This window comes from Juglans microcarpa x Juglans regia, chromosome 1D, assembly GCF_004785595.1.
Source record: "Juglans microcarpa x Juglans regia isolate MS1-56 chromosome 1D, Jm3101_v1.0, whole genome shotgun sequence".
NCBI lineage: Eukaryota > Viridiplantae > Streptophyta > Magnoliopsida > Fagales > Juglandaceae > Juglans > Juglans microcarpa x Juglans regia.
Window position 1 is genome coordinate 33,439,281 of NC_054594.1, and position 143,450 is coordinate 33,582,730.

Genomic DNA, 143,450 nt, shown 5'->3' on the forward strand with positions numbered 1-143,450 from the left:
AGAGGATGATGCCGACAATATTGATGTGAAGTGCTTCACCTTTGACATCATCTGTTTAAACTAATTAGCATCTAAATCATGGAGCTCAACCTAAGTATGTCATTAGGAGGAAGAGAGAGTGCATATACAATTGGTTTTTTTTTTTTTTTTTACCTGTGATACCTCTGCTATGAAAGATCAAAACACGTACAGGTACAACCAGTTTTGATCTGCACTGTATATATATTTATATACATGATGCATGGGAATCTTTTGCTGATTCTTAAAATAGGTTTAAGTGGTTAGGGCAGTTTAGATGGCTGCATTAGACAATATACGGTATACCTAATATTCACGTATATATGGATCTGAGACATCAAAAGCATGTGTAATGGCATGGAAAACATCGTTCCTCTTCATGACTTGGCAAGAGAATAGTCTGCCTATTTAATATCAATAGTAATGTTAGATATAGATTTAGTGTAGGCAACGTCGTCCAAGCGCGCGCCGTTTACTTCCCAGATCTATGGGTGGCTCTCCGGAGTTCGGTGGCACGATGACGTATCCACCGTTGTCTACGTAGGTTTTGACTTAAGCGCACGCCGTTTTTAGGTAAAATTCAGGTGCCGACCTTTGGAGTTGTTGCAGACCACAATAATTAGTTTGTATTGCGCGCCAAAAAAACTTGATTGGTATATAATGCTTCATTGAATCCCGTTACCAAGGATAGCTTATATTAAGGCACTAATTAATGCCAAGAGCATCCTGGATTAGCCAAAGTTGAAAGATACTTTTGATAAATGTGAAAATTTTGACTTTAACTATTTTATTTACATAAATCTCCATATTAGAATAACTATTTTTTCTTTATATAACAAGAAAATAATATAAGATAAATTTGATTTTAGCTATTCACATCAAATCTTTACATTGAATTATTCATTTATTTATTATATAATAATGAGTAATTAATAATTAAAAAATTATTTTTTTAATTATTAATTTATTTTATTTTATCATTTTACCTATTATATATTAATTAGTAATCATATTCTAAACAAAAAAAGAGAAAGTCTGGTACCATGCAAGGCCCCCTAGCACATAAGTCGTGCATAATGGTTTTTTTTATGAGTAAATTGAACCAGTGCATTAATAGTTAAAAAATATAGACATTTACTTGAAGTCGTGCCCTTAAATATCACCTGGTAATATTACTTTCGTTCAACTTAAAAGGAGACATGAAATCAGAGAGAGAAATAAATAATAAAATATACATTTAGTATATCTACAGTAATTAACAAATTTGGAAATGATTTTGGTGTTCATGACTGTAGCTAAAGTTTAAATATTTGAATTTTAACTAATTTATTGTGATGATATTTTGAAATCTAATAGTTAAATATATATGTGATGAAATTTAACTTTTAATTAATCTATTCTTTAAGCTTTAACACGTTAACCTGAGTTTTGATCGGATAGATATTCATCGATCGCGTCAAAAACCCACACTCACCTCTGGCTTATAATGAGAATATATATCGACAACAGCGATATTGATCGGTCCTAACTTTTTAGATTCTTTATACTCCTCAAGCTAATTTTTATTAAATAAATCCCTATCTTAAACTACCGTTACAAATCCATCCATGATATACCATGTCATCATCGATCATTAATAAAGATTCAGCTTTAATTGTCACTCATTATTCTTACATACCATTTTTTTTTATTTTTCTTCTAAAATTAATTAAGTTCTTTTACTTTATCCATATACTATATATTTTGTAAGAAAAAAAAATTAAAAAATTATATGTCATATATGATGTGTGAAGACAATGAGTTGAATTTTTCATAAAAATTTATCATGTGTCATCTTAAAAATAAATAAATAAATTATTTTAATATTAAAATCTTAAGAAAAAAAAATTGCACAAACAGTACCTGGAGGAGAGGAGTCAGGTTACGCCGTGCAGCTTGGGTGTGCGACCCAAATGCGGCTGCCTGTGTCACGCAACCAAGCAGCGCGGCCACCCGGGCACGACCCAGGCAGTGCAAACAATGCTTCTTTTTCTTAAAAAGATAGGACAAGAATATTTTTTATTTTTTAGATGACATGGGGCAGATGCTTGTTGGTGATGATGTGGCATTTAGATGGATCCGAAAAGTATAAAGTTCGAAATTAATGTCTCCAAAGATCAAAGCACAAGAAATAAAATAGTAACGGAAAATAAAGTGATAAAAAATAATAAGATTATTATCTTCTTACTATTTATTTACTATTTATTTTATACTTAATTTTTTTATTAATTTTTTAGTTTACTTAATGATTAAGGAAGTGACTATTAATAAAATTATATTTTTTTTTTAATTTTTTCATAATAATTAAGGATGTTAACAAAATACTTAAAAGAAAGTGATAAAAAAATAAAAAATTTGAAATCAACTATAAGTAATAAATATGTAATAATAGGGTAGTAACCCTATCATGAAAAAATAATTTTACAAACTAACGAAATTTGATATGATTTGTCAAATTGTAAAGTTATTTTTATTATAAAGTAAATCTAACAGATCAAATGAAATCACATTAATTTCTATAATTATTTTTATGTAATTCTTTTGTAGATATAGCAGTATTCGTAAATAACCATTTTCGTTACGGCCTCGTCATACATGCAAGTAATTAGAAAATCAAAAAAAAAAAAAAAAAAAAAAAAAAAACAAAAAATATATATCAGATTCTGCTCGGTTTTCTCTCCGGTCCATATTGTTTTCCTTCTTCCAAACTGTTTTGGCGCTCGATCTTTACATTTGATCAAATTCAACAAATGAGTTTTAACTGGATATTAGTTCCCCAAAACAATGTTCATATGAAGATCCAGATCAGTTAAACACTTGGTTGAGTTATACTCTTCTGCATCGAACAGCTCCTCCGAGTATGCCCTCCGAAGTCTAGGCTGTTGGCATTGTTTTACGAGCTCTAAAGCGCTGTCCTCGCCTTTCAGAATCTTTACAACCTGCATCGAACCAAGTAGTTCAATCAGTCAGCATATAATGTTTGATTCTGAGACTTTAATTAGTCATCAACTTCACCATTCTTCGCTTGTGATGATTCCTTGTAGGGACAAGAGCCTTGTGAAACACTGTGCAGCATGTTATGAGTTCTGGACAATGTTCTTTTGTTTTCATGTGTATAGGGAAAGTAGTGAGGGGTTAGGTATTTAGTTTCTGGTCTAGCTTGGAAAGATCCCTGACATGAGGGTCTAGCGGACTAAGCACTTAGTGGGGAAAAAATCAATTTAAAAAGATTACATGCCTGGCTCATTTTGGGACGATGCATTGAAGAATGATGTATACACAAAGAAGCTGTCAAGACCATACGACTCATCTGTTCTGAGTCATACGAATCAGCAAGACATGGATCGACAAGATCCTTGATACTGTTTGTAGAGAGCAAAGGTTTGGCCTGCATCATATTGTTCCACACATGAGTTTGAATTGTCAGTAGTATTCCACCATATACTTTCGATAATAAATGGAAGTGTGGCAGAAGGAAACATACCCACATCACAAGGCTTTGCTGTGAGCTATCCAGGGCTTTCCGTCCGGTGATGAGCTCTAACAGCAGTACCCCATGAGCATAGACATCAGTCTTCTCATCTACCACGCCATGCATGAAGTACTCAGGAGGAAGGTAGCTGTCATTGGTTTTTTTTTTTGGGTGGGGGGGTTGGAGAAGGATGTCAAATAGTTGGAAAGCATGCTTTCAAAGAATGAGAAACCATGAAGACTTTGGGATTTACAAACCCGAATGTGCCTTCGAAATTTGATACAACATGGTGAGTCCATTGATCAGGTAGCCACTTTGCAAGCCCGAAATCAGAAATCTGGATCAAATTTGAAGTTGCAAATAAAGCTATGAAGTCTCAAACAAGCAATATGAAGGTGTCCTGTTAGAGTTTTACAGCATTCAATTATCATATTGGGCACATGATTACTCCATTCTATCCACCTAACTGATGCAAAAACCACCAATACTTTAGCCTAGTTTGCCAAAGTTGGTGTATTCATTCAGAATGACAGAAACTGGATTCCTTTCAGTTAAGTGCATTAATGCAATTTTCTAATAGATAATGTTCAATCGTATAAAAAAAACTATAAAATAACTTGTTATCATTCAGTTATCCTCAGATTATAAAATTACCTGAGGCTCAAAATCCTCTGCAAGCAATATGTTAGAAGCCTTGATATCTTTGTGGATAATTCTCCTCTGACATCCCTCATGAAGATACAGAATGCCTTCAGCAGTCCCTAAAGCAACCTTATATCTGATGCCCCAATCCAGTTTCTCCCTCGGGCCTGACAAAACATCACAAAATGAAAGAAGCTGATAAATTTTAATGTTTGGATACTTGAGAGGATTTGAAAATACATAGCTTTATAATGATAAACAAACAAACCATAAAGTATAGACGCTAGGCTTCCATGGGGAGACAATTCAAGAACGATGTGCATCCCGCCGTCAACCACATACCCAATCAATTTAGCAATATTGGGGTGTTCAACATGGACCATAATCCCAAGCTCTGACAAGAAATCAGCGGTCATATCTTCTTGGGTTCCTCTGTTCAGCCTTTTGACTGCAACAAGCTGCCCATCTTCCAATTCACCCCTGTAAACTTCAGCATAGCCTCCCTCACCAATCAAATTCTCTTCATCAAGCAGAAACATAAGATGTTTATCAGCCTAGCAACACACAGCTAAAATTACATTTAGGATTATTTTTTTTTTTTAATTATCATCAGTTCAGTTAAAATGTTAACTTCACAATTGAACCGTAAATTATATGCTGAAGAAAGGAACCGCAGACCATGGCTGAAGTTGTTGGTTGCGGCTTGGAGATCTGAGAGAGTGAAGTTCTTCCAGGAAGACTTGAAGCAGCAAATTTCACTATCTATAGGAACTGGAGTATCCAGAGCCGGAACCATCCCTTCTACAATTCTTTTGCTTTTCCTCCTGGTAAGCTTTGCGACACTTCTTAGAGAAGGGAAGGTCTGAAAGCGCACGTGGGGTCTTTTCTTCAACATAGAAAAGAAGTCACGCCAGTTTTTAGTGGCTCTTGAATCCTGTTGGCCTCCTAAGTCAGAAGTACTGGCTTTGGAAGCTGTTTCAGATTCTAAGCTTGTTGAGCAGCCGTCCTCAGGAGCTCCTCTTGGAGATGAGGACTCGTACATGGCCTCCTCCACATCTATTTTAACTCAAGTACATATGAAACAATACCGGCATTAAATTATACCTTGATAGTTGAGGTGATCATGGCGTCTAAAGGACAAAATAAAGATGGGTAATTTACCATAACTTGAGAAGGAGTCAGAGAACCCAAGTCGCAAACGTCTGCCTCCAGAAGGATTAGCCTTCTCTTCTTCATTGTCTACGGCAATGTCGCGGGAACCATTGCTGTCCATATAGTCCTCAAGGATCAATTAGAAACAACACAGAATATGACAACACCCAAAAGAGCTACTTAAGAGTAAATTCAAACAAAGGGGACACGCATATGAAAGGACCAGAAGTTCTCCAAAAAAGATCCAACACTCGAACGAATATCAACGTGTGATTAATGAGCATAGACAACTGAACTGAAACATCGTTTATCGCAGAAGAGGAAGGGACAGGACACAAAAGCAACAATGTAGACATGTCCGTTCTGTTCGCAAGGCTATGGAATACCTTCTAGTTTTTTCATTTTGTTTTCCTGTTGTTTTCACGAGCAGATGAAGCATCATGGAATACCTTCTGCCTTCCATTAACGTTGTAAAGAAATCGACACACTATCATTCTTCACCCGCAGTTAATTATAAAATATTGCGTAACCGAATAAGATATAAGTAACAAGAGAAACTCAATGTAGTCACAAAACAAGAGGTTGGAAACAAAGACATCGGGGCATAAAAAAGAAATGAAGGCATCAATGTAGCGTAACCGTTACAACATTACCACACGGAAAAGAAACAAACCCAGAAAAAGATAAAATAGAAGGCTCAGAAAATACCTTGAACAAGCTAAAGGTTCTCCGACATTTTCCATGAGGCACAAGAGGTGGCCAATCCAGAGAGAGGCCTCAGAAGCCAAAACAAAGGCGAATGAAAGGAAAGAGACAGAGAGACAGCCAGAGAGAGAGATTGAAAGTAGCGGCTGGCATGAACTGAGTTTTCTTTGCTTTTTCTAACATCCAATATTTATTTTGACTTCTCCCCGAATATTCATGCTGGAAAATAGGCCTTCTTTGTGATTGTTCCTTCTTAATCCAATCTCCATTTATTTCTTTTTAGTTTGTTTTTAAAATCAAACTGAAACGTGGAAAAGGGGATACATAAAACATATTCCGTGCGATATTCTTGGAGGCGGGTAAAGCATGCACGTAGTCTCAATCATAGATATTGTATCTTATGATCTTCGATGTCTATAAATCTATAATAATTCATCCCAAGTAATCCATACTGGATCAACCTTATTATCACGTTTGAAATTTGATTTGCTTATTATTCAAGCTTTGGACTGAGAGAACATCTCAACTCATCTCATATCATCATTACAACTTTCACAAACTTTCACATAAAATATAATAAACAATTTAACTTTTTTAAATCACAAAACAAAAATAATATTCTAATAATATTTTATTCAACTTTCAATTTTCATCTCATCTCATTTCAACTCACTATCCAAACCTCTCTAGATTATTTACTGACAGATTAATTTATGGTTCGAAACATGTTTTTTTTTTTTTTTTCCATTGTTTTTTAATCATTTTAGCCAACACCTGAGCCATCGCTGTTTGATAAATAATCTTCACTTACAGTTTACACCAGCAATCCCAGATATAAGATCTTGGATAAATCGTTTCTTTCTTGACCGTGTCGGAGGATTATGCACACCGAAACACCCATCATGGAGAAGCAAGTGCATTGCCAAAATACCTGCCTTTCTTGAAACCGTCAAAAAGCCTAACTTGAAGGTCAGACTTCACTATTTTTAACTTGCTACAGCTGGGATTTCAATTCTGTCTGAGCCCACACCTGGTTTCATGGAAAAATATAATGCTATCTAAAAATCAGGATCCAATTTTAGTTATTTACTCCCCAACTTCCAAGCAACCCATCTCAAGGATGCAGATTGTTTATTATTAGTACTTTAGTTCACTTGATGTGTGCTCTTCCTTGTAAATGACAAAAAGGACAACATCCTAGCCTTACTCAAGTTTCAGAACAGGTCATATTTCATCAATAAACATGCAAATTCACAACCTGATATCAAATTGAACAAGGGTTTAAAGAATAGTTTCATTACACTTTGCACTAGAGTCTGTCAAATATACAGTGGGAACTGCTCAAGAAACTCTATAGAAATAAACACAATGCTTACAAACTGTTATCACAGTCCCGGCTATGCAATATCAGTGGACATTGCGAGTGATCAGTCCCTCGAATATCATATAGAGGTCCCTGTTCTCTGGGCCAAAAATCTCATCGGCCTTCCTTAGAGTCTCCTGAAATATTTCAGATGCATAATTATTAATTGGATGCTGAAAACTACAGAACTGTTAAAAGCAGGAGGGGGTGGGTGGTGGTGTTAAACCTCTTTTGTTTGCTTGTGGGAATTCAACTCCTTAACATTTGCTAGAAAGGCACCAAACTGCTCATAAGACAGACGGCTCCTGATGACAAAAGAGACAGGATCAGATGAAAAGCTGCTTCATCTGAGAAGCCAATAACCAAATTATGATCATGTGCAAAAATTAAAAAATATGGTTCCAGAGCTCTTAAAATTGCTCAGATTAACTATATAAAAAAGTAATGCATAAGGGGAAAGGAGGAACAATTACTTGGACTTAAATTCGGCAGTGGCATGAATGATTCGAGATAGCAAATAAAATAAAAGCTTTGGGTTACAAAAGGACTGGGCGTATGGAGCATACAAGCTTTATTTTTGCATAATTTAGTAGTACATAAATGTTTCAAAAATAGTTCTAAATAAAGCATAATTTAGTAATACATAAATGTTTCAAAAATAGTTCTATCATTCTTGATCTCAAAACTCCATGTTTTACCTGACTTGGCGGAAGAATTCTTTCCCATCAACCCGTGTTCGTCCTGAAACATATCAAGACACTGACTAATGAAATGGGTTTTAGACCATATAATCAGTTTTCATAAGCAATCTACTTGTCCAGGTGCATAGATATGTAAGAGCTAACCACTCTGCAAACCTGTGTCAGAGCCTGACAACGAGCCATGATGGCTTGAGTGCATAGAAGAATACGCCGAAGACCGATCATCGAACATTCCTCTTGATCCAGCAAATGAAATCGAATGCCGCCTCGGGGACACAGGTAAAGATGTTCTTGTTGGGGACACTGATGCAGATAGGCTCGGAGGGGAACCTGGAGGAGTAAGCCGGGGTGTGACAGTTTGGGATGCAAACAGGAGGCCATGTGATATGCGAGGTCTTGACGCTGCACAGATTGGCAAGAAACAGAACTAAGGTTATAAATGACATACTCAGTTACAGGATTTTAAATCCATAAGCAATACAACATATGGCCTGCAGGCATTAACTTGTGCAAGACACATATTCCAATTGCCTAAGGGAAGAAATCTGATCTAAAGTAATCCTAATTCATAATACGCTCATACCATCAGGCTCACTTTCCTCTGCTAGTGAATTTCCTACTTCAGACATCTGACTCCGGAATGAAGAGTATCTAGAATATGAAACTGCAGCATCATCATCTGAAACAAAATAGACAACCTCTTTCAGATTAGTGGTTGTATTGGTAAAATGATACACAAAAAACTTGGACCAAAGCTTTACTTTTAAGAATGTTCGAGAGGTCATTGTCAAATATTAGGATGGAAATAATTGGTGCAAATTTATGAGCAAAGCATTTTAACCAAGAGAAAAATGTATAATGTTCAGAGCACATTCAAATGTTATACGGATCAATTAACAAGTAAATTCCAATTTTCTTTCCTACTGTCAAAAGAGAAGAGGCAAGTTTTTCCAAGGGAATCCCAGAAACATATGGCTGTTAATGAGCTAATACATTCGTTTTTCAAATTTTCTTTAGAGAAGATGGCAATACTATTGTACAGGAAGCCCTCCCCACCCCAAAAACCCCCGCTCACTGACTGATCCAGACCTCACCCTAGTGAAAAAGGCTCTTGCCACTTCACCATAGAAGGCCAATAGTGAGCTAATATGTCCTAATCGGGTCCAAAAACTTTCCTTGGCTGGGATTAAGAATAAATATCCATTAGTCAGCAGTTTCATTTCCATGCACAAGCGGATCCACTATTGGGATATTTATCAATTTTGAATGCAAATAGACACCCAGAATCCACCTAGGTAGAACAACATGAAAATAGAAGTAGAGGACCTCCAGTCTGCGATGCTGAAGAAAGACTTGACTGGCTTTGTATCTTAGCAGCAACCTCTGGAGCCCCTGCCTGTGGTAAAACCAGATTCAGTAATGGCACAAGCCAAAATATACCAACACGTACAGCTAGTATTGTGCTCGCAATATATTATATATATTTTTCATTAGACTGCCACATTGGGCTAGACCCGAACTCATGAGGAATGCTGAGAGAAGATAACTCACAGAATTTTCATCATCCTCTTGAAGCGATTGCATGAGTGTCTTCTTGAAGACCTCCAACTGCACACACCCAATACAGTACGACCATGAGACCTCCAACCATAAACCCGATTTTACACTCATTCAGTTGTATAAACTCAGGAGCTCAAACAGCTCTAAACACCTCGTTAGCTGATGCGTTCGTGTACACATACATACATTAATGCATGCATAAGAAAAAAAACACGTAACAACTAATGAACTCCTCTCGCTCGCTCTCGTTCTGAGATCCTCACAAAAAATAAACCGATTAAGCTTTAAAATCCAATGAACAGAATAAGATTATTGCAATAGAAGATTGTTTCAAGTTTTCGTCTTTTCCCCCGCCGCCATTCTCAACAAAACGTGATTGAGCATTTAAATTACCAATCAAATTTCACTCAGTGCATCACACTACGCGGCAAGTTAATAATCCAACGGATTGAAAACCGATAAGTCAGAAAAATGAAGCTGTTGGTGGAAAGAATTGGCAGTACCTTGGAGACATCTCGGTTAAGCTTCTTCACGGTGCTGGACAGCGAAGCGTTCTGTTTTAACAAGCTCTCCTGCATCGAATAGGAACCCCCGAAATATGAATGAACTAAAACGGGATTTTTTAAACCAAAAAAGAAAGGAATTGAAAGGGGTTCGAGGCTTGGGGGGGCTGTTCGGACCTTTTCCTTGTCAGCGAGAGCGAGTTTATCGGTGGAATCGAAGAGGGAGGCGTCCAGGGACTGAACCTCGGCCTCGAGTTGGGCGATGAGCTGGTCCTTGTCGGCGAGTTGGGAGCGGAGGGAGGAGGACTCAGACTCGAGGGCGGAGACGCGTGTGGAGAGGGCAATGGAGGTGATTTTGCGAGCCACATCGAGCTGCTCGAAAGGATCTGACGGCAGGACTTCCAACACCTCCTCGGGAAGATCGAAGTTTGAGCCACTCGGTTCCTTCGCTAGCATCTCTCTCTCTCTCTCGCGGGGTTTTCGATTTTCTTATTGTTTCCTTTATATGGATTTCGTCATTTCTCAAATAAAAGGACAAATGGAGATGACTGATTGGTTAGATAGAGATATGACATAAGATGAGACGGTATTTTTTTTTTAATGTCATGGGAAAATGTGTGGTTAAGCTCGTGAACGGATAGAACGTTTGGAAGAGACAAACGGCACGCACTAATGGTCCGTTATGAGTGTTTCCTCTCACACACACGCGCGTGCGCCTTGTCACTATTCTCCTTTAAATAATAATAAATAAATAAAACATAGTCAAATGGGTTGAAGATGATGTTTTTGGGCATGGAATGGGTTAAGCCAGATGGACCTAGCTTTTATGGATGTCCAAGAATAAGGTAATAAGTTTGGGCCCAATTACAAATTCATACGGCATTAGCACTTTGCATGCACTTCTTCTACTTTCCAACTGCTTATATTTGGCTAGATTTTGATGAGATTATAAAGATTGTAAATATAGTTTCGGCAATATTCAAGTGTCGCATATTTTTTTTAAAAAAATAGTGAAACCCATTATTAAAAAGTTGATTTTTTTTTTTTATATAAGTTTTAAATTTACTTTCTTTTTTTCAAATCGAGAGCGAAATTTGTACACTCTAGAACGGTACAAATTATTTCAAATGGGCATTCCAAGTTGCATGCTCAGATAACAAAGCGTGGGTTGCTTTATATGGGGAATCAATCTATAGTTAGTTAAACCTGAGTTATCAGAGTCTTAATTTTGCCTCTTATATTCTAATGTTGGGTTGTTTCATAGTATTCACCATCATCTTAGTTCATAGCATGCTATCAGCACATGGATTGGGGGCATAGTTATGAAGTTGTAATAACACTCACAAAATGCCACGTAGCAGGTCAGCATTGATGGTTGATTTAGCAACACAAACTGAGAGAGGGAACCTCCATTCCCCCCCTGGTGACCAAGGCATCTCCAAAAGACATTAGCATAAAGAGAGGCTTATTGATTCTTCACATGCACTTTGGCTTTTCTTGATGTTTCCTCTACCCCCTTCCCAAGGCACTATCTCTTATGCAAGAAGTAGACAGGGGACACAGAGCATTATTGCTTCCTTGCAATTCACTTCTTATAAAGAAAAAAAAAAAAAGGTTCATTTGACCCCACATTTTTTTAAAAGCTTCTTGGATAGCAGAAAGAGATTCGGTAGGTGATAAAGGAAGGAAGACCATTAAAGGACGTGTATTCATTTACATATGAGCAGGAGTGGCACCAATTAATGCCTTGCTGCATACATTGCATTGCTACGTAGATCGGTCCTGTCTGGTACAGGCTGATAGCTGATGGGACCTTTTTTAAAGCATATCAAAGTTCATTCAAATTAAATTAGAGATATAATAGGCAAGTGTGACGTGCTCCATATAATAATTTTATTTTAATATATATTATTTTATTATTATATCATGTGTTGTATTATTTTGTATTAATATACTACTTGTTTTACAGTCAGTAAGAATTAACTCAGCCTGGTACTTTTAACGCATTTTATTTTATTATTATAATTTTTATAAATTTATATATAAAATATAATAAATAATTTAATTTTTTTAAAATAATAATATTATTATAAATAATATTTTATTAAACTTTTAATTTTCAATTCAACTAACCATCCAAACCTAATCTTATTTATTTAATTTTTGTTAGTTGGTGTAAAACAGTTTGATGAGAAGTTTTCAACGCTGTATATGATCACCAGAGCAAGAAGAAGAAAATATCGTCCGTCAATTTCCAAGTAATACTTTGAAGGCAAGTTTGGAATCCAAATATAATCTAAAGAAAATCACATGTTATCCTCTTAACTATATATATAAATTAGCCACCAAGTTGTTAAAGTTGTCACTTTGACTTTCCAGTTGGAAAGTAAGTTACAATTTACTTCCTCATTAAGATTAGAACATGTTATAGGTGAAAAATATATGGCGTGGCCGATCCATCTGACGAGGCTGATCTGATCGAACTTCCTTTGTTTTTCACATAGGAGATAAAAGATTATTTAAAATGATTGTTAAAAGTTGAATAAAATATTATTAAAATATATTTTTTAATATTATTTTTATTTTAAAATTTAAAAAAATTAAATTATTTATTTTATTTTATATAAAAATTATAATAATTAAATAAGATAAATTGAAAAGAATTATAAAAACAAACTAGTAGTATAAGTGCTTCATCCTATTTTATGTCATTCTTTCAAGTGATATTAAATTATTAAAAAAAATTATAATCTACTAACGAGCATATGATCATTTGATAATTTTACCATCGTGATTTGATTAGATATTTCGTCATGCGCATGTGTGATGCCTATAAATTTGAATTTATAGTAACTAAAAATAATTAAAACTTTGATAGGATATTTGAAGAGAATGTTTCTGTTGGATCATCTCAAACTTACCATTCATATGATTTTTTGATGTGGCACAACCACATAATACCACACAATTTATTAAAAAATAGAAAAAAAATATGAGAAGTGCTATATAACATTCACTATAGTGGTACACATAATACACATTATAATTCACTAATTTCTTCTCTCCAGATGGATGGCTAGGATGATGCCACATAAGGTATGCAAAGTGACTGCTCCCAAATAGTAGTTTTTCTCAAGATTATTTCAAAAAATATATTCAAACCAAAAGAGTATCCGAAAATACAAAAAATATTAAAACTGAAACTCTAGGTTTTTTAGTAGAGTTATTTGAAGGCTTTTACACCACACATCATCCACGTGACATAATTTAATTTATAAGATTCAAATTTTAAATTTATCTTTTAAATCAAATTATGTTACATAAATTATGTGTGATGTAAAGACTTTCAAATAAAATTATTTCCAGGTATCATCTACCTTTTTTATGTATGTGTCGAAATTCTATATGGAAACCATACATCACATACCTAATCAACGTATAATTTATCATTTTTATCCTTCTAACATATCTCAAAAATATGTATTGTGTAAAACTTCCTTATAACATTTCTCATTTCAGATTATCAAGTATCATTATTCATTTGAGAATATAAGATTCTCATATTTAATTCATTTCTTGTCATCGTATAAAAATTATTCATGAATACAATAAATTAGATACAAGCACGAAAATAAGAAAAGCTATAAAGGCTTCTAAAATTATAAATTATCAAATATCTATTATAATTAATTTTTAAATTTAAATAATTAAATACATAATCAAACTCATCTTTTCGGCCGAGATTAAACTCGTCTTTTAGAAATTTATGTATCTAATTGGTGTTTATTTTATATTTTTATTTTTTTGAAAAAAAAAACACCAAAAAAAAAAAAAAAAAAAAAAAGAAGCAGAAGAAAGCATCAATGACTTTACGCTGGATGGGGACGAAAGGTATAGCTGTCATATGGTACCACACGCCACAGGGGATGGTAGAGACAAGTTTAGGTAAACAGTCTCCTTTCCATTCTCACCCAGAAAAAGCCATGAACGCGTTGTTGTAAACCACGTACAAGATAACATATCCACGATGGTAACAACTACTTTTCATAAAAATCATAAATAAATAAACAAATGTCACGAGAAAGCTATTTTTGGTATAGCCAACTTTCAAACGTCTCCGACATCTCCACCGACATGGATGCAGTTAATCAATTGAACACAAGATTTTGCGAAATAAATAAAAGAACTACAGAACATATCCATTTCAATCAGACATTGGAAGATCTATCAACACGGAATTCAATTCATTACATTACCTTTACATGCCATAACATTACAACAAAAGGAGAGAACAAAAAGGTCCAAGAATCAAACCTACAATACACAGAACTCAGAACAGAAATAGGAAATCTGCTTAAGTTAAAGTCATCCCCCTAATGTTTATTGACAATACATACATTTACAGCCTACTTTTAGCTTCTTAACCCCCATCTTGTTTTACCCATATTACAAATCAAACCCACTCCTAATTTTTTCCCTTTTTTGAGATATGTTTTTCCAGTATTACAACACTACATTACCCATATTACATTACCCATATTTCGATGACTACTGCCCAAAGAGAGAGTATTATCTAATCCGTCCCCGTAATTCTCCCGATTTTCAGATTAACCTTCCGTTTTAAAAAAAATCACGGATGGTTTAAGATCCTAAAACTCGAGATTAACGCAACGGAGACGAAAGTCGCGGCACAAAGAGAGATAATTCGTTCGGATCAAGATCTTATCCGGGTGTCCGATTCCGGTTACGCGGTTCATCACCTGGTTGGAAATGGACCTTACAAACTGAGCTTGAGCAATCGCCTCAGATCTCGAGTGGCGGAGTCATCGACAAGTGTGGAGACATGCTTTTTCTTAGAGAATGACGGCAAAGGAAGCGAGCTCGGTGCCGGTGAGACCGCGAACGCCGACCCAGCGTACACGTCGCACTTTCCGATCATCGGTGGCGACCTCGGATCCTCGATCCGGATCTGCATCGGCACCATTCCAAGTTCCGAACCCAGCCTCTGGGTCCCCAGGAGGACCTGACCATCGTCTTCCTTCCGCAGGACCGCGCTCTTGAGCTTTGAGTCCATCGATTCCCCTCTCCTCAAAATCGTCACATTTTCCATCGAGAGACTCCTCTTCTCCAACTTCAAATCGTCGGAGGAGCTTGATCTCTTCGAGACGGACGGCTCCGACTGGCTCATAACGAACCGTTTTCTCTGCTCCGGTTTCTCGGACCGGACAGCCGGTTTACGGCTAGATCTAGAGTTAGAGACATAACTAGTGTTAGCGTTTCCATAATTACTTTTCCGGCGATGAAAAACAACCGTATGAGGGTCTCTGATTCGCCCGATCAAACAATCCTGAGGTCGTAAAACCTCCGTCCCCATGGTTTGGAATCCTCCAAAGCGAAAAGAGAAAGAAAGAGAGATATGTCGAGAGAATGGGGGAGGGAGGGGGGAAGTTGTTTCTCTAGCCCGCTGCTCTGCTGAACACAGAGTCGTGTTTGTGTTGCAAGGTCGAGCAAGCAGGGAAATGGACATATATAAGGGTAGGGGAAGAGAAAAAAGTGGGGTTAGTGGGTTGGTTTGAGCTGTGGTTGGGTTGGGTTGGATTGGGTTAACGAAGGTGGCTTTGTTTAATCGATCGAGTTTTCTAATTTAAAGATAGATATTATATTAGTTTCATAAATTCACAAATTCTGTTTTAAAAATAATATTAAATTTATATAATTATTTAATATTAATATAACCACAAAATAAATTTATAAATAACTATAACTTCACTTTAATTTAATTTTATAATAAAAATAAATTTACAATATAATATATTATATCGTATCACTTTATTTAATAAATTTATTTTATAAAATTTGTTCTCAAAGTGTTTTTATTAAATTATAGCTAAAATAAATCTACAAATGACATAGATTAATATGATTTATTAAATCTATTTTATAATAAAATTAATTTTATAATTTAATATATTACATTAAATCATATATTTATTTTTTAAAATTTTTTTGTGATAAAAGAATTTTTTTAATTAAAAATATTTATAAAAATCAATTTTCAATTTTATAATTTATATTTCCAAAATTAAAAAACTTTAGCTATTTATTAAATTTTGACGCGTGAGGGAAAGAGCTGCCCCAGCTGACACATTTGAGTGGTCTGACCGGACTGACTCACTGACTGGGTCTCTGTCTCTTTCTACGTATGTTAGTGTGTGGGGCCTACCTCGGCATCCGATGATCCGATCCCAGCCCGTTCTAACGGAGCACCGTTAATCTTTTGCTCCTAAAACACTATTCGAGATATTTTTCAAATCGCTTTTTCGATGGCTGTAGTGACGCTCCGTATTTAATATTTATTCGTGATTGGTCTGGCCCTGTCATTTTATAGAGTCACTGACGGTGTTTGTCTGTCAAGAGTCTTAGTTGTCCGTTTCCCTCTTTCCATGCAAATTATTCATTTTAGGCGGGGACCACGATGGGATAATAATTATTATTATTTTCCTTTTCTTATAATTCGGGTCGGCATTGTACTAATATTGTAACTATAACCTGTCCCCTCAATGTTCGAACTACACGTTTGAGGGGGTATCAATGATGTTAACGGATGCTGTTGATATCGTTTCAAGGTTTATATATTATATTATATAAATCAATCTCAATACAATCTGTTAAATTTATTATGTCTAAATTTTAAACTTTAATATAATTTATTAACATAATCGTTCGTATCATATCAATCTATTTTGATCTATTAGTGAATGTAATAAAATATATTAACACGATTCGATCCAAACTATTCCAACCTGTTTATGTAAATATGTTAAATAAACTCGAAATTAACTCGTTTGACCTTATTAAATTTAACATAATTTTATATAAATATTCAAATCACAATATTTTTAAAAAAATATAAAACTAACTACAAGTTTAAAATTACAATTCAAATAATAAAAATATTGAAATAAAAGTCTCAACAATTTTACTTTGAGGTATAAGTGTATAATTATAACTTTAAGTTTCATAACGGGTCAAAACGGATTAAAACAAACTGACCTCTTAAGTAATCGTGTCTTAACGGGTCAATCTATTTTTATCCGAACCCATTAAAACTTAACTCAAAATCGTTATCATCATCTCATGTTTATGTTGGATTAAAATGTGGTGTCACATATTGTCACCCCTAACTAAAACAGTCATACCACCAAAATATCATTTTATCGTTATAATTATATATAATAATGATAAATATTGTATTGATTTTTTTTTCTTTCCTCACTTTCTCTCTTTCTCTTAAGGCCCGATTCACACCCACGCCCGATTCTCCTTCAGCCCAACCCGGCACCAACCAGCCTCACCGCCACCACCGGTGACTCCCCCTCACGCCGACGACCAAGCCAGCCACCACCAATCTCCCACATGCGCAGCTCTCTCTCTCTCTCTCTCTCTCTCTCTCTCTCTCTCCCTTGCAGTAACCCAACCGAAATAGGTTTCACCAATTTCTTTCCACTTGCGCCGCCGTACGTGGCCACCCAACCTCACCGCCACCACCGGCGACTCCTCTTCACGCTGGTGACCAAGCCAGTCATCACCGATCTCTCCCACGTGCAGCTCTCTCTCCCCTGCAGTAACCCGACCGAAATGGGTTTTACTTATTTTTGTCCACTTGCACCGCCATACGCGGCCACCCAGGCCACCACACTTCCACCACCTCTTGCAGACCCAACCACCACGAACCTTTCTCTCCCTCTCTGTCGCACATTGGCATTCGCACGCAAGTAGTGAACTCTCAACTCATAGTGAAACATAGTGGCAAGAGACTTTGTTCAAACTACTTCAAACGTATTTGGCACGTAGAATCTCCTCATCTATACGAAAAATATTTGGAAAGTGTTGGGAAGTGTTCGTTACCCGTACACACCCAAGTTTTTTTTATAAAAAAGTGTATCTCACTAATAAAAATTAATTTTTTTACAAATTTTTAGGTGTAATCAACTTTTTTACAATAGTTTGCATGAGATTTGTCTATGTGGAATTTGTATAAATTATTTCTCTTTTTTTATATTCATTTTTAAGAAGAAAATTTGACTGTGTTTGGATGATGAGTTAAGTTAAATTGTAAATATTAGTATTTTGTGGGTCTCATTGCGATGAGTTTAACGTTTTCGTATTTAACTTTTTAGATTGAAATGTATAAAATAAGTTGAGATGTGTTTAACTTTATTATGAGAAATTGAAAAAGCAGTAAGTCACATCAATGATTATTTTGAGATGAGTTGTGTAAGATCCAACAACCCAACATAGCCTATTGCGTTTAGATAATGAGGTGATCTTAGATGATTTCAATTTATATGTGAATATTAGTGTTTTGTGATTCCACTAAAATGTGTTTCAATATAAATATGCTGAGATATGTATTTAAATATATAGAATAGGTTGAGATTGATTTAACTTTTTGACAAAATGTTTAAAAAGTAATAAGCCACATCAATAATTAGTTTGAGATAAATTAAAAGGGTGAGGTTACTCTGCCGCCCCCCACCTTTACCGCTGGGAGTACCGCCCAGCTATTTTTTTTCTTTTTTTTTTTCACATTTTTAATACATTTAAATATTTTTAAATAATAAAAAAAACATCAATACACTTAAAATAAATTTTTTAATCACTAAGTAAAAAGAAAATGGTCAAGCGGTCACTTTGAGTGGTCAAAGTAAGAGGCAAAGTAGTGTTTTTCAAATTAAAATTACTTTAACAACCCAAACATAGCCCTGAGTCCCGACAATGGTATTTGAAATTCTATAATGTAATTTTTTCATTCGGTTTTGTAGAAAACGTTATGGATCAATGTATATACCACAAAGTCAGTAGGAGTAAAATCTGTTTTATTGTTTTATATGTGGATGATATTTTGCTAGCAACCAATGATAAGGGTTTGCTGCATGAGGTGAAACAATTCCTCTATAAAAATTTTGATATGAAGGATATGGGTGATGCATCTTATGTCATTGGCATTAAGATCCATAGAGACAGATTTCGAGGTATCTTAGGTCTGTCTCAAGAAACCTATATTAATAAAGTTTTAGAGAGATACCGGATGAAGAATTGTTCACCAAATCTAGCTCCCATTGTGAAGGGTGATAGGTTCAATTTGAACTAATGCCCAAGGAACGACCTTAAAAGGGAACAAATGAAGAATATTCCATATGCTTTTGCTGTCGGAAGCCGAATGTATGCTCAGGTTTGTACAAGACCTGACATTACATTTGTTGTATGAATGTTGGGATGATATCAGAGCGATCCAGGTTTAGACCACTGGAGAGCTGCAAAGAAGTAATGAGGTACCTTCAAGGAACCAAAGAATATATGCTTATGTATAGACGAACGGACAATCTGAAAGTAATTGGCCACTCGGATTCTGATTTTGCTAGCTGTATTGATTCATGCAAATCAACATCAGGATACATATTTTTTATGGCCGGTGGAGCTATATCATGGAGGAGTGCCAAACAGACTTTGACAGCCACTTCCACTATGGAAGCCGAGTTCGTCTCTTGTTTTGAGGCTACTTCACATGGTGTATGGTTTAAGAGTTTCATTTCTGGGCTTAGAATTATGGATTCGATCTCTAGGCCATTAAGAATGTATTGCGACAATTCAGCTGCTGTTTTTATGGTTAAAAACAACAAAAGTGAGAATCGGAGTAAACACATCGACATTAAATATTTAGCCATAAGGGAACGTGTTAAAGAAAATAAAGTGGTCATTGAGCACGTAAGCACTGAACTAATGATCGCTGATCCTTTGATTAAGGGCATGCCACTGTTGAAATTCAAGGATCATGTAGTGAACATGGAACTCGGTTCCATTATGTAATTTTTTATTGTATGAACAATATTATTTTAATGAAATTCATAAATATTTTGATATTTTTTCTCATACTGATGTGCATCTTAATTTAAATTTTGAGAAAAATTCATCTGTGTTGGACCAAGAATAAACATAGGATTTATTCATTAAGAAATTGTTCCCACATAAATTATAATGTTTAAAGAATAAATACATAATAATACATGGAAGATAATACTCGTTATTGGAGGACCTATCGCCATGATTCATTTATTTATTACTTAAATGGAGATTATCGATGGGTTTAAGATGAAATCTTAGTTTAGGAGTGTGGACCAAGTGGGAGAATGTTGACCGTTTCTCACAGAGATGTTCATGAGAACGAGTTTATCACTTAAGAGTCCTTGAAGTGGTCCACCACTCTTCCATCACGTTCATAACTGATCCCATGAAAATAGGATTACGTGGGACACGTAACACCGAAGTTTGATGGAGGCTTCGGCTATAAATACAGTGTTTGGTCCCCCTAGACTCACTCACTCAATTCCCTTCGGTATTACATCATCTAAATGGAGTGGAGAAGAGTTTGAAAGTGCCAAACATAGAGAGAAACGTAGCAAAAATAGTGAATAGTATAAATGACTGGAGGTATTTTTCTTGGCATTAAAACCTATCAATTCTTGTTTCTAAAGTGTTATTCCGTATTTTAGAATTGTTTTTAGTCTAATATTTTCAATCCAAATGAACATATCTAAAGGGCTAAGAACCGTAATTGGGAGTTCTATTGCATACAATGTGTTGTTACTTCTGGAACATCTTTATCTATTTATTCTTTTTACATTGTGATAATAAAACAGATATGTCCAAGATAAAGTTACAAAAGTATACCTCATAGAGTGTCCAGTCAATTTCCAAATAAAGTAGTTACATTTGTAGTCAGGGACAAATTCAAAGTGGGCATGGGACATTGGTCCCTCAAAATTTTTGAAAATAAAACGTGTATGTTTGTCAAAAGAAAAAAAAAAAAAAAAAAAACAAAAAACCAAAACAAAACAAAGTTTGAGAATGTTGCGAATTATTTTTATTTTTGTCATTTGGTTTGGGTTTATGTTAACATAAATGCTTGGGATCTCGAAACGGGATCCAAGTGTCTACTCGCATTTTTTATTTTATTTAGTGATTAAGTAAATATTTTTTAACGATATTGTAACTTTTTTTTTTAGATGTTTAAAGTATAAAAAAAAATGTATGAAAAAAATAAAAAAAAAAGAAATCAATTTGAGTAAATTTTCGAGAGAATTTATCGAACTACATGCTCGATAGGTGTAACACGACTTTTATGTTAATAAGAGATCCATTGAAAATATATTTAGATAAGTTTTGTGAAAATTATTTTCAAATTTTTGACACGAGAAATGTCTAGTCTATGCAAAGATTATTCTAAAAATAAATTTATAAATGAATAGAATTTGATATGTTATATCAAATTATAAAATATTTTTTTCAATAAATATAACATATTACTTTATTTTGTAAGTGTGCTTCCGTAACATCTCTTAATAGATATAAGATTTTCTCAAAATTTTAAGGAAAATAAAATCTTAGAAATTTTAAGATACTTAATTAAAAGGAGAAGTTCAAATGACGAAGTCCGAACCTACTCAAAAGCACCTTACACGATATGGATTAGGGTGTTAAGAAAAAATTGAAAAACTTCCGACCAAATCGACCAATTATGTTCAGTTAAATATCGATTCGGTCGGTTTCAATTCCCAAGAATCGAAACTGATTAAAAATCGGGTTGGTCCCTATTTTCATGACTTGAAAATCGAATTAGACCAAACCTAAATATATATTTTAACTTTTTTGTATTAAATATATCATACATATTATAAAATTAATATAACATGAAATTTTAATTTTTATTATATATATTTCCTTGATAAAAGCTTACTCTTGAGTATGAATATTAATATTAAGTTATCAACATGTTTCTATTTATCTTTACATATTAAGTTACATACTTATGTACATGATATAAGTATAACGTATACATCTATTATATATATTGATAAGTACAATTTTTTTTAAAGCTAAGCAACTAGTACGCGCTTATTATATAATTTTCTTTTATATTCTTTGAAGTTGGACTTTTTTACTTTGGTGGTTGTATTTGCAACTGTTTTAGTGTTTTTTTTTTATGTTGGCTAGTTATTTTTTATGTGCATGTTTTAGGCTTTTAGCCCTTATGAATATTGTTATGTGCATCTTTAGTAGGTTTTTTTTGGCATTATTAAATGCATGTTTTAATTAAACTAATTAGTATATTTTGCCTAATTATTTTTAGCATTTATTTGGTTAATTGGTTATATGCATGGTGTATTAAGTTGAAAATAATGTTTTGGACTCTATTATATTTGGGCTACAAAAATATTCATTTGGATCAAAAAACCAATTAGCCCAACAAAAAAAATCCAAAACTAAATCATACATGAAATCGAACTGAACGGAACCAAAACTAAAAAATTGAAAGTCCTGGTTCTCTGGATTATTCGGTCGATTTCGGTTCTCAAAACTGACTTAAACCAATTTGGTTCCAAAACATATTTAAAATTGGACCGAATCGAACCGATTTCACTCTTAAATTATAAATTAGAGAATTGCAGTCTCATCTTTACAAGCTACAATGATCTTGTTGGAGATCTTGATAATTATAGGAGACAAAATGATGACAAATTGACAAGTGTTTTGGATATTAATCGGCCCAAAAAAATCCATTGGAAAAGACTCATAATCTACAGCACAAAGTTTTTTTTTTCCTCTTTGGGTACATGTGAAGGGTGATTCGATATTTGATTCTTTTAGTGAAAAATCAAAATATTACCAATTGATCCAAATGATCTTAGCATATACAACATAGAGTTAAGTGTGAAGGGATATTCTATAAGATGCTGCTCCGTCCACAGATGAAGGCCACCGAAGAGAGTAAATGTGTTTTTTTTTTTTTTCTTCTCATACATTTTTTTTATGTCTTTAAATATTTTTTTAAAAAATAAAATATTATTTAAAAACAATTCTTTAATTACTAATTAAAAAAATAATTAAAAAATTAAAAAATGGAATCGGTGGATTTCATAGGTGGAGCAAGTATTTTCCTATTCTATATATATAGAGGCAGAGGAATCAGGCCGAATTAAGGCCTGGCCCAACTACTGTAGTCTCTAACTAAAATTGTTGTAAAACTACAGAGTAGTGGCATATATAGGGTCCAAAAAAAGGATCCAATAAACTTCACAAGTGGGCCCTGTGAACATGGGCTTCATGGCTCACGATTAAAACAGAAAAGAAAGAACCCATTTTTGTGAAGAAAAGTATTACAAATATAAACAGATGTTGTAAAAATAATTTCGATATAAATTTATATAATACGTTAAATTTATTTTTATTTATTTTATAATAAAAACATATTTATAATTTAATATACCACTTTAAATCATGTTAATTTATAAATTTAATTTTATAAAATCTCTTCGTCCTAAAACATTTTTGGTTTACGAGTGAATGATCCATAGAGTTAGGTTTGTTGCGCAAAGTGACGTCCAATTTTTTTAGGTAAAATTCAGAATGACGTGCAAGATTGATATTTTTACCTTATTTCGAAAGGAATGCATATTTTAATTTAAAATAAATGTATGACGTGGAAAAGATGGTGCAACCATTTGGAAAGACGTGCACTTGTATAAGAAAGGACGAGGCAAGTTTGGCTCCAGTTAAAGTACTACTACCGTAGAAATATGCAAATTTTGTGGCAGGTCTTTTAAGTTTGTGCTCAGAGGTTGGGCTGAATATAGTTTTTTTTTTTTTTTAATGAATAGTAATAAATTAAATAGTAAAAGAAGTTGTGTGGAGTTCATTTAAACTGAAATTAAAATGTGTTTAGATATTAAGATAAGTTTAATACTTTTAATGAAAAGTTAAAAAAGGTTGTGGGTCCTACGTATAAAGATGTGTTAAATTAAAAAATATTGTGAGTCTTACGTGTAAGGAGATTTTGAGTTGAGATGAGTTTAGTAATTTGAAATTTGAGAGTTTAAATGTTAGATTCAACTTAAAATTAAATTGAACTCAGCTGAATCTTGCAACCAAATACAGTCTTAAGTAAAAAGTAAAATTTTCATTTAGACCTGTCCTAATTAATACTTCTTTTCATAAGACACTCGAAACTTGTACGTTCGATCACCTGAATTTGTGTAGATCATTTTACTATCCAAAATCGCCTTTTCCTCAATCATTCAAAGCACCAAAACAATGTGTTAGAAAATGAAGAGTCAACACAGATTGAAAATGGCAAACAGTGAGATGATTGTTAATCTGTCTTTTAGATAAATATTACCTTCCACTCATGAATTGAGTTCTTCAAAAGAGAATTTGATAAGTATGTCCTCAGGATACAATATTGTTTATATAGTATGCAGATTGCAAATTATGAACACTAATTTTAAAATGAACAGATGTAATAGCAGTAGTTGTAATGTTTCATTTGAATTTAAATAAAACGGTTTCTATCAGAAATGTGTGAAATAACTGTCATTGACAGTTAATAATAACTGTAAAAAAAATGAAAAACGAATCTTTCGTTTGAATTAAAATAATTCTTGCGTAAGTGGTAAGTGCGTCAAAAGCATCAATGCGTCGCGCATGCGTGATCAATGCTTTGCATTGGGTGACACTACTATTGTGTGTCTACCCTTATATTCCAATTTATGTATTTTGAAATACATTCACTTATAAATCACTAAAAGTTTGCTTATCTTTCCAATACGGGACTAACAAAAATTCACATTAGAGAGAAACTTCAAAAGACGTCAAAGTCAAATTAGATGGAATATTTGAAATAATCCAACACAATGTAACCTTTTTTTTTTTTTTTATACAGTAGGGAGGGAGGATTCGATCATTAGTTCTCTTAGTGAGAAATTAAGGTGTTGCCAATTGATCCAAAGGGATCTTGGCTTTGGATCAATTGGCAAAACAATATTGTACCTATAATATTCCGAATTGAGTTGGTAATTATATAAATAAGTACGTAGTATCCCAAAGATTCGAACTTTTACGTCCATATGCATGTGACGACATCGATTGCCTTAAATCTTTGACAAGATCAGATGCATATATATATATATATATATATATATATATATATATATATATATATATATGCTTGTTTTTACGTGGCTTGCGATATATATAATATTCATTCAGATCATGAATTAATATGCTAATGATTAATTGGTAATTAGGCATGTTTATGTGCCTAATACAAGTTAGAGATTAAAGTTTCTTTTTTAGGTCCATAGTCCATATAAAACTTAATTATATATTGAGATCGTTTCGTAAAGAAAGATGAATAAACCATAACTGAAATATGGCATGCACGTACATACGTATATTTTCGTAAAGTAGTTGCTAGCCAGCTTATAACGTCAAATGCTTATGCTGCGCCATGCAACTGCCAAGTGTGCATTCACCGGCCAATATTTCTTCTTATCCCATTGATGAACACTACTTCAGAAATCAAGCAAAAAACTGTAGATTTGTTGGCCTGGAAAATAAAGAAATACAGCAATAATATTGTTGATTTTGTCAGCTGAATATGATATATCTGTCCTAATTGCTGGCTAGCTTGCAAGTTGGAAAAGAAAATTCTAACTTTCTCTTAATTGTTTTTCAAGCAATCCATCGAATAGTCAGTAAAAACGTCACGAGGAGCTTAAATATTCATGTACGTGCGTATATATTTAATTATTATGCCAAGGACTTGCGCATGAATATTGTGTATTAATCTCAACTGATCATGATGATGTAATTACGTACCGATCAGTATTATATATATACATATGTGTGTGTGTGTGTGTGTGTAACCTCTCTCTGATATTCTCTCTAATGATCTGTGTCTGTCTTCAAGATTATAATTCTTTGTTGATGAATACCAACAAGAAACATGGTTTCCCCCCATACGCAAACTTCATATATATCAACGCATATGATTAGACTAGCCCGATTCCGACTGGTTAATAACGAAAAAATGATCAGGCATTTCATTATATATATATATATATATTGATCGTCATCAAGATAATTGGTATTTAGTGTTTAGAGTTAGCTCAAATTAAGTTGCATGACTTTTAATTAATGCCACCACCTGAGTTGTCTTGGAGTGTCTAGAAACGTAGCAAACTGAATCCTCAAAGCTTGGATTGGGGACGAAGCCCACTCTTTCCAAAAGTAAAAGCAATGCAATCCAAACGATCGACCAAATATCTTCCATTTTGCGTAGAAGCAATTGATCTGTCTTGTCTTGCTACATATATATAAATAATCCAAAGAAGTTGGCAGGACCCATAACACAAAACAATTAAACGCACTTGTTGCACTCATCCCCAAGAATCGATCCCCATGGCTGCTGCAGTACCCTACAACTCTAATTTCTCCAAGCCCAAAGAAAGCGCCCAACAAAGTACCATTAAAGGCCAAACATTATTAGGTCTTGGCAACCTCATCAGGCTCCTCCCGACAGGCACTGTCTTCACGTATCAATTCCTCAGCCCTCTCGTGTCCAACTATGGCCACTGCCATACCGTCAACAAGTACCTCACAGCCATTCTTGTTGGTTTGAGCGGTTTGTCATGCTTCTTTTCCACCTTCACTGACAGTTACGTTGGAGATGACGGGGACACCCACTACGGGATTGCAACAAAGAATGGTATTTGGCCCTCGCAGGAGTCAAAGAACGTGGACTTGTCGGCGTATAAGCTTCGGTTTGCGGACTTCGTGCATGCCTTCTTTTCGGTGATTGTGTTTGGGGTCGTGGTTCTTTTGGATCAAAATACTGTGGGGTGCTTCTATCCGGTGAAAGATTCCACCGAGAAAACTTTGCTCATGGTGCTGCCTCCAGTTGTTGGGGCGGTTTCCAGTGGGGTTTTCATGTTCTTTCCTAACAATCGCCATGGAATCGGATACCCTAATGATAATTCGAGCGAGTCTTCAAAGGATTCCAAGTGATCATCGTCTGGTACTTGTGGTGCATGGTAAAGAAGAGGAGAAGTAAATTACTAGCTATAGCTTGACGAAAACCTAAAGAAGTTAATTAGAGTGTGGTTTGAGCTTTCCCATTGTTTACTCTTAATTCATTGTTTTTATTAAGGCTTGAAATATCTATTTATGTTTGCATGCATGGGCGTCAAGTTGTAATATATAATATTAAGTTGTGTGAAGAAGTACTAATTTGTGTGTGATTTCTTCCTCAAATTCTTAATTATGTACCACCTTGTTGTCTTAATATATTAATGTTTCCTGTTTTAAGGTAATTCATAGGACATTATATGTTTCCTGGCGTCAAGATCTACGTACGTACGTTCGTTACAATATGAACGGCCGGGGGAGTACTAGTCATGTCTCCGTTGGTTAGACTGCATGCAACTAGCGAAGAATAAATAATAACTATCTCCGTTTAGTTTATAAAAAATTCTATACACACGCATGCTATATCATTCTATTAGGTAAAATATGAGATATTTATCACCATTAGATAATTTTTTATTAGGTAATTTTTTATCATTCAATAGTAATAAATGTGTCACATCTTATATAGTAAAATAAAATTAGTATAATATATAATATTACTCAATTATTCAAATAATCAATTAATATAATATTCCAGGCCACAAAGAGGTCCCTGATGATCAAGGGAAAGAAGAGGAAGACACCAAATAGTATATATATCCTTTCGTGAAGGAATGATAAAAATCAAGGTTTAATTAATTTAGTAAAAATTAGTTCTTTAATACTCCTTATTTATGGCCCCGTTTAGATCGTAAAACAAATTATAAGTCAGAATTCAATGAGAGAAAATATGAAAAATGACGTAAACTAGGCCTTAAATAATTAGAGAAAGGAAAATATATATATTTAAGAAAAACTTACACAAAAATTTTACTTTTCCACATGTCAGTTATTAATATGCTAAAATTTATTAAAAAACTAACAAAATGAGTCTTTGTAAGTGAAGATATAAGTAAGAGTGCAAATATATGTAGTATTACTCTTTGAGAAATGCTATAATCATAAATAGATCTTATAAAAATATATTCATAAATTGATATAATTTTATATAATATATTAGATCTATTTTACAATAAAATTAGTAGCTTTATAATTTAACATACCATATTACGTCATATTAATTTGCGAATTTGCTTTTATGATATATTTTTATGAGTAAAATATGTTTAGTATAATTTTGTTGTATGCATGAAGGTATGGCGGCTTACGCCTCTGCAAATTACAGACCATTAACGCGTGCAATTCTCCATCCATCCCTGACTCAGCTTCACAGAAACAGTGACAATTAGAAGCTTAGAATTTAGAAATACCTCATCTAGCTAGCTGTTGCTTCAAGATGTCTCATGCATCCTCTAAAATTAAGCTAGCATATCAATATTGACGAATCGTCCTAGTCTTTGCCGTACATTCCTTGAACTCTTCTCCATCTCCCCCTAATTCGATTCTTTCTTTTCTTTTTCCACACCAAAGTAAATTCGTCATTAATCTCGTACCCGCTTCGATTGTCTAACACTGCATTCAAGAGTTGGTACGGGGTTTGAATCCCCATGATTAATGGTGTGGTGTTGCGTCTCTTTAGTACTCATGTAGTGGTTAGGCTTTGTGTTTAGGTGTGTATTTAGTCCATCCCTGAGTTTCTTTCCCGAGAAATACTTGGTCTATTCAGCTTGATGTGAGATCAAATTCGTTCTACTTATCTTATTAGTTGGGTGTGGTTTTGCATGGTCGATTCAGCTTGGATTTTTTGCATTATATATTCTTTGGTGTGTGTTTTTTTTTCCAACTTTTTAGGTTAAGTTTTGAGGAAAGATCGACAGTACTTTGCAGCTGCGCTGATGTTGTAGCATTTTCAATACCGTTCAGAGCTCTCAGACACTCTTGAAAACTTAGACCTCATTTGTTGTTTTTACAGATGAGATGAGTTGAGATAAAAGTTAAAAAGTTGAATAAAATATTATTAGAATATATCTTTTGTTTTGTAATTTGAAAAAATTGAATAGTTTATTTTATTTTGTGTGAAAATTTAAAAAAGTTGTAATAATTAAATAAGATGAGATGAAAAGTTTTGTGAAAGTGAATGAGGCAATATATTTATTTCCCTTTGAAAATCTAGCATCAATTTCAAACATATTAAGAACTCTAGAAATCTCATATCGGTGGTGGCAAAAATATGCAGAGGGTTTCTAGTGGGTTTTTAATTCTGGTTGTTTTGGTGTGGAGGGAAGTGATTTTTAGGGTTGCAAGATATATCGAACATCATTTTTAGGGTTTCAACCAAATGGGAAAGTAATGATTTCCCTCAAAAATTATTTGCAGGACTTTAAAAAAAAAAAAAAAAAAAAAAAAAAAAAGGAAGGTAAAAGTTGTCACACTTGCTGATGAATATAGATGGATGCTTATTTGCATTAATATTTCTAGTAGCTAGCTAGCTAGGAGATGTTTACTAACCACTTAAGATAGCAAGTAATTGATCTTCAATTATGTGGGTTTCTCTATATATTTCCAAATCATATCATATGTGCTGTATCCCTAATATATGATGCGGATTAGGTCAACCAATAAAGCAATCCATAATTTGTAGTGTTCTGTTCATCATTTGGAGTTACTTGTTCTATTCACTGTTTCGAATTGGAGTCTTTGTTTAATCAAGTCTAGTCTAGTTTGATTCGGATGACGTTATTTGCATTATCTAATTCATAAACCTTTATTTTGCATAGTCTAGTCTACTGTGTAACCTTCGAAAAAATACAACACAAAATGAATACTTAATGAGACTAAATTAATCAAGTAATTGAACAAGACCATAGGTACTAAAGGGTTAACCCCCCTACAGATTTGCTTTCACTCATATCCAAGGTAGAGTTAGCATGATCATTCATACCACAAACTTACTTTTATTCATGCTACAAATAAATAAGTATTTTTGTGATGGAAAATGAAGTATTTACAGGACTCCTGCCAACAACACTCAGAGTGACCAAGCCTTTAGCCTCCAAATAGCTGTTGAAGAGCACTGGTTTGAAACTCTTACAACCTTCTGCTTTATCTTCCTCCCTTGTCTAATGGCATTCTCTGGAACACTCTCCACTGCTTTCTTTATGTCGACCTTTACAATGTGGTGATCGGAAGTACCCTTGGATGATATGACCGAGTATGAACCCGGAACAAATTTGTATGGTGAATTTGGCGATGCCAAAATGTAATCCACTCGGGTTCCATATTTGCATGTCCCCTGCACATCTGCTCAGGCAAAAGTTCACAATCAGATCAGATTTTCTTTAGGAAAGAGAAAATGATTAAATTTAGAAACTCAGCCAGATTGAGCTAAGATGTCAAGGCCAAGTACTTTGGCCTTTGGCAACGATGACCACTGGCTCGCATTCTCCAGCAAAATCCTTTGCATCGCTGTAGCCTTTCCCCTTCAAAAACTTCATCACCTCTACCTTTGGAGTAGGCTTTCCAATCTTCTCATAATACTGCAACTCATATATATATATATATATATATTGGCCAAGTATTGGGTTAGCATCAGATTAAATACATATATAATCTTAACATCAGAGGGATAACGATATTTTCTGCAAATGTTGGCACCTTTGTAGTTAGTAACCATTTAAACAAGAGACCCTTTATGCAGCAATTTTACCTTGACGATGTCTGTCCATCTCTCTGATGAATAATCAGATAAATTGAGAGAATTAATACCCCCTGCCAATATGTGGGGACGATCAGTTGATTGCATAATTGAGTTTATCTGCTTCATTCTCCAGTTCTCATCTAAATGATCAAGTTGGGTGCAGTAGAAGTCAACTTCTCCAGTCCATGGCACTTCAATTGTGACCTTTATCAAGTTCCTGAATTTAAGACTAAACATATTACAGGATACATAGCCATTTTTCCAACATCTTTCCAGTTACAAACTACTCGCTCTAGTACTTAATGAGCAGTTGGCTTTTGCATATCAGATGCCAACTAGATTCACATGGAATTTAGTGTATATAGCTTCCTCATATTTTGATATTACATGAATGTCTTAGTACCAACTTTCTCTCTCAAAATGCGGAAAGTTCTAGGACAAGCTAGGCTCATATTCTTATGGCTTTCTGTTCTAGGAAAAAACAAGAATGGCATATTATAATTCTACAGCAGACTACTATTAGAGTAATAAAAGTAGGCTAATTGTGCTTGCAGCAGAAGGAAAATAAAAAGTACCTAAAATCATCATCATTAGCAATTTTCTGGACTTTCCACCTCTTAATTGGCCACTTTGATAAGACTGCATTACCATACTCTGGAGCCCAGCTCTCAGCAAACACATATTTCATCCCCAAGGCACCTGCCAAATCAGATAGAGGCCCCATACCTTTCCCCTCCTCTGCCTTCACATCTTGCAGGGCCAATATATCAGCATCCACCTCTCTCAGTACTTCCAGGATGCTTCTACCGCTTCCCAAGCAGTCATCACTTTGACCGATAATCATACTGGATGGAAAACACACGGGAGACCTTGCTGGAACCCCACTTCTATGAACTCTTCTAGCAGTCATGTTTGAGGATTCCTCTGTGCCATGTTCCATAGCGCTAAGCAACTTGGTATTTGCTAACGAGATCTCATTATCAGGAAGATTAATAGAGACCTTTAACTTTAGTCTTGTAACCTTCTTTTGCTTAGAAACATGTTCAGGACTACTCAGGGTGGCATGACTGGGAGATTGCTTCAATATACTCTTGGGACTACTCATGGATTTTGCCCGAGAAAATGTAAAATCTTCCTCTTCATGATCAAAGCTAGCTGGTTCCCCAGCCTTTGGAACAGCAGGTGCCAAGGAGAACATGGCAACATTGAATGTGGCTGCTCGAATTGGCCTTTCAGACAAAGAATGACCCAAGAGGCCATTCATACGAATTGTAGAATTATTGGTGCCTGGTTGCTGTTTAGACTGAAGTTTAGAGCTCAGTTTTCCAAGCCTCTTGATGACAACTTTGGGCCTCGGGCGCTTCCATAATAGCCGCCGTATCCTTGAGCAGATTTGCCGGAGTTTCCTTCTAAGGAAACTCGACGAGTTGGATAAATGGTTATTGCAAAAGTTCTCAAAAACCATTATCGGTTTCATACGAAGTTCCAACAAAGTTCTGATCCTCAATCACGATTAAATAATATGAGAGCACCCACGTAACTTGAATTGGTCATTAGCCTTTTGTTAAGAGAAGATGGTGCTGCTGAAAAAGTAATGTTGGTAGAGGAGAAAGTAATTGTAGGCTATAGGGACAAACAAAGATTTCAACTGCTCCAAAGTGAGGGGAACGTTGACAATGGCACAAAATGTTGAGGTTTGCTTTCCAAAACACACCAAAAAGCCACACCAACTGCTGCCATTACCAGTAAAATGTTGAGTTTGACCCTCTGAATAGTACGATTCTGAGATAGATTTCAGGCAGGAATTTGGCTTTAATGAACTTTTCCGAAGTTGATCTTATAGTAGGAATTAAGGTATTAGGATTCTGTACAGTCCGAACTCTAAAGTGGACAGTAAAGAATGATAGTACATGAAATCGATTGCTTGTGCGCATCTCTAAGACATGGGAGTGTTTTTGACGTAATAATATTTCTAAGAAGGATTAGATTGGCAAGAATAAATCTCAAAGTTAAATATAGAGATCCAATTTCCATGAATGCCTGGATAAAACCAAAGGTGTAGTAAATGTTGTAAAATCCCACTTCATGTGTCTTATCTTTTTCGCTCCTTTCAATCTGTGTTTCATATATCAATACCGAAAGTCCTACAGTCAATCTCTGGTCTGATAAGTGGATGGATAGTTGGTGCGTAGGTCGCGGACTTTGAGGCTGATTGCTGTCATAAGAGTTGAATTCTGGCCTCTCACCGTAAAGCCAACTTTTCTTCCATATGCCCATGGATGCTTGTGGGAGGAAGTTTGGTTTCCTTTTGTGTCTTTTCCATGTAAAAAAGTCAAAAAGGTAGGTGGAGGGAGATCGAGAGAGGACTTCTAAATTAACATCTACACACGACACGAGACAACGATAGAAGAGAATTGAATCATCAACAAATTTCTCATACCAATACTCTTACATGGAGAGCTAATCCCAACCAAAATGGATCAAAGTCCCCTATTCAATTTGCAACAACACATCATCCATCCATCCATCCATCAAAAAGCTTCTCTCACTCTCAACTAGTTAAAATAATTCTCTAGCAATAGACTTTTCTCGAGTCACTGCTTACGCATGAGCTGTTTCTTTCTGTTTAGAAGAAATAGTTGAAAGGCAATGTAGACCCACAACAACCCACACTGTTCTCGATGCTTTATGATGCCATGCCAATCTTATCAAATACTTAACTCCATTGAATCAATCATCACCGAACAACACATCCAGAAGGTTAGAAGCTGAATTGCTATTTCTGCTCTCATCAAAGAAACCATTGGAAGCATTTTCCCTTCTAGATTTACGCTCTTCAATTATGGTATCAGCTGTTTCTGCACAGTAGTTTCGCCTCCCCTGTTTAACGGGTCTCTCAGCCACAACATACTTGTTCCCATCACGGGTTCTCTCGGGGAAGCCAGCCCAAACTGAAGAAAACCATGTGTGAGAAGTTAGTCAAGTTCTGTTTAAGATATTAATGCTAAAATATTTGTTCTTCAATCGAAAGCAACAGAATCCTAAATTATTGAGACATAACACTGATCATTTGGAACTAGATGCAATAGCAACCGCTCACTTGATTGGAATGTGACGCCCTCTGAATGCAAAACGATTCTCTTTCTTTTTCATTTGAGGTAAACTGTTTCAGTTACATTTGTGTTAACTATTAAGGAACTTGAATTCCTTTCAAGTTGCTGAGAAAAAAAAAAAATAGATGAGGAAAAAAAAATTCTCATCTATTTTTTTTTTTTTATCGGTAATTAAAGTATTTTATTCATGAAAGTAGGCAAAGCCCAAATAAAAAAAATTTCTCATCAATTATACATAATAACAAATAAAAGAGCAAAGAGGGGTTAATAAAAACTACTCATCTATTAAATGTTAATGCAAACATCAGAACCCAAATGTGAGAGTTACAAAATTAGACATTAAAGGAAAAAACTATATCCGGGAAGAGAGGAGACATCCCATAAAAGCTACATTTGAAATGGATATGTTCCATAACTAAATTCTTGTGATTAACTATATTGTCCAATGATATAAGCATTTCATGCTACTTCATGCAGCTCTTAGTTAACATGGATTCCTTGTATAAACATATGGGCTGATTAGTCCATGGCAATCTGTAGCATAAGCAGTAAATGGAACTATCACATTCTAAATTAGCAAGCTTGTTCTAAATTGTTAGTCTTGAACTGCTCTTTATTCCCATAGGAACCACTCATCCCCATATGAACCATGAATGTTACAAAATTGCTTGCTTAAGGATCACTACAGAACTGCGGTCCATTTTTATAACTTTCCTGCACTGCATATCTGTTCTATACTATGCTTCTAGAACTCTCTTCCTGTTCTATTGATCAGAAGCATACAGCAGCACTACACTGGTCGTTTGGTTAAGAATTCGATAGTAAGGGCCAGGGTTCTCATTGTGCCCCTCCCTTTTAGGAAGCCACTGTGCAAAGCCAAAACAGAAAGTGCTCCTTAATGTGCATTTTTTAATATACTAGGCCTATGGCACACAACACTAAGAAAGTTCCTCTTTTTAAGAAACCATTTCAACATACAGGTGAGAAAGCAAGGAACATCCAATGGTTCAATTAGGATGATGCACAACCAGAACTGTGAGTAAATGACAAAAAAAGAACATGGATGGAGATGTGAAGAAAAGGTTCACAAAAAAACTGGAGATGTGTGTCTAAAGTGAATAGGAGAGAAATATTTGTGTGACTAAACAAACAGTAAGAGCCTTTGTTATAACATCTACACATATATGTGAGTATGTCTACACACGGCAATGTGCACAATAAATTGTGTTGATTGATGACCCTTTTTTCTAATTGGTAATTTACACTGGGTAGCTTTTGAATCTGCGACCACATCCCTCATCTTGTTATTATGATAGGAGAAGATTCCATTTGAGCTAAATTTCCTAGGTTATGCAGTGTGCTTAAACATTGAACGAGTACATGCAATTGCAGACCTTAGGCATGCTCCACAAGAGATGACTTATTTACCAAATACTCTGATGATTGTCGAGAAAGTTACCTCCAAAATGATGCAATACAATAGAAGCCGCTACTGTAACATTCAATGAAGCAGTACCAAACCCGTATTGTGGGATATAAACAAAAAAGTCACATATTTCACATTCTTTGGCAGAAAGCCCTGTTCCCTACAAAGTAAAGACAAAGAAACATCACAAAAAATAGCTTAAAATATGTCTATATCCAAACGTTGCAAACTAAATTGTAGTTGCTTCTGTTTTTTTATAAGTAAAAATTGTAGCTGCTTCTTCTGTGACCTTAAGTGCAATACTGAAAAAAAATGCCGGCAGCCCTTAGTGGCGTGCCTAAGTTGTCACCTATTTGGTACCATGGGTACCAGGCTGACAAACCACACGACCTTTAGTTCTCAAATTTGATTCATCCACAAATTCCAAAGGAAAGCTTCTATCCACTAGATTAGATATCTCAAGTTCTCAACTCTACTTTAATGATAAAAACCTATAGCCAAAAAATGAAAAAGCGAGATTCTGCGCGAAAGAAAGATGGCAATGGATCCCTAATGCTAAGATATGATCATCAAACAATTGAATTGGTTTAGCTCAACCTAAATGTTAAAATAAACCATACGCATTTTGACATTCATACTCGAAGGAAAATCCCATCACAAAACAGAAGATTAACCGAAAGCCCCAAATTCGTAAGTGACCAGCGCACCAAGGAAAGCAATACCAGACATAAACAAACCAGCAAAACCCCAAAAACGAGTGCTCAATAAAGCAGCTTGATCAGTAAGCGTAAACATAGAAATTTCATACTTCGTTTCCGAGTAGGAAAGCAGTGCTCTTGTTGAAAGGATGCTGATTGACGGCCATAGCAGTGTCCGTAATCTCCACCCCACAAATATCACAATCTTTTTCCTTCAAACACAGTACCCGGTTCAATATTTCACATTCCGAACCCAAAAAGAAGCAAAATAAAGACGGATTAAAAAGGAAGCGAACCTTGAGGAATTGGCGGGCGTCAGGGAGGGAATGGAAGTGGCGGAAGCGGAGGTGGGAGGTGGAACCGTGGCTTCCGAAGGCGTTGAAGTCCCTGCGGCCCACTAGGATAAGTTCGGAGACACCGAAGGCCGTGGCACTCCGGGCTAGTGTGCCCACGTTGTGCCGCTTCGCGATGTTGTGCACCACCACGTAGCACTCTTTGCTCATTTTTCTTTCTTTCCTTATTTTCTGAAGAATGACTCGAGTGGCTTGAGAGAGAGAGAGAGAGAGAGCGAGAGAGCGCTTGTTTCTGGGATTTTGATGCTTTTGATGTTTGCTGGAGTCGGAAAAAGATAGTGTTGTGAAAAACGATGATAATAAAGTGAATATAGATACAGGAAAAATAAGCAATCACATACGATATAGTATTTACGTGGTTCAGCAAATTGCCTACGTCCATAGGAGCTGCAGAGCATTTTATTTCTTGAGGAATCACAATACAATAGTGTAGGACGGCTACTGTTCACTCTGATCCAGTACAAGTCAAAAAACAAATCAATATATATATGTTGTACGGCAAAAACCCTAAATACAGCAGAATTAATGATGTTCACTTGAGCGGCGTGTCGAGCCCGCGTCGAGCGAACCTGTTTCCTGCAATCGCTCGAGCCGTGAGTCGAGCGGCTCCTTAAGTGAAGCTCTCTGACTTCCCTCCGCTCGAGCCGTGAGTCGAGCGGTCATCGAGCGAACCTCTCTGACTTGCTTTTGCTTGAGCAGTCTGTCGAGCTCTCTTTGAGCGAAGCTCTCTGACTTGTATTTGCTCGAGCGGCTAGACGCTTCACTCGAGCGGCGTGAACCAGACTCCAAATACTCAACAATTCTCCCACTTGGAGACTGGTACATCCACATTGTCGCCCCTGCCTCAAACATGATATCCTCCACCTCTACAACTCACAGCTCCTGTCTTCATGTTAGAAGACTAACTGAAGTTGCGCACAACTTCAGTTTATCAAGTGTAACACCCTTTGTCAACATATCAGCAGGATTCTTACTTCCACAAATTTTCTCAAGTAGCAACTGTCCATCATCCAACAATGATCGTATAAAGTGATATATGATCTGAATGTGTTTAGTCCTGGAATGAAATGCTGGGTTCTTGGCAAGGAATATGGCACTCTGACTGCCACTGTAGAGAGTACTATTCTGATTCTTTTTACCCAATTCCTCCAAGAAGCCCTGTATCCAAACTATCTCTTTTGCAGCTTCTGAAACTGCAATATATTCAACTTCTGTAATAGACAAAGAAACTGTCTTCTGTAGATTAGAACCCCATGAAACTGCAGTACCACCTAGAGTGTAAACAAATCCTGTGGTACTTTTTCTACTATCAATGTCTCTAGCTAATTCAGCATCAACATAGCCTTGCACCTCTAAGCCCTCTCCTGAGAAACACAAGCACGTTTCTGAGGAGCCTTTTAAATACCTCAAAATCCACTTCACTGCTTCCCAATGTTGTTTTCCAGGATTACTCATATATCTACTCACAACTCCCACTGCATGGGCAATATCTGGTCTAGTGCAAACCATAGCATACATAAGTGATCCAATAGCTGAGGCATAAGGAACCTTACTCATATAGTCTTGTTCCTCTTCTGACTTTGGTGCCTGATCCTTGCTGAGTCTGAAGTGACTTCCTAAGGGTGTGCCAACTGACTTGGCCTTGTCCATACTGAACCGGTTGAGTACCTTTTTCACATACTCAACCTGTGAGAGTCTCAACGTGCCTCTGACTCTGTCTCTAACAATTCTCATGCCAAGGATTTGCTTTGCAGCTCCCAAATCCTTCATTGCAAAATGCTCTGACATCTGCTTCTTCAGATTGTTGATCTCATCAATACTAGCCCCTGCAATGAGCATGTCATCCACATATAGCAGCAAAATAATGTAAGAATTGTCAAACTGTCTGACACATGATCTGCCTGACACATATAGCAACAATGATCTGCCTGACATCTGTTGTACCCTGCACGACACATGAAACTATCAAATTTCTTGTACTACTGTCTGGGAGCTTGTTTCAGGCCATACAAGCTCTTCTTTAGTCTGCAAACTGAACCTTTCTTTCCCTGTACCACAAACCCCTTAGGTTGGTGCATGTAGATGTCTTCTTCAAGATCTCCATGAAGAAAAGCTGTCTTCACATCTAACTGCTTAAGAAATAGATCTTCAGTAGCAACCATAGCCAAAACTAGCCTGATGGTTGTGATCTTTACCATAGGAGAAAAGATATCAGAATAGTCAATGCCCTGTTTCTGTTGAAAGCCTTTTACAACAAGTCTGGCCTTGTACCTCTTACTGCCATCATGCTCAGTTTTCATCCGGTACACCCACTTGTTGTGTAATGCCTTCTTCCCTGATGGAAGTTTTGTCAACTCCTATGTTTGATTCCCTAACAAGGAATTCATCTCATCCTTCATGGCCAACTCCTACTTGCAAGAATTTTCATCTTACAAGGTTTCTTGGTAACTCTGTAGTTCTCCACCATCTATCAACAAAATGTAATTCAAAGAAGGTGAAAAACGCTGTGGAGGGCGAATAGTCCTAACTAACTTGCGAATTGCAGCTATTGGAGTGGACGGCTCTGGATCTGACTGCAGAATAATGGGAATGGGTGTGCTGGACCCACTCTTCCCGTCACTCACATCTCTGCACTGCACTGTGACCTCTAGTAGATCATCCAAACTCACAAACTTAAACTCCTGAGCAGCTGTTTCAGCAACTGTACTAGACTTGTCTTTGTACACAATCTTCTCATTGAAGATCACATTTCTGCTTCTTATAATCTTCAGACCCTGATCATCCCAGAAACGATAGCCAAATGCCTCGTCTCCATAGCCAATGAAATAACATTTCCTTGACTTAGCCTCAAGCTTATTACGAGCATTAGAATCAATAAGAACATAAGAAAGACAGCCAAATATTTTAAGATGAGAAAATTTGACCTATTTCCCGCTCCAAGTCTCCTCAGGCAATCCATAATCCAAAGGAACTGATGGCCCTCTGTTTATTAAGTATACTGCAGTGCTAACTGCATCTACCCAGAAAGTAGGTGGTAGCCCAGTGTGTAGCCTCATGCTTCTAGCACGCTCATTTATGGTTCTGTTCATACGTTCAGCAACTCCATTTTGCTGTGGTGTCCCAGGAATGGTCTTCTCCATTCTGATACCTTGAGTTGCACAGTACTCCTTGAACCCACCATCAATATACTCACCACCATTATCAGACCTCAAGCATTTCAACTTCAAATCTGTTTCAGTCTCAACCATGGCTTTCTAATTTTTGAACACATTAAATACATCAGATTTATGTTTCAAAAAATAGACTCATACCTTCCTGCTGTGATCATCAATAAATGTAACATAGTAGCGAGAACCTCCAATGGATGCCACTGGGGAAGGTCCCCACACATCAGTGTGCACAAGATCTAGTCTCTCTGACTTCAGTGTTCTACCACTCTTCAAGAAACTGACCTTCTTCTGTTTCCCTATAATACAGCTCTCACACATACTGAGATCAACTGACTTCAGTTCTGGTAGCTTGCCTCTAGACAGAAGTTCTTTCATGCCCTTCTGACTTATATGGCCAAGCCTGCGATGCCACAAGTCTGCTGTGCTCTCTGCAACGGTAGTGGCAATAGTGTTATTTAAACCAGTAGTCATATAGAGTGTACCAGTTTTCTTACCCCGAGTCAGTACCAATGCCCCTTTGGTGACCTTCCAGGTGCTATCTGAGAACACCACTGAGTGACCACAATCATCAAGCTGCCCAACATAGATGAGGTTCTTCTTTAACTCAGGAATGTGTCTGACCTTTTGCAAGGTCCATTTGTTCTTGTTAGGGAGTACAATGTCGATGTCTCCCATTCCAATTACATTCAAAGCTTCTCCATCAGCCAAATACACATTTCCAAAGTCACTTGCAACATAATTTTGCATTATCTCCTGATAGGAAGATGTATGGAAGGATGCCCCTGAATCAAGTATCCAGTCATCAACTGGACTATGAACTGCAAGCAATAGTGCATCCTGTAATTCTTCAGTTACCACATTAGCACTATCATTCTCTGTCTTCTTGGAATTTCTGCAATTCTTCTTTATGTGGCCAGCTTTGCCACAATTCCAACAAATTGCCTGCTGACCAGGTCTTGACTTGCTCTTGCCCCTATTCTTTGATTTTGATCTGCCTCTGTTTGAGTTCCTGTCTTGTGCTCTCCCCCGAGAGTTGACATTCAGAGCTGAACTCGAACCTGAGGTCTCGCCTGAATCTCTCCTGCGCACCTCCTCAGCCAAAATCAAATTACGGATGTCATCATATTTCAACTTTGACTTACCAACAGAATTGCTAACAGCCATCTTCATGGCTTCCCAACTATTTGACAGTGATGCCAATAGTATCAATGTACGTATCTCATCATCAAATTCAATTTCAATAGATGACAATTGATTTGTGATAGTATTGAAATCATTCAGATGTTGTGCAACAGACGTACCATCCGACATCTTTAAGTTAAATAACTTTTTCATCAGATGTACCTTATTATTTGCTGACGGCTTTTCATACATACCTGATAAAGCTGCTATGAGATGCACAGTCGTCTTCTCCTTAATAACGTTGTGTGCAACGGATCTCGACAGGGTTAGACGAATAACCCTCAAGATCTGTTGATCCAACAGAGTCCAATCAGCAACTGACATGCTGTCTGGCTTCTTCTCCAACAATGGAAGATGGAGTTTCTTCCCATAGAGGTAATCCTCTATCTGCATCCTCCAATACCCATAATCCGTGCCATCAAACTTCTCGATCCCCGATATTTTCACTTCTTCTCCAGCCATCGTATTTCTCAGACCCTAACTTTGGCTCTTGATACCAATTGTTGTGAAAACGGCTACTGTTCACTTTGATCCAGTACAAGTCAAAAAACAAATCAATTTATATATATATGTTGTACGGCGGAAACCCTAAATTCAGTAGAATTAATGATGTTCGCTCGAGCGGCGTGTCGAGCCCGCGTCGAGCGAACCTGTTTCCCACAATCGCTCGAGCCGTGAGTCGAGCGGTCATCGAGCGAACCTCTCTGACTTGCTTTTGCTCGAGCGGTCTGTCGAGCCTTCTTCGAGCGAAACTCTTTGACTTGTATTCGCTCGAGCGGCTAGACGTTTCGCTCGAGCGGCGGGAACCAGACTCTAAATACTCAACAGAGAGAGCTCAGGTTAGGCCGCCTGCCACTATACAACTGCAAAGTCTCTCTCCGACGCTTTGTATAAAGAGTAAATCTGTAAATGTACTGCAAAGACGACTCTTACGTTTGGGCCGTCGAGAATAGTCGACGTTACATGTTCATTCGTTAGGTATTAACAAAATTGTTATGAAAACATATCTTTCGACTACATGTTACGTTGACATGGTCGGCTTGATAGCGTTTGGAGAAGAATCCTCTGACGAGTTGTGCAAGTGTTCATGTCTTGTGCGCAACTTTTGAAAATCATACTAAACATCCGTTTCAAGCTCAGTTCTCAATTCGGGTTAAGGTTTAAAATATAAAATAAACAAAATTTTATGGACTGAAAAAAAAGGAAAGAAGAGTTTTCATCACTCTTCCTCATTCTTGATACTGTTTCAATAGCAGCCTATGACTAATGGACATATATACATATATATATGTATGTATGTATGTATGTATGTAACAATTCACGAGTTATTCACAGATACAGTTATACACAAATTTAATTTAAAATCTCTCTGAAGAGAAGAATAATTTATCACACAGCTTTTCCTGTCAATAATAAAGTCTGAACCCCTCTTCCCCTATAGGAGGATTTAGTCATTTCTTATGCCTCCTCATTGTACACCAATGTAGTTATTGTAAGTTCCTGTGATTGATATATGTATATATATTGTAGTTAATGCACAAAGTAAAAGGCATGTGTAGAAGTAGTCAAGCATGCATCTCAGACAGCAACTTGAGCAGCTGCAAGCCTAGCAATCGGAACCCTGTAAGATGAAGTTGAAATCAGACTTTGTTCTACTTAATGGAAGCAGTATCGAAAATTTCCATATACGGAGTCAAGCCAACCTGAATGGAGAACACGAAACATAGTCCAGTCCAGCCTCTGCAAAGAAGGCAATGGAAGACGGTTCCCCGCCATGCTCTCCACATATTCCAACCTGTTTATCACCACCCTATATTAGGTCCAGAAAATAAACCAAACGTACATGTCTATTGTGTTAATCTGGGATTTAATCATTAGGTGTTACATTTCTCAGATGAACCCAAATGTCCTATCAACGAGAGAGGACATATATTTCTACATATTTCAAACGGCACAAGCACCTTGTATAAAGTTGCCATATACCTTTAAGCTGGGCCTAGCTGCACGACCCCTTTCTGTGGCAATCTTGATGAGCTGACCGACTCCTCTTTGATCAAGTACCTGCAAGCAACAAAATTGGACTATGATTGTCAAACAATAATTCTCACTTCTTCTCCATTCCTTTAGGACGGAAACTTCTGTCCCTTGGAAAGTACAATATAGCAAATAGCCCATGGACTAGCTTCAAAAGAAGACTAACCTCGAAGGGATCATTTTGTAGGATGCCCTGAGCTATGTAAATGGGGAGAAATTTGCCAACATCATCTCTACTATAACCAAAGGTCATCTGTGTAAGATCATTGGTCCCAAAGGAGAAAAATTCTGCTTCCTTTGCAATCTGTGATCATTGATTAAACGATACAGGACATTAATTAGCAATAATGAATATTATGTACCTGCATCTAGGTTTCAATTTTCAATGGCTTCCTACAGGTGAAAAGCTAATTAGTATTCATAAAAACCTGTAAGGTAAAATTCAATTTGCATACCTCATCCGCAACCAGAGCAGCTCTAGGGATTTCGATCATGGTCCCCACCTTATAGCTCAAGGAGGATCCCATCTCAGAGAACACCTTCTTTGCAACACTTCGTATTAAACTCACTTGATTTCCTAGTTCCTACCATGAAAAGATGTCATTTGTTTTTCAGAAGATGGAATTTTTGGTGCTTGATACACTAAACCATAAAAGAATTCTCATTATTTTTAACTTTATGACTACAGGGTCAATATTGGTTGGTGCGGTTTGGATAGTGAGATGAAATGAGATAGTTTTAAATGAAAGTTAAAGTTAAATAAAATATTATTAGAATATTATTTTTTAATATTATTATTGTTTTGAAATTTGAAAATGATGAATTATTTATTATATTTTCTATGAAAATTTAGAAAAATTATAATGATATGAGATGAGATGAAACACTTTCACCATCCAAACTTGGTTAAGTTCAAATGACTTGCACGTATTCGAAGAAGAAAAGGGGACAAAGAGACACAACAGACTTCAGAATTTGCCATGTGTATATAGTTCATCTTTTTCTCTCATTTTATGAACTTAACATTGAAAAATATTAATAAGAGAAAGGAAGGGACAGATTTATGCCTGAGGTGTTCCTACAAGGGGAACCATTATCTCTGGAAAAACTTTAACACCCTGGTTGCTCATGGAGACGGCAGCCTGAAATATTGCACGTGCCTGCATTTCAGTGAGTTCTGGGTATGATATACCTAGCCTGTTGACAGACAAGCAAAATCCAAATATGAACAATCATGAGATTTACTTCTGATGTAATATTTACTTTTGTATAAAAGCTCGTAAGAAGGCCACTGAACCTGCAGCCACGGAAACCAAGCATGGGATTTACTTCCGATAGCTTTTCAATTCTTGAAAAAACTTCGTCTTCATTTATTCCGGTCTCTGCAGTCAGTTCACCTACAATCTGTTGTAGGTCACCTTCAGGAAGAAACTCATGAAGTGGAGGGTCTAACAGTCGTATTGTTACTGGAAGCCCTGAAATTCAACAACTAATCTTGCATAAAGAAAAATTTGATGAGAAAAAACAACAAAACTTGTATGTAGTGTGGGCTGGTTTGGATGCAGAGATGAGATGGGATGAGATGGTTTTAGATGAAAAATGAAAGTTGAAAAAAATATTATTAAAATATTATTTTTTAATATTATTATTATTTTAAGATTTGAAAAAATTAAATTTTTTAGTATATTTTGTGTGAAAATTTAAAAAAATTGTAATGATGAGATGAGATGAAATATTTTCTAAATCCACACGGGGCTGAGTGCCTAAAATACTGACAAAGCTGTCTATTCCACCATTGGATTTGGGATTGCAGTTCACCAAATTTATTGGTCCATAAAGTAGAAATTTCTTATCCTTCCCAATTTTAAATCAGTGGAAGAGATTAGTACCGTCCATTGCACGGAAAATTCCTTCAAAGTCAGATCTTTGATACGGTAATAATGAATTCAGTGCTGCCTTTCTCTGTTCTGTCGTAACTGCCATTATCATCTTCCTCACAGTCTTTATCCTCTCATCTGAAGCAAAGAACTGAAGCATCCCAAAGCGTGGAAAAAGAGGGGAAAAAAAAGGGAATTTGCAGTCATACTCTTAACAGATAAAAGGTGATAGTGAGCAAAGCTAAGTTTCTGTTATTTGTTAACAATGTACATTGTCCTACCTTTCATATGAAATATGCATGGAGGAAAATGTGAAAAGGAAAGAGGAGGTTGTAGGTGTCCAAAAATAATGATAGAAAGAAACCTTAAAAAGTCCCTTGAGCATAGGTACCATTTCTCAGTTGAACAGAATTTGGGATACTTATATAGTACTACGTTACAATAAGAAAAAAGAGTATATCAGATTTTGAAATTTCTTCCCTCAAGCAGCTGTTTAGGAACATACATATGCATACATACAGATATAAGATCCTTCTAGAAAAACCATGAACCATGCAATTTTCCATTGGACTGCCAAACCTATCAATATATAGCTCTAAAGATATGGAAACAAATACAGTGCCTATTAATATGTTGTGATTATTAGGACAATGGTGCTAGAAAAATAGTTACCATGTGCTCTGTCCTGCAGAGGCCAATCCCTTGGGCACCATTGTTTCTTGCCGTTACTGCATCTTCAGGTGTATCAGCATTTGCCATAACCTATTCCAGCATCATGCTGCTTAGTTAGATTATAGGATTACCAACAAACACTGATACAATGCGAGTGCTTATAGCAGTTAAAGGAAATTTAGCACCTTGATACGCCTTATTTTATCAGCCCAAGACATAAAGGTCTCCAAGTCGCCACTTAAAGCTGGAGGTGAGAGTGGCTGTTTCCCCAATATCACTTCACCTGTGGACCCATTGAGCGAGAGCCATTCTCCTTCCTGAATTACTTTGTCTCCAATCACGACAAGCTGCAGTGTTGATACAGAAACAATTTATGTATATTCCCTTCTTATGATATTTACCCCCAAAAAAGGAAATTATTTCTTATAAAGAACTATCCATGTGAAGAGGAGACAATATTTAAAAACCCCACCTTCTCATTGTCATTTACACTGATTTCAGAACAGCCGGAAACACAACACTTTCCCCACCCACGTGCAACAACAGCTGCATGAGATGTCATGCCACCTCTAGCTGTCAAGATCCCGGCAGCTGCATGCATACCACCAACATCCTCTGGACTGGTCTCTGTCCTCACCTTCAATTAAGTGAAATAATGAAAAGCATTCAGCTTTGAACAACAAAATGAGAAAACGAAGTTGAAATGCACGCAACATAAGATATTGTGAGCGCTAACAGAGTTGTGATAAAGAACCAAAATCATCATGATACCTGTTTCTTATGTGATGCAATCAGTTCAATCTAATATCATAGTGGCCCATAATCACACAAGCTGCTATATCAAAACAAAGCATCCAGATTTTAATGCAGAGAGCTTGTTTTACTCATAAATTATAAGAAAGGCTTCTGTGAACAGGACTGCCATTCCATTGGTAAGCTTAAGCCATCATATAGGCTGGATTTTTGTCCAAGATAGGGAGAATTGCTCTTTGTTAAGCTTATGCCAAACTAACAGTTCCAAGAAAGTAAGACTCATGAAAATACCAAGATGGCACTCTTTCCTTGTGCATGCCATGCTTCAGCATCATCAGCTCTGAACACGACCTGTCCCACTGCAGCTCCTGGAGATGCTGGCAAGCCCTTGGCGACCACTTTGTCTTTGTAAGCAGTTGGATCCTCAAACTAGTCCAACAACATGTGAATGAAGTCAGGAAGAGCTTTATATTATACCTGTGAAGAGTGATTATATGTAGATAAATGCACAAATATATAGAGATGTGCATGGTGCATAATTGGACAGATATGAGAATCTTTACCATAGGGAAAAAGGAAAAAAATTAGCACTACAATGTTGTGTACAAACATACGAACACCAAGTATAACAGAAATCACTAACTAGCTTAATCAAATAACTGATTAAGCTATGCTTCATATACATGCAGCCATTAGTTTCATTATTTGAAGTTGGTGTTTAAACTTTAAAGTCCTCAAAGGCATTTAACCAATACCTACTAACATTTATTTTTACGTGTGATGAAGTTAAGAATGTTCATCTATAGGCAGATCAACTAGTCCTGTAGAACTATAGACTTGATAAACCTGTGGATGAAGAAGTTGGTCAAGATGCTGTGGCTCCACCATTTTAATTGCAGAGCGCATATCAACAAGCCCTTCACTAACCATGTCTACAGCTATCTTTACTGCACCTTTACCGGTACGTTTTCCAGAGCGGCATTGCAACATCCACAACCTATTTTCTTGGACTGTGAATTCAATGTCCTGTATTTATCAGAAGAAAGCCCATCTTAGTATGTTATGAAGTACAATAGATATAATCACAATGTTTGAAAAGATATTCTCAGCAACTAAAATGCGGGGAAAATATGACAGACTTGCGCTTCACAGTTGACAGCATGAATGCCTTTATTATCTCAGAAATCAAGGAAAAAAGGATAATATGATGATAAAAAAAAAAAAAAAGTCATCTTCCAAAGGAAATGTAAGATTTTACCATCATATCTTTGTAATGTCTCTCTAGAATTTCGCAGTTCTCCACAAGCTCCTTGTAAGCTTCTGGCATGCAGCTTTTCATGGTGTCCAAGTCTTCTGGCGTCCTAATTCCAGCAACAACATCTTCTCCCTATTCAAAGCCATTCTTCAGCTACACTTACAAAATCATTACAAAGATAGTCTCTACTGATCTGTGCATAAAAAGAGAAGTTAATGGTTTAAGGTAAGCTCAGGATGGGACTGGCATAAAAAACCTGAGCATTGACTAGAAACTCCCCATAGAGCTTGTTCTCACCGGTGCTTGGATTCCTAGTAAATAGAACACCTGTCCCTGAAGTATTTCCCATGTTCCCAAACACCATGCATTGAATGTTTACTGCTGTTCCCTTTAATCCAGTTATCTGATTGATGCTCCGGTATTTTATGGCCCTTGGGCTATCCCAAGAATCAAAAACTGCTTTAACTGCTAACTGTAATTGCTGTTTTGGATCTGCAGATAGACACAGACAAAAGGAGATGAGGTTGGAGTACATTAAGCACTTCTAGAATCGAAATATATGAACAGTCTTGCCCAAGTTGTCCAATGAATTCTATATTTATTAACACAAAGATTTTTTTATTTAAAGAAAAGATAGAAATATAAAGAAGTTCTTGATGTTGTACTTGGTACCTGAAGGAAAATTATCACCCTTAGTTTCAAGGTAGACATTCTTGTACTGTTCCACCAGCTCTTTGAGATCACTGGCTGTCAGCTCAGTGTCATGTTTAATTCCTTTTGAATTCTTCAACTTTTCTAACTTCTCCTCAAATAGCGAGTGTGGAATTCCCAATACCTCCAATTAAAGACAACGAGGTCTTAATAAGTTTAGCAAAATAGAAGTGAAAAATTAAGCGGACACGCAATTATAAAAATATCTATAAAAAAAAAAAAAAAAAGTTTGTATTGGTTTAGACTTTAGACTCTGAATTTTGATTTGGTGCTTTTAATTTTTCAGTGACTTCACGTTGCTTAATAAATTGTAGAAGACAGGACACTGAGCAGAGAATAACGAAGCACAGCAGAGTGAACAAAAGCCAGAATAAAGAGCTAAATCTGGAAGAAGCACTTACAACATCTCCAAACATGTCAAGAAAACGTCTGTACGAGTCAAAAGCAAAGCGCTCTCCACTTTTTGATGCCAAACCAGAAACTACTTCATCATTGAGTCCAAGGTTGAGGACAGTGTCCATCATGCCAGGCATGGAAATCTACTTATAAAAGGAAGCAAATCAGTTAGCGTACTTCATAAGTAAATAATATCTAGGCTTCTAGCTACTCTATGGTCTATGCTCAGGTGGGAAAAAGCTTACTGCAGCACCAGAGCGGACTGAGAGGAGAAGGGGCTTGGAAGGGTCGCCAAGGGAAGCACCCATGTCCTTTTCCACAGTCTTCAAGCCTTCCAATATCTCCTCCCATAAACCTCCTGGCAACTTCTTTCCATTCAGCTGATATTCTTGGCATGCTTCCGTTGATATAGTAAGTCCTGGTGGTACAGATAACCCAATGGTCGCCATTTCTGCAAGGTTTGCTCCCTTCCCTCCCAACTGCAAAGTTTTGAACACACGGACAACACCATAAAATCCTCCTCTACATACGACTCACAAGTCCATATTTTGATAGGAGCTTTCCTGCTCATTATTCTCAAACATTACATACTACACATTTAAAAAAAAAAAAAATTATTTTATTTTATTTTATCCTTCTTCAACTAATTAAATTCTTTTACTCATCATTCATATACTATATTTGATAAAAAAAAAATTAAAAAATTATATATAATATGTGCTGTAAAGATGATGAATAGAATTTTTCTTTTACAATGATAATATTTTGGAAAAGAAGGACGGTACTTATAATTTAAATATGAAAGGAAACAAACCCATCAAGCAAGATCGGGTGGTGCGCCATATTAGAAATGACAAATGCCTTGTACTGGTACATTTTCCATGATATATTATTTATTTTGATTTCCAAACACCCATCAATTAAGAATAAAACGGTGGGTTCCGGAGAAATAATTAAAAGGTCGTGGCTCATGTGCCTGCAGGAAGATAAATAAAGCTTACCAGGGATTTCATGCCCTTGTTGCCTTCACTTTTTCCTTTGCCAAAAGTAAATACTCGCTGTGTAAACCAAATAGATGACCAATTTCAGGCTTGCAATACTATATATATATATAAAGAGAACAAAATGCTTGTACTTTATTACACATATAATTAGGTCGGTCATGACCTCACATTAATCTAGATTTGAAACTTAAGTAAATTAGCAACCTATCTTCTTCTGCAGTACTAGATGAAAAAGGCAATGTGTACTACCATCTATCATTGCATGCATTTCCATCAGGAAACACGCTGACAAAGGAATACTAGCCAGTTGTGGAGCTAGAATGCTGGATTCTAGCACGTTCTGATATTATTTATCTTGGCATTGCGTTTGTATGAATTAATCATACATATGCAATTAATTCTTTTTCAATTTCGATGAATGATGGCAACAAAAAATGAAAAAAGACTACGTGATTATTTTTTCATGCCACGTTGACACATTTTTAAACGATCCGATCGAGTTTTGCATGAGGAGTTTCTATTTGGTCCCTCTTCTCTCACATACAACCATATTGATCCTTGACTTTCTCAAACGAAAGAATGCGAACTATTCATGTCAAAGAGCTGTACTGTTAAGAACCTACTACTGTTAAGAACAATTGTCAACTTAAATCTGAAGAATAAGGATACTTAAAAAATAAACAATTCAAATTCCCAAGTAATTGTCGACAAAAGTATTAGCGGGTCTCAGAAAATCTACACAAAGAAATGAACTTGCAGCCTTTGAACGATGCATTTCAGTCAAAAAGAGGCTTATTTTAATCTGAAAAGTAATTTGTTCCAACAGAAGCAGTGCTTCTTTGAGTTCTCCCCCTTCTCCGTTTGCAGGCTGCAATGGGACAGCAATATGTCTTGGCTAGGGTGGTGGCTTAGACGAGACAGAGACCGGGTTGTGCTTTTGCAATTATTTGTGCTTTTGCATTTGATAAAAAAGTTTGTAGTTCTGTATTTGATCTGAGAGAGAGAGAGAGAGAGAGTTTGGAAAGGATGGAAAAGTTGCCTTAACATCGGTCTGACCGTTGCAAAGCGGACCTGAATATAGAAACTCTTGGAAGGTCGAAAGTGCAGTCAGGCCGAAATTAACTCCGAAAACATGAACCTTAATTATCATGCATGGGAGTACTGTACAACCGTAAATATTCGCATAAATATTAATTTTTAAAGACATAACATTGATAGAATATAGGAGTACGCCCGTAATTAGTCCAAACAGTCAATACAAAAAACTTTTATTTTTAATTGGCAAAACAAATGGTGAGCCCTGCAGGACCCACAGCACGTGGAGTAAAATAGACCTTACTTTTTCGGTAGTCGGAGTAGGGTCCGACACCGGTGTGAAGATGGCTTGCGCTCGGGATTGGGGTTGGAATAGCGGCTCATGTCCCGCCGGAGGAGTGTTCTTCAGCCCACTCGCGACGATACTCACATACCGGGTGTTGTGACAGCGAGCGTTCCCAACTCGGCTAATGCGAAGGGTTTCTTTGAAAAGATGAACGCGATCCACATGTTTATTCCCCTGCAACAGCCTCTGATTGCAAACGTCTGGTGTACTTCTTACCAGCATAGCTTTCACCGTTGACGGCACCTTCATATACAGCTCAATCTGGACGAAGCCATTCGTTAGAGTATTGGTTGAATAATCAAATTTAAATTTCTTTATAATGAATCTAAATTTTGAGATTATCAGCGATTAAATTACTTCAGTTTTAAGATTGTGAGAAAAATTATCAAGAAGATTGACAATCTCGATCGATCGTTATCGTATAAAATATTGATATTAGAATCCTAATACTACAACACAGAGTTAGCCTGAACATTAGGATCAAAGAATGTGAACTTTCTAACAGCTCCAAACACAATATATAGCAGAAACAGCTTGCTAGCTTAACCGACTGACTACAGATGAAAATCACCCCCCCACACCCAGATATAGCTAGTTTTGCATACGAGAAGATAAAAAGAAACACATGCCGACAGACAGAGAGAAACGGATGATCATAAAAGCCCATTTGATTGTGAAATGGTTGAAAGAGTAATCAAACTTACGTGGAATTGCAGAGAGAACAGTATGATCAGAGATATTCAGCTGGCATACAGAGCTTCTTTGATATTCTGAAAACGAAAATGGCGGTTCCTTTTTTCTTGGTTTTGTTTGTTAATAACTAATAAAGCTCAGAAAGAAAAGCTATATACGAAGAGTGACGTGAGTGGACCAAATTACGGTTACACTTGCAACTCATCCTTCTAACCGAAACTCCTTGTGAATTATTAATAATTTATTATTATCTTTATTATAATGATTTATTTTTAAAAAAATAAAAAAAGACACGTGGCATCATGACAGTGACATGTCATTATAATTAAGAATGATCCGGTTCGTTCGTGCGGCTAAGGACGATATGGGGCTCGCGGCACGCATTTTAACAACCATATCGTCTTCTTCTTCTACTGTGCTGAAAATACATTTTCCACGTCTTTTATTAATAGTTTTGATTTTTGAACGTCTCTTATTAATTACGTTGAGTGCTTGCAAATCAAATTTTTTTAAATTTATAAATTATAGTGATGTGATGTTGTACGTCTGATTATAATTTTTTTTTCTATAAAATAGGTTTGACGTAGCATATCCATTTATATTATTTTATAAATTTATTTTTATAAAATATTTTTATTAATAGAGTATTTATTCTATTAGATAGACAAAAAAAGAGTTAATTTTTCTTGGAGCTGGAAAGTGGAAAAGTCATAATAGAAAGCCAATCATGATAGCATAGCATTGATTTGAATCATCAATCTAAGCTATCATAGGTGAGAATAGTGTGATGACAGAAAGTGAATTTCCCATAAAGTTGGTTTCCCGACAGTTTTTCAGAAACTTTGAGGAAGTAAAATGATATTTTTACAAAAAAATATAATAAATAATTCTATTTTTTTAAATTTTAAAATAATAATAATATTAAAAAAATATATTTTAATTTTAATCTCATTTCATCTACGAAAACAAACGAGGCAATTTTATATTTTATCGTAAATGAATATTCTCAATTATTGTTAAGATGAAATAGATATTGTGATCGCTGTCACGACAGCTTGTGGCGTGAGATCTAAAAATCAAGATTTATTATTATTATTTTTTATTTTTTAAAAAGAAAAAAACATTTTCTAGTATCATTTTCTTCCAAATGCATGAAGTGAAGGGCCACGTCACTATTTGGGGGAGAATATACTATGAATCCAAAGAAATCGTGCCACATGGCTTACTCAAGCACACAAAATAGGTATATGCAATTCTGCTCTCTCCTTCCTTATCCTTGAACACAGGTATCCAAATTCCACCTTATATGTATAATATTGGAATAAGAAAATAATCTTGGCTACATCTGATCATGGTGTTTTGGTTTGGTGATCAATATCTCTGAATTCAACAAGCAATATTTTATTTATTTATCTATTTTATTATTTTCAGGTCATGATCTGTATGTTATATTGACAGTGGGATTGGATCAGCTGTAGAAACTTTCTCCCCTGCAAAGCCTGAACAAATAATAATGTCTCTCTCTAATTTAAGCCCAACATATGATTATGTCCAGCTTCGAGCACTATTACCAACTTGTAATGTGGGAATTGATACATTATACCAACATTTTGTCATTGTAATGAGCAGACAATTGCATGATGCCAACAATTTTAAGGAAAGAACAACATTACCAACCAGATTTCATGGCAGGGGGGGTGCACCATGTCGAGGCCCTTGATGCCGGTTTGGAGATCTTGGTAGCTGACTCCACTCAAATAATAGAATTACCCTGACCATGAGAATAAAAACTCCAGAACATTTGTACTTGGCACTTGCTGTATAATGTTACCATGTCTCTATACTTCTGAAGCAATTTGATAAGTGGAAATTGGGATAGCCGAGGAAGAAGTGACAGATTCTAGGATCATAATGTGATAAATCAATAGAAGATTAATGCAAATTAAGCTCGACTAGCGAAATCATTTACATGTAGATGCTAATTTCTACCTTAAATCCGTACATGCTGTAAAAAAAATGGCAAATTTTATCTTCAACTTCTTAAGTAATCAATGAAGAGAACCAAACGTTGGAATCCAAGTCATCATACTTTCGAAGAGATTGAGAAAAACTATAAACAAAGGAAAAGGGGGGAAGAACACACCTTCATCAACACTGGAAAGTAAGGTAACTTGATTTTCTCAACTAGTAAAAGGGGGTCGTTCAAATGAATTATTCATTTCAAAGGAGTCCCACAATCTTTATTCAGCACACTCAACTCAGATTCTGAAAAAAAATAAATTAAGAATGAGCATAACGAACAGAAATTCGCCGCTGTATGGGGCTCCTACAAGAAGGGCAATCCTTCATCCCCTGTTTCTCATGGAGCTCATTGCATGTTGTGCATACCACCTGATGAGCACATGGGAGAAAAACCACGGACATCTCCTCTGAAAGGCACATCACGCACTCCCGTTCCCGTTTCACACCTGTCCCAGAGTAGTTCTGAAAATCACCTACCATTTCTGAGATGTAAGGAGACCAGGACTCCTTACGATCTGGGCTATTTTTCAAGTCCATGAATCTGTTGGCTCCTCCATCAATGCCTCTCTTGAGTGCAGCAATTTTTGAAGAATCAGTTTTCAGTCTTAATTGGGAGATTTCTTTTTCAAGCTTATGAATATCGTCTTTGTACTTCTGCAGATCTTTTTCCGCTTTGGATTTAATCATATTCTCCTTCGATTTTGCCAAAGCCTCAATTTCTTCTCTCTCTTTTCTTATGGAACTGGCTTGCACGAGTAGTTCTTCCTTTGCTTTCTCCTCCTGTTTCCACCTATCCTGTGATAATTGTTTTCTTTTCAATGAGAAAGGAACCAGAGGTAAACCCATAATCACAGAAGCACCACGGCAAACTATGAGTGGCACCTTTGTGGAACCAAAATGCAGTATACTTTCAAATCTTTAACAGAAGTGCACTCTAAAATTTAATTGCACTTATTAACATGATCTTTTGTGTGATGGCTCATACCACAGTAATAGTATACTTTTGCAATTCTGTCAAAAACCAAGTTCTCATCAGCCAGGAAATGTTTCTGATGTACTAAAGAAAGAGAAATGGACAAAACCTTGGGAGTCGGGAGTTCCAAAACATAAAAATGTCTGATGTGTACCATGGACAGGCCCTCAAGCACGTGCCTAATTATGGTAAAGAAAAGCCCTAAAAGAGGACAATCAAGTATGTGGGAGGTCAATCAACGCATAGAGGACAAATAAAGAGAAAATCACCTCTTAAAAATTTCAACAAGATTTTTCCAATCTATAGAAACAGATAAAAATAAAAATTACATCCACTCATAGTATTAAGAACAAGGCTACAATTTGCCTTCAGGTTGACAAACCCTTGACTGGGAAATGGATAACCTAAAACCCTTTGCCTAAAAGGAAACCTAATGCAGGCCCTGAATAAGGATTATCCTAATATATCTATACTTGTCTACATGAGTTCCAGTTTTTTTTTTTTTTTTTTTTTATCTATGTACAGTACATGAACCAGTACCGTCTATTCACAAACCTAATGTAATTTGTCTTCTCAAAGCAGCAGGAAAAGTGGCGTCAATTGTACTTACTTGCACTGGGAATGAAAAGTAAACTGTGCGTAAGACATGGCTCGGAGAGATGCTATGACCAAGAATCAAACTTGTCATACTCCCAAGTCAGGTTTAACGTAAATGGATGTTCTGAAGCACACCATTTCATTTATAATCCAGTGCTACAACCACTTTTGACAATCTAAAAGATGCAACAGTTAATGCCATCGCACCCAATGTGTGCAATACATTGGCAATGAGAAACCTCTCACCACCCACATCACGCATTAGTTAGCCTCAGTCATCCACTCAATAACTGAAGGATGGGTGCAATATATCTTGTGGCTGCTTTTTTTTTTTTTTTTTTTTAAACCGCCGGGGTGGGGCAGGGGGGTTGAATTAAACGTATAAAGCATACCTCAGATTGCTCCTCGAGATCTTTAGCTTGCTCCAATTCCTGTAGCAGCTGTTTTACTTTGCGTTTTTCTGTCATGAGTTCCTCTTGAAACACGGTTTTTTGCTTCTCCCTTGTCTGAAATTTCATCAGTGTCTTCTTCTCCCTCTTTGATACCTCCTGACAGCTTGCATCTGACTCTGCAGCATGGAATTTAGCAGCTTCCATCTCTTTCCTCAGATCAGCATTCTCCACCTCAAGCTTTCGAACAGCAGTGTTGGCTCGCTCAACCTGCCCACTAGCCTTGCCCAAAGCATTCTCCATCTCAGATAGCTTCTTCATAGTGTTTTCCTCCAGAGCCTGCTTCTCTTTCTTCAGCCGTTCTACTTCTTCTTTTTCCTGCCTCAGTGTCTTAAGTTCAGCCTTGTCTTTACCAAGCCTATGAGCAGCCTGCATAACTTTCTGATTTGCCCATTCTGTCCACTCCTGGAGCTGATTTTGCAGTTCCCGAACCCTTGGAACCAGTTTCAAAATCATCTCATCCTTCCTGTCCTGAGGAATCCACTGCCCCAGAGACTTGTCATATGGAATGCCAGCATAACTACAATTAGGTGGCTCAGCATTACAGCTGACGGGCACCAAAGCAGAGTTGCTCTTTGGAGGAAACAAAAGAGAAAGCTCAGCATCAGTAGCTGATAATGAAGGCGGTTTATTAACCCGAGGCAATGCAGGCAAAGAATTAATTGCCAGTGATTCAGTTAAGGTATTGGTCTCAGACAGTGCAGAAATGGTATTATCACTTTCCAGGTTAGAAGCTACTGAGGAAGAGGGTCTAGAGTTGGTTGAGAGGCTATGGATACCATTGTCTAGAGGCACATCAACCCCCATAGGTTTACTTATCTTTAAGGAAGCATTTTTAAGATTAGCAGTGGTAGAGTCAGCCAGAGATTTCAATTTTTTATCCAAGATTAAACCACCAAAACTGCTCAGCTTCGCTCCTCTTGAAGACCCTTTAGATCCATATGTACGGTAATGTTTCTCTGCATGATGTGGCTTCTGTCGGAGCATGTATTCCCTCTTGGTACTACCAGAATGCACCTTTCTACTTCCCCCAAACTTTTCTTCCACTGCAGGAGATTGACATGTTTCTGACACATCAAAGGATTTATCAACGGTATTGGATGTTGTAGTTGTGCCCTCATTTTCTGACACCAGCCCATTGAGAACAAGGGAACTCTTTGGTTTTGCAATATTGGAAACACCTGCCACAGTGGGTGCGTTGGATTCGGTACTATGAGAGCAAGTAAATGGTTTTAGAGGACTTGGAAGATTCAATTCCAAGCTTTTGGTTTCTGTTTTAAACTGGGGTTGAGAGGACATATGGGAACTACTTGAGGACCCATCACACACAAAATTACTCAAGTGGTCTCCATCCATTGCACAAGCATGTGACACATTCATATCACAAATCAACAAGCACCACATTGCATCCCCAGTGCTGAAGAAAGGCCTAACTTCTCGAAGAACACAAACCAGTTCTGCCAGCACATACTTTTCCAGCTGTTGTAAATCCACAAAATAGTGTTCTCTTGAGGGATCGACCTCTTGGCCACTTCTAAGAAATGCCAAAGCATTGTCCACTATATTTGTTACCGTATCTTTGCACCCATAACAAAGGCCAGACCTTAGGACAGCCTTAGTAGCAACTTCTTCTGTGTAATCATAAGCAACAATTTTTTTAATTGCACTCTTGAAAATGGCATCTAAATTGCCTAAAACTAGTTCTTCAAGCTGAGCTTCTGTAAGATCACTCCAATCAGCATCTTGGAATTCGTCTGCCTCTATTTCTTCTCTAGGACGGCTAGGCCCGACCTCAGATGAGCCTATAGCACTAGACAATCCAAGATCAAGTTTTAACCCATCAGAATGGTTCTGGTTAACACTACAGTGGTCACAAGCACTGGGTTGCCCATGATCCGTGGTGATTTCAAAATTCTCTGTTGAAAATTCATAACTTGGGCATTCAATTTGAGGCGAAGTTACAATGTTATTTTGGTCGCCTACAGGTGGATCAGCCCGAAATTTCCTCTTATTCCTACTTCCCTTTTCTTGAAAAGAAACTGAAGCAGACACTTGACAGCTACTACTACTGCAAACCTTAGCAACCATTGATGTCATTTTTAGCTGCACGAAACAATATCTTTCATTACACTCATAAAATCTACCTATGACTTGTCTATCAATGCAACACTGAAATACTGATTAATTAATACTATCAAACCTATTGAAAACGAGAAAATATCCAAATTAACACTGACAACAGCGAGTCATAATCCCAGCTTGGAAGATCAGTTACTTATAACAAATACAAAATGAGACAACTAAAACAGATTATAATAAACCATTGCATGCAACAACAAGGAATAGAAATCATATCAATCAATTTTAGTATCCCAAAAATAACAAACAGATTCTGCAGCAGAAAGAAAACCAAAAACTTTCGAAATTCCTACCCGGAAACGAAAATTCAATCAACAATGCGTTTACAACATACCCAGTTGACAAAAAATAAAAACTCGGATAACATACATAAATACGGATTGCGAATCTAAACTTGAAACTAGAATATAGATCAATAAATCATCAAGAAACTTCCAAGAATTCATAGAGCCACTGTTAAAATTATAGAAGATCCCCAGAGAAGTTCGAGATTATATAATCAGAATAGCGACGATCGACACGTACCGGATTGGAGCTAATGTTCGATAAATCAAAGTTGCGAACAACCTCAGAACATCGGATATCAGAAAGTAGATTTATAGCTCCTTTTTCTTTATTTCCGTTTATTTATGCTTAGAGCATTGAGGTATCTCCCTATTCTTTTGGGTTAAAGGGGGTATTTTATTTTTATTTCCAATATTGTATTAACCCTAGCAACTAACCGTGGTTAACCAAATATGCTTCCCCAAACTAACCACGGTCAATTAAATTTTAGCACCTACTCAACTTTTTATTTTTTATTTTTTTCTTGTGATGATTATTGCTTTTTTTTCTCATCTAGAAAAATAACTCCGGATAATGATACTCGTTTTCCTCATTTATTGTAAATCAAACAAATTACAATTTATTCCAATTATCAATTTTGAGCTCTAAAAATCAGTTTATAATATGTTGACGCAATTTTTTATTTTAGTTTTGTTACATACAGTCACTTTTATATATTTATTATAAACTTCACTAATATGATTGATCAAAATAATTATTTTATATTAAAAAATGACGTAATCACTTACATTAGTAGAGTATATAAAGAATATATAAAATTAACTGCACATAATTTATTTATTTTTTATAAGACCGGAGGTCAACATTACGGTCAAATCATCATCCATCAAATAAATAATAAATAAAATGTTTAAAATAGAAGTAAAGATGGAGAAATACATGAATTAACGTGTAAAGATTATTCTAGAGAGTGGATATCCCCTGTTTGTATATGTCACTTGCTTTATAGAGATTTTCATAGTTCTTTAAAGTAGTTGTGCCCTATTTATTTTATTTCACTTCTACTTTTTTGTATCTGCTACTCACTTTCGGCTTTCTCTCTTAATTTTATTCACGACAATGGACTTTTTAAGTGTGTTTTAAATTCCGTTTTGGTAGTAATTCCAGTTTAAGTATTTGGAAAAATATTTTAATATCAGTATATTTTGGTGTACTATTTTGAAATTAATTATATATTTATATGTATATATAAACTGATAATTAATCGAATAAATACATATATTTATAAGATACGGTTTGAATAGTGAGTTGAGATAAGATGAGTTGAAATAAAAGTTGAAAGTTGAATAAAATATTGTTAGAATATTATTTTTTAATATTATTATTGTTTTGAAATTTGAAGAAATTAAATTATTTATTATATTTTGTGTGAGAATTTAAAAAAGTTGTAATGATGAGATAAAAAAATTGTGAGAATTTGATGAAATTGTAAGTGTGCATCATGCATGTGTGTGTAATTGAGATAATATTAAAAGATAATATTAGTATCAAAAGATAATATTAAAAAAATCACAATGTTGAATTGAGACAATGGGGGACATATTTAAAGAAAAAAAGTACATGACCAAAGAAATTATTAAAACTAATGATATCTTTTCAAAAAGAAAAGAGAGAGAGAATGGGGGACATATTTAAACTTACAAAAAAATTAAAATTAGATAAATAAATTTTAGATTTTATAATTAATTAAATATCATCCAAATTCAAGAAAGTTACAAAAGTGTTATTAAAACAATTCGGGACATAATAGGGTTCGGAATGGCTGAAACGAGCTGGAACAAACCATTTAAAATGAAATAGAACAAAGAGGTATAATATATAGCGTACTAAGGGAGACCCCCTTCCTTATAAGGGAGACAAAGGCTCTCCCAAGCAACATTGGCACTGCCCTTCCAGACCAACCCACCCATGGAAGAGAATCCATAACCAGGAAAGAGAGATCATGAGCCCATACGAGCTCTGGCCTTCAGCAGCTTAAATACAAAATCAACTTCAAACCAATTTGAACAGCTCACATCACAGTAGTAGACTAGTAGTAGTGTAAAGGGCATAAGTCGAGGGCGGCCATAACATAAGGCTATTACTTTCACATCTTCCTCTCCCTATCTAGTGATATCTAGAGAAAGAGATCCGCTGCGTGAGCAACCCCGCATGGCAAAAAGTAAGCCAAAAGAGCTTAAACTCTTTTTTGTTATAGTTCCACTAAGAAACTTGAGTCTTATAAAAGAGGCCACTCTACGAGGGCTTGACCAATTCTATCTATGAACTCACTTATAAAGTTTGGCCTTTTCCACGAGATCGGTTCATCACTCACAAACTTACTAGTCAGTGGTTTAGTCAACATGTTTGGAACAACTTCAATCCCAGAAAAACCAAATGCGTTCTCCACTTGTGATTCCGTCTGTGAGAAGGAGATGGTAGAGAGATTCAGCATGGTGCTCACTAAACCTTCGTAATATCTAACAAGTCGAGTCTACTCGCATCTCTCTCTTACGAGGCGTGAACCTTTCCTATCTCCTATCTTTGTAAAGTGTGCCCTACACTATAGATGAGTTAAGATAGAAACATATCTGTTAATGTGTCATTCTTTTAGTGGGTCTGTGTTCCGTATACCTCCCTTAGTGAATCGCATAGTAAGGATATTTATTTACCTCCATGAAAGGGAAAGGCCAGACTCCATCCCATTACTTGGGAATGGAGGGAAGAGAAAAATGTCTGCCATAGAGAGCTACAAGTCCCATTAAGGTATGAGGCTGAATCCCTATCTTCTTGATACCTAGCCTAGTAAAAAGATTAGCATAATAGGCAGCTTAGTTCGGTAATAACGTCTATACAACAAGAGCATCCAGCCTTCAAGAGCAAAGAGCATACGGAAGGTGCTCCACTTACAGTTAGGCGGGAAGAGTGGCCTTGGTTTAACTCATATTCATGAGGGAGGCCCTTTGCCCATTCCTGTTTCGAATGGAGGGTAGGTTAAGCATCATTCCTTATTCAACTACTAGTTAGAGAAGAAAGGCAAGCTCGAAGACTATGTTAGGTAACAGTAGACATTTATAGGGATTGGATGATCTTGCATGAGATTGTTTGCTACTCGGAATAGAAGGAAAGAGCAAATAGGGCCAACTGAGAGATCAAGGGCACTTCATGCTGCTATTGACTATGCAAAGCTTCCTACTTCAAACTAACTCCTAGGATAGCTGCCTAATAAAAGATAGGATATGGGCACATCCAGCTAATAGAAAGGGCAGCCCATAGCCTCGTATGGAGGAAGGGAAAGAAACCTGCCTTCAAGAGCTACCTTATTACACTTTCGTTTGGTAACTAAACTTCTCTCAACTCATTTCAACTCATCATTACAACTTTTTCAAATCCCAACATAAAATATAATAAACATTATAACTTTTTCAAATTTTAAATAATAATAACATTAAAAAATAATATTCTAACAATATTTTATCATCACAACTCAACTCAGTTCAACGTCCAAACGCAACCTAAAACAATTAGGAAATAAAGATCAAGGGATAGACTAACAAACCAACACCCGCCTTGGGGAAATAGTTGCAAAAGGAGGAAGTCGTAGGAGGGAGTAAGGGTGTAAAAATAAAAAAGGGAAAACCAGTTGAACCAGACCAAACCAATGAGTTCGGTTCGATTTTTAAGTGGTCTGATGAGGTATCAGTTCTTAAAAATCGAAACCGTCCTAAACTGATGCAGTACCCGCTTTCATATTTTGAAAACAGATTTAAACTGAACTGAATCGGTATATATATTTATAATTTTTTATATTATATTATATGTTGAATTACTAATTATTTATATTAATTAGTAATTTAGCATATATATTATATGCTAAATTATTAATTAATATAACATGAAATTCTAATTTTATTATTCAATTCTATTAATCTTATAATATAAAGTTAATATAATATGTGATATAACATAAAATAATCTTATAATTTTTAATATAACATTTGATATAACATAAAATAATCTTATAATTTTTTATATAACATTTGATATAACATATATGTAAGAATGCACAGCGGAAAAGTACCTCAAGCTCAACTTAAAGAATTGCTCCACAAGTTTTTCCAGATTGATAAACTCCAAGCGTTTTCCTTTAGTGGCGAAAGTGTACTACGTAGTATGGAACTAGAGTAACACTTAATCAATCCACAGCCTAAGTAATTTTTTCAAGAGAGAACAAAAAGAGAGAGAGTATTTTTTTCTATTTTTCAGATCATCAAAAACACAATTGGGGAGGACTATATATAGTCCTCCTCTGCATGGCTGGCCTTAAAGGCCAGCCTTCAATTGTATTATGTAACGGCAGTAACGCATGGCTTTAAGCCATGCGTTACATGCGTTACAAGCAGGAGGGGGTCAGCCCCACGTGGGCCCCCCTCCATCTAATATCTCCCACTCGCACACAGTGGGCATGACCTCAGGTCAGCATCTCTCTAATGTTCTCAATCTTGTTCATACAAATAAATAGGCCGTGCGACCACCAAGCACATCTGTAGAAAGGAGGGAGTACATACACCAAATCTCTCCCAGAGAAGACCAGCATAGTAACATCCCTAACGTGTCTGGTCATGTCCTAGACTTATTTGATTGCATCAAGATCAAGCATTTTCGAACCCTCTTGAATTTAAAAAACTCAGAACAATGCTTGACTACCTCCAAATATTTCAATGTGTTCACAACCTTTAGCCGCTACCAAGATGTAGCGTCATTCGTATGACGTCAGCAAACACTATCGAAGATATGATATCGAATAGTCTTCCCTCTACACTCATATCACTCAATTTTGGTCGAACTGCTTTCCCAACAATGCCTCTTTAGACCGTATCTATCATGGTCATAGACAGCATGCCAAAGTAACAAACATTACAACCTCCATCTCGTGACATAGTCAAAAGTAAAGGATATTTTTTAAGGAATGAGACTCACACAGCGAGAAAGAGGGAAACATTTTACTCATTTACTCATATGGTCGTATAAACACATATAGTATGAAACACATGCTACGGTGGATTTCTCTTTCTTAAAGAGCATATGTCTATATCAACACCGTACAGATCTTAGTTTAGCCGCTCCTTAAGCGTCCAACCCGAATTCCTCTATTTGCACGTCTCCAAGGCGTCAAAGAGGAACTCGCATCTGGCTTACTACAGGCTACATGGATGGTGGGGTAACCCATGCATAGTCCTATTAATGGACCTCATCTTAGCTCCCACTAAGGCGACATAATTTTGTGTCAACCTACTTATCCCTTTGGACAAGTACCTAGGGACACAATGTCTCATCTCTACTCGCTACTTAAGCGTCAAAGGCGATCGCTCGTGTGAGTGAGCCGATCCAAGCCTATTGACATATCTTGTGTGTGTGTATTAAAAACAATACGATAAAGACAAAAACTGAATCATATTGTATTAATATCCCAAAGGAAATGTTACATCTTTATGTCATTTGAAACACAAATTACATTTATAGTCTACGCAGTCCTAGATTCCTAACATGAGCCTCAAAGACATCTCTTGCTATAGGCTTCGTTAAGGGATCAGCAACCATGCGACTCGTAGAAAGATGTTTCAGAACCACTTCCTTTTGCGCTATCATGTCTCTGATGTAGTGATATCTGATATCTATGTGTTTGGTTCTTCCATGATACTTTGAGTCCTTAGCATATGCGAGGGCTGCCATGCTATCGCAGAATATTGTCACCGGATCTGATGTATCCGTGCCAATGTCTAAATGCTTGAGGAACCTCCGTAACCAAACAGCTTCTTGAACTGCTGCAGAACATGCTATGTATTCTGCCTCCATGGTGGATAAAGCTATACAGGGTTGTTTCTTGCTGCTCCATGTAATGGCACCTTGGTTGAGCAGAAAGACAAACCCAGTGGTTGATTTGCGCTCATCTAGGTCGCTGCTCCAATCGGCATCACTGTAACCTTTTAGCAGCAAATCTGAACCCTGATAGCACAGCACATAGTCCGCAGTTCCCTTGAGATATCGCATAATCCTTTTGACCGCTTTCCAGTGAGCTAGTCCGGGGTTTGATTGGAATCTACTCACTAAGCCAACTGCATAGCATATGTCAGGCCGAGTACATATCATTGCATACATCAGACTACCCACAGCATTAGCATAAGGGACACGAGCCATCTTTTCCTTTTCTTTTTGAGTCTTAGGACACATCACTTTAGACAAGTTCTCGCTCCTTGCAACAGGGGTGTCAATGGGTTTACATCCATTCATTAGGAAGCGCTCGAGGACTTTCTTTATATAAGTCTGTTGAAACAAACACAAAAGTCTCTTTGAACGATCTCTGTAGATCTTAACTCTCAAAATGTATTCTGCCTCACCCATATCCTTCATCTCAAAATTGAAGGATAACCACTCTTTTGTGGCGACTATCAACCCTTTATTATTTCCAGCTAGTAGTATGTCGTCAACATATAATGACAACATAATGAAACTCTTCTTAGACCTTTTGACATAAACACAATGATCCTCTGTGATCATCGTAAACCCATTCGAGAGAATGGCTCGATGGAATCTGAGGTACCATTGTCTAGATGATTGCTTTAGGCCATATATAGATCGTTTGAGCTTGCACACTTTGCGCTCTTGACCTTTGACCACAAAACCAGTTGGTTGATCCATATAGATCTCCTCATCTAGTTCTCCATTGAGAAATGCTGTCTTAACGTCAATCTGGTAGAGTTCCAAATCCATGTTTGCTACTATAGCTAGAATCAGGCGAATTGAGGCAAACCTCACCACTGGTGAAAAAGTCTCCTCATAGTCTATACCTTCCTGTTGGGTATATCCTTTCGCCACTAAGCGAGCTTTATACTTATCTATTGATCCATCCGACTTGCGTTTGACCTTAAGAACCCATTTGTTCCCAATAGTCTTACGTCCTATTGGTAGATCAACCAGATCCCAGACCTGGTTAATCTTCATAGACTCAATCTCATCATTAAGAGCTTTCATCCACTCATCTTTTGTAGAAGATGAGAGAGCCTCATAAATTGTCCTAGGCTCGTCATCATCATGCGGAGCTACCATAAAAGCTTCCCCTTCAATCTCAAAACGACGACGGGGAATACTTTCGCGTGTGCTTCTACGCGGCTGAGATTGTTGTGATTGATTGACAAGTGATGTGCTCCCACTCGGATTCAAATAATTTGTAGGAGCTTGAAGAATTTCTTTCTCATTCTCAACTAAATTCCTTGGAGCACTTTCCTCTTGTTCTACAATCTCATGAAGTTCTAAACTCCTATCAACCTCACCTCTACTTGGAAACTCATCTTCAATGAAATCCACATCTCGTGACTCAATCTCAGTCACACTTCCATCAGATTGCTCACCTATTAATACATACCCTTTAGAGTGTTCTGAGTACCTTATAAAGATACACTTCTTCTCTCTAGGGCCTAACTTCCCATACTTATGAGAAAGATTGTGAACAAAACCCGTTGAACCCCATGGCCGCAAGTTACTCAAATTGGGTTTCTCGCCGGTCCATAGTTCATATGGGGTGGAAGTTACTGATTTGGAGGGCACTCGGTTAAGAATGTAGGCAGCAGTCAAAAGTGCATCCCCCCAAAAAGAAATTGGTAGGTTTGCTTGCGCCATCATTGACCTAACCATCTCAAGCAGTGTTCGATTTCTCATTTCCGCCACGCCATTTTGCTGGGGCGTATTCGGCATCGTCAACTGTCTTTTGATTCCTTTTTCATCACAGAGCCTTTTAAATTGCTCAGAGAGATATTCTCGTCCTCGGTCAGTTCTTAGAGCTTTTAAACTCTTGTCTAACTGATTCTCAACCATTCTTAGATATCGCCTAAAGCATTCCAATGCTTCAGACTTATGGGAGATTAAGTAGACATGACCGTAATGTAAAAAATCATCTATAAATGTGATGAAGTAGACACCTCCGTGTCTTGCCCTCACACTCATTGGACCACAGATGTCTGAGTGTACTAATTGCAGTGGAAAAGATGCCCTTGTGGCTTTTCCAAACGGTTTTCTCTTAGCTTTTCCCATTAGACAATGTTCACATGTGGGTAAGATGACCTTAGTGAGATTGCCTATAAGGCCTTCTCTAACTAACCTAGTCATTCTATCTTGCCCTATATGGCCAAGCCTAGCATGCCGTTTATATGAATCCAAATTATCAGATGTAGAAAAAAAAGCAATTGACTCATTTATATTTGAATAATCTAAATTCAATATCATAAAACCGTCTTGTAGAAAAGCATTGCCATAAAACACATGGCCCAAATAAAATGAAACATAATTGTTTTCAAAAACAATACGAAAACCAAGTCTTAATAGAGTGACTACAGAAAGTAAGTTTCGTCGGATCTCGGGAGCATATAGCACATTGTGAAGGAAAAGAGTGCGGCCACCCCGCAAGTCCAGCTTATAGGTACCAAGTCCCAGTACCTCAACGCTAGCTCCATTCCCCACCTTGATATCACGACTCCTAGCTGGAATCCGGCGATACTCAACAAATCCAACTCTATCTCGCGCTATGTGTTCGGTCGCTTCTGAATCAACAGTCCACACAGGATAGGAGTGAGCAACCATCACATGGCTAGTTACAAAAACAATGCGAGAAAAGTCAGAGTGTACCTTCTTCGGCTCAGTGCAGTCATGAGCGAAGTGGCCATTCTTTCCACAGTTGAAGCACTCTAATTTCGACTTGTTCTTCCCGCGCTTGCCCCTCTTGCTGCGCTGAGAAGTTCCTGACACCTTCTTAATTTGTCCAGCAGCTACTCCATTCTTAGACTTCTTGCGCTTAGGCCTTGATGCCTTACGCGAACCAGAATCAGCCACATAGGCGGTGTGATTGGGCTTGGCAGCCTCTAGGCGCTCAGCCTCCAATTCCAAGTGACGCGAGACATCATCAAAGTCTTTGATATTCTCGTTATGCGTCAGTTCTGGCTCATATTCTCCCAAGAATTCGGCAATGATCTTATCACTGCCTGGACTTGCTGTTCATCAGTCAGGTTGTTTCCTGCCGACTTAAGTTCGCGGATCATGGTTGACATAGCCCTAAGATGCTACTTCATCATGTGGTAAGAATGCATCTTATAGGAGTCAAACCTCATGGTTAACCCACGCAACCTAGTGGCTGAAGTTCTACCAAACTTTAACTTCAAAGCCTCCCACATGCTTTGGGCAGTGTCATAGATCTCGAACTCACACATTAGATCATTGCGCATGCTGTTTAACATTATTATGCGCGCGCACCGACTTTTCTTAACCCATTGAGTATAGGCTAGTTGATCTATTTTGTGTTGTTCCGAGGTCCCTTCCCCGGGCTCAGTAAAGGAGTGAGATAAGGCCTCCAAGACCTCTTGCTCATCTAAAACATATTGGATCTTGCGATGCCAAATGTAATAGTTCTCCCCATCCAATTTCTCCCCTTTGTTTAAATCGGCAACTATACTCTTGGATGTCATTTCACTACAATACGCAAAGAAGGGATATTACACACACACCTAAGAAATCTGCCGCGTCTATCCAAGTTAGAAAAAAAATAATTTAGACATGTCGCAAGATCGAAAAATCGCTAGGCTTCAGAATCATCTCTTGCGCCACAATATCCAATTATTAAATTTTTAACCTAATTCCAGCGCAAATTCAAAAAAAATATGGGAGAATTAATCATAATTCTCAACCATACTCCCACTATCTTAAGTAGTCATCAAGTCCTAGTCACATGTAAAGACATAACCTACTAAAATTGTAGTAACCTTTTGGGCCAGTCTACAAGGACAGCTACTCCAACCACAGTAACCTGTTGGGCCAGTCTACAAAGATGGTTCATATAAGACCATTACAGTACATTTTTCTTGTTCCATCAGTGCATTTACAGTTCTTACTGGGGTCACTGTGGTCTTTTGGCTATACAGTGCATTTACAGTTCTTACTGGGGTCACTGCAATTTTTTTTTCAGTCTATCATTTACACTGACAATTCTAACTAAGACTACTTAGTGGGAATTTTTTCTATTTTATCAATAAAGACTAATGTATAAACATTCAAGCCTAACATTCATAGATGATAAAAATAATCACATATCCACATGTTCAATTCACATATACATGTAATCACATTTAATATAACAAATTAAATAAAAGATCACATGTAATTTAAAAAAAATGGAAAAAAAAAAAATATCATGAATATAACTATATTCACATGTGATCAAATTTAATCTAAAACATTAAAAAAAATCACATGTAATATAACAATATATCTTAGCATATATTAAGACATGCAAATTTCATCCCCTCCTTTTTTTTTTTTTTTTTTTTTTTTTATTAAACACTGAAGGGCCGAATGGCCCAAAATCAAATTGGGCCAAGCCCAGCCCGAGTCATAAAAAAAAAAAAAAAAACGTTTGAGCTGGGCCTCACGGCCCAAGCCCATGGAAGGAAAATGACCTAAGGGTCATCTTCTTCCTCCATCGGCTACTGTTCACGTGAACAGTAGCCGCTCCACAGCAGCACGCCGCTGCACCTCCATGGTGCCCGCAGCACCTCTCTGGTGCGCGCTGCACCGCGGTGGTGCGCGCAGCACCTCGGTGGTGCAGCGCGCACCAAGGAGGGGATGAAATTTGCATGTCTTAATATATGCTAAGATATATTGTTATATTACATGTGATTTTTTTTAATGTTTTAGATTAAATTTGATCACATGTGAATATAGTTATATTCATGCTATTTTTTTTCTATTAAACACTGAAGGGCCGAATGGCCCAAAATCAAATTGGGCCAAGCCCAGCCCGAGTCATCAAAAAAAAAAAAAAACGTTTGAGCTGGGCCTCACGGCCCAAGCCCTTGGAAGGAAAATGACCTAAGGGTCATCTTCTTCCTCCATCGGCTACTGTTCACATGAACAGTAACCGCTCCACAGCAGCACGCCGCTGCACCTCCGTGGTGCGCGCTGCACCGCGGTGGTGCGCGCAGCACCTCGCTGGTGCACGCTGCACCGCAGTGGTGCGCGCAGCACTGCGCTGGTGCTCACAGCACCACCTGGTGCGCGCAGCACCACTGCGTTGGTGCTCACAGCACCACCTGGTGCGCGCAGCGCCTTGCGGTGGTGCGCGCAGCACCACTGCGTTGGTGCTTGCAGCACCACCTGGTGCGCAACATTTTTTTTTTTTTTAAACAGAAAAAAAAAGAGAGGATAAAAAAAAATACAATACAAATCTCAAGCATATGCGAGAAAATATTATAAACTGGAAGCAATTTAAAAAAAAATAGCTCTGATACCAATGTAAGAATACACAGCGGAAAAGTACCTCAAGCTCAACTTAAAGAATTGCTCCACAAGTTTTTTCCAGATTGATAAACTCCAAGCGTTTTCCTTTAGTGGCGAAAGTGTACTACGTAGTATGGAACTACAGTAACACTTAATCAATCCACAGCCTAAGTAATTTTTTCAAGAGAGAACAAAAAGAGAGAGAGTATTTTTTTCTATTTTTCAGATCATCAAAAACACAATTGGGGAGGACTATATATAGTCCTCCTCTGCATGGCTGGCCTTAAAGGCCAGCCTTCAATTGTATTATGTAACGGCAGTAACGCATGGCTTTAAGCCATGCGTTACATGCGTTACAAGTAACGCATGGCTTAAAGCCATGCGTTACAAGCAGGAGGGGGTCAGCCCCACGTGAGCGCCCCTCCATCTAATAATATAAATTTTAATCTTATAATATAAAATTAATCTTACATAAAATTTTAATCTTAAACATAAACATGAATATAAATTTACTTTTATATATATATATATATATTTATATATCAAGGATACATTTTTGGCATAATAAATTATAATATATATTCTTTTTATAAATACATTTTCACACATTTGATTATATATACTCATGTAAAAAGTCTAGAACTTATATAGACTATAGTTAAATTCAATACTATACTAGTATATGTTAATTATTATAAAATAATTTATTTATATTATAATATAAATATACTAATAGTTTAGTATATGTAAATATTATATTATTACTAACATAGATAATTCATAAAACCGAAAAAAGGGACCAGATCAGACCGGAAAAAGAAAATGGTTTTAGTTTCGGTAGTAAATCGGTCCGGTATTAGTTTTTAAAATTTCAAAACCGATATATACCAGTTCGGTTATAAAAATAAATACAAAACCGAACTGAATTGAATCAGTTATCCCTCTAGCAGGAAGTCTTCCTATTCTTTACTTATCTTTGCAGGCAATTCACGAGAAAGAAGTGTAGGATATTTAAACTAGCGAGACCTTACTAACCCAAGCCCGGGTTGCCGGGAACAAACTCTATACCTGGGGAAGAATTCCTCGAAAGAAGAGGAAAAAACGAAGCTATCATATGCTCGTCGTATCTTCTGTGTCTGGTCAATACTAACTGCTCAAAGGCACGTAGGAAGAATGAGAACTAACTAGCGTACGCAGACTCAGACACTCGATCTAACTACTAGAGAGAACCACAGGCGGGAGGGAAAAGGAAGCAAAATAAATCATGTATTTTTCTATTTTATACTACAAGTCATAGAAATCAGATCATGCAGAGGCAAGAGCTAGAGTTTTCTCAGTCCGAATCTATCCTACAATAAATGGATTTTCGAGAACAACCATCTCATGAGACAAGTTCAGTCTGCTGCGTCTACTAGTCCAGTCATCGTAAGCTAGTTAAATAGCGTGGAAAAAGAACCTAGTATAGGCGATCCGGCTTAGTAACATACAAAAGCTAGCTCCATGGGAGAAACTTCCTCACATACTGGATAGGTGGACCAGTCACTTGAGGAAGACTTTCGAGACTTGGTTTGATTCCTTATCTTGGATCAGGACCGAACACTAGCAACCTATTCATGAAAAGAAACGATTATGTAAGAAATTGGTTGGGGGCTAAGATAGGTTGATACTTTGAACAATAAACAAAACACATATTCAATACCAACCTTTTGTCGTACACAATCAGTTGTGGAGCTCCTACTCTGGCTAGCCCTATTTACCTCACCTTGGAGGGAGAGCTCTTATTCAACATAGACGAATAAGGCCTCATAGGGGCCAAAAGCACTTCTATTTATTGAAGGAAATGTGCGGCTACTCCTAAACTTGAGAGGTCCCTTCTTGGAAAGTTCCCGAAGGAAGTGAGCAATCCTTGTACTAATTAAATCCAAATACAGAAGATTATGTGCCCCAAATAAATAAAAGGCAGTTCGTGCACTACCCCTCTTATTTCTATAAACAAAATAACTCTCTCAAGGGAAATCCCTCGCATACAGAAAAGTATAGCACATTGTCCTGCCAAAAATGACTCGAGGAAAATCTTGAATCTTTGAATACATAACTTGAAAAGTCAGATTGGGATAGCCGCGCTTACCTCAATGGTGGGAGAGACGGGGTTCGAGAACCCTTATTTACTTAGATTGATAGGGAGTCCACAGAAAGAACAAACCAGTTTTTAATAACACCGACAACAGAAACTCCGATCGGAAAATCAACTATTTACTTTTAATACTAGGATGTGACTCAACCTGTAAGTTCGCTATTCTTAATCAAGGAATAGAGTAAGAACTTAACTACTCCTCTCCTCCTATTTCATTTTAGTATTTTTAATATGACTTTATATGATATGTTTGATTTATTTTATAGTAAAAATAATTTTTAATTTAATGTATTATATTAAATTAAATATATTTATAAATTTTTATAATAAAAGTAATTTTTAATTTAACGTATTATATTAAATTAAATTTATTTTTATAAAATTTATTTGTGATAAAGCATTTCTAAAACTCTTTGGGCCAAATAATTCATATAATAATTGTTGTTTTTTAATTATGCAATTAATAGTTTAATAAAGTAGTTATCAACTGGTCAAATGCACGAGACAGTTAAGAGAGCAAAAGCTAGTCAGAAAAGAAGAATATTATAATAAAATAACACAAAGAAAAGAAAGAAAGTAAGAACAAGCCAAGTACGACTGTACGAGAAGTAGCCCGAGCTCACGTCACAGGTTGGCAAAGTTGACAAAGGTAACAGAGTCGTTATTCTCTCACTTATCTAAGAGTATTTCCATAAGAAATAATGATAGAGCCATCCGTTGGCTCAATTATGTATTTTTTTTATATGTTTTTGTATAGTTTTTTTTATATAATTTTTTTTAAAATTTTAAATATTTAAAAAAAATAAAAAATTCATAATATCATTAAAAAATACTGTCTTAAAATTTTTTATTTTTACTTCTTGATTAAGGAAATATTTTGTAATAATTTTTTTTTACTTTATGATTAAGAAAGTATTTTTTAATAATATTCTAAATTTATTTTATTTTTGTAAATATTTAAAAGTATTAAAAATTTTCTATAAAAAATAACTGAAAAAAAAAACACATGCTAGAGCCAGCGGGAGCCACCAGCGGTGGCTCTAGCAGTTCTCTTCCATCAGGCCATCATAAAATTTCTTATAATTTAGTTAGAAAGTATATTTTTTAAAAATTTTTCTTAAATTTTATTTATTTTTTAAAAAATTTCACATCTCATTCTTTATCTATTTTTTATTCTATTAAAATAATATTTCTCTATTTTTTCTCTATTAATTTTTTCTCACTTTCATTTACAAATTTAACTAGTCAATATTTTTTCTTATGTTTTGAACTATTACTTTAGTGAATATTTTAAATAAAAATTTAAATTATTTTTTATATTTTTAAAATTACTTTTTTATATTTTCGTAGTTATTTACATTATTTTTAAAACTATTATTTAAAACTATAACAAATATGAGTATGAGAGAAATGGTAGATAATTGGAAAAAGCATTCATTTAATTGAAATGAATAAAATATTGATAAAAGTGATTTAGGGGAAGAATAGTGGTTCTCCAAATATGGGGAACCGCTATTCATTCCTTAAATATTTTCTCTAAAATAGGGATTCGGATGGAGGGAGGTTTTGAGAGCATTCCCTAAATTTTTCCTCAAATTATAGGAAAAAATAAGTTATGGAGAACCCAATAGAAATGCTCTAAAGTTACAAATTTGAAATAGTTTTAGAGACTTTGCATGCTCGCATTTTCGTAAGGTTGTGGTGACTCCACCTAAGATCATAGCTTAGCTATGGTTTAATCTAAAATACCATAGCAGTGAAAAGTCCTCGTAGTTATTAATAGCTATGGCTCAATCTAAACATACCGCAACGAGTGAAAAGTCCTCGTAGGCACGCCTACATAGGAGAAGCTATATTGATCACCTCTTTCACTCTTTTGAAGGAAAAAAAAATACAATAAGTGAAAATAGAGCAGCAGCCACGGAATAAGGCCAAGAGACCATAAACAGTCTCAACCACAAGAATGATTTGAAGAAAGTATAGTCTGTATTTCTATTTCCTTTTCATTTTTATGGTGTTAAATATTTTACAGAAGTTCACATGCAGTGAAAGAAGGAAAAAAAGATTAAGGAAAACGAGGACTTTGCATAGAAAGGGCTAAACTCTACAAATCACCATTGTAAGGGGATTTCCCCCCCAAGGTCCAAAAGGTCCTACTAAGCCCGGCCCAGGACAGGAAGTCACGAACTCGGCCCACTAGGAGAATCCTCTATATATAACCTGTAGGAGGGATGGTGCTACAGGAGATGAGACTCATCGATCTGAGGCCCCCACGGGTAGTGTCTAGTCATCTAGTACCCGCCCACATGGCAGGCGTGACATACGAAAAACTGTTGATCTACTGACAGAGAAGGCATGAAAGGACCAGGGGAAGACAGACTAAGAGGAGAAGGTTGGAGAATCATGTCACATGAATGGCTCTACCACTCGGATAACACGCCACATTAATAATGCAGTTACAGAGCCATGCCACATCAATGAGGCCATCGCAGAGCCACGTTGCATTTAAAGATTCTAACAAAATGGACGTATGGGTAACCTAGACTTTATGAAAGCAGGCATGATTTGCTCTTCAAACCTATAGTATAAATAGTTGATCCCAGGTACGAGGATACTCTCTCTGATCCCTAGACTCTTTTGCTTATTTACTACACTCCAAGAATATTTACTAACTTTGGCATCAGAGGTTCCTTGGCCCCAAGGCTGCCCTCTCAAAGCCGCAATATTTTCTACCTTATGTAAGGCTCGTTTTCGAATACCTGAGTTGTTTGAGCTTTGCCCAAAGGTGTGCGAAACACGATGTTAACAATGGTGCTGTCTATGGGATCGTAATAGATCTTGTGTGTCCTTCTCATGCCTGCGACAAACCGTTTTGAACAACTCAGGAGAAATATGAGAGACGTCATGGAAGCAAGGTTGAAAATCATGGAGGAGTAGGTGACAAAACTAACTTGTGAAGTGGAAACACTCCGCAAAGAGAATGTGGAACTCAAAAGACCCCAATGCGAGCAAAATGGCGAGGAAGCTAGTGACATTAAGCACGAAGGGTCTCGGAACAAGACGTTAACAGTGGCGCCGTCCAGAAACACATGCAGGACGAACTCCACAGCCTTAAGGGAAAGTACGAGGAAATAGCATGGAAAGTAGATATGTCATCAACGGTGGACCAGTTGCTCACAAACACGAGTCTACCCTATATTGAAGAACTGATAGCAGAATTGATGGCGTTTCTTTTACCACCGAAATTCAGGGTCCCCGTTAGGGAGATGTATGACTGAGGAAAGGATCCTCTCGAGCACTTGGAAACTTTCAGAGCTCATATGACGCTGCATGGCTTCCCCGGGAAAATTGCTTGTAGGGAGTTTCCACTGACCCTAAAGGGGTCTGTGCGTGTATGGTTTGGATCATTAGCACTGAAATCAGTGGTAGCTTCGACCAGCTAGCCCGGCTGTTTTTGACCCAATTCATGTCTAGTTAAAGAAGGCGACGTCTGACTACGTACCTCCTCACTATCAAACAAACGAACGATGAAAGTCTAAAGTCCTACATGACCTGATTCAACAAGGAGTGCATGACCATTGATGACCAAGACGAGAAGATAACCTTGGCAGCGCTCCTAGGAGGCGTCTAGCCGCGCTCTTAGTTTTTGGCAGAACTAGTCAGAGGGACTCCCGTGACATTGTGGGAATTCATGGATCAGACCGAAAACTTCATTAATGTGGAAGACACTCTCCGAGCATTGACAAAGCCGCAAATGAAGGAAGTGGATAGCACGAAAAGGAAGGGGTCAAGGCCAAGCCCCATGAGAAAGGGGAAAGGGGCTCCTAGGAGAAACGACGAGAGGAAGTCCTGGCAAAAGGACTCGGACCACGGTACGACCAACCCACGTTCACTATTCAAAAGGAGGACGATCGGGTACCGTCGGTCCACCTCACACAACACTGAAGATTGTTTCACCCCGGGAGGAATGAAGGAACATGCAGAACAGCAGAGGAGCTGCCACTCCCTGGCCAGAAGACAAAGGCAAGAGTCGAGGGGAAGATCGAGGGAAAGGAGCAGGGATTGAGGTGACCGGCATAGACGGGCCAAAAGCCCTCAATGACTGGAGATAAGGGGGCCACAGCCAGATGTCCCATTCGCTACCAAGGGAGCAACCCCCCGTTGAGAAGATTCGAACTATAGCAAGAGGGTTCACGGGTGGGAGTATCACCTCGTCGGGAAGGAAAGCACATGCCAGGTGGGCCCGATACTACGAGGTATACTCGGTAGAGTTCCATCTGGCCAAACAATGAAAGAGTGACCCCACTACTGTAACCTCGTTCACAGAGGCTGATGAAGAAGGAGTTTTGTACCCCTACAACGACACCCTAGTGGTCTCAATGCTCATCACCAACTTAACCACCTGTAGAATCCTCATCGATAATGGGAGGTCTACAGACATCCTACTCTAGGAAGCCTTCGTCAAGAAGGGTATTGAGGCCTCCCAGTTGCTCCCGCCCCCATGCCTTTAAAAGATTTCTCTGGAAGCATTGTCCGGCCTGTGGGAACCATCATGCTATCTGTCCTGGTGGGAAGTAGCCCCTGCACGACCCCTGCTATGGTCGACCTTCTAGTGGTAAAAACTCTGTCGGCATACAACGCCATCATCAGAAGGCTCACCTTCAACAACTTAAGGGTCATTACATCTACCTACCACCTCAAAATGAAGTTTCCAACTCCCCAGGGAGTGAGGGAAGTCCGAGAGGAGCAGGTGTCGGCGAGGGAATGCTACGTACAAGAGCTGAAGTAAAAAGATGAAGGGTTCGCCTTGGATTGCACCAAAAGGACAACATAGGTCGGGCACCATTGAAGAAACTGTAGCTAGCCTCCAACTACAATTCGCCCTGCCAGTTTCTAGGAGAAAAGAGATGGTGTTCTGCTTTGGAGAAGAGGAGGGGCAACAACCCCCCCCCCAGACCGGGATTCTGAGTCCCATAAATTTTGTAGCTTCTCTTCATCGAGCTTTCTACATTCATTTTTTATTTAATAAAACGCAACATTTTAGGATCATGCAAAACATTGGCTACACGCTCTCATATTATCGATAAAGCACCAACAATAAAAAATGCGACAAATGAAATCTATGATGGCAAGGTCATCAACAACTTACCTTCTCGTAGGGCACCATAGGAAAATGTAGGCCTAAGGGTTGCCTTATCCCTCCTGTGACGGAATGCAAGTCAGCCAATGGCGGCCTGAAGATAAAATTTACCTTCCTTGCAGACATCAACAAGCGAGTGCAGGTCCAGTTACAAACTGACAAAAAACTTACCTCCCCGCAGGACACTATAGGGAAAGGTCAGTACAAGGGTGGCCTTATCCCTCTCGTAGAGGAGAGCGGGACAGGCCCACGACCTCCCTAATAAATTACCCTGACATATGTCGCAATGAAGAGTGAGATCAGCACCAGCCTGACCCAACACTTACCTTTTCTGTGATATCAATGAGCGGGAGCAGGTCTAGTAACATATTACCCGAACAATTTACCTCCCTACGGGACTCAACAGGGAAAGGTCGGCCTTAAGGCAATCTTATTCCTCCCGTAGAGAAGAGCGGCTCTTACCTTAAAAGTGGCCCAAAAAACTTACCCCGACTCCTATCACGACGAAGAAGGCTCAGCTAAATTGATGTTTGAACTTACCTCCCTGCGGGGTACCATATTGAAAGGTAGGCCTTAAGGTTGCCTTGTCCCTCCCGCGACGAAGTGCGTGTTAGTCCTCAGCTACCCGACATCAGAAAAATATACCTTCCTCGTAAGTGTTAACAGCCAGGAGCGGTTACAGTAACAAATTGCCCAAAAAACTTACCTCCATACGGGATACAAGGGGAAAGGTAGGTCTAAAAGGTTTGTCCTCCCCGCGGAGAAAAGTGGGTTTAGCCCTTGTGGCAACTCGAAAACTTACCCCGACCTCCACATGAGCTCAAAGTGGGTCTAGCACCAACCTAGCTCAAAGTGTTACCTTTCCCTGTGATGTTAACGAGCGGGAGCAGGTTCAATAACAGACTATCCGAACAACTTACCTCCCTGTGGAACTCAACAGGGAAAATTTGACCTAGAGGCAGCCTTATCCCTCCTGCAGAGGAGAGCAGGCTCCGCCTTAGAGGTGACTTATAGAACTTACCCCGACTCCTATCATGGTGAAAGAGCGGACTGCCCTAATGACAGCCCGAAGAAGTTACATCTTTGGGAAATCAAAAAGGGGCGGGCTAACTTGAGGTAGTCTGACTCCTCCCCAATGGAGTGCGAGTTTGAGTCTCACGACTGTTAGAAGAAAGAAGAATATACAGAAAGGAAGCAAAGTACCGCAAAAGGCCTCATAAAGCATCAACAAGCAAGAAATAAAGTGAGATTGTAAACTCTCCAAATACCAAGGCAAAATATATAAGCAAGAACAACAACGGCTGTAACAGAACAAACGCGAAACAAAAAAAAAGGGCAATGAAAATGTGGAAACCATACAACTGGGTATACAAACCATTTTTATTAATTGTGCAAGATTACACAGAACAAATTATAACATAAGGCCGTAAAGCTACAAGGAAAAAAAAAAAAGAAAACTTAATGAGAAAGAATACAAGGAACAAGTTACATCATAAAGCCGCATAAGACCACACTGGCTCCAAGGAAGAGAAGTGTTCTAGTACCCGATCTAAACCGTAAAACGGTCAGAGACAATCTGAAAGATCTCGAAGACCTCACTGTTCTCAGACCCATCTGAAACAGGACAAGCAGTTCTTGAAGCAACGACGAATTTAGCGCTAAGAATCAGAATATCTCAGAGTTAACTTCTACGTTAAGAACTGCTTATTGAACAAAAGCCCTTCTCGATTGCAACGAAGCAGGCTATGAGTTCGGTGTAGGCAGTGAATGAGGAAAAGAGTTTTGAAGTCGAGTCCCGTAAGCAAAAGGGCGAGAATGAGGAAGTACAATAAGCAAAAAGGTAAAAACAGGAATGAAAGGCCCAGGACCCCAACAATGAAGGATTGGCAGTTCACCCTTCGAAGCTCAGACCGCCAAAGCCAACAGCGGCCTGAGCACTACTAAAGGACCTGTCGTCCACTAGGGTGCGAAGGATCCATCAGGGCCATGAAAGATAGAAAAACAAAACAAAGAAATTTCGAAAGAAAAGCAGAGGAAAGTAAAAGAATTAGAAACTCGAGCAGCAAAGTAAGAGTCACAAAGAAAGGCAGAAGTGAGTATAATGGAATTTCTAACATAGAGAAATGTCCTTATATAGGCAAGGTAAACGCTTGGCCTGCCAAGGCATCATAACTCCATGAATCACCGAAAGTCACAATGTGTTCCCCCCCCAGAGAACCAGAATCCCTTGATTATCGCAACCGCTGCAGAACATATCTACTGATACAATGTGCGGAGTTAATGCCAATAAAGAGTTAAACCATAATGTAGAAATCGAAAGGACACCATTTAATTAGGGGTGGGCAGCGGTGCCCCGCCCCCCACTACCCTGCCCCCGCATGGGTGGGCTGGCGGGCTACCCCGCACTGCCCATGCGAGGGGGGTGAGTTGACCCCGGCGGGGCCCCGCCGCCCGCTCCGCACTCCATTCATTTTTAATATAAAAATTTTTAATTTTTAATATTTATATAAATATATTGTATATAGATATATACAATTTGTTATAAACTTGAATTCAACTTTAAATTAATAGATTGCCTTGGCCTCATAGGCCAACCATTATATAGGAGTCCAATGCAATACAATAGTGATAGTTAAGCAATGTGGAGGGAGGCCCCCTCCCCACACCATGCGGGTAGCACCCTTACATTTAATGCGGAAACGTAATTGGCACTGGGCTATCACATATGTAAAATACAAATGGTCACTCAGCATGCGACCAAGTAAGCTAGGAACCTGATGGGGCACAAATGAAGGAGGAGACAAGAGGAATTCTTCCCGGACATGTCCAAAAAGAATTAGCAGGGTAACTATAATGGATCTATTCCCTTACTCAGAACTCTCTGGGTTCTAACCATTACTTATCCCAAGGATGTTGAATAATCAATAAGACAAGTCAACCTAACAATCCATGACCGCTTTCAAAACCTAGAAATTTGCTAAAGTAAAAAAAAAATGGAAGCGGAAATAAAAATGAAGAGCAAGGAAGGAAGGGAAAAATCAAACAACAGTGGGCAAAAACCAGTCGCAACAGCTAAAACGCCCTGGTTTGTCTCTTAAAAACTAGTGTAAATTTTGTTTTACTAATGCAATTATTTCCTGTGGTGTGAAAATCGACTAATTTCAATCAGCAAAGTCAACCCCATTAAAGGGGAACCACATCAATAACTTACCTCCCTGAGAGGCAAAAAATGGAAATGTAGGCCTGAGAGGTAGTCGTATCCCTTTCGAGGTGTGCAGGTCGTCCCTTGGCTACCCTAAAACATAATTTTTATCAGCAGAATCTCCATCAATAGAATTTTCAACAACGAAATCTCCACTGAAGGAATATTCACTAACAAATACTAATACTTTGACTATGCAGAAAAAAGAAAAGAAAAGAAAAGAAAAAGTGAAGGAAGCCAGTGGGGTAGGCTGAGAAAACTTCGGAAGAACGGCTAGACACGGCCGCCCAAATAATGGTTAAAATGGCAACTGCATTCCGGAGCAGCTATCGACAGAAGATAAACAAGCGCAACGTGACCTGCCAGCGAGGTACGTAGGGGCTCTACGGACCCCTTTTCCTCGGCTCCCCAGGCCAGCCACACAACAACAAAAGAAGAAAGGAAAAAAGAGGCAAAGACGAAGGCATGGCAAACAAAGATATGTGCATTAATCAGTATATATGTGTGTACAAGCCGCTGAGCGACAAAATGCGGATACATGTGTAAAAAAAAAAAGAGTACGACAAAACAAATAAAGACTTTAAGTCTAGGTTCCAGAAGCATCGGCCTCAGCTGCAACAGGAGCAAGGGTGATCGGTGCAACGGCAATAGGAGTGAGGTTATCAACGGTAGCAGGAACAAGGCTGGTCGGCTCCACTAATGCAAGCGTAGGTGCAGCTGGATCAAGAAAAGCATTCGACATCTGTTTCCATCCCAAGTTGCAGTTGGTTTCAAAAGATGCCTTGCTGGTAGGGATATCGTTAAGCACAAGCCGCTAAAGGTACTTGGTGAAAGATCTTGAATGCAGCTCCCGACTCGTTAGAAGAAATAACTGCATTGATTTGCGGCCTTTAACGACCCCATGTCCCCAAGCCTTGTCATGACGCATCAGGAACCACCTTAACTGCCTGTGTAAGGAGAGAGTGGCGTTCAAAAGATTTTGGTTCAGCTACTACAACCGATCCTTCTCCTCCCTCACCCGAGATGAGTCGCCTTGAAGACTGTGGCTTAACAGCTCCAACTGCTTCTTCTCCTCCCGCTCTCGGGGATAGTTCGTCCTAAAGACTTTGGTTGAGCTGCTCTGGTTGGGTTTTCTCCTTTTCCCACTTCTAGTTATGCTTCTGCTGGCAACACTTTAACTTCTTTGATCTCTTGCGCTCATCCGACAAGTTGAGCCTTGTCTTATCAAGTTTGAGCTTCAGTTGTTCCCTCTCCTCCCTGTCACCACGAGCACGATCCAAGCTCCCCTGAGAGGTTGCCTCTTGATCATCTACGATAAAAGCCGCAAGCTGAGAAGTAACCTGGTGACGTAGAAGAAAGACAAAGAAAAAGAGAGAGGGAAGAAAATGAAAATAAAGTGTGGGAAATGGACAATCAAACCTCGTCGAAGAAACCCGACAAGCATTCAACAACCCGGTTGATAGCTTCCTCTCGGCTCTCCTCCATGGCCAGTTAGGACAAAGAAGGAAGGGCCTTTGCAAGATCCGCAAATTTAAGTAATCCCCTAGAAGCCTTAGAGGGAGCGAGCAGGTCCTTAAAACCCCTGGGAGGGAGCCAATTGCTGCATCCAAATGAAAGTCTTTTGCCAATGGATACTCAGGCAGGGTGAGCAATTCATCATGCGAACCCTTACCAGTCGTATCACCTACAAAACCGCCACATTCGAGAGACTCAATCTGAACAAGAGAATCTATAGCAGGATTCATCGGACTCCCGAGGACAGCAACGTTTGGAGGAGATTTACCTCCTGTGTAATCTTCTGCCTCCACACGGTTGCTAGAAGAAGCCTCCACCCCTTCATTGGCCACCTTGAGAGAGTGAGGCCCAACAGCTGAATGAGACGAAAAAGGAGGAGAGATAAAGAATGAACACTGTTAAGATGGTTTTGCACCCATTCCTGCATAATTGCAAGACACTTCGCTTCATAAGGAGTGATCGTCGAACGCACAGCCTTATCTTCCTAAATTTTTCCCCAGTCTGTCCGTATGGGAAGCTCCTGGCAATTCACCTGACCCACTGGAAACTTCCATCCGCGACCAGATACAAAGAAGAACTTGGAAGACCAATCATTTACCTGAGTTGTTGGAATTTGGCATAAAGATATTCTAAACATGACGTTAACACTGACCATGAAATTGGTGCTTTTGCTTTATGTAATTGAATAACCATCTCTCATGTTCTGTAACTTTTAAGAGTTGGTTAATGTTCTTCAGAAAAATTCTTCAGGTGGTAAGATTGTTCCAAGCGCCTTAATTTTTCTCGGAATTAGGACGGTCTGTTAGGTTGTAATTCAATTCAAAAGGCAATTTTTGGGGGAATTGAGAAAAGATTGGTTCAACTTCGACACACTTGAGTTCAGTACACTGACATGCTCTTGGTTTCCCGTTTGCATTCATGATGTCTATTATGTCGGCATTTATTTGTTGTGGCATTATATCCCTTGGCTTTTCCATAGAATATAAGACCTGAGAAAAAAGTCATGCCTATTAGCTCCCCAATTTTTACTTTTCATGACAATAATAATGCTGGGGTTTAATAATAGAGCTTGTCTCTTGCAGTAAACAAGGGTTGATAATTAGAAGAAGAGAAATATTAATTTGTCCACCTGTTTATATCGTTTCATTTGACCGCTTAGTAAAATTTTTTTTTTTTTTTACTTAATGATTAAGGAAGTGATTTTAAATGTATTAATATTTTTTTATTTTTTTTAAATATTTAAATATATTAAAAAAAATTTATACTAGACGATCCGTCCCGCGATCAACATGGGCGGCATAATAGCCGCACCCATAGAAGAAATGGCTAGGATGTTGAGGACTAGGATCTCTATTTTAGATCTACTTCGGGTGGGTATGCTGTCTACTTGAATGTGACATGATTATGAAGAAGGCAATAAAGGTTGTTGTCGTGTATAAAGAAATTATATAAAAATAAAAATAACATTTTAATATGAAGAATTAAATAAAATCATGTCAATTCGATGAATTATTAATTTGGTTAAAGTATATCTCTCCGAAAAAAGCTGAAGAATACTCGGGAGTGATAGGTTTTGAGCGTTATCATTAGGAGGGAGAACGTGTACTGACAAATTCAGCTGTCACTAACAAAATAAATTGAGAGAGCTTGCCCTCATGCTTCTATGCCTGTGGGGTATATTTCAGCCTTGGCTGTCACTACCGGCGTGCGATATGATCCAATGGTAAAAAGGTTTGCAGCTTGTACTGGATATTGCCGAGTCCAATGAAAGAAAGAGCTGCTGGCCACATCTTTCAGACAAAGCAAACAATTTGCATCAACTTATTTTCTTCCACTAAGATTGTTGTGAGGACTGGAGAGGTGAAGGCAAAGATATGGTCGGATCAGATGATAGAATATCCGATTAATGGGTTACTCAACGCCCTCTTTGAGTGAGAGAGAGAGAATTCCACTGGTCTCTACTCACCAACAGAGTCTTGTTGGGTTCAAATTCCGGATGTTTTTGTTACACGAAGGCTTCTGGGCCGATCCTTTCTATCTCTTAATACCTAATGAAAACTTGTCTACCCCCATGTGAAGTTTCAAGTAAGTAAATGACCCACTCAGGAAAGTAGCCTTCTACTTCAAGTTCTTAATGTTTCTTCCTACTGAAAAGAAAGAAAGAGATTGGACATGGATACACGTATATATGCGATTCCACAAAGAATTTGGGAAGAGTTTCATATGGCCATTTCTTAAACTTACTAACAAAGCCACGTAATAACACAAACCAAAGGTTTTATTAGCTCAGACGTCACAGAGTCATTCCATCACTCGCAGTCCACCTTATTGGCCTTTCTAGGAGGCATAAACCACACTAACCTCGAGACAAGATTGTACACAGGAGGATGCAGGTTCCTGGAAAATGACAACATCGGAAGACTTCATAGTGAAGGAGCAGAGTTTGCAGAAGCAAACTTGATGGAAACACTATTGACACAGTGGCGTTCATCTGTGGGAGTTTTGAATCCCTCCCCCTTGAAAACATGGCCTAAGTGCCCTCCACAAGCTGTGCATGTGATCTCAGTTCTCCTTCCATCTGGGTCCGGCTGCAAAGTTGTTCTATGAATGATTAACTTCAATAACAATTGATTTACAGTAACAAACACAACAACAATGTGTAATAGACTCACAGTGCGAGTTATGGCTCCAGGGAATCCCTCATAGAAAGCAGGCCAACCACATCCAGAATTAAATTTGGTTGTGGATTTATAGAGTGGTGTTCCACAACCGGCACAGCTGTAAATCCCTTCCTCGAAGAACTTATCATATTCCCCAGTTCCTTTCAGCCTGTTAATTATCAAATGTCAATAGAACTACAGCCGAAACTTGTCTGAAACTGTTTCGATTTAGGTATATTAGTATGGCAAGAGACAACTCATCTGAAACTGCATGACTCAATGAAATGTGAGCATGTTTGCAGGCAAACATTTTGCTGGAATCACAAGTCACACCCATATATATATGTCTCATCAGCAGCCAAAAATTACCTTTGGATGCTATAAACTTAATTATAGAACACAACAAACTGAAGAAGCCTTAAATCTAGTAAAGGTAAAAAGAAAAAATAGAGAAACTCTCTGAAAATGGTGTGCAAAGAGTCAAAGATACCCTCCAACAGCCCACAATCAAAAGACACAAACGAAAGCCTAAATTGAAATCGGAGAGAAAAAGCAAAATCAGCCGCTTCAGCAGAAGGAGAAATCGATCATACATCCAAAAACGCCAAGTACACATTAAAGCAAGGATTGTATTCCTCAATATAACCAAACAGCAATCCATCAAAACATGCAAAAAAGGCGCAGGGAATTACTCTGTCCCTTTGTTTCGAAGAATCCGAAATTGCTCGGGAGAGAGGACAGCCCTCCACTCCTCCTCTGTTTTCTGAACCGAACCCGGTGAAGCCATACCAACCAACTCTGCTACTATCACAGTCACACAAATGAGCCGCCACTCTTTGACCCTTCGATTCGAACAAGCCCATTTGTAAATCATTTTTTTTTTTTTTTTTGGGGAAAATGAACATGGATGGGAAAGCGGGACATGGGGGCCCGCGGGGTGGGGAAGTACCTCAGAGGACGAGTATACGTGACGTATAGGGAGTTGTCCGATTCGTGGAGAGATCTCCTGCTGCGATAACTTGACCGGGGCAGTCAATGACCGGGAATCCGAATCCGAACTCGATTGCCATTAGTTTATCAGGCGAACAGATCTGGAATTTTTTTGGTAATGTTAAATACTGTTTTGAATTGTGTAATTATCATACAATTATTTTTAAAAATAATGAAGTCTATTATTAAAAATTAATTTTTTATATAAATTTCATATATATATATATATATATTTTAAAAATAGGCGATATTTACTGAACTGCTTTTAGTCCTATGAGGTAATATCTTCTGAAAATTTTCATTTTCATTTTTTTTTTTCAAAATAAGGCAATGCTCAAACCCCCACTATATTTTAACATGTATTTAAGCTATCAAAATAGTCGATGCATGATGACTAGTCCGAAAATTGGACCCATTGAAATCAAACCTTAATAATTTTTCAAATTGTATCTAAAGATTTTAAACCGCTAAAACTGTAAACTTATTGTAAAGATAATATAAATAATTAAACTTATATATTTTCATCAGTTTAAATTTTGAGAATAAGTCAGTAATTTCCCATGGCATCAGAATAAAGATTTTGAATTCAAATCCTAACTTTACACTTTATCTCATTAATTAAATATTTTACGTATTAGACTCACTTATTGAGAGTGTTAAAATAATATAAATAATTAAATCTACAACTTTCTTGATTTTACACTCATATCACAAACGATCACGACTGATTATCTTTGAGGGTGCAAAAGGAAGGTAATATTTTTGAGGTGCACATTAACTATTGTGTGACTTTCATTATGTAACTTAGGTTGTAAATTGAAAAAAAAAAAAAAAAAAGTAGTTTTGGGGTGCAAAATATGCTCTCAAAGCTCATTCATGCCTTCCAGATTTGGTAGACATCAAACCTGCTGCTTGTCTAGTTACAGAATTTGATAACCCAGATTTGGTGGTAAGTGCAGTTCTGTTCCATGTATCTCCAAGACCTAATGCCAATACCTTTTAGTACTTGCTTGCCTCCTTTTTTTTTATATCTTAAGCTGCTCAAACAAGGAAGACTTCAGGTTCTTCATCTATTACCGTACTGTTCTAAACTGACTTAGAGCTCGTTTGTTTTCAGAGATGAGATGAGATGAGATTAAAGTTAAAAAGTTGAATAAAATATTGTTAGAATATATTTTTTAATATTATTTTTGTTTTAGAATTTGAAAAAGTTGAATTGTTTATTTTATTTTGTGTGGAAATTTGAAAAAGTTGTAATGATAAAGTGAGATGAAATGAGATATTTCTTGAAAACAAACGAGACCTTAGATTTTCCCCGTGATGTTGGAGTGTCCTGCTGCTGCTACAATGTCAGGAGGGGGCAGCACCATCATGAATCACTTGCCCTTCCAGTGAATGAGTGATTGGTTTTGCACTTCGGCTCTAAGTAGTTTTAGATGAGGACTCAGGTTGCTGCTCGGAAAGGCAAAGACATGTAGGACCCTGAACTACAAGGTTTTGTCTAACAAATGGAAATATTAAGTGAACAAAAGTAGAAGGCCCATGATAACAGTTTTCACACCACTGCATAATTATTGAATCAACTGCAACATTATTGAAAGAAAAGCTACATCCCATGACATGACAAGTTCAAATCTTCTAACTAGATTATACAAAAGATCGAGTAGCATCAAAATTAACAAGTATCCTCTACAATTTGCAGCCGTTGGAATTCAGATTCCATGCATAAATTATGGAATATCCTGAAGGGTCTGCATGCATAAATGTTTTAAGATACAAAGGATCATAGACATAACCTCCTTCAATATATGTGAATTTTCCTACCAATTCTTCATATTGTGTGGTTAGCAGGTGAGACTACAACTGGAGGGAGAGAATCTTGTTCTCCTGAGGGATTATCGCTTGGTTAGAAATGGTTTTATCAGTATTGCAAAGAAGCTGTCGCCTGGAGATTAGTGACCAAGTATATCCTATTATGCGTAGAGCAAATTACATCTGCTGCCGGTAGAATGCACAGTAGCCTACATCCTGCTACCAGCCAAAAAGAAAAAGAAAATAGATTTAACAAGTAGTTTTAACAAGTAAATTGATGCTTTAACTGAATGCAATTCCTTTTAAAATAGATTTTTATTTATTTTTTTGTAACAAGAGTATTCCAGATGGACCCATGCAGTCCCCCATCCCACATGCATCAAGCAATTACCGGACCATGGCAGACTCTGGGTGGCCCCAATTTAAAAATTGATTGATTGTAGCAAATTTAAGACCACAAAGAAATAATAGAAATAAAATAAAAATTTATGTCCTTCGTAGAGTTATTAATTGTAGGTAACTTCAAACAAATAAGTAATGAGATAGATTGACACCTCTAAAGCAAAATGACAAGGAGGTGTGAGGCAGCATCCTGAAGGCCATAGAAGCTAATCACTGCAGTAGAGAGAGAGAGAGAGAATACTCAGGTACTAATAGACACACACATCTGCATGTATGAATGTGCATGTATATATGTATACATGTCATAAAATGATAGAAAACAGGGACTGAGAGACCCACCTGTTCTGATGGCCTCTCATGTTTTGGAGATGGAACAATGATAGCCGGGCTTCGATTAGTTGAAACCACATGCTGGCAAGGATGTAGGTCTGAGAAGTCACTTCTTACTGAATGGTAAAGCTCTGAGCCACTGGTAAAGGATACCTCAGAAATTCCTCTTCTGAACCTCATTGGCCTAATATTGGTTGCACTTGATCCATCTGTAGTACCAGCACCTGACTATTGAAATTACATTCTAAATTAGGTAAGCAAACCAATCAATGAAATGATCAGCTATTTTTTCCATTATACAAGTGGGCAAAGGAAAATTGAGCAAGAGAACAGAGAGAGGGTTAGAAAAACTTATTTCCTTCACATGGGAGTGCGTGCGTAATGTGTTCCCACATAATGCATGTAATTTACAAATTTTTTCAACCAAGATTTCCTCTCAAACTGCAACCAAGGGAAAAGTGTGTATGCAACCCTTGATCATTCTTACCACCTACTACTATTGCAACAACAAGAATTTTATTTTTTCGATATGCAAGAAACTAAAAGCAGGAAATTCAGCCTAGATAGGGTAGCAAAATGTGCAGATAATAAAGGAAGATTTAATTAAAACCATACATTAGAAAAACCTTTGATATGAACAATGATGATTGTAATATCATCTGTCCGGTTTTCGTGTTCCATCCATATTTTGTACGATTCTCCGGCAATGGCAGCACATGCATCTCGGGGATCTGTATAACTTGCCACCTGTATCAAGAAAGACATCAGAAAACTTGTTAAGGGAAAAAATGGTAGGCGGAAAACCAGAAAAAATCTGATATTTAAGGGAGTATGGCATAACAAAAAAGACTAAATTCAACCAATCAAATATATAACATATTTGATGCTGAGAAGATGAGAAATGGAAACAGATTTCAATCATGCATTCCTTATAAAATAAAAGAAATAACCAGTATTGACAGGACTACATAAAATGATAGCTTGGCCAGTAATACTCTTAAACTGATTTGAATTTAAGATCCAAAGGTGTTTAGGAATAAGTAGAAAACAGGTATCAATGTATCCCCAAGGGCCCTCAGATGTACAAAGTTATCCGGTATAACAAATGGGCACAAGTAGGAAACTATTTTGTTTCCTCAAGCACTCTTTAGAGATTGTGCGCAGGTTAAGAGAAAGCTAGAGTTAAAGGGTAGCAGAGACAACTGATAAGCAGAAAGGTCCACAAGAAGGTTGAGCCATTTTATATACCTCATAGATAAGTCAACCATCTTTCATTCTCAATAGCATGGAAAGATGGTTGACTTATCTATGAGGTATATAAAAATTGTAAAAACGGAAGATTTTGGAAATGAGGAGTGGAGATGATATGAAAGGTTTCAAGTAACATTAACTTGTGATTGGCATATAATAACACATGCTAGTTAACAAAGGTATTATTTCCAATTGAGCAGCCAACTTTATTCTAGAAGCTTCTACATAAAACCAATTTAGTCCATTTTTATTTTCAAAGTCAGAGTAGGTGTAATATTTAAAACAAATGACAATATTTAAATTGATCAAGTCGTTGACCCCAACTAAATGAAAAAAATTCACTTTTCAGTTGTGATGATTCCATCTAGAAGATGGGTGTGATCCCATCTACACAGGAATCCATTGCCCCCAAATGTGCACCTTCTAACAAACCTTATACAGGATAAACGATAAAAAGAGACACAGAACACTACTGCTATGCTAGATAGATGTGGTCTAATTTAGAAATACTATCAATAATAATAAAAAATAGCACCAAAACTAACAATTTTTAAGCTTTAGATCACACCATCAAGAGAATTCATGAACTATCAGTTCAGAGATACTAGCTAGGGCAATCTTCAAAACAAATTTATTGTTGGTTGCGATTTTGGCTTACTCTTACATCACAAAAGTATAAGTGGAGCATATAGTAATACTGAATGTGCAACTTAGGGAGACCACAAGAAGTAAATTTGGAGAGCAGACTCAAAAACCATGTAGATAGAGCATGTGTGCATTTATATGCAGAGGTATGGGTACTAAGAACTTAATGTGTCAAGTAGCTCCACAAACAGGAATTGACACACCAGACAAAATTGTGCAATAAGAAAGTCAAGTTTGAAGTCTCATTGACCAAAAAATAAAATAATAACCACTAAGGTGGAAAAACATATAAGGGTAATTGTTTAAGCCGTTCTAGAATTGGTCGTGAGTAATACCATATCAACAACTGCTTGGCTGGACAGGAACTCAAAAACCCCATCGCTTGCAACAACAAAGAAAAGATGATTGGCTGTAAGCTGAACCATCAACACTTCAGGAACAGCCACCACACCAATCTTCTCAGCCGTACTATCTCCTACGCTCCTAGTAAACGCAGTTCCCGGATACATCCCATTCTGAACCCACAACCTTGGAGGATCGCCGCCTTGAGACTCTTCATTGCCCCACGACTGAATATTTGGATCCTTAAACCCCTCCACTTGATCAACACTCAAAACCCTGGCCCCGCATTGCTTCACTCTCTCATACTCATCTTTCCTAAATGGCGTCTGATCATTTGATAGGTCCTCGGCTCTGATTCGATTCCCCTCTTGCACCGCAATCACAGCCCTGGAATCGCCCACATTCGCCACGAAAAGTGTATCCCCAACAACAAGCACCGTAATCGCGGTTGTACCACTCATTGAATCATCAATGTCGCTATTATGTAACTCATAATTAGTGGTCAGAAATGCAGAGTTAAAAGCTTTAACAGGGTCATCCGAGAATGAAGGGTCATTAGCCAGTATTTCTACCAACCTATCCTTGACAAAATTCGAACACTGTGCGCCAAATTGACCGTGCCCATCAAATACACCAAAGAAATGGATATTTGGGTTACCTTGAATCTGTGTCCTAATGCATAAATTGTCTTGGTTTTCTTTATCCGGCGAGTCCGGGTAGTAACCACGCTGCGTGTGAACCGAGTACTCCAAATGAAAATTGTGGGAAGGAACAGGAATAGACTCCAGGGATCTCTGTGTGAGTACGTGTATACCTTGCACATTGTACGGACCCGATTCTCTGTAGTCTCGGGAATCGCCATCTGATGACTGTGGGTACCGGCCACAGCATTTGCCGTTGACGCAGCCCATGGTTTAAGAGGCGATTTTAAAGGACCAAAACCAAAAAATTCAAGTGTTCGAGAAAAGTCCTAGAAGAAACGGAGAGTGATTCGAACCGAAAGGCTGCAGATGCTTACTTCTTGGTCGAAAAGGTATAACGTGTACCCCTGAGCTTTGAAACAGTGGGTCTTGATGCAGTAATTTTGGGCAAAGCCCATGTTTGACGAAAGGAATTTTCGGAAAAACCTAGTAGCAAAACAACTGAAGGAAGATCATTTCTTGGAAAATTTTCTCTCAAGCAAACGACCGCTTAAGGAAGATACGAAGTCCGAGAACCCAATCTTCGAGAAAGCGCTACCAAGAAGCAATAAAAGTTTGAGACATTTTTGTACTGACAACACAAGGGCTTTTCACTTGCACAAAGATAACGTGCTATGGGGAGGGGGTCCCAAAGAAAAACTCTGACCTTTTTCTTGGGTACAAGATCAGGGCTCAAGACAGAGCATCAAAAGGCGAAGAAGGTAAAAATAAAAAATGAACCCTTGAACAGTCCAAAATCCCAATATCTTATGTTAATTGATATTGAAGTGAGTTGAATTGAGTTGAGTTGTGATGATAAAATATTATTAAAATATTATTTTTTAATATTATTATTATTTTAAAATTTAAAAAAATTAAATTATTTATTATATTTTATATTAAAATTTAAAAAAATTATAACGATAAATTGAGATGAATTGAGGTGATAACCAAACGTACCGAAATCTCTGATGGCGAACAAAATGGGAATTCTTTCAAGGAAGAGAAAGAGAAGATGGGTGTGCATGTGTGGGTTTTGTCTGCAAAAAGCCCGTGTTCCAAGAAAACATCGATCCTAACAAAAAGAGCAGTGGCAATTACCAAGATTTTATAGATGGAAGAGCAACAATCTGTGTAAGAATTTTGAAATTTCAAAATGAAATTCGATACTCCTGAGAGATTCCTTTTAAGGTTACTGTACAGACTGCAGGGTACACCGTGGAAAATGGGGTTATCTAATTCATTGTGGCTTTTCAATTTGAATCATTGAAGCTTTAACAGTTTAATAGTAAAGCATGGCCACTGGTGGTGACTTACCAAAGAAAGACCATAGTTCTGGACTACCGGTCATGCTACTTTTTGAAGAGGCTTTTTCTTTTTCTTTTGTTTGCCTTCTGGATCTTAATAGAACGACAGCTTGTGGATGGAAAAAAATTGAAAGCTGAATAATAAAATGCCACTTCGCATGAGTAGGTACTGTCTGCAGAAATTTCTCTGACATTGCTTTAGCATAGTGACAGCAGTGTGAATTATATATCATTCGATATTGAAATGCTTTTTCTTGCTCAATTATCTCGAAATGATTGACAGATTGGCAATCCTTTGTAGCAAAGATTAAAACAAAATCAAATGGAAACAAACACAAGTGCATGAAAATTGTAGTTAATATATTCTAGCCGTGTTCAGGCATATCATTTCATAATGTCAAAACTACAAAATATTCCAAAATCAAGTGGGATGTAAGCCCTCCCTTTCATTGATGTCATCTCAACATAGATCAGGGAGGTTGCTTGTAGCTTTTAGCTTGTCTTCTGATCTATTTTGTAAGTTTGTTTTTCGTCTGAGCATAATAAATAGTCCACAGATTCAGAGTGCAACTCGGTAAAGGAAAGCAAAGAGGTGTCTCCAGAGCCTGGAAATGCTTTGTGGATAACATAGTTTAACAGGATAAGGGGACCATAACTCTGTCTCTCATGCCCCAGGTATCCCATCAATATTCTCTCATTTTCGGCTTAGTTTCATGTTTTGCCTTCCCCCATCTAGTAGGTTTTAGGTTTTGTTTGGTTACCAAACATCTCTCAACTCATCTCAACTTATCATTATAATTTTTTTAAATCTCAACATAAAATATAATAAACAATTCAACTTTTTTAAATCTCAAAATAATAATAATATTAAAAAATAATATTCTAACAATATTTTATCATCTCAACTCAATTCACTTCAACATCCAAACACAACCTTAAACTCTGCTTTTAAAAATCAACAAATTTATTATTTCTTTTTTATTTTTTTATCATTTCATGATGTGGTATTAAATAATTAGATATTATTTATTATATTTTACTTATAAACTAATCATTTAATATCACAAATCACATCATGAGATGATAAAAAATATAATAATGAGCAGCGCTCTTTAAAAATATCAATTGCTTAAATGCAAGCTTGAAATTTTATATCTTTGACTCAAACTAATTAAGTAATCTTCAATCTTTTTATTTATGAATAAAGTACTCAAACTTAAATTCGTATATCTTATTAAATACATCAGTCGCACTCTTCACATACTTCACATAATATATATATATATATATTTTTTAATTCAGTACATAATATACTGTATTTGTCCATCTGCTCCCAATCTTTCTTTTTTTTTTTTCGTTAGTTGTGACGTACATTTGAAAAGAGGAAATTAAACGCACGTGGGATGCGGGAGAATGGAAAAGGAAAAGTGGGGTCTGAAGGAAAGGAAAGAAATCAATTTGTGGAATGGACTTGACGTAATTAATTATTTTTGTCTCTGACTCTCTCATGTAATTTTGGGAACTCGAACCGGCGTCTCATTGCATTTCGCCGGCAGGGAGGCAGGCAGGCTATACTCTGATCTACTTTGTCATTGCTGATTGCAGTACTGATCTCCGGCCGGGCCTCGTTTTCTGCTTGCAATATATCTATAAATTCGAAATTGGAAGCTGAGAGCAGGCGCTTTACTTCCCGGGCAGCGGCGGGTGCAAAGAGCCAGAGACTTGCACTGTTCAAGCGCGCGGAAGCAGATTAACTAAATTCAACTCATTATTATAATTTTTTTAAATTTTAATATAAAATATAATAAATAAAAAATTACTAATTTTAAGATCAAATGTTATTTCCAAAAACTGTTCGTTAATTTAAGATAAATATATATATATATATTTTTTTTGAAAAAGCTAAAATTTCCTAAAAAAAAGTGGGATGCTTCGCTTTGGCTTTCCTTGAGGTCATCCCAAGAAGTAGAAGTATGCCGTAGGTTGCTTGCAGCTGTAAACCTGTCCTCTGATCTGTTTTGGAAGTTTCTTGTTAAAAGCGATCGACGCCATTTGAGTACAAAAGCTTTGTAAAGGAACCAAACGGATGTCTCTTGACGTGTCTGGTGTCTCCAAGGGGTAAAATAAAAAATAAAAACAAATCTTAAAAATGCATTTATGGAGAGGCTTTCCAGCTTGGAAAATGCTTGGGCTCCGTGGGTGGGTTTGATAGTTTTTTTTTTTTTTTTTTTATAACTTAGTGGCCTTATCAAAAACCTTTTTTCTTGCTACACCCTCCGTCGTCCTTCCAGCTTTAATTAGATTGGGTAACATTAACTGTAACACTGGGACAAACACGAAATTCGGTCTAAATTTTTTGTTAATATGGATGAGAAGTTACTTGAATTTTAATAAGTAATTTTAGAAATAAGTTACGGGCCTAAAATTTGTATTGATGAAATATGAATTTTTATTAAGATTGATATTTAGGTTAAATTCAATTAATATTTTATAGATCAAGTGAGATTTATTTTTTTGGTTTTTGGCCTAACAAATTATCAAACAAGTTAGGCAAGTTTGGAAGGTGAGTCGAGGCCCATTGGTATTTATAATATACTCGAATCATGAGAAGGATTTCAGACAAGACAAAGAATTTTTTTTTTAACCGCTCTAATGGGCCCAATTTACGTTCTACAACATCTAAGTTGTGGGCCAAATATTTTCAAATGGCCCAAAAAAGCCAAGTTGTGAGGAACCCACGTTGTGCACATCTTCCATTCTCCCTCTCATGTTTCTTCTCTAGGGTTTCCAACTTTATAGATATAAATAGGTATCCATAGATCTGTACGTCTCACCTTCATGCACAGTCTAATCTCCTCTCATAGAGAAATCCTAATTGATCCTAGGGTTGCCGCGCCATCATAGGAATGGTCCTCACACTCTCTTCTCCACAGCAAGTTAGGTAAAACAATTATTTCTCTACGCTGATAGCCCTTTGTCTCTCCCTTCTCAAAGCGTAAACCGCCATGCACCACGCTGCCACATGCCCAACCTCCTCTGTGACGACCACCGAGAGCCACAGACAGCTTTGATTCATGTCAACCGCTACAGCCTTGCTTCACGTTTGGCACCACCCAATGGAGATACACCGTGAAGACAAGACTCAAGTCACAAGAACCAGACCAAGACCACACATTGTCACCCTATACCGCACGCTACCTCACTTCAAAACACCATGAAAACAACCCAACCACCCACTAAATCTCTACGTTACCATTGTCCTTTGTTTTACAATGCCAAAACAGAGCAATTTTTGTGCTCTCAACCCTAGATCCTTCCCCCGCATGACCACCCACCACCCTTACACACCTTCATCTGCCAGTGGAAGACCCCGGAAGACAAGCCTCCACCTTCGGAAGCTGCCCGGGTCGATGTCTAGCACCTAGGTCCACCGTGACCACCTATCGGTAAGCCCCCATGCCGAGCCCTCCCCACGGGTTCTCCATCCTTTTTCTGTTGTTCCAATCCTCACATTAAAACTTCACTCTCGCATCACTGTATCTCTCATTCCACAATGCCCTGCTGACGCTCCCAGCCGCACCACCATCGACGTCCACCCAATGTCGATCTCCTCCCTCTCTATCATGAGTTATTCTCTTATGTCAGTGAGTTTAATTTAGTCGCATGGTTTTATGATTTAACTTATGATATTGTGTTGTAAAGTTCAACTTCAACCCACGCATTTTATGGTTTTTTCACTAAAACACCCTAACTTTAGGTTGGTCTTATATTAAGTTTAGTGTTCGTCTACTTTATTTTTAAATATATAGCTTATAAAGAAGATAGATAGATTTTTGAATTATATTATTAGTAAGAATATTTTTTCTTAAAATATGAATCTTTGAAGTGAAACAGTAGGTACAAAATTTTATTTTGAACCCTTCAAAAGATTTTTGATTTAATGAAAATTATGATTTTTTTTTTGTACTTTAAATGACTTTGTTATAATTATGTTAAGATGATATTTTAGATTGGAGAAGTATTTAATTTTAGAGTTTAATAGTCGAAAAAATTAAGTAGATATTGATAGATTTGGAAAGTGATGGTATCTTAGGATTATTAAAATTTTAGGTATTGAGGAATTAAAATAGGTTAAAGTTTAGCATTTTAGGTTCAAATATCAAAATATGTGTGCAATTGAAAATTTACAGAAATTACGTTATTATTTTATAGGTGACGAGTTATTTTTGTTCTGCATTATTGAGGAAAATTGCTGAAAAACTAAGAAGTCTAAATAAGTGGGGTTCCTATACTAGTCTTTGCATAAAAAAAAAAATAAAACGAGGTTGATTTTGAAAATACGCATGTTTGTTTTGAAAATAAATCTAAAAGCAACCTCAAATATGTGTTCTACATATGTATGAAAACTGTATAAAAAAAATATTTTTGGTCATGACTGGTGTAGATATGAGCTAATTTTCTACTTTCTGTTTCTAAACTATTTAACAAGAGTGAATATGAAATTTATAAAAATTTGTACATGTGATGTGAAAATATTCTGAAACTATTTTTGAATATGTGAAAAGATTTGAATTTGTTCAGTATTCTATTTGGATATGTTGTGGCATCTAAAAATCTTGGCATGAGATTTTGATTCTGTATTTTGATTAAGTCTAAATATGATGTTCTGTTCAGTTTCCGTTACGGCCAGTCACGGGTGATAATAGTGGCATACGGCCTAGTTTTATGAAAGTGTTGCTCTGATATTTTTGATAACATGTTTTGATTACGCATTCTGAAAGCAAATATTCTGATTCTGCATTCTGAAAGAAAATGTTTTGTTCTGCATTCCGAATTCTGTAAATGCTCATGTTTACATACTAATATATGTTATTTGTTTGTTGAGTTATTAATAATAACTCACCCCTGATTTTCACAATATCTTTCAGATATTATTAATGTTTCAGCTGTGGATCAAAATTATGAGGCATTAGGTTAGATGATTTAAGTATAGTAGATTAAGCATAGAAATTTTTTATGAGTATTGACGATTTTTATTAAGAAATTTTATTGTATCATGATGATTTGGCATTTTGAAAAATCTATTATATTGAGGAAATTAGTTTGAATTAGAATTTCTATATAATATTGGGAATTTAGAGTCAATAATTATATTGTTGAAATTTAATTTTAAGTGATAGGAAGTAACTCTCTAAACCGTGAGGGACCAGGGCTTTACATTAACGTACATATGTCAACAGAGCAACAAAGTATGGATATATTATTGTGTTTTGCATGTCTTTAAAAATCTTCACTCATCATTTTTACATCACATACTACATATAATTTTTTATTTTTTACTTTTATTTTTCTTTGTTTTATTCCTGCTAAATTAAAGGAATTCATTTATTCATCAGCCATACACTACACATTTAATAAGATAAAAAATCAAAATCAAAATAAAAATAAAAATAAAAATTATATGTGATGTATGAATGATGAGTATAATTTTTCTATATTAAATACTAGGTTGGTTCTCACATTTTGAGCTTTCAATCACTTTTTCTTTCCTTCTTTTTTTTTTTTATTGAAAAAGAAAAAGTAATGCTACATACAGTCATCGAGTGCTCAAGTGCTGCACAATTATTTTGAAAAAAAGTAGGATTTACTATTAAAAAATTATTATTTTTTTTATGTAGGTCTCGTATTTACTCATATTTTTCAAAGAAATTATGTGACACTTACACACTCGACGACTACAAATATTATTTTTGTTTGTCTTTACGTAGATAATTGTGACGCCCCGACCTTCGCTTGGTATGAAACGGAGACTTAGAGCGTCGGCACATGTAACACAAGGTCACATACCTCCGTTTGTGATAATTAATATGCAATACATCCTAGTATGTAACTAGCAGTATGCAATAACCGCAGCGGATAGAAGGGTGAAAACAGAACTTATGCCAGTAGAATTAAAACATCTCAATGCATTACTGATCATCATAAGTTCAAAGCTAAATTGTAGCATAACTTAATACAACTAAATATTAAAATTTTTAAAATTAAATTAATTGCTTCATGTGTTATAGAGCATGAAGGACTAATGCTATAAACACGATGATCAAATTTAGTCTCATCTCGAAGTTAGGCTCCTCCTTAATCAATCGGATCTAGTGCTCCATCTAATCCATCCTCTTCGTATCTTGACATGACTTCAAACATTCCAAGTACACAGTGGGTCCACAAGGGGTGAGATTTATATGAAATCTCAGTAAGATAACAACCAACTTGCACAAAGATAAATTATGCATGAAGAATAATAAATATGAAATGCAAGAAAATGTGTGTTTGTCACAAATCCAGATTTCTCAACATTTTCAGAAAAAATGAGATACACATTTTCGTTCAGAGAACATTTTTAATTTAATCATCAAAAGATAATATTTTCATCATAACATTCCATCATTTTTAACAATTCATAAATTAATCATAACGTGTAGTATCATCATAGTTCCTCATGTGCACTGTGAGTACCTGCCAGTGACCGTAGTACAACTCCGTTGAAACTACGTTGTCTATAGACTCGTTCTCAATGCATTGATAAATATAACATGACATCATAACTTGTACACTCATCAACATTAGGTATCATAACATATTGACTTCGCTCCGGCGTTTTTTAAAAAGAAGTAATTCAAAGCCTGTTGACCGTTAATCATCAACCCAGAGGTTACCATTCTATTTTTAAACACTCCAAAGTAGGCAAAGGAGTTCCGCTAGGATAATTTCCCATACCAGCTTTTGGGGTCGTAACAACTAGCGCTGTACAATTATTTTTTTTAAAAAAAGTGAGATCTACTATTAAAAAATTATTATTATTTTCAATGTAGGTCCTGTATTTACTCATATTTTTCAAAGAAATTATGCGACACTTACACACCCGACGACTACAAATATTATTTTTCTTTGTCTTTACGTAGGTAATTGTGACACCCTCGACCTCCGCTTGGGATGAAACAGAGATTTAGAGTGTCGGGACATGTAACACAAGGTCACATACCCCTGTTCGTGATAGTTAATATGTAATGCATCCTAATATGTAACTAACAGTATGCAATAACCGCAGCGGATAGAAGGGTGAAAACATAACTTATGCCAGAATAACAAAAGCATCTCAATGCATTACTGATCATCATAAATTCAAAGCTAAATTATAGCATAACTTAATACAACTAAATATTAAAATTTTTAAAGTTAAATAAATCTCTTCATGCCTTCTAGAGCATGAAAGACTAGAGCTATAAACATGATGATCAAATTTAGTCTTCTCTCGAAATTAGGCTCATCCTCAATCAGTTGAATCTAGTGTTCCATCTAATCCATCATCTTCATATCCTGACACAACTTCTATCATTTCAAGTACTTGGAATGATGGGCTAACAAGGGGTGAGATTTACATGAAATCTCAGTAAGTTAATAATAAACTATCACAAAAATAAATTATGCATAAAGAATAATAAATATGAAATGCAAGAAAATGTGTGTTTGTTTCCCATCCAGATTCCTTAACATTTTCAGAAAAACGGAGATACACATTTTCGTTCAGATAACATTTTTACTTTAATCGTCAAAAGATAATATTTTCATCATAACATTCCATCATTTTTAACAATTCATAAATTAATCATAACATGTAGTATCATCATAGTTCCTCATGTGCACTATGAGTACCTACCAGTGACCGTAGTACAACTCTGTTGAAACTACGTTGTCTATAAACTAGTTCTCAATGCATTAGTAAATATAACATAACATCATAATGTGTACATCCACCAATATTAGGTATTATAACATATTGACTTCGCTCTGGCGTTCTTTAAAAAGAAGTCACTCGAAGCCTGTTGGCCGTTCTTCGTTAACCTAGGGGTTACCACTCTATTCTTAAACACTCTAGAGTGGACAAAAAAGTTTCACTAGGATAATTCTCTATACTAGCTTTTGGGGTCGTGACAACAATTATTTTCATGTTAAGTTAAAAAATATGTTTCATGACATGTGCATATATAGCAAAGCTTTCATGTGGAAATGACATTTATAGATGCAATGTGCTAAAATGGTAGAAATATCACACATAATATAAATATATACTCAATGTATCATATATCATGATATTTTATACTCAAAGTGATAATTGAAACATGAATGGGGTATTTATCAATAAATAATAAATAATCTGTCAAGGTATAAGTTAGAGGTCAACTTACAAACTTCTGGAGTAATTGAAAAAAATGCCGTAGCAGCTGAAATCTAGTGAGTACTAGGTTAGTATTAATACTTCTATGGTTGAGGTTCAAAAGCAAATGTAACACCCCGAATTTTAGTGTATTTTCACTGAAAGATTATTTTTAATAATTCAAAAAATTATTATCTTATTTTATAATTATCGGATATTTTAAATGGGTTATTTTATGATCTTTAAATTGTAAAAATTAAATTGTTATGTTTTCTTAATATTTATTTACTGTTGTACATTTAAATTGTTCTTCTTTTAATTTAATTGATTGTGGGATTTAATTATTTTATTTTCATTGTATCATTACGTTTAATTTAATTTAATTGATTTGCTGTTTTAAAATCATTTCCGTTGGATCATTTTCTGTGACCCAAGATGTGAGGATTGTACCTCATTTCTTTCCCTTCATTTTTATTTTTCTCCTTTTCGTTTCTTTCTTTTCTTTTTCTCCCAGTTTTCTTCACTCCCGCGCGACACTTTCTCTCTCTCTCTCTCTCTCTCTCTCTCTCTCCGTCCAGTTTTGCCTTCCGCCCAGCCCGCCGCCGTGAGCCGTCGGTGACCGACACCGCCCGCACCGTTCAACTCCCCACCGACCGGCGACCCTTCCCCTTAAATCTCAGCTCCCCCATTGCCGGAGTTCTCCTCCACGCACGGCTTGAAGCTGCGGCCTTCTCTTCCTTCGCGCGCCACTGTCGCGCTACCTCCGGCCACCATCTCTTCACCACTTCATCCCCGACCTCTTAGCAACCCAATGGACCCAACCCCGGCTCTGATCCGTCACCGGTGAAGCACAACCAAGCCCATCTCCAATTTCGACATTTTTGGCCTAAAACCGCCCTTTGCGCCGCCACCCACGGCAAACCACCACCACCATTGGCTTCACCGATCTCTCTAGGCCATACCTTATCAATTTCGGGTCTTAGTTTGTCCCCATTCAAAAGTGGGTATTTGAGACCCACGACCACAGTGTATTTTACACTGTTACGTTGCTGAGTCACCACTTCTTACACTAACTCATGTTATTGTGAACTGGTTGATTGGACATGCCGGACTGAGTCCGAGGAGTTCGGGGGTCAAATGGACTATGGACGGAGTTGTGTGATTGATTGGTATTGTGAATTGTGAATTGTTGGTTGTTGGTTTTGGTGTTCATGTACATAGCATATTGCATGCATGATCATGTTTGTAAAGAAACTGGATTTTCGTGTACATGCATCATGTTCATGTGTTTCATAAAAATTGGGTTTTCATGTGTTAAAGGATTTTGGGTGCTTGTGTATCACGACCCCAAGCCGAGATGGAGTATTATCTCGGTGGAGCTCCTCTGGTCACTCGGGAGCGGAATATACTGAGTGACGTCTCCTGGATTGTCGCTGCGCGACGATGGGATCAGACGAGATGGTCTCGTGCCGACTCCGTGGCCCCTTTGCTGGTGGGGGCTAGAGGATGCTTGGCCACGTACGCGTTGGGCGCGGAACTAGGCATCGCTCGTTGCGTAGTGGGTGCTTGGCCACGAACGCGCTGGGCGCTGAACTGAGCATCGCTACGAAGACAGGACGTGCGGATGATCCCTAGGGGAGATTATGGTGTATTGGTTAATGGAATATTGGGTTATTTTTTGGGAAAATGACAGAGTATTATTTTTGGGCCAAAATGGGATTTTGGCGTGTGTTGGAAAATATCTATTTTCAGGGAAAATAGTATTTTTGGGTTTAATGCATATCTCATCATATGCATGCATGTTAGTAGCATTAATGTATTTTTATCTCGTGGTTATTTGGGTTATACTTACCTGCAGTACCATTTTGTGGTAACGTAGATTTTGATGCAGAGGAGGATAAGGGTGAGCCTGAGGAGTCGGCTCCGCCCGAGGAGTGATTGGATCACTCGTATTTTGGTTGGGACTTGTAAACTTTTATTATGGATGACTGTATAATTTTTAAACCTTTTAACTGATTATTTAAATTGTATTAACAATTCTGGTACTTAGTTGTATTAAATATCCGCTGCGTTATTTTTATACATTGTTGCTTGTACACACACTTGGCATTAACGTTGGGATGTGTGACCCTGTTGTCATCATCCCGATGTCTCAATTCCCGCGTCTCCTTACATGGGGGTCGTGGGCGCCACATCAAAGGCTTAAAAATGGATATTTACAAAAATACCCCTAAACTCTAAAATATTATCGTTAAGGCCTTAAATTTTCACTAATTGCAAACAGACACCAAATTTAATCAAAATTCATGGTCTTCATATTTTTGGCACTATAAAACCATTTATGCCCTTAGATTTTTAAAAATCAAAGTGAAACTTGCCCAAATAGTCACAACCCGTGGCATGCACTCGAGTTGATGTCTAAGTGTGTTTTTAACTATTGATCCCTATGAATGCATGCATATGAGATTTTTTTAATTAAAAATGGTCACTAACATCTTTAATGACATAATGAAGGTTAATTCTTGGATAATAGAGTTCATCCCAATACTTAATCATGGCTAAGATATCCTTAAGAGTAATGCTACTCATCATCCCAACTTCTATCCTTACTCTCTACTTCATTCAAAACCGATTCATACTTGATGATAAAAACAAGATAGATTCAAAACCTACCATGACATGCTTCTAACCACAATTTAAACCTTCCATAATCATGTTAAGATAATGATAAATCATATTAAATCATTTTTAAGACATAGCTAAATTTTCACTTAAAATTATTTAATTATTGAAACCATCTCTTAATTGAAACGATTTTGAACTAAGCATGATAATCTTCTCAAAACTCAACCAAATTTTGTACCAACACGTGGAAACAAGCCTTGACATGCTAATTAAGATTAAAATCAACAAAACTTACAAATTTCGTGGCCTTCCAAGTACTCAAGATAGCCTTACACAAGAACACTCCAGAACTCACCAAGAACTCACTCGGTTTCACTCTTTTGATCTCTAAGAGGGAGAAATGCTCTTCAAGGCTCAAGAGAAATGTTAGAGCTGAGGTGTGGAGGAAATGAGGGGGTGAGGGGGCCTTTTATAGGCAGCCAAAGGGAGGGAACGCTGGCTTTGGTCCAAGAGGATTGGTGGAAGATAGTGTATGATTCTAAGTTTTTCAAATTTGCAGTTCATCACTTATGTCATCTTGTGTAGGTCAAAACGGTTCCCTAAACCACTATGATTTCATGTATATAGTTGCTACATTATTCTTATGGGAGATGGTCAAGTTGTGGTGCGGAAGAAATAGAAGAAAAATCAAACAAAACCATTCATGGGGCTAATGGGTTCAAAGTGAGTTTCTTTAGACTGTTTTGCTCATTGTCTTGACTTATCTTTTTGAATCATCATCATGACTGATTTGTGCAGGAGTAAGGTCACTTATTGAAGACCTTTTCTGGTGGTAAAAGGTGGAGAGTTGGTTGCTAAGTGATCATGAAGGTGCAGCCCGAAATAGGGTGATGCAATGGAGGTGTTTGCTGAAATTTTCAGATTGTCTTCATTAGTTTGTGTCCTCTTGAGGGGGAATAGTGGCCTGAAACCACCATGATTTCTTCCCTACTATAGCTACAATGGTCCTACAATGGTGGCCAGGTCGTGGGGCATGGTTTAGTTGGCAAAAAGTCATGAAATCCTCTCTTGCTAATCGGCAGGTTCACATGGCTTCTACTTGACAGATTTTTTTGTTGAGTTTCAGTTTTGGATAGTTTTGGGTGGGAAAATCTAAGTTAACATTCTCATGATGGTCATGAGGTCCCCTTGGGGATTAGGTGGTGAAGGCGGTGGTGTGGTTGGTGGTTCAAACCATGGCAGATGGTTGGTCAAATTCTAACCCAACCGGTTCCTACACAAACTAGACCAAGGCGCACTCGGTTTGGTTTATTGAGTTAGTTTGTGTAACTATTTTCGTCCAACACTCAAACTGGATTTGAAAGGGTCTCATGAGGTGTTTAAGGATCATATTACCCTTAAGGACAAACCACAAAAATGTTGGGCCCAAGGGTAAAACGGTCCAAGCATTACAAAAGATAATATACAAAACCGATCGATGCAAGGTTTGGGGTTGATATGATTTTTCTTAATGACATATGGGATGGTTTAGCTAGGGTATTAACATGGCCTAATCATTATTTAATGGAGTATTAATTCAAAAAAATTTGAATTAAAAAGTTTAAAAAAAGATTAAGCACAATTAAGCTTCAAAGCATGTCTTAAAGTTTACTAACCTCAAGTATGATGGTTAATGGCCTTAGCCAATTTTCAAAACTTAATTTGGGTACTAAGGGTATGATTTGGGTTTAAGGAAACCAATGGTATAATGTATTGGGTTTTTAAGTTTAATAGTGAAATAAACTCAAACATGGCTTTGGGCCTTGTGGGCTTAAAAAGGGTCAAGTGTGTGGGTTCATGGCCTAAGGGATATTGGGCTAGGCCCATAGATTCTCTAATGTCCTAAAAGCCTCACTAAATTCATTAATTGGCTTGCTTGTCTAATCATTAGTTTAACAGTATTAAGTGTCAAGATTAAGATTAACCTCACCATCTACACTAATGTAAGTAATAATCTAAAATTATAGTTAATGTAAGGTTAAGGGTTGATATAATAGTTATTTAAGCAGGGTGTTACAGTAATTTCGAGAAGCATAACTCTCTTATCATGAAAAGTATGCTCCACTTGGTTGGTTAATTTTTGAAAATCGGGAGTTTAATAAATATTGAAAATTCATTTTTTGTGATGAAAGAGAAAAAAAAAGTAAGCTCACTTTAAAATAATCAATTTAATAACCACCTCCATTATTATAGGATACTTTGAGCATTGTTTAACTAAAGCCATCTTCAAAACTTAGCTAAGAGTACATATTTTACATAAAACCAAAACTATTAAAGATATAACCTCACATTGGCTTAACTAAAATAATATAATATTTTTTTAATAATAATATTTTTTTTATATCTTACAATTATACTAACCATATATTAATTAATAATTTTAATTTTAATTAACTTATTGTTTCTCAACTATTTATTTTTTCTCAACCTAATTATCCAACACAGACCGCATCTACCATTCTTGTGAGGAATGCCTTTGTCTTCTAATAGCAATTCATACATGTTCATCATGTCCAATAAAACTCAATACAAATATAAAAATTTTGTATCATAATATTTTGGAAAATTTTTTTTTTTTCAATTTTCTCTTACAGGAGAAATGCAAGCATAAAGCTTATAATACATCAAAATTCAACCATGTATTCTAAGTTTTTAGAGGCAAACCATAACAAATTAATCAGAAATTAGTCAATATATGTAACACCCCATATTTTAGTGTATTTTTAATTGAAAGATTATTATTATTAATTTAAAAATTTATTCTCTTGTTTTAAAATTAGTTGGATTTTTAATGGGTTTATTTTTATGATTTTTAATTTTGTGAAAATTATTCTGAAATGATTTCTTATAGTTGATTATTGTAATACATTTAAATTGTTTTTCATATTAAATTAGCTTATTATTGGGTTTAATTATTTATTTTCATTTTAATCACTGCATTTAAATTATTTTATTTCACTTGCTATTTTAAAATCGTTTCCGTTGGATCATTTTTGTGATCCAAGATGTGAGAATTTGACCTCATTTCTTTTCATACATTTTCTCTTTCCTCTTTTCTTTTTCTTCATTTTTCATCTTTTTTTTCCTTCTTTTCTTTCTTTTCTTTTCTTTTTCCTGGCCTCTTCTCGCGCGGCACGTCTCTCCCTCTCCTCTCTCCGTCCGTTCCTTCATCCTCCCAGCCCGCCGCCGTGCGCTGGCGGTGATCCACACCGGCCGGCCCTCCGTCCTCCCCAGCCACCGGCGACCACCACCCTGTAATCTCAGCCCCAACTGCGCCGCCGTTAGCTCCCACGAGCATCACCAAGTCGCGACACTCCTTGCGCCGCCTCCGGCCACCATCTTCTCACCACATCATCCTCGACCTCCTAACAACCCAATGGATCCAACCCCACCTCCAATCTGTCACCGGTGAAGCCCCACCATCAATATTTCCGTTTTGGGTATTTTTTTCACTATAACCATCCTTTGCGCCACCACCCACGGCCAACCACCACCACTACTAGCTTCACCGACATCCCTAGGCCATACCCTATCAATCTCGGGTCTTCGTTTGCACCCGTTCAAAAGTGAGTCTTTGAGACCCTCGGCCACAGTGCATTTGGCACTGTTTTGTTGCTGCATTGTCGCTTCGTACAACTCCGTGATCTTTCAAAAATTATATTATAGCATTGTAAGTATTTTTTCCAAAGAACTTTTGAGATTTAAATGTATTTCTGCGCTAATTCATATTTACTGTGAATTTGTTGGTTATGCCGGACTGAGTCCGAGAAGTAAGGGGGGTCGGTTGGATTGGATGATGGAGTTGTTAGTGTGAGACTGGTTTATGCTATGAAATTTGTTGGCTGTTTCGGGTTTAAATATTGGTATTTTGAGTTGGACGTTGGTCATGGTGCATATTGGTGATTTTTAGGAAGTGATGATATATCTTGGGATTATGAGGGTTTTAAGTTTTGAGATATTAAAATAGGTTATTTTAGAAGTTTAGGATTAAATGTCGAAATCTGTGATTGATTGAAAACTTACGGAAATTATGTTATTATTTTTTATAAGTGACGATTTATATTCGACTCGACATTTTTGAGGAAAATTCTGATAAGCTAAGTTGTTCAGATAAGCGGGGTTCCTATGCTAGGCCTTACACGAATTATTTGAGACTGAGGTTGATTTTCTGAAAACTTTGCATATTTTTGTGGTGAAATGAGAATTTGGAAAAAAACAAAAACCAACCTCGGTCGTTTATTTGCATACTCATGAAATCTGTACGAAAAAGAGAAAAATATATTCTGACATGCATTGTGTAGACATGAGCTAAATTCTGTCATGTGATTTCTGAAATCTGAAAAATGAGCGATATTGAGAATATGAAAAGTTGTGCATTTATTTGAAAAGATATTATGACTTTTGTGTTCAGTGTGTGTAAACTGTCTGATTCTGTTTTGATACTCTGTATTATTTTGATATAACATTTGAAAACCTTTGGTATGGTGTACTGATTTTCGTATCTGATTCTGTCTCTGCTTTGCTCTGCTCTGCTCTATTATGATCTGCTCTGTTTGGGTTGGTACCAACTTCTCTGTCTCTGAGTGCACCCACTTTGGAAACAAAGTGGTTTTATTGTGGTCTTTCCTGTGTGCACACTCGGGGCTCCGAGAAGAATAAAGGAAAGATTTCACCTCTGTCTCTGTCTGGTTTGGCTACCGGGGTTAGCACAACCCTACCACGGGGGTGAAACATGGTCTCTGCTCTGTTTGATGCTCTGTTTTGATCTGATGATGATACTCAGTTTATGTTATGCCAAAGTATTATGGGTTTTACGTGTCTTAAAACCATCGCTCTGTTACTTTTGAAAATATGTTCTGCTCTGCATGATAACTCTGGAACATGTTTTGTTCTGCATGCTATACTTTGTAAATGTTCATGTTTGCATGCTAGCATATGTCCTCTGCTTACTGAGTTGTTGATAACTCACCTCCTATCTTCATAATATTTTTCAGATGATGTGGAGAGTCCAACTGAGGACATGGATTAGATTGGTGTGAATGATTAAGCTGGGAGAAGATGTTAGAAGAATGAATTCTGATGTCCTTTAGTTTTAATGTTTTTTCGATTTATTTATATTTTGGGCTTGGGTTTAGTAAGACTTATGAAAGTATTAGTTTGATTTGTTACGACTACTGAGAGATTTTAGACGCCTTAGTTTATTTTGCTGCAATAATGACTTTGTAGAGTTTTCAATGTGGTTTTTTTTAGACTACATGAGATTGAGTTTTGCTAATAAAGTTTTGGAGTTTTATTTTAGTTGTGTTGGGAAACATATTCTTAAGTGACAGGTAGTAATTCTCCGGGCCAACCGGATTTGGGGCGTTACAATATATATATATATATAATCAAATACGGAGGAGGGAGGTGAGAGAGAGAGAGGAGAGGGTTAGAGCATAAAAAATTTTGGAATAAATATTTCTTCTAGCTATAAACAGTAATTTGTCAAATTTGAAGAAGAGTTTTGAGATATTGTAGTTTAAAAGTGGAGTTGAAGAATTTTGACTACTTTAATACAGACTATTTCAATTATAATTAAGCAAAATTTGAATATGCTCTTACTGGGGTTGTTATTTCCCAACCCAAATTAAAAAAGAATGAATTAATTTCTGTATATTGGCGAACATATCACATCATGTGCCCCTTATTACTTAAACCGGAAGGAATTCATGATCTTTGTTTAATCTCTGGCGGTGGAAAGTAAAAAATCATCTCTGCTGGCTATATTAATGCATCACGCATTCTTAACGAAACGTAAGTAGTTTTAGGGGGTCTCAAAGCCAACGAAAACAAGGATATATGTTCATGTGATCTCAACCATATAAGCAGCACTCCGGCTGCTGAAACGATTCAAATCGATCGGTGGGGATACATTTGCCTAGTTTTTTGTTTTTTTAGGAATATCTATTCAATGATAAAAAGCGTCTATCGCTTATGAACAGTAATTGACAGTAATATTTGTTCATCTGTTTTTTCCTTTTGTTGTTTTTGTACTTTTGTTAAACGTCTGTGTGTTTCGTCTGTGTATTATGTGTCCATAATGGTCTTTTACTGTTTAGGGCAGGAAATGGACGGTTTGAGTTTGGAAAAAGGGATTGGCTGATGGGTTTGTGTGTCAGTGTGTCAGGTTGAGGAGATGGGTTGAGTGTTTGGGTCTATATGTCTCAGTCAATGAGAGTTTTTTTTCCTTGTTTTTCATTCTTATCTGTCGAGTGTTTGTGTCAGTGTAAGTTTTTGTTTTTCCCTTCTGCTTCTCTTCTTTCCACTATTATCTGTCTGTTGTGAGGTGATGAGATGTTTTCTACACCGAGTGCAGTGCTATTATCCAAAAGATCGAGACCATACGCTAATCTCTCTCTCTCTCTCCTAAGGTCTTTCTCAGCTCAAATAACCTCTCTTTTCTCTCTCTATCTCCACCTCAGCAACCATGGAGCACGACAGCACCCAGCGACACCATGTGTCGCCTCTAGCCACCAGATGCAACCCTCTCTTCTCATAGCTCTCTCACTCCTTCATTTTCTCTCCTTTTCACTCTCAGTAGCCACTAGCGACGTCGTTCGTCACCTCCAACCACCAACTGAGCCACCCATAGCAGTAGCGCCACTAGATGCAATCCCCCAAACCATCAAAGCATTGAGATCCAGCCCCAACGCCTCTCTCTCCCTCTGTTTCTCTCATCTCGGTCACAACCTCGGCGATTTCTAGCGCCACCACCACGTGCGCTGCCTCATGCCAATAAGCTCATTTCTGTAGATATCTCTCTGATAGCCTTGCCCTCTATGTATCTCACTCTCTCTATTTCTCTTTTCCTCTCTCACAGCTCTCAACAACGTCACACGCCTCCGTGTTGTAGTAGCAGCTCCACCATACCAAGCCACATAGGCTCCTTTCCGCCTTGACCCAACTCATTGCTTAGCCCATTTTTCCTTCCTCTCCACACATAGCTAACACATTGGAAAACAATTGGTGTTCTCTAATATGTATATGTTCTTATTTTTCAAATTAACAGATGGTTATTCCTTTTTGTAGGAGATTTGGATTGTTTGGTTTGAAGTTTATGCTGCTTTGAGGTTGCATGCCTTGATAGATATTCTTCTAGGTACGAAGAAAAAACATGTATTTTACAATTTTTTTTGTTGGATTAAAAGAAGTTGCTTTATTTTTCTTTTATATATTTTGTTGGATTTTTATATTTTGTTAAAAATGCTTTCATCTAAAAGTGTTCTATAGCATATTTGCTGCCTAAAAAAAAAAAAAGTATCTTCAAACTGTACTTTTAATGGTAGAAAGTATAAAGGAGAAAGTAAGTGAAAAAACACAGCTTTTAAGAGTGAAAAGGGATGCTACCATGAAATGGCAATAATAGACGATAGAGATACACTGTTGAAAGAAATATCTAGCCTGGACAGTTAAAAGAAGATAAAAAAAACATTAACTACTAAAATAATTATAAAATTAATTGCATTAATTAAGGGAAAGTTATTGAAAGAGAAATATATATTTTTTTTTTGATAAAAAAAAGAGAGATTATTGGAGTGGAGAAGTGATGGTGACTTTTTTTTTTTTTTGCATCTAGCGGTAGATGGCTTTTACCTTTCTTTTTCTTCCATTAATTTAAGTTGTTTTGTTTTGTTTTTAAATTCGTGGTCTTTTGGTGTCTCTCTTTGATTTCCTTGGTGACTTTCTATGGTTTGAATTTTAAATTTGTGGTCTTTCTTATGTTTAAACTTGTTGGTTTGGTTTTGATAGAGAATCTACTTTGTTTGGCTTGAAGTTTATGCTGCTTCGAAGTTTGTATTTGTTCGATTTACTCACTTTTTTGCATTAATCAATTGGGGTTTTTGGTTTGGTTTGTCTTTTTTGTTGTTATGACGTTGGATATGTCTTGATCTACTGAGTCTTACTTTTTTTTTTGGTTGTTTGATGCGATTATTTTGGTTTCATTTGTCTTGTTTGTTATTCAGTTTTGATTTGTAGCTTCTTGAAAAAAAAATGGCTTTTACTTTTTCATTTATGATTATTATTTTTTTGTTGCATTGATAGAAGTTGCTATTTCTTATTTTAAAAATTATAGGTATCTTTATTTTATATATTTTGTTGGGTTTGTATATTTTCTTATTGATTCTGTTTCTTGGTTCCGTTTGTGTTTTCTATTATTGGGCTCTCATTTGCAGTTTTTTTAAAAATGAGTAAACCGATTTATGCTATTTGGATTAATGAGTGTGTGATTTTTATTTATCTTTTAAAAATGTTTAAGGGATTTAAAAAAAAATTTTGAAAAAAAAATAAAAATAAAAACACTAAACCGATTTATACTGTTAGGATTAATAAGTTTCTGATTTTTATTTTTGTGCATTTTCTATTGTTGGGCTCTCTCTCTCATGTGCAGTTTTTTAAAATGAGTAAATCAATTTATGCTATTTGGATTAATGAGTTTGTATTAATGAGTTGGAATTAATGAAACATCACAAAATGGATTTATACTGTTTGGATTAATGAGTTTATATGGTATGTGGCATGCATGCATCCATGATCATCTTTATCAGAACTTTTTTAGTTCATTTTGCACAAGTTTCTCAGGCCGATGTCAAACTCTTTTTTGAATCAGTCTGTAGAGAGGTATTTGATCATCCCTCTGATATAATTTTGAAATTTTATTTCTTCTTAATGCTTGGATAGTTGGATTTGCATTTGCAAGAAATGCACTAATGGGGGTAACCTCTTTTTATTTTTTATTTTTTTATGCATAGTTTTGCTCCTTCAAAGAATCAAGATTTGTAAGAAATGAAGAGTTTTCAAATGATCAGTTCTTGGAAAGAAAGCTCTGATGACTGTTATAGATCCTAGGCCAAATCCTGTTAACGTCAAGAAAATTTTTCTTGTAGACAGTAAGGATTTACTGAGTAATGTGGTTGGCAAATCTGTATGAGCTACTTTGATCTCCCATGTCTCAACAACATTTTTGTCAAAATTTTATGTTCAGGGAAGTTGTAAATATGGCCTGCAAGACCCATAAAAGCCCATCGGCCCAACTCATAAGGAGACCACAATTGGCTGGTTAGAAGGTGAGCAAAACACTCTTTATTGAAAGGCGAGCAAGATTTGTGTTAGAATTCAATGGCGAACTTGGACACACTCTAATATTCCTGTCTTAGAAAAGTGAGAACCCTCAAGATTCAGTGCGATGTGAAGTAGATCTAGTAAATGAACAAGACAAACGAGAGATCATCATAATACTAACATTGAAGAGAGGAAGAGAACCAGAGCCCCATGAGATAAGTCGTCATCAATGGCAGATGGAGGCAGTCATAGAGGCTGGCTAGGAAGCACGGCATATATAAAATGAGTAAAGCTACTCTCACCGCTCCCGGTCCTGCTATATTTTTTTTTTAATTTTTTTAATTTTTTTTTACTTAGTGATTAAGTAAATATTTTTTAATGAAATTATAATTTTTTTATTTTTTTTAAAAAATATTTTACAGTGTTGAAAAAATACATGTATAAAAAAGTAAAATAAAAAAATATAACATTTTACACTATCGGTGGCTCCCAACGAAACTGGGAGCGGTGGTTATAGAGCCACCCATATAAAATAGGGCAGTGCTAGCGTGCCAATCAACCTTGACCGGGCGTGCCTGCTAGCACATTATTTATTTATTTTTTCATTTTTTAAATATATTTAAATATTTTTAAAAAATAAAAAAATATATTAATACACTAAAAATTATTTTCTTAGTCATTAAGTAAAAAAATTAAAAAAAAATTAAATACATGAATTGTAAAAATGAAGAGGTAAAGTCAGGCGGTATATTAGTATTTTCTTATAAAATAATGTAGCCCTAGTCTAGAATAGTAGGATACCAATTCCACAAAGTATGTTATGTCTTCTAAACAACAACCTGAATCTAATTACTATAAATTAGAACCCAACACGGCCTATTCATGTATGTATATTTCTTTCATTATGGGAACCCATATATATAATTAATTACTATAAGAAAACCTTCTAATTATTTTTTTTGAAAATAATTATTTCTTGTCAAGATGAGTATATTATTATTATAAATAGTCATTTTTATCGTAAATAGCTAATTATAAATGCTTATTTTTGTTGTAATAGGATCAGAGCTTTCTTATTGCATGCAATGCATATTGGCCTAGCATTACGATCTCTCCCGGCCAACCTCATGACGTTGTTTGGACTCAAAACTCAAAGAATTGAGAGTTATAAATTAATTAATTATAGTGCGGATGCTTCGATTATATATTAGGAATTAATTGAGTCATGGGTTTAGAATCCCTCTAGCCAGCCCCATTAGCATGCAATTTTGATTTGTCTCGTCTCTACGAATCCAAAAAAGGCCACATTGTTAATGATATGAACATGTGGAAATGAAATTTTTTTAATCCAAAATCAATTGGAAAACTCTTCAAAAAAGTCAAAATCAAGTCAATGTATGGAAAATCTAGACCCGTTGAGAACTCGTTTCAAGAATCTAGATTATATTAAAATCTAGACCCCTTGAAGAATCTGTCTTAAGAACCTAGATTATAAGGAGGAACGCCACAAAGGTTGTGATTTACCTTTGATAAGTTCAAAAGTTCAATAAAAAATAAGAGGAGTAAACTCAACTCACAATAAATAAATTCTTCAAATTTCATAAACTGATCAAAATGAGATTACAAAGAGTATTTAAACCAAAACTTAACTAAAACCCTAACTAAAATAAAGCCTCATCTTCCAAAAATACCCCTGAATGAATAGTATCGCGTCTACAGTACGCCTATAGTACGGCTACAATAACTTTTTGAAATCTTAGTTCAACAAAATAATAATTTTTCCAATATGCCATTGAATAGGCCCCCTTAAGTCATTCTCATAATAATCTCAATTATTTTAAACTAATAAAATAAGTCATTTAAATGAATTAAACAAGTTGAAAGCCTTTAAGTGCTTAAAGCCTTTAAGTCATGTTGTTGCCCTCTTCCATAACTTGTATCAAATGAATCAAAATTAGATCTTCATCCTTCAAGCCCATTTTGAATGTTGAGCTCTTGCTAAACTCGTCCAAAGTGGATTGCATCAATCATTGCATTGCCTCCTTGGCTCTTGACCTTGTAATTAGTCTATCTGGAACCTGCAAAGGATCTTTAAGACTAGGTCCATGTTTGTGCTCATAAGTTAATGTCTCCCTCAACTTCTAATGCCTTATGCAACCTCAATATCATGAGTAGTTAAACTCTAATCTTATCCCCAAAAATAACATTCATCGACTATAATTTTCACGATTCACAATTACATAAATTGTAGCGTCCATTAGGGGTGAAAATTTGTCTTTGTGGATTGTGTACGTGTCGTATCAAGTCATAGACATTCGACTATATGGATTAACCCGATCCCGACCCACTAAGCTAAATGTGTCAAACTTTTAAATCTTAAACCGACCAATTTAAATAACGGATAGTGTTGTGTTACCCATTTTGATCCGTTTAATAATTAATTAGAAATAGATCAACACAACACGACTCATTTTAACCCATTTCATAAAATGTGTTGAACTAACACACATAACCTATTTGACATGATTAACATAATTTCACATAAAAGTTAAAATCTATATTTATTAGTAATCACAATATCTAAAAAAATAATAAGACTACCTACTAACAAAAAATATTAATATTTTTCAAATTTTAGTCTATAATAAAACCAATATTATACAAATCCTACAATAAAAAATATGAGCATAAGTCCAGAACTACAATCCCAACAGTAAAAAATTAAAAAAATAAATAAAAATAAATAAAAAAATTGAGAAATACTAATATTACAACTCAACAATAATAAAATTATAATTTTGAAATAAAATTTAAACGAGTTATTACGGATTGATTTTGGGTTAGCGGTTTGACTTATTATTGACCCGTTATTAATCGTGTGTTAATGGGTCAACTTATTTTGACTTGAACCTATTTATATCTAACTCAAACTCATTAATTTCGTGTCGTGTTCATATTGAATTTATGAATCGTGTCACATTTTGTCACTCTTAGCATCCATTGGACTTTAATGATTTCAATTGCTTCCCCTACAATGTTTATAGTAATCACGATTTTTATCAGCTATAAATTAATATAATTTAATAAAATTATAAGATACCATTTTTTTTAAAAAAAATAGAAATTTGGTTCCATTCTCACCATAGAAAGGTGATTAATTATGTTTTTTGAAGCAATGATTTGACAAAATTTAGTGGGAGAAGATGGGCTATGTTGGGATTAGTCATTGGAAAGCCCGGCAGGATATGGACATGTGCTGGGTCCCCCGATTGCATAAACACAAGCCCAATCCATCCCATAATAAGATTCTTATCCGTAAAACATATGGTTTCTAGTTATCATATTATTGCTTTTAAAAGATTAAATAGACCCAAAAACAAAAAGATTTTATATTTTACATAAAATAAAAACTCATCATTTAAAGTGAATCAGAGTATCCTTATCCTAGGTGGAGTCAGTCTTATCCAAGGTAATTTCCATGACTTAAAAAAGCAAGTACGTGACAATCTCCACTTAGGGTTAAACATGACATTATAGTACTATATATATATAATGCGATGAGACATACGTACGTGGATTAGTCCATCTTTTTACGAGACGTATGCATATATATATATATATATATATATACAAAATTTACGCATTCTAAAATTTTAAGATTGTATTTAACATTATCCACATATGTTGAAAGAAAAAGAGAACCGGGCAAAGTCTAGTAGTACGAGGAAGAAAAACTTACTTTTGGCCACCCCGGCCATTTCGATATTGTCATTCTCAAAACAAAGACAGTACGTTATAATAGCTTTTCCTTTTGTTTTTGTTATGTTTTTGGGCCCGCGGGGGTAACTTATAAAAACTTTGCATTATTTTGATCTTTTTGTCTTCTTTTTAGCGTATCACGGGCCTAGCTAGCTATGAGCTGCATGCCAAAGGGATAGCTAGGGGCATGACCATCTCAAATAAGTGATCTTCAAGTCAATTTACATATGGTCGTGTACGTACGTGCAGGCCTCTATATATAATCATGTTTATCATGTAAATATTAATGTCACAGAAAGAGTCGTACGTAATTGGATTGCATCATTTTGAGGCGTAGTACTCATGAGGTATATATGTATATTGTTGCATGCGTGCGTGCGGGCGTGCGTACGCAGTCATGCATACTGATGCTGGAAGAAAAAAAAAAAGGTTCGTGAAAGCTGTAGTACTGTTTAGGAGCCGAGCGAGCCAAGCATGCATGAAAACAAACCAATTATAAAATGCATGAACAACATTGACAAGATCATTCATTAACTCATGAAGAAGAACACAAAATCCCAATGTATTTCTCTCTCAAGCTATATAATATTAATATAGCCAGACCTTATATAAAAACGACAAGTGTGAAACTTTTTTTTCTCTCTCTAATATATATGTAATCTAGAAAAAAAAAAAAAAACAAGAGAGACAAAAAGGAGAGATCAGCTAGTGCAGAAAAGAGAAAGAAAATGATTTTTTTGGTTTTTTTTTTTTTTTTTTTTAAAGATGAAAAGAATAGAACATAGAGATAGAGAAGGAGAAAGTTAAACGACATGACCTCAAACAAGTGCAGTACTTTTAATACCTCTCCCCACCCACTACCATTCTCAAAATCTTAGGCGTGCGAGCCTAAGTGGGGTGCCTTATCATGATGATCCCTGTATCCCACCAACCTTTTTGTGCTACTTACCACATCAGCATTCAGCCCCTCCTCATCTCTTGTTATAACATTTTCTTTCCCCCTCCACCACCACTTTTTATCTTTCTACACAAGTCAACCCAACATTCATCATCCCCATTGCCCAATCACATTCATCCATATCATCATGATCATCATCCATCACCCCATCATGACCCGCGCCAGCCTCTACAATTTACAACTATTTCTAACTCGGACCTAACTCTCTTTTCTGACCCCCCGTATCTACCGCCACCACCACCACCACAACCAACCACCACTAGTGCCAAATCTTCCAGGCTTACTTCCGGCGAGTCGTAAACGTTTGAAACACCACACTCCCGGCCGCAGGGAACTCATCCATTGTGCAACTCCGGCATTTCAATCCAAGGGGCTCGAGTGCGGTTGCCACTTTTGTCCATACCTCATGGCTTGTGCATGTAGTCGATACTGACATGGTTGCCGGCCGGAATACTTGCACCACCTTCTTCAAAACTCGGACAACATCGTCGTGATCATCGTAAATGGACCCGACGCACTCGAAGCTGGCGTAGCTGTAACCATCCTCTGGGGTTACGTGAATGGTGGAGTAGCGGTCACCATCAATAACACCGTTCATGGAGTAGCCGCATGGATCAAATGCAAAATCACAAATAAGAGCACCGGGGTTAATGTCTCCAATACCCGTCAGCTGGGTCATCTCTTTCCCGGCCGTGTCGCCGGTCTTATCATCCCCGGGACGCTTAAAGAATTTGCGAGCGAGGACGCGGTCGAGCTCGGTCATACAGATTTCGAGTGTGTATAACACGTCGGGAACATGCGGGCTGATCACCATGCGAGCCTCATCACTAGCAGTGAAAACGTGCCAAGAATGGGAGCTGACTTTGGAAGGCATAACCGAGGCTTTTCTATAGCAAAGATTGCTAGGGAGGCTCTCTTCCAGATAGATAACTTCTTCCTTGAAGCTGGTGTGGGGAAAGGGCTGTGCCATGGGAAAGATAAAACTACCCCTAGTGTAGCGGCAGGAGCAAAGAGTGAGGCCAAGGTGGCGAGCTTTGTGAAGCAATGGACGGATGGATTTGAGGAGCTGGGTGGTCCCACAGGTCTTGATGATGATCTTTGTGGGGTAGACGAAGAGGCTGGACTCTGATAACACATAGGCATCGAAGTAGGGGTTACCCACAGCCGAGACCACGGTGCATTGCACGGCATGCAGGACTTGTTCTAGTGACTCAAACTCGAGCTGCCTAAGACCCATGTCCGTCAGTATTGCAGGGTCATCCCCAAAGAACTGGAGCTCTAGGCGCTTCTCAAAGCCTTCAAAACCAGAGGCGGCCATTAAGTTAATGGGATGAAAAGCAAAAAGATCGATATTGAGAGAGGTAGGAGGTAGAGGACAAACTAGACAGATGTGCAAAGAAAGAGAGAGAGACAGATGTAGTAAGTGTGTGGAACTACAGGTGAGAGAGAGAAGTGGGGGTGCATGAAATTTATAGGTGGGTGAGAGAGAGAGAGAGAGAGTGGAGTGTTGAAGTGATCAGGGAAGGAAGGAAGGAAGGGTTTTGTTTTGTTTTGGGCATGCGGGCTATGCAACCAAGAGTAATTATTGCAGCCATAATGACGTATATAATATGATGATATGTGTTTCGAATTTTTTTGTGCCAAATCTTTCAGCAGACAGGAACAGAGAAACGGAATTTAAGCCCACGCGCAATCTTTTTTTTTTTTTTTGTCACTAAGCTCTGTCCAAAATCACCAGTTTCTTCCAAGCCATATCATTTTCCCATAGAGTAGACAGAGACGCTGCAAAATAAACACAATTTCATGGGGTTATAGCACATCATTTTCAAAGAACTTTGTGTTAACTCCCTGTTGGTTTGCAAATTAAGAGAATTAAAAGTATAGGATATAATTATGCTTTATAAACGACTTGCAAATAACATATATTAATACTTTTATTCCGAGTCTTATTTCTTGGGGATAATTGTCATTTACAAGAAATATATTAGAAAGAAAATTATTAAATACTTCCATTATCTGACCAACCCAAATACTTAAAAAAAAAAAAGAAAGTGCTAAGTGTCATCTTGATTTGATAAAAAATACTATGTAATGTCTTGATAGAAGATCCAAGTCATATAACATATATTCTAAAAAAACTAGTCAATACAGATACAATTGAGGTTCCAGAAAAACATTATAAAGAACAAAAATTTCTAATTCTCAAATAATATAAAATATATCTCATATTTACCTTTATCAATGAGATATCACACCTGACATATACAGTTCTTCTCCCTAATGCAATATAGTAAATAGTTTCAAGAACAACATCAATATAAACTTCTTATCAAATGTATCATTAGGGTGATTTTTCTAGTCAATGGAATATCTGTTAGCAGTACTGGTACAAGAAAACGACAAGCATTAGTACTGTGATGGGACAAGATGATAACCTTTGCTCGAGATTAAACAACAAATATCAATCTAGCTACAGGTCCATTTTAACAAAAGAAGGAAAATATGTTGGTGGTCAAAGCATAGCTCTAGCTACGATGATCTGCATTAATTATCAAACTCATTTATCTGCATGATAGTTACTATGAATCACAAACATAATTATAGACTAGAACTAGATTTACGTTCTCATGCTGCATGATAACAATTATTAGCTTTGCTACTGATCAGGTTAATTCGATCGCCGCTTATGCGTGTTCTCAAGTAGCCTGCATATAAACGTACAGAAGAAAGCAGAGCTGATCTAAAGCTCAAAGAAATTATTAATCATACGAGGATGGCCTTATATATTGCATAATGGAAACTGGAAAGGTACCAAAATTACATTAACAGTAGTAGTAGTAGTACTGTAGGACGACAAACTGATGATATATAGGGACAGCATTGTCGATCCTTGGGAGATCAGCAAATGTTAATCCAGAAAAAGCCGGATGTGCTCCGAATATCATCAGTATTTTAGCTTAAAATAGAAATTTGTAAGTTAATTAGCAAAAATAATAATAGAAAGAAGAAGAAGAAGAAGAAGATAATAAAAAAAATTAAAAAAAAAAAAAAAAAAAAAAAAAAAACAAAAACAAAAACAAAAGGAATCGAGCGTGGCTTGTAAACAATGAGAATATCCTTGAATTGGGGAGGCCCCCGTACGTGAAATCAAAGGCACTCGCATCATTTTTATTCTCCATGGAATTTCATGTAGTCTGTACTGTTGGCATTATAATCATTTCATTTTTGTATTTCTCAAAGCATGCACACTTTCTTGTTTTTGATCTTTTCATTTCACCTGTATATATCCTTTCACCTGCATATATATATATATATATATATATATATATATATATTTATATATATACGTGATTCAAAGAAAAGGGTTCGTTCTCGAAACAATTGTTCTAAAAGCTTTTGAGTTTAGGTATATATAATTATATATCGACTATTCCAGATCATGATCATGAGTATACTTTTTGACTACCCCGAAATGGATAGAAGTTTTCAAAAATGAGAAAATGTATCCATTTTCATTTTCATATTGCTTTTATTTTTTAAAATTTGAACCCATATTTTTTCTTTAAGTAAGTTTTCGACTTCGATTGCTTGGTAGATTTCATATATGGGCAGGGGTACAGTAATTCCGAAGGAAAGAAAGCATACAATTAGTACTTGTTGGCCGGCTTCTGTAGGAAGTTGCGTACGGGATTGTCCTAAACTACGTACCTTCCGCGTCACAGTTTCACTCATCTCCTTCTGGCTTGGCTTGGCTTTAAATGAAAGACATATGCCCAAGATTATACCAATAATTGAACATGATCATCATCAGCTAGCTAACTAGCTAGCTATATCTAAGGTATAATATGTATTAACGCGTGTGTGTGTGTGTATAAAAGAATGAAAGTATATGAAGACAGTGGAAGATGGCCGCTAACTAGGTATACAGGAAGGGAAGGTAATGATGGAACATTGTGAGTTCAGAAGGAAAAAGTTTTGCAGTTTTAAGGGGGGAGGGGGAATGATGCAGATCAGTGTATGCGTTATGAATAATCTTATAGTGTGGCTGGCAGCCTCCATTATGACCACATACCCACTTCTTTGTGCTGCACGCGCAATTCACAAAGCTTGAAAATAACACTAGTAATTCAAGATCATGCATGACAAAACAAAAAGCCAATCTTTCTTTGTCATAAAAAAAAAAAAAAAATGGTCAACCACTTCCCGGCCCCAACTTTTCATACCAAATGTTGCATCAGATCTTACTTAAAAAGTATCAACCAAACACATACACACACAGTCTCTCTCTCTCTCTCTCTCTCTCTCTCTCTCTCTCTCTCTGTGCAAAATCCCTCCTACCTTTTAAACATAGAAAGTTTTGGCAGCCAAAATCTCCCCCATCTTTGAATTAATTCGGTTCTTCTTTTTTTAATGTTTTCAAAACTTGGGTTATTTGAAGGGACAAAGAAAAGGATTTCGAAAGACCTTTTTAAGACCCTAATCTTTGATTGGTCCCATCCCACTAATTAAGTAACCTTTTTATAAACCCTGTAAGCCTGACCAGTGACCACATTTCCATCTCCTCCCCCACCCAAAATCATGCAGCACTAAACCCCATGATTGGTCCCACTCATGAGCCGTATGCGCCCCCCCGACAACCACCATGGTCGGGCCCCATCCGCCTCCACATCATCTAGCATGTGTCCCAACTTCTTGCACATTGGGGTCCATCCTTGTTCTAGGCCCCAAATGCGTTCTTGGGACAAGGAGTCCCCACTGGCTCCTCGGCTGTGCGACAATCTGCACTTGTTTTTCATGTATACTACAAAGCGCCCTTTAGCCGCCATATATACATGCTTGCACGCGCGCATTTGCACACATGTAGAGCAAAATGCATGTAACCAAATACACAGCTAGGTCATGTATCTATACTTGATATGTTTTTTTCGAGCACTATCGAGCGAGCTGCAGCCCTGAGTGCTACTGTACCATGCGCACAAAATTGCCGGCCTAAGCTGCTTACTGAGCCCCACCACTCTTTGTGTTTGGATGAGCTGATCGAGCCACTGTGATAAGTTAGTTTAGTGCACACAATCCTCGAGAGTTTTGGGGTTCATATATTTTCCTTTCAATAATATCTCACTCTCGATTCTTTTTGTTTTCTTGGGAGGATTTGAGGCCCTGCTCGATATGTCTTATTCCTATCCTTTGACTTTTCCTAGCTAATTTGAACAATCTGCATTAAGTGGCTGTGCAAGCTGACGTGGAGACGATTATCCTATGAACTTTGTTTGATATCGTGAAAAGTCAAAATCAGGCAAACCGTAGGCAAAAACCCTTTTTTTTTTTTTTTTTTTGGGAGAGGTTAATGGCAATTGATGGCTACGCGAGTGAATGCACAAATTACGTGCGATACATACAACCATAGGCCAGACTGATAGCAACTCACAGCTTCCTGGGTTTTGTTCCGATTGAGCAAAGTTTTACGTACACAATTATTTAAATTATTTAAATTTTGTTTAATTTGTTACTTTAAATCTTTAAATAAATAAAATATTGTGAATCATTAATTTCTATGTAAAAGAAATATATATATTCTTGATGGAGGCCGATTTGCTGCTTTTTGGCGTCCGGTGACCACTACACGCCCTACCGCAGGTTTTCCAAGTCATTGATCCTTTAGATGGGCAAACAATTTAGCCGAACGGCGTTGTGCGTGTGGCTAGTTCAAAGTGGGCGCGTGAAATCTACGCGCCGCCGCTAATGATGCTCTTCTGTAACCACACGCAGTTTTTTTGGGTCCAGGACCACCGGCTACTTCAAGCTTGACTGATCACTATACTCTCAGGCCGGTGGCGCATAGCTTTCACGCACCATCACAGTCACTTTTTTTTTCTTTTTTTCCTCCAATGTTGAAAATGTGGTTCTATATCTTTCCAAAATATAATTCTTTTTTCTCATATATCTTTAATTTCTCTTATGTCTTTTGTTTTCGAAAAATAAAAACAAAAAATACAGTCTCTTGGACTTTTGTCCATAGAGTATGTCCTCTACTCCGTCTTAGATAGAGTATATGGTTTATAAATTTTGTCTTAGATAGACTTGTGCTATTTCTCAAACGATAATCTGTAGAGGTTTGCAGCATAGACTAGACCATGATGTCAGTCATAATTATATACTGGGGAGCTATTAATGTTGTAATTGGTTTGTTATGTATATTTCAAGTCAAAGTTGTAATGTTTGTTATTAATGAATGCAATATGTTTTATATATATATATATATATATTCTCGATCGTTTAAATGATAATTATGGACACATAAGCTGCATATATACATATAGAGTTCTCAACTTTATAGATCACAGAATACTAAAACCAATATAAAAAATAACGAATATGTATTGGGAGTCACTTATTTATGTACATAATAAAACTTGTGCATAAGATTATTATCTGTAAGAAGGATCTTAATGATTACAGAGACACAAATTTAAGAAAATTCTCAAATAAATATGGGAACTCGTTATCTATATATATATATAAAAGGCATGAGTAATGATATGTAAGTGGAATCTTTGATGAATACAGTCACAAACAAGTTTAATGGAACTTCTTTTTTATGTTTTTTTGGGTAAAAGGATAGCTAGCTAGCCAGGCATGCTCCAAAGAGATCTCGAGAAATGATAAGTGGCTTTTTAATTGATTTTTTTCATGCAGATGATCAGCATGGTTGGAGTAGTTCTATCTATCTATCCATCTTTTCCTTAACATGAGCTAGCTAGGGAAGATGAATTTGGTCATCATGGAGTTGAAAGGGGCTTGAATGGTGACAAGTGTGGAGCTTTCCAATATTAAAATGCATCCTAATCTACTTAGAATGGCTCCCACAAAACAAAACGAAACAAAGACAGACATGCAAGGGAAGTGGATATACATGTAATAATATTTCTGCAATTCTGCAGATCAGAGTCCCCACAAAGTCACAAACCAACTTATAATCAGCAGGCCCTCCCTCCATGGGTGTGACCTAATAATAATAATAATAATAATATTCGGTGATATTCTTTGTCACACCTCGAGCCCTGCCCTCCCCTGCCACAGCAAAATCTATCTCCAGCAATATGGAGAGAGAGAGAGAGAGAGAAGCATCATTCCTCTCGTGCTTTGATATGTGTCTATTTTCTCTTCTTTTTACTCTGCTGATCTGTGTCTATATTTTCTGTTCTGTTTTTGATCTTTTTGCCTTCTAGAATCGGAATCTCTCTCGATTGCTCCACGCAAAGCATCATTTTCTTGGGGGACTTTGAGACCCTTTCTTTGCCTCAGGGCCTTCAACAGTGCTTCGCTGCCTTACTCCCTTCCATTCCCCCTAGCTATATTTTTCAAGTCTGCTACCCCCAATCATGCCCTATTCCAACCTACACAATTTTTGTTGAAATAATTCCTATTTTACAAGACTAATTTCCTTGTAATCTCATCATCTTGTTGCTTATATATATATATATATGTGTGTGTGTGCGTGTGTGTGTATACAGCTTTTATCTAAGCAGAATGTGAACATTGAATATCTACCTTAAACACAATTAAAACATGTAGCACTAAATTCTCTCTGCTTTTTTGGTGAGAACTTTACCCAAAATTCCCAATTTCTGATACAGTGCTGCTGACATGAACATGCTGTCATTCAATATGAGAAATAACCACCCCTTTCTAAAAGAAAGGAAAAGAGAATAAGAACCCATGAGAGAGAGAGGTATGGTGGGAGAGTTTCAAGAGATTCGTAGCTCTTTTTGAAGCCATTGATAATTGTGAGAGGGCCAGGCATGGAGATGTAAGCATGGAGGCCATAATGTTCCCTCTGCTACAAACTCTCTGTCATCTCCTAAAAGTTGGAGTAATTAATCTAAGAACCCAACTTTCCACATCCCCTGCCTCACTCAAACACCCCCCCCAATCCCATCTCTTAACATATACTTTCTCAAAGACAAATCTCTAAGATGTTGGAAAGCCTTAAAAGCTCTGCCTATCTCCACTTTCTTTTTACCCCAATGAGTAAAAGAGCTTGGTGTGATTAGGCTTTTGGCCAATGTGGGCCAAAACATAGCATTACCGACATCTTTACAGTCTTAATTCCTGTTTTCATGAGTGCATAATGCAACCATTTAGATTCTAATCGTTCGCCTCCTATGATTACCTTGCATCCCTTCCTCTTTTTTTTTTTGGAAAAACAAAACCAAAAAGATTGAATAAAGATGTGGGACGAAGCATATCACATTGACCCTTACTGTTCCTGTTCCTCCTCCGTTTGGGTCCCATGAAAATTTTGTTTCCCTTCTCATTTAATTTGTGAAACTCAATAACAAAAACTTAATAAATAATGATCAGAAATATGAACAATATTTTTTAATGAAAAGGTTAATAATGGATTAATTAATATTCCCAGTAGGAATGTATTGAAATTAGGCGGTATTGGAAATGGAAAAGGAGTATAGAAAAAGGAGAGGATCTTGATACATATGTAACATAATGATTATAATGTTGATATGTTATGAGTAGATTATGTGGGTAAGCTTCACATTAATTATACATTTATGCTGTCAGAGTTTCAAGCTCCAAATAACTACTCCTAAGTAACCCATTAAATAAATGAACAAAGTGAGCCAATTTTTTATTTTATTTTTATTTTTTGGCTTGCCAAATTAGCACCATGTAGGCAGTGCAAGGTGTCACCATATATATGTGTTTTTTTTTTTTTTTTTTTGGATAGCTGATAATTAAAACCATGTGTTAACTTTAGGACAAACAGAGTTGAAATTTGGCTCCGTTTGGATAATGAAAGTGTTTTATCTCATCTCATCTCATCTCATCATTACAACTTTTTTAAATTTTTACATAAAATATAATAAACAATTCAACTTTTTTCAATCTCAAAACAATTATAATATTTTATTTAATTTTTAATTTTCATCTAAAATCATCTTATCCCACTATCCAAACCGTAATTTAATATATGTAGAAACTAAATTTTTTTGGGGTGGGGGTGGGGGGCGGTCGTTGATATCTTTTATCTTCTTTCAAGGTAAATAATACCACTGTCCGTCCACCTAGAACTGTAATATGGGCCTGGACAATACGGGCCACTGTTTAGGCCCAATGGACTAACAGCTTGTAACACCCATTATAATTTGTGAATGCTCGAAGGGTCTCAAGATTTGTACTGATCTGCAGGACTAGTGAATGTTAAATATACACCGAAGATTGGTAAAATAATATGATATTGATTCCATAATTAATTTCAGTTAATATCTTTTCCATTTTTTATTTTCTTTAATTTTATAAAAATCTCCATTAATTCCCCCCTAATTCGCAAAATCAGCTCCTTTTCCAAAAGAAAACCGAAGATTATTATAACACTACTTTTTATGAAAAGTAGTTTAATTAGTAAAATGAATAAAAATATAATTTGTTTCATGTTTAGATCAGAACATTAGCTCTCTCTCTCTCTCTCTCTCTCTCTCTCTCTCTCTCTCTCTTTTTTTGGAATTAGAACGATTATAAAAATAAAAATAAAATAAAAAAGAAGATCGAATTTATAAGAAGAATCAAATTAATGTTGGAAATCAAGGCGGATATGATGATGATCAGTTAATAAACAGTAATAATTATATAAACCTAATTAAATAAACATAATAATGTTATGTCCAGCAAAAAGCTAATGATCAACCTTCCCATGCATGCATGCAGCACGTCCTTAAAATTGTTTCAGCAAGAGCAACTGCATGCATGCACTCAAAATCATGATCATCTCGCCGCATATTTAAGTAGTACTTATACTGAAAAATACAAAGCAAATTAAAACCAATAATAATAATAATAAAAAGAAGGATACTAATTATTATTAATTCTTTCTTATGGAAGTCATGAAATATATAAATATAGTGAACAAATTAATTAAAGAGGAAAAATAATAATTAGTAGTAGACTGTACGTAGTTGATCAATTAATTATATAATAAATTATAAAGGTCTTCATTATAAATTGTTTAAAAAAAAAAAGAAAAAAAAAAAAGAGAAATGTCTGGTTTCAAAGAAGTTTCTAAACTGGTCATGCATGTTGATAGACATATTGATGATGATACATTAATATGAAGTAAGTCTTATTAAGACAACACACTCCGAGCTTTTTTCTCCAACCATTTTTTATTGATTCCCACAATTATCGCCCTCCCTATATCTCTCTATCTTACCCTAACCATCAATCAAAACTATCTGGATCCCAACCTCTGATCCCTCACACCTCAAACCGCCTCTTCTCTTAAGCTAGCAAACCCTTTCCAATGGCTTCTTTTCTAACCTTACAAAATCCCAAGAAAATAAAGACAGGATGGCCTTTTGGATCAGATCCTCTTATCTCCCTCTTTTCCTTGGCCTCCTGTCCATCCTCCTCCTCCACCCCGTCACCTCCACCGCCACTGCCACAGCTGTCCGCCTCGGCGTCGTTCGCCGGCCCTCTGGCTCCCTCCCCATCTTCCATGAAGCCCCCGCCTTTCGCAACGGGGGTGAATGTGGGTCTGGACACAACAATCTTATCCATGTAGCCATGACCCTTGACGCAAACTACCTCCGTGGCACCATGGCTGCGATTCTGTCAATGTTACAACACTCCACATGCCCTGAGAACCTCTCCTTCCACTTCCTTTCTGCACACTTTGCGGATGCCGACCTCTTTTCAAGCATAAAATCCACCTTCCCTTACCTCAACTTCAAGATTTACCGCTTCGACTCGAGCCTTGTTTATGGGAAGATTTCTAGGTCCATCCGACAAGCTCTGGATCAGCCTCTTAACTATGCAAGAATCTACCTTGCAGACATCATCCCGGCCGATGTAGGGCGGGTCATTTATCTAGATTCCGACCTTGTTGTCGTGGACGATATCGCAAAGCTATGGGCTGTGGACATGGAAAACAAGGTGGTGGCTGCACCCGAATACTGCCGTGCAAATTTCACACAGTATTTCACCGAGGTGTTTTGGTTGGATCCTGATTTGTCGAAAACATTCCAAGAAAGAAATCCATGCTATTTTAACACAGGAGTGATGGTGATGGACGTGGATAAATGGAGAGAAGGAAGGTATACAGAGAAGGTTGAAGAGTGGATGGCAGTGCAGAAGAAGAAGAGGATATACCGTTTGGGGTCTTTGCCACCATTCTTGCTTGTTTTAGCTGGGAACATCAAGCCAGTCGATCACAGATGGAACCAACATGGTTTGGGTGGTGATAATTTCGAAGGGAAATGTAGGGGGCTACATCCTGGCCCAATTAGCCTTCTCCATTGGAGTGGGAAAGGGAAGCCATGGTTGAGGTTAGATTCTAGGAAGCCATGCACCATAGATTATCTTTGGGCTCCGTACGACCTCTACCGTTCTTCGAGACAATGGTTAGAAGGATGAAGAGATCATCAAGGTTGGGGTACGTGGAAATTTCTTTCTGCCTTTCGGTCTCCTTTACCATGGCTCATGAAAATGAAGCTAGCTAGCTAGCTAGGCCAGCCATTGATGGCGTAGTGAAAGGAGCGCCGAGCGCGCGTCCAGCTTGTTAATACTATTCAATTTTTGTTTTCCCTCTTCTTTCGACGATAGGTTTGGGTATAGTGCTGGTGTTGTTTCGGGATTGTAACAACATGCATGCATGGTGTTTCTTTCAACCATGGAAAAGAATACACATTACACAACATGATTTTGACTCATTTGCTCTGTTTCGGGATCGCAAAAATTGTTTAAAAAAAAAAAAAAAACCCAATTTGGTAGGAGCTGGCTAGCCTAGCTGCTATCGATATATAAAAGAAGCATTTTTCCTTTGGAGAATTAGCTTGTTAATTTAGGACATATATAACCGTGCAGTGTTCAAACAATATATATATATATATATATATATATATATATATATATATATATTTATATATACACACACGGTAAAAGTAACGTGCAATACATGTTTGCTTAGTTTATATTTTATTTTTTTAAGAATTAATTTTTTATTAATAAGGACATAATTTTTTGACCTAATTAAATAACGATATAATGTTTATGTCATATAAATTAACATCACAAGCAAAAGAAGAGTATTAATAGAAGCAATAATATGGTCTTGTAAATAAACGTCGTCCATAGTCTTATGAAAGTTATTTAAGATAATTTTGATTTTAGAATGATGATCCAGTATTTTTCTCATCTTGCATTGCCTCGATAGAGAGGACATTAATATTATAGTGCTTATATTTTTTCTCCTTCAGTTTCTCTGGATCTGCATAAACTTGAATCCTCTAGATTTTTGTTGATAATTTATCCGCAACGCTTTTAATATATGGTTGATGTTCCTACAAAAAAAAATAAAAAAAATGAATAGCTTTACATAATTAATTAAAACCCAATTTCGTTTTTAATTAACTCATTATAACCAAACTCAATTTTTGAATAAAAAATTTAAAAGATACATCTCCAGAATGTTCCATCAACTCAACTGCTGAACAACCAAATGCCTCTTCTGCTACTTCACCAAACATAATAGCAGCTATCTTTCCAGTATTATCGTCCAGTTCAACATATGCCCTAGTACTTTAAATGCATTGAATATATTATTTTAAATTTGAATATTGCTAAATTCTAAATTAAATTAGATATCGATTGTAAATTTAAATTGTAAGATATATACCGTGGTTTGCAGACCCCTTGACTTTCGCAATATATACAAACGAAACTTTCATTATACTTATATTCAGTTCCTTTATTATAACCAACACATGACATGTAATAAAATACTTGGTCCAAGTCAATCACATTTATCTTCGCCTCTATCCAGAATTTTAGTTTCTACATTAAATCATAATCAATTTTTAGAATGAATGTTTGTGAAAATATTTTAATTTATTATTAATAAAATAATATTTACCTCCATGGGTTGCAAACCCTTTATCAACTCTGCAATATCGCAATTCTTCATAATTTCTCGAATACCAATAGATAACAGAGGGGTAGATGGGTATGTCAAGTTTCTTGCAATAATACTTTTAATGATCAAGTCATTATTATCTGCCTTTAAAATACAGAAATAAAGAATAATATAAGGAAATGAAATATGTAGATAAATTACATAAATCGCATAATTAACTCTAATATAAATGCATTAATATGTAATATTTAATTTTTGAGAATTACCATTTCTTCATTGTAGCTGCTTCAAGAAGAAGATGATTGATTGTAAAGGTACTTGACGGACGTGATGACAGAGACAATCCTTTGTTGAAATTGAGATCAATATTAATGCAGACATATATAATACGGAAAAATAACTAAGCTGCTTAATTATTATAAATACCGTTTTTTGATCGAACAGATATTTTTGTTCCAAGTATTATTAGTTTATCTTCAATAATTTCTGACATTCGTCTTGGACAAATCGACCCCATATAGTCAAACATATGGGGTTCAAGCTACAAAATTGAAATAATTAAAAGAATTAACAGAATTTATCAAAATTAATATTGGAATTCAATTTTAAAAGAAATGAGAAGTTATAAGAATTTTTTACCTTTCATCAATAACAGATATCTCTTGGATTGTTGTTGGTCCAAATGTTGTCGTTACCTCTTTAGTTGGCTTAATTTTGATTGCAATAGCTAAAATATCTAAATATTCAAATAGAAATGTTAATTTATTGATTATTATTCATAATAAAATTAAAATTAAATTACTTATTTCTCCAATCGTCTCTTTGTAGGCCGCTATGTCCTTGAATGAGACGATCTCATATTTTGGTGTCTCTATTAACTCTTCACTTTGTGGAACATCTTCTATTATTGTTCTTGAGTTCAGGGTCCATTGATATTGATATTCTCCAATTTTGTACTTTAGATCTACTGGTTTGACATGTGCATTGCTGATATAATATGACTAGAAAATATTTAAAGTCTCATCCATGTGGTCAATATCAGTTCCAAACATTGCTGCCTGCACTCGATTTCCCTGGAACAACAATAAAAATAATTGTGATTAATAGTGTATTATATAAAATTATGAGGATTATTTTACTAAAATATTTTTTTTAATAATTTTTGTATTTTTGATTTCTTTTAAACAAAATATGTTGTAAAAAGATAAATAAATAAGTGCAGCATCATTAATATTTTTATATAATATATGATAGAATTTAAGAACCTCCAATTTCAAAGAATATTAAAAATTTGAAACGTAATATATGCTAACAAATATTATACCTCTTCATCAAATAATGTTAGATTTTGGTACTTCACAGTTGTGTGTTGGCCTATTCGCTTAAGTAGCTTCTCCGCAACGATCATCTTAATTTTTTAATTTCTTGTATTTGGAGTAATATCCTTTATTGATGTATACACCGTCTGCATTTTTTTCCCTTTTTAGATACAAAAATTTCAGATGCATAAGTATAACAAGTGTTGAGTTAAATTCATGACCTACCAGAGCAATTGACGAAGACATTTAATTAAATAATTGAATATTAGTCATATAGAGATTAATATTATAATAGACAGTAAATTGGAACTATACAATTAAATCTAGTTACCTGTATAACATTAATTTGAACATGATAATGTTAGTAAAATTTCGTCAACACAATATTTTTTGTGCAGTTATTTTCACGTTGTTCAGTGGACACTGGTCGTATTAGAATCCTCACTGTAGATGCTGTCTTCGCCCTTGATAAAGCCACATATAATTGACCATGTGAAAAAACTGGTTGAGGTAAATAAATCCCAACATAATCCAATGTTTGCCCTTATGACTTATTTATAGTCATTGCGAAACTTAATCTTATAGGGAACTAAGTTCATTTAAATGGAAAACTACTATTTTCATCAACATTTGGTAATAATGGTATCCTTGGAATGAACATCATTTTTCCGATATGGTGTCCAACTACAATTTCTGCATCTATAATATTTCGATCAAAAGTCCCGACAAATTAAATAGGTTCCATTGCATAACCCTTCTGAATGATTAATGTTTCTAAGCAGCATGATGAGATAGTTTTTCTTGAGTAATAATTCATGAGGCGGAAGTCCATTTAGGGTTAGAGTATTTAAGAAATCTTCCATAACTGATTGTTCAGATGCATCTATTATCTCATCAAAACTGTAATATCGCTGAACTTCACCTAGGAACCTATGAATTAACAAAACATTTATTTCATCAACAGAACCGTTCTTTGGTGTTAATATGACCCGATTCATCATAGTTGAAATATTTGCTGAATACTCTTGAATATTGTGGAAAACATCTTCTATTAAATGATCTAAAGAAGTGTTGTCATCATCATAGGGAACAAGCATCCCATTCGGAATTTTTATGGTTTCATCAATTGTGTTCGGTGGCATTCCGTTGCCTACTTCTAACACATAATCTGAAAAAATTAGATCCAATCTTGTTTGCATATTTTCAGTTAAGCGAAACTTGGTCAATGTAAGCCATAAATAGGAATAAACCAAACTGGAATGAACCTATTCTTGTCTTGTTCCTTTACGAACCACGGGTAAAACCTATCAAAAATCTCTGCAGAAAACAACAACCTTTCTACCGAATGTTACATCCGAATCATTGATGTCTCTTAGCATTTTATCCAATGCTTCTATGTGTTGTTTTCTTGTCATTGGAGCCTCATTCTGTATTATTAATTTTGCTGCAAGAAATAGGTTTGCCAGGGCACTTTGTTTGCTGACACAGCACGTGCTTCCTTGTCAGTATCAAGTGGAAGCTTGAAACATGAGTGTGCCGTTTGACCTCCCAGAAGAATAGATGCGGCAACGCCTGATGAAGCAGTTGCAAGTGCTACCAATTTTTTTGATCGTACTGTTGCGAGAAGTGTATTGTATAAGAATGTTTTCCCTGTCCCACTCGGGCCATCTACAAAGAATGCAGCATTTTGGTTTGCAAATACTTTTTCCAGCACTGCATTATAGACATGTTTTTGTTCACTATTAAGAGATTTTGATGCAGCAATATCTTCTTCTGGAATTTCAACAGTCAATTCATCATCGATTTCTCTAGATTGAAATTCTTCTTCATCAAAACAGATGTCGTCATCAAGAAGATTGTAGGAATTAATGTCTTTACCCATCGATTCAATTGTGAAAGAGATTGACTTCAATACTTGGGTTCTTACATTTGATATAGAATCTTCTGTTGATTTGAAATCAACTAACATGTCTTGCTCAAAACGTTTCCATAGTTCCCTCGGATTGTTTGGATTATAATAAACCAATATTGTTGCAAATAACTGTCTAAAACTGGACTACATTTGATATAGAGATGTTTCTTATAAACAATCTTCTAAACTACTGTCTCTCTGTAGCAAACCATGCATTGTTGTTGCTTCGCGAAATGTTGGGGACACAACACCATCAACTGTTCTAAGATCTTCAAAGGACAAAGGTCCTCTTACATGGTTTAGTAATATCCACAGATAATACCTCTCGCCTTCAAATGGATTTGCTGTAACAATACGACCTATAACAGTTTTCTTTTTCCGAGGAGTCGACTTTTTGTATTGTTGGCTCCAAACATAATATTCTGGAATTCTTTATACAGTAATCTCTTTGCATTATCATCTACTCTATTTAATGCAAAGAATTCTGTTAACATCGATTTTCTGGAACGATTTAAACTGACAACGTTAATTAGATCGTCATTTGCTCGGAAAGTCACTGGGTGTTGATCCTCCAGATGTAAATGTAAACTATACACTGCTGGATACATTTCATTATTAACAAATCGATATATTCTTCTAATTTTGCATCAAAGACCCGAGCAACCAAATCAGGTCGATTCTGACTCTCCTCATACAGACTTAATTCGTTTGTAATTTCTTGCCAGTTTGGATTGAACGTCATTGTTAAGAAAATGTCTGGTTTGCCATAACGCTGAACTAAAGCCATTGCTTCCATATATCTTTTCCTCATGTCTCTTAGACCTCCAATAAATGACGAAGGCAATATAATCCGTTTCCCAACATTAGAAGCGTTTGTTTCCCCAAGCGTAATGGTATCAACAATACCTTGATATACCTTTGATCGAATATGTTGTTGGTTATTTCTAAAATAATCTAATCTTAACGTCTTGATTTTAACATACATATCTACTACAAATTGTTGCAGTAGTCGACCAGAAAGTAGTAAAATTGATCTGACATTTTCTCTTATTTACAATTTGTAGCAATAATATTCACGGCATGAAATAATTGGATCATTCCTTTCTTTGTTTAAAGCTACAAAAGTAGAATGTAAATGAAATGTTATTAAATTGGACGTACATACTAAATGAAATTTTTGAATATTAATATCACAATCTAACATTGCTGTTCTCTTGCAAGTAATTCTTCTGCAGTCCCTGATTGTTGAGGATTTATTGATTAGCTTGTTTCGTTATGTGTAGTTGTTCTTCCTCTACTGACCCTTTTAATTTCTTGATGCCAACCAATATCGCCAAAAGAAAATAATAGTGGATATTGCAGCGGATCATAACATCTAAAATAGTACTGAACTATATGACTTCCACCAGCATGGTTAAAGACAAAAATGTCGTGTCCTCTTAGTTGACCTCCATCATCATTTTCTACCCATATTGTTGCAACCTGTGAGGATGTAGGGGCATTGAATACACACTGATCTAGGCCAGCATCTGATCTTATACAAATTTTTTGATTTTCCAAATCTGGCAAATCACCAAGAGAATGGAAAAAAATAGACTATGGATTGATGCGAAGAATATCAATGAGTTGAGCTACAATTGTTGGATCCATTCTATTTGAATCAGAAATGCGATTTTCTAATTCATGCTCTGTATCATAGAAATACAACTGGAGATAAGAAGGACGACCATTTGAAGGAAGCAAATCGTTGATATAGTGATAGATTTGTCCCTAAGTTCTGAAAGTATAAATTCTCCTATTTCTCTTACATAGATCTTTATCAAATTTCACTCCAAAGGATGTAAAAGCAAACTTGTTGTTATAAGTTCGAATGTATGTCCTAAAATGTGTAGATTCATCCGTGTTGGAGGTGAACAATGCATATAGCTGATCAGAAACATCATTTGTGGCTAAAGAATTTTTCCCATCAGCACAGCAAAAGCCAGTTGTTTCATGGTAGAATCGCTTTACTTTACAATGTATGCAACTGGGTACTAATGGTAGAGAATATGCTTCAGATGGCACTATCTTCAACAATTGTCTAAATCCAATAGAACCGTGATGCAATTGACGTATTTTGTTGAAAAATGAAAATAAGGCAACAGACGCAAATTCATCATATTGATTTGATGATTGAATTAAAAAAACCAACTAATTTTATATAAGTTTCTTACCCCTATAAGGTGTCGATATATTTGTTTCGTAGCTTGACTCCTCTCGAACAACATATGAATCCTATTTGTATAATATATTTCGAAATCTCAGAGGAAAAAAAAAGAATGATGGCTAAATAAGAAATTTTGAAAAATGATTAGAGGAGAACCTGCTGGATAAAGAGTTGATTAGAAGATTCGGATACATTGTTTATGGATGAATTTGTCTCTGAATTAATGACACAGATATCAACACTAGGAAGAACACATGATTCACGAGACGAATCCTCTTTGGTGATATCAATATGAATATCAGAATTCCGTTGTCTCTTTGATACTCTTTGAACAAGACTAAAGTCTTGAATGTTGTCTGTATATTGGATATCATTGTTTGAATATCGAGCAATCGACGTAGTCGTTTGATCACCAATAGATCTATTAGAATCATCATCACCAAATGATGTCGAATCATTTATACGAATCGAGTTGCTTCTGGATGCTCTTTGTTTAGCATATCTTTCTCTTTGTTTTCTACGGATCTCTTCCTTTTTCTCTTCTAGTAAATCTTTATGCATGATTCTTTTTGTAGGTTGTTTTCCATGATCTTCAAGAAATTGTTTACAAACTTAAATTTTATACAAATTTATATTTTCGTTGTTAATTTTTTTTAAAAATATTATTTACAAAATCTTACCATTTCTCAATGAAGAAAATGATTGTTTCAACTGTTGGATACTGTTCTACACAAACAAGGTGAAAGAAATAAATAACAATTATTTCCAATGCTCAATTAAATAAATAATCAAATGATAAAATACTACGAAACTGGAATCTAACAAAAGCATATTTCAATATCACATATAAAAAATGTTTTAGAAAATATTTGTCAAACTTAATTCCCTAATCCAAGCAACTACCAACTATTTCTCTAATAATTATTTAAAATATTTCTCTATTAATTTCTTATTTTGGATGTTATGATTTTTTATTTATTTTAATTGATTGAAATATTTATATATATATATATAATTTATCCTAAAATTTTCAAAACTAAAAAAATTCGTTGGTTAAATGTCTTTCTTCCTTCTATTTCTCGGTTTCAAGAGGCCAATTTAGTCTTTACAACTTGATGTTGTGGCAGGGATATTTTTTCCAAATCAGTTTTTTGCCACACAAATCCCTCTCTTCTCTTCGATGCTCCTTTCATTTTTCTTTCTCTGTCTCTCGATCTATCTCTCACTCTCTGACTCTCTCTCAATCCTCTTTTATTCTCCTCCTTCAGACATACTCTCTCTCAGCTCTCTCTGTTTTTCGCCAATTCTCTCTAAACCTCGACCTTCATCTGTTTCTCTAAGCCTCACACACTCAGACCTACTCTCTCTCACTCTCTCACACTTACCTATTTTGTAATCTATTTTTTGTCAAAAACCACAGGTCTCTCTCTCTCTATCCTTATGATTCTTCAATCGTGTCTCTCAAATCTCCTCTCTATAGACGTTTCTTGTGTTAGGTCTCAAAGAAAATGAAGATTATGATTATGTGAAGATTTAGATTTATTACTAAGAATCAAATTATCTATAATTTAAATAAAAAAAGGAAACGAACATAACAAAATAACATATCAAATAAAAAAATATCAGGGAAATAAAAACTATAAAAGAATAGATCAATATTACGTATGAGAATTCTTAAATAAAATATTTACCAAAATTTATTTGTTCTTCAAATCAAGTAGTAAACCAAAATTATAAGCAGGGACTAGCATATTATATTTTTTAGCATATTTTTTAATATTTTTAACAATTACAATAACAATACTTATTGTAATATTTGATTTGAGTAGCTGACATTTCTGAATTTTAGAGTTATGCTAATAATTAACTAATTTTTATTTAAGTATTCCCAGGTACTGCATGAGCTTTTTTATTGGATAAAGATTTTTATGAAATCATATTCTCGTCATTCTAAAATCAGTTTGGTTCTTTCATTTTCATCCTTTTTTCCTGGATGTTTGTTTTCTATTTTTTTTTTTTTGCATGTTTGTTTTCTGGGAAAAATGTATCGGTTTTTTTTAATGTACATATCAAATAAAAAAATACCAAGAAAAGAAAAACTATAAAAGAATAGATCAATATCACATATGAGAATTCTTAAATAAAATATTTACCAAAATTTCTTTGTTCTTCAAATCAAGTTGTGAATAAAAATTATAAGCAGGGACCAACTTATTATATTTTTTTAGCATATTTTTTAATATTTTTTAGTAATTACAATAACAATACTTATTGTAATATTTGATTAGCTGACATTTCTGAATTTTAGAGTTATGCTAATAATTAACTAATTTTTATTTAAGTATTCATTGGTACTGCATGAGCTTTTTTATTAGATAAAGACTTCTATGAAGTCATATTCTCCTCATTCTGAAATCAGTTTGTTTCTTTCATTCTCATCATTTTTTCCTAGATGTTTGTTTTCTATTTTTTTTTCATTGGTTGTTTTCTGGGAAAAACGTATGGGTTTGTTTTTGAATGTTTGTTTTCAAGTTTTTTTTTTTTAACATGCAGTCATTGTTCTTTTACTTTATTCCTTTCTACTTGCTATCTTTATTTAAGTACTTTTCTTGGGGTACAAACTTTTGTTGAGTAAAAGTGACTTACAAAACTTTATTTTTTTAATACATGGTAGTGCTTGGAAACTAAAGTGTGTTTCTTTTTTCTGAGAGTTCTTACAGAGAATTCTCACTGAAAGGGCAAATGCTTTTTTTTTTTTCCTTTTCTTTTTATTTTTTTTCAATCATTTTTTTAAACATTTTAAATATTTTTGAAAAATATAAAAAAATACAAATTCATTTAAAAATACTTACTTAATCATTAAGTAAAAAAAAAAAATTAAAAAAAATGCAATTCGGTGGGAATTTTCGGTAAGAAATTCTTGTAGGAATAGTATTTTACTTTTTTTTTTTTTTAAAAAAATTAATCATTAAGTAAACACTTACTTAATCATTAAGTAAAAAAAATTAAAAAAAATACAATTCGGTGGAAAATTTCGGTAAGAAAATTATTTTTTAATATTGTTAGAATATTATTTTTTAATATTATTAATATTTTAGAATTTGAAAAAATTGAATTGTTTATTATATTTTGTGTTGGAATTTGAAAAAATTGTAATGATGAATTGAGATGAGTTGAGTTATGTTTAGGTTCCATCACGATTCGCGTCACCACTCTACAATCACATCCTGGTCGTCCACTCCACCCGAGACAACACAACTTATGGCCACATCCACCATTCAGTTTCATACAGAGAAAACACACAGATAGTGAATTCTATCCGTTCGATACTCTACTCGCAAGCTATGTATAGAACCTGACGTCTCTCTCACTCTCTCTATCTTACGGAAAGGCCTCCATCATATTGCCGCTCAACAGAGCCTCTCTCTCTCTCTCTCTAGATTTCTCATCCCTCCCGATCTCCTTAGCCATGACACACCTCCCAAGCCTCACGGCCAGCCGCGCCGCTGCAAGCCACCTCAAATTGTCCTCACCCATAGAACCCAGAGTCGAGAACCACCGTAACCCTCCTCCAAGTAGCTGCTGCTCAGCCCAGCTCAGCCACCGTGAGGCCATTCCCTTGTCAGCACCACCTCTTCCAGCACCGCTAGATGAAACTCCAAACCACCTCTTACAACGAAGAACACGGTTGTTCTTCACGGGAAATGTGGATTTTTTATTTTTTATTTTCTTCTTTTGATCTGAGTTTTTTTTTTTTAAATCTGAATGTATGATTCTTTGAGATCTGAATTTTTCTTTTTTTTTTTTGGCAGCCTACTCCACAGGAATCTGCTCAATGGCTTTCGATTCTTTTCTTCACATTGTGGTTCTTCCCTCTCTCTCCACGTTTTTGTATTTATGTATTATTTTGTTTATGTATTTATGTATTATTTTGTTTAAGGATTTGTTTATGTATTTATGTATTATTTTGTTTATGGATTTGGATGTGGTTATGGTGTCTCGAGGGTCACGGTAGTGGCAGTGAGGTTTTGGCTTGGTGGATTGGGCTTTCGTGGAGTGACTCTCGGTGGAGAGAGAGATCCTCTGTTTTTATGAACATGAAGCCTCATCTTTCAGATGTAAGATTTTTTTTTTTTATTTTTTTTTTCCTTATGGGTGTTCGTTTGTCTTTTTTCCTTATCTGTAAAAATCAACAACTCTGTTTTTTTTTTTTTTTTTCTAAAAGGAATTTTTAAATCTAACAAATCTGAAGGCTCATCCTTCAGATATGTTTTTTATTTTCTAGCTAATGCATGTTTTTTTATCTTCTGTGGTTTTAGCAAACTCATGTTTCAAATATGTTTTTTTTTTTCCCGCCTCATGTATGTTGGTTTGCTATTCTTTCTAAATTATTTTTTTTGTCAATACATACAGATTATATTTATGACATATGGCATTGGTTAAACCATAACTTAGGGTATGTGTCGGAAGATTAATACCTTTGTATTAGGACAAGTATTATGTGTTGTTTCACTACGCATGTTGATTACCTCTGTGTGCTCGTTTCTAAATATTTTATGACAATACACATAAATCTAAGATCTGTTGCAGAACCTTGTGGTTGAGAGTTTTGACTCAAAACAGTGAGTATGGATTGTGGATACTTTTATGGAATGATCTTCCCATTCTATAATGATGGTGTTTAATCCTCTGGTTAGTTAGCACTTTATGATCATTCAAAATTTTAAATTAGAAGCGGCATATTGTATGTAAATAACTCTAGAATTGTTTGTTACAATTAAATAACTCTAGAATTTTGAATCTTGTGCTGTTAGAATTTTCGATAAATTTATTTGTCTATACAGATCCTGCATTTATATACTTGTCAACAACAAAAAACACAAGTTATGTCGTTTTCTTATAGAGAACATATCTGGGTCGTGTTTGCTGTGGTTTTCTTTTTAATTCTATGTCGTTTTCTTTTCTTAAATGCCTTTGAAATCACAAGCATACTACTCATAGTATACACATGGTTTTCCTCTTTTCTGGGTTCATATCTGGTTGTTGGTATCCTTTATATGAACTCTAAACACAAAACATAGCTAGACTATAGATATACTATAAACACACAAAAGCTAGGTAGACTGAAACTATAAACGTAAAACATAGCTAGACTATAGATATACTATAAACACACAAAAGGTGGTTAGACTGACCTTTTCAATGTTTCCTTCAAACTTTATCACCACTGCACTGCTTCCAGACACCTAGTTTGAGAGAAACAGAGCATAGAAGAAAGATAAACTGAATATGCAGTTGTAGATCTTGAGGTCAGAACAAGATTTGTTTCTTTCAAATAGTTGACATAAGATTGATAAAAATACAGAAGATTACCTCAAATCCAGCAAAATTTGAATATGTAAATCTCTAGTACCTTCCAATAGCACAAAGATGAATACAAACTCAAGAAGAAACAGGGGGAATTTTTTCGGATGAGGAGTACTTTATGCATTGTCTTATTCTTTAAATTTTATGTATTTGTATTTTTTTTAATATGTAATTATTAATTGGAGATTTGTATCGGCAGATGTAAATACAATGAATCTTAGAATGATGTGCATATAGATGTAACGTCAGGAACCGATAAATAGAGATAATTTCAATCAGTGGGTGAAAAAACAACCGTTTAATATTCTCATTTCTCATTATTTAACAATCAATAAATGGGCATAAAAGATCCAATAAATGGGCATCATCAAATTTGAAATACGGATGGCGTAAAAGACCCAATAAATGGGCATCAAATTGGAAATACAGTCATTTAACGGATGAGAATAACTTTTAACGGGAAAACAATGAAAACTGTTAAAATAAGAATTGTAGTTTGATAGTTGTTTGATAGCCTCTTTATATATATAAAGATATATATATATATATATATATATAGGAGCTAATTGTTGAATTGAATCTATTTATCCAACTCATTTTGTCCTAGGACATCCCTTCTGATAATGAGCAAACGAACGACTTAGCTCCTGTTGCTCCTCAGATTCATCACAGTCTAACTGTGTTGAATAAGCCATTTGTGTTTGATCTTGTTTATCTTTTTGAAGAATACAAACTTTCAAAAAATAGTGCTAGGCGAAAAGCCTATCATGCAAAGTATTCTGAAAAAGAAAAACAACGTGTTAAACGGAAATGGAAAGAAGAAATGAATAAGCAGCAACAGCATATTCTTTTCTTTGATTTTGTTGAAAATATTTACGTTTCAAACAATACTTTGAACGTTGTTAAAACTGATACCAAGACAGCGAGAAGAAGGAAAGGGCGGAGCCTGACTGAAGAAGAAGAGAAGGAAGGGAATGGAAGAGGCAGAGAATATTGCACAATAATTAAATTATGCAAGCACAAAATAAACAGGCGGTTAAACCGACCATATGCATGTATGCGTATGCAAAGATAATTGTAATAAACATATAAGATTTATTAAAATTAACAAGCTTAAAGTAATTACAGGCAATTGATAGTGCAGATTTGCACTTACAGAAATCAGGGTAAATAAGGAGAGTCAAGAACAGGGTAGAGAGGATTAGAGGTTTTCTCTCGAGTGAGTTCTGGAATGAGCTCTGCCTTAGCTTAGAACGAGGTTCTCCTTTTATAGAATAAGGAGTCCCTGTTTACAATCATTAAAGTAAAACAGTAAATCAATCCGTGAGTGAACAGTAGGGTAACTGTTTAAGCACGGGGCTCAGGGTGTCATCATTGTGTCTTCTTAGCTGTCCTTGGACGGCTACTTTGGCGCAAGACGACAAATTAAGATTCGGTCAACTCTGTGTCTTCCAGCTGTCTCTGTGGGCGGCTGCTTTAGACTCAGAGTGTCAATTAACTCAAAGAGGACTATGGTCGGTCTTCTTTGAACTCAAGTAGTAGTCAATCATCTTCCAGCTTTGGAATGCCTTCTGAATCATGACCAAAAATATTGCTGTATGAAGCCTCAGAGGATGCTTCCGAATTCTCTTCAGAATTATCACTCGTAGACTTAGACAGTTGTTGTTCCAACAATTTTATCAGATCTTTTTTACCAAGTTTGCGGAGGATGTTATCTTTGGCAGACTTGGAAGATTTCTTCGAGGATGAGCTGGTGGCTTTTCCTCTGGATGAAACTGTTGGAGAATCAGGGGCCTGAATTACCAAAGGGTATTCAGGTATTGCTGAACCAGATTTAATTGCAGGGAATTCCTTCTTGTCTTCTAAATCAGGGGCGACTTGAGGGAAATCCTTAATCATCTGGCTGATCACTTTTTCAGTATAACCATACCTATCCCACCATTTTGTGAAATAAGCTCGGTCCATTATATTAGCATTTTTCTCATAAGTCCATTTGAAGATCCATGGTAGTTTGTAGGTCTTGCAGAAATGGAGCTCATAAGGAAACATCTGGGAATGCCGGTTCAATTTTGTACCAGCAAATTGTTGATAAAATGTAAAAGCTCTGGCGAGCTGCTCAGGGAGATTCTGGGGAATTAAACCAAATAGGTCCCACCATTGAAGGAACCAGTAAGGGAAAGTTCCTTTGAATCTTTTATCAAAATTGATGAACCATGAATGGCTCATATCAGGTACCTGAAAGAACATGAAACGTCTCCAGGCAGTTATGTAATCAAAATAATTATAACTTAGTGCAGAGTCTTGGAGCCTTTTAAGAGTGGATGGGTTGGTACCCCATTCATCTTCTGTGATGACTCGGAGGATATAAGCACTATGATAAATTAATTTGGTGGAATCATTCTTATCATAAATGGGTTTTATGACAAGAGAGTTGGTGAGAATTAAAATACTGGAGTAATACTGGAGATTTTTGAAGGAATCTTCAGGTATCCAGTGGAAATTAGGGGGGAAATAGGAAGAGGCTATTTTAAACGGATCTGTAAAATTAGAACGGCAAGGTTCTATATGGAACAGATGGGTAAGAAATGGCTTCTTCATATACATAGAATTTCCTTTTGGGAGGAAAAACTGAGGAGTAATCAAAGTAGGTCCTTTTGATGCAATTGCTTTCGCATATGGATCAAAAGGGGTAGAAACCGTAGACGCGAAGGTCGACGGTTGCGCAATTTTACCAAGAGGTGTGAACCTATTGGCAATATCCAGTGCTGTTGAGGGAGCACTTGGCACAGTGGATGATCCAGACTCATTCTTGATGAGTTTTATACTGGGTATTAGAGGTGGGGGATTCACTCTCTGTTTCTCTTTTCCTTTCTTTTTGCTGACGCTCATGGTTGGGTGTCTGCAAGAATTCTCTGGTAAGAAAATCAGGGATAGAATTATCAGTGCCTTTGATATATTCAATGTCAAAATCAAAAACACTTAATATACCTTGCCATCGTGCAAAAATATGTTTTGATGCAATGTTTTGAACATCTTGTTCTAAAACAAATTTAGCACTCATGCAATCAATGCGAAGTAAAAACTTCTTGTTTAACAAATCAGATTGAAATTTAGAAATACATAGTACTATAGATAAAATCTCTTGTTTAATAGTACTATATTTTTCTTATGCAGGGTTCCAGGTTCCAGAATGGAATCGAACGATTTGTTCAGACGAACCTTGGTGAAACAGTTTGTTTCAGAATGCCACCATAACCAATTTTGGAGGCATCTGTTTCAACTATTTTAAATGAATCAGAAGTGGGGATACCAAGGCACGGC

The 143,450-nt window shown here is 36.3% G+C and overlaps 12 protein-coding genes across 23 annotated transcripts; 2 read left to right on the forward strand and 10 right to left on the reverse strand.

Moving 5' to 3' along the window:
- Positions 1–2,553: 2,553 nt before the first annotated feature.
- On the reverse strand, positions 2,554–6,402 carry LOC121241921 (receptor-like cytosolic serine/threonine-protein kinase RBK2). 3 transcript variants are annotated; one of them, XM_041139790.1, is made up of 9 exons: positions 6,032–6,402; positions 5,333–5,436; positions 4,850–5,227; positions 4,440–4,691; positions 4,184–4,338; positions 3,787–3,866; positions 3,542–3,677; positions 3,296–3,445; positions 2,554–2,996 (listed from the first exon to the last, which is right to left on the reverse strand). In XM_041139790.1, the coding sequence occupies exons 1-9, from the start codon at positions 6,064–6,066 to the stop codon at positions 2,826–2,828; spliced, it is 1,461 nt and encodes a 486-aa protein (XP_040995724.1). In that variant the 5' UTR covers positions 6,067–6,402; the 3' UTR covers positions 2,554–2,825. The 3 variants fall into 3 exon arrangements, 2 of the variants coding, with proteins under 2 accessions (XP_040995724.1, XP_040995717.1); XM_041139783.1 differs by lacking the exon at positions 6,032–6,402 and adding an exon at positions 5,710–6,024 and having other exon boundaries at positions 2,567–2,996; XR_005935847.1 differs by lacking the exon at positions 6,032–6,402 and adding an exon at positions 5,710–6,025 and having other exon boundaries at positions 2,864–2,996; positions 3,546–3,677.
- Positions 6,403–7,278: 876 nt separating this feature from the next.
- LOC121242144 (uncharacterized protein At4g15545) lies at positions 7,279–10,803 on the reverse strand. 4 transcript variants are annotated; one of them, XM_041140052.1, is made up of 9 exons: positions 10,333–10,803; positions 10,156–10,224; positions 9,644–9,700; positions 9,419–9,488; positions 8,676–8,771; positions 8,249–8,494; positions 8,090–8,132; positions 7,618–7,696; positions 7,279–7,528 (listed from the first exon to the last, which is right to left on the reverse strand). In XM_041140052.1, exons 1-9 carry the CDS (start codon positions 10,609–10,611, stop codon positions 7,436–7,438), a joined length of 1,032 nt encoding a protein of 343 aa, XP_040995986.1. In that variant the 5' UTR covers positions 10,612–10,803; the 3' UTR covers positions 7,279–7,435. The 4 variants fall into 4 exon arrangements, with proteins under 4 accessions (XP_040995986.1, XP_040995980.1, XP_040995988.1 ...); XM_041140046.1 differs by having other exon boundaries at positions 8,237–8,494; positions 10,333–10,747; XM_041140054.1 differs by lacking the exon at positions 7,279–7,528 and having other exon boundaries at positions 7,626–7,993; positions 8,041–8,132; positions 8,237–8,494; positions 10,333–10,696.
- A 15,585-nt stretch (positions 10,804–26,388) lies between these two features.
- Positions 26,389–27,293, forward strand: LOC121242322 (protein DMP2-like). The gene has a single exon (XM_041140203.1). The coding sequence runs from the start codon at positions 26,455–26,457 to the stop codon at positions 27,058–27,060; it is 606 nt and encodes a 201-aa protein (XP_040996137.1). The 5' UTR covers positions 26,389–26,454; the 3' UTR covers positions 27,061–27,293.
- Positions 27,294–29,910: 2,617 nt separating this feature from the next.
- On the reverse strand, positions 29,911–32,662 carry LOC121241941. Its single transcript, XM_041139801.1, has 4 exons — positions 31,333–32,662; positions 30,767–30,974; positions 30,467–30,596; positions 29,911–30,360 (listed from the first exon to the last, which is right to left on the reverse strand). The coding sequence occupies exons 1-4, from the start codon at positions 32,232–32,234 to the stop codon at positions 30,089–30,091; spliced, it is 1,512 nt and encodes a 503-aa protein (XP_040995735.1). The 5' UTR covers positions 32,235–32,662; the 3' UTR covers positions 29,911–30,088.
- Positions 32,663–33,171: 509 nt separating this feature from the next.
- LOC121242306 (putative TrmH family tRNA/rRNA methyltransferase) lies at positions 33,172–36,617 on the reverse strand. Its single transcript, XM_041140193.1, has 4 exons — positions 36,291–36,617; positions 36,105–36,206; positions 35,330–35,456; positions 33,172–33,708 (listed from the first exon to the last, which is right to left on the reverse strand). The coding sequence occupies exons 1-4, from the start codon at positions 36,495–36,497 to the stop codon at positions 33,488–33,490; spliced, it is 657 nt and encodes a 218-aa protein (XP_040996127.1). The 5' UTR covers positions 36,498–36,617; the 3' UTR covers positions 33,172–33,487.
- Positions 36,618–42,038: 5,421 nt separating this feature from the next.
- Positions 42,039–51,644, reverse strand: LOC121241598 (pyruvate, phosphate dikinase, chloroplastic). Of its 2 annotated transcripts, XM_041139433.1 has the most exons (21): positions 51,487–51,644; positions 50,741–51,043; positions 49,399–49,455; positions 48,643–48,876; positions 48,403–48,540; positions 47,963–48,125; positions 47,547–47,782; positions 47,294–47,422; positions 46,882–47,061; positions 46,327–46,464; positions 45,755–45,919; positions 45,468–45,629; positions 45,283–45,372; positions 44,623–44,761; positions 44,031–44,208; positions 43,801–43,930; positions 43,189–43,317; positions 42,900–43,037; positions 42,683–42,760; positions 42,403–42,494; positions 42,039–42,320 (listed from the first exon to the last, which is right to left on the reverse strand). In XM_041139433.1, the coding sequence occupies exons 2-21, from the start codon at positions 51,029–51,031 to the stop codon at positions 42,278–42,280; spliced, it is 2,910 nt and encodes a 969-aa protein (XP_040995367.1). In that variant the 5' UTR covers positions 51,032–51,043; positions 51,487–51,644; the 3' UTR covers positions 42,039–42,277. The 2 variants fall into 2 exon arrangements, with proteins under 2 accessions (XP_040995367.1, XP_040995375.1); XM_041139441.1 differs by lacking the exons at positions 50,741–51,043; positions 51,487–51,644 and having other exon boundaries at positions 48,643–48,960.
- A 1,993-nt stretch (positions 51,645–53,637) lies between these two features.
- Positions 53,638–58,318, reverse strand: LOC121241611 (putative E3 ubiquitin-protein ligase RF298). Its single transcript, XM_041139454.1, has 3 exons — positions 58,181–58,318; positions 55,460–57,619; positions 53,638–54,292 (listed from the first exon to the last, which is right to left on the reverse strand). The coding sequence occupies exons 2-3, from the start codon at positions 57,611–57,613 to the stop codon at positions 53,756–53,758; spliced, it is 2,691 nt and encodes an 896-aa protein (XP_040995388.1). The 5' UTR covers positions 57,614–57,619; positions 58,181–58,318; the 3' UTR covers positions 53,638–53,755.
- Positions 58,319–83,549: 25,231 nt separating this feature from the next.
- Positions 83,550–84,945, reverse strand: LOC121242350 (peptide methionine sulfoxide reductase B5-like). Its single transcript, XM_041140229.1, has 3 exons — positions 84,642–84,945; positions 83,962–84,118; positions 83,550–83,877 (listed from the first exon to the last, which is right to left on the reverse strand). Exons 1-3 carry the CDS (start codon positions 84,821–84,823, stop codon positions 83,713–83,715), a joined length of 504 nt encoding a protein of 167 aa, XP_040996163.1. The 5' UTR covers positions 84,824–84,945; the 3' UTR covers positions 83,550–83,712.
- A 1,585-nt stretch (positions 84,946–86,530) lies between these two features.
- Positions 86,531–91,162, reverse strand: LOC121241977 (probable protein phosphatase 2C 35). 6 transcript variants are annotated; one of them, XR_005935863.1, is made up of 5 exons: positions 89,715–91,162; positions 88,099–88,230; positions 87,493–87,711; positions 87,306–87,366; positions 86,531–86,967 (listed from the first exon to the last, which is right to left on the reverse strand). XR_005935863.1 is itself a non-coding variant. In XM_041139853.1 (4 exons), the coding sequence occupies exons 1-4, from the start codon at positions 90,630–90,632 to the stop codon at positions 86,929–86,931; spliced, it is 1,278 nt and encodes a 425-aa protein (XP_040995787.1). In that variant the 5' UTR covers positions 90,633–91,162; the 3' UTR covers positions 86,531–86,928. The 6 variants fall into 6 exon arrangements, 4 of the variants coding, with proteins under 4 accessions (XP_040995787.1, XP_040995780.1, XP_040995799.1 ...); XR_005935865.1 differs by having other exon boundaries at positions 86,531–86,970; XM_041139853.1 differs by lacking the exon at positions 87,306–87,366 and having other exon boundaries at positions 87,493–87,692; positions 88,110–88,230.
- A 24,791-nt stretch (positions 91,163–115,953) lies between these two features.
- On the reverse strand, positions 115,954–117,929 carry LOC121242172 (S-adenosylmethionine decarboxylase proenzyme 4-like). Its single transcript, XM_041140070.1, has one exon. It carries the CDS (start codon positions 117,716–117,718, stop codon positions 116,681–116,683), a length of 1,038 nt encoding a protein of 345 aa, XP_040996004.1. The 5' UTR covers positions 117,719–117,929; the 3' UTR covers positions 115,954–116,680.
- An 8,773-nt stretch (positions 117,930–126,702) lies between these two features.
- On the forward strand, positions 126,703–128,124 carry LOC121242110 (probable galacturonosyltransferase-like 4). The gene has a single exon (XM_041140025.1). It carries the CDS (start codon positions 126,763–126,765, stop codon positions 127,825–127,827), a length of 1,065 nt encoding a protein of 354 aa, XP_040995959.1. The 5' UTR covers positions 126,703–126,762; the 3' UTR covers positions 127,828–128,124.
- A 3,955-nt stretch (positions 128,125–132,079) lies between these two features.
- Positions 132,080–132,526, reverse strand: LOC121246822 (ATP-dependent DNA helicase PIF4-like). Its single transcript, XM_041145115.1, has one exon. It carries the CDS (start codon positions 132,524–132,526, stop codon positions 132,080–132,082), a length of 447 nt encoding a protein of 148 aa, XP_041001049.1.
- Between the last annotated feature and the right edge of the window lie 10,924 nt (positions 132,527–143,450).

Excerpts from the sequence above, each read along its gene's own strand:
- LOC121241921 (XM_041139783.1), bottom strand. The coding sequence starts at position 5,786 with ATGGAAGGCAGAAGGTATTCCATGATGCTTCATCTGCTCGTGAAAACA. Across the intron at positions 3,678-3,786 it reads AATTTCGAAGGCACATTCGG|CTACCTTCCTCCTGAGTACT; the intron begins GTTTGTAAATCC and ends AACCAATGACAG. Across the intron at positions 2,997-3,295 it reads ATCGTCCCAAAATGAGCCAG|GTTGTAAAGATTCTGAAAGG; the intron begins GCATGTAATCTT and ends GGTTCGATGCAG.
- LOC121242144 (XM_041140046.1), bottom strand. The coding sequence starts at position 10,611 with ATGCTAGCGAAGGAACCGAGTGGCTCAAACTTCGATCTTCCCGAGGAG. Across the intron at positions 9,701-10,155 it reads TTAACCGAGATGTCTCCAAG|TTGGAGGTCTTCAAGAAGAC; the intron begins GTACTGCCAATT and ends GGGTGTGTGCAG. Across the intron at positions 7,529-7,617 it reads CCCACAAGCAAACAAAAGAG|GAGACTCTAAGGAAGGCCGA; the intron begins GTTTAACACCAC and ends GAAATATTTCAG.
- LOC121242322 (XM_041140203.1), top strand. The coding sequence starts at position 26,455 with ATGGCTGCTGCAGTACCCTACAACTCTAATTTCTCCAAGCCCAAAGAA.
- LOC121241941 (XM_041139801.1), bottom strand. The coding sequence starts at position 32,234 with ATGAAACCGATAATGGTTTTTGAGAACTTTTGCAATAACCATTTATCC. Across the intron at positions 30,975-31,332 it reads GCTAATGATGATGATTTTAG|GAACTTGATAAAGGTCACAA; the intron begins GTACTTTTTATT and ends TCTTAAATTCAG. Across the intron at positions 30,361-30,466 it reads CATCGTTGCCAAAGGCCAAA|ATGTGCAGGGGACATGCAAA; the intron begins GTACTTGGCCTT and ends TTGCCTGAGCAG.
- LOC121242306 (XM_041140193.1), bottom strand. The coding sequence starts at position 36,497 with ATGAGCAAAGAGTGCTACGTGGTGGTGCACAACATCGCGAAGCGGCAC. Across the intron at positions 35,457-36,104 it reads CTTTCCTACTCGGAAACGAA|GGAACAGGGCTTTCTGCCAA; the intron begins GTATGAAATTTC and ends TTTACTTTGTAG. Across the intron at positions 33,709-35,329 it reads TGTATTGCATCATTTTGGAG|TTTGGGCTGGCTTCCCCGAG; the intron begins GTAACTTTCTCG and ends GGTTTTCTTCAG.
- LOC121241598 (XM_041139433.1), bottom strand. The coding sequence starts at position 51,031 with ATGAAGGTGCCGTCAACGGTGAAAGCTATGCTGGTAAGAAGTACACCA. Across the intron at positions 44,762-45,282 it reads TCTGCAGGACAGAGCACATG|TTCTTTGCTTCAGATGAGAG; the intron begins GTAACTATTTTT and ends GGGATGCTTCAG. Across the intron at positions 43,931-44,030 it reads CTTGGTTTCCGTGGCTGCAG|GCTAGGTATATCATACCCAG; the intron begins GTTCAGTGGCCT and ends GTCTGTCAACAG.
- LOC121241611 (XM_041139454.1), bottom strand. The coding sequence starts at position 57,613 with ATGACATCAATGGTTGCTAAGGTTTGCAGTAGTAGTAGCTGTCAAGTG. Across the intron at positions 54,293-55,459 it reads ATCTCGAGGAGCAATCTGAG|GATAGGTGGAAACAGGAGGA; the intron begins GTATGCTTTATA and ends CAATTATCACAG.
- LOC121242350 (XM_041140229.1), bottom strand. The coding sequence starts at position 84,823 with ATGATTTACAAATGGGCTTGTTCGAATCGAAGGGTCAAAGAGTGGCGG. Across the intron at positions 84,119-84,641 it reads CTTCGAAACAAAGGGACAGA|GCTGAAAGGAACTGGGGAAT; the intron begins GTAATTCCCTGC and ends GATAATTAACAG. Across the intron at positions 83,878-83,961 it reads CTGGAGCCATAACTCGCACT|CCGGACCCAGATGGAAGGAG; the intron begins GTGAGTCTATTA and ends ACAACTTTGCAG.
- LOC121241977 (XM_041139846.1), bottom strand. The coding sequence starts at position 90,632 with ATGGGCTGCGTCAACGGCAAATGCTGTGGCCGGTACCCACAGTCATCA. Across the intron at positions 88,231-89,714 it reads GCCAAGCAGTTGTTGATATG|GTGGCAAGTTATACAGATCC; the intron begins GTATTACTCACG and ends TTCTTGATACAG. Across the intron at positions 87,712-88,098 it reads ATATCAAAGGTTTTTCTAAT|TCAGGTGCTGGTACTACAGA; the intron begins GTATGGTTTTAA and ends TAATTTCAATAG.
- LOC121242172 (XM_041140070.1), bottom strand. The coding sequence starts at position 117,718 with ATGGCCGCCTCTGGTTTTGAAGGCTTTGAGAAGCGCCTAGAGCTCCAG.
- LOC121242110 (XM_041140025.1), top strand. The coding sequence starts at position 126,763 with ATGGCCTTTTGGATCAGATCCTCTTATCTCCCTCTTTTCCTTGGCCTC.
- LOC121246822 (XM_041145115.1), bottom strand. The coding sequence starts at position 132,526 with ATGGGTAAAGACATTAATTCCTACAATCTTCTTGATGACGACATCTGT.